General features: G+C 37.3%; 3 protein-coding genes and 1 long non-coding RNA gene across 5 annotated transcripts; 2 read left to right on the forward strand and 2 right to left on the reverse strand.

Annotated features, from left to right (window-relative positions):
• Positions 1 to 6,260: 6,260 nt before the first annotated feature.
• On the forward strand, positions 6,261 to 101,915 carry LOC5577966 (toll-like receptor 13). Of its 2 annotated transcripts, XM_021842893.1 has the most exons (6): positions 6,261 to 6,523; positions 6,632 to 6,776; positions 71,025 to 71,154; positions 71,209 to 72,653; positions 72,717 to 72,844; positions 101,514 to 101,915. In XM_021842893.1, exons 3-6 carry the CDS (start codon positions 71,043 to 71,045, stop codon positions 101,701 to 101,703), a joined length of 1,875 nt encoding a protein of 624 aa, XP_021698585.1. In that variant the 5' UTR covers positions 6,261 to 6,523; positions 6,632 to 6,776; positions 71,025 to 71,042; the 3' UTR covers positions 101,704 to 101,915. The 2 variants fall into 2 exon arrangements, with proteins under 2 accessions (XP_021698585.1, XP_021698584.1); XM_021842892.1 differs by lacking the exons at positions 6,261 to 6,523; positions 6,632 to 6,776 and adding an exon at positions 40,204 to 40,721.
• LOC110676149 (prisilkin-39-like) lies at positions 101,830 to 103,266 on the reverse strand. Its single transcript, XM_021842894.1, has 2 exons — positions 102,767 to 103,266; positions 101,830 to 102,502 (listed from the first exon to the last, which is right to left on the reverse strand). Exons 1-2 carry the CDS (start codon positions 102,773 to 102,775, stop codon positions 101,945 to 101,947), a joined length of 567 nt encoding a protein of 188 aa, XP_021698586.1. The 5' UTR covers positions 102,776 to 103,266; the 3' UTR covers positions 101,830 to 101,944.
• A 28,816-nt stretch (positions 103,267 to 132,082) lies between these two features.
• Positions 132,083 to 132,576, forward strand: LOC110676150. Its single transcript, XR_002500107.1, has 2 exons — positions 132,083 to 132,190; positions 132,256 to 132,576. It is a non-coding gene; the product is annotated as an uncharacterized LOC110676150 (long non-coding RNA).
• Positions 132,577 to 133,353: 777 nt separating this feature from the next.
• Positions 133,354 to 135,867, reverse strand: LOC110676151 (glycine-rich cell wall structural protein-like). Its single transcript, XM_021842895.1, has 3 exons — positions 135,711 to 135,867; positions 133,668 to 133,920; positions 133,354 to 133,604 (listed from the first exon to the last, which is right to left on the reverse strand). The coding sequence occupies exons 1-3, from the start codon at positions 135,717 to 135,719 to the stop codon at positions 133,522 to 133,524; spliced, it is 345 nt and encodes a 114-aa protein (XP_021698587.1). The 5' UTR covers positions 135,720 to 135,867; the 3' UTR covers positions 133,354 to 133,521.
• Positions 135,868 to 144,179: the final 8,312 nt, after the last annotated feature.

The raw sequence follows: 144,179 nt of genomic DNA on the forward strand, positions 1-144,179 counted from the left end.
TGTATTCATGAAAACCAGGAGATGTATCTAATATGACATTATGAGCATAACAATAAATAAATGAGCTCAATGTTTTACTGGAAGGATTAATTTCATACAAAGATTTCAACATATTTATTATTGGATGATTATTTGAAAAACATTGAAATAAAAATTTACAATTTAATTCATCAAAACGAATTCGGAGAGGAGTAATACCAGCTAAAACTTCAACAGATTTAGTATGGGTTAAATTCATTAATTTCAAACAAATTCTTAAACAACGAAATTGAATTTTTTCCAATTTAGAAAAATGTGATTGAACAGCACTACCAAAAGAAAAACAACCATACTCCATTACAGAACGAATAGTTGTTTTATAAAGTGTAATTAAATCACTGAGATGAGCTCCCCACCAAGTACCAGTAATCGTTCGAAGAAAATTAATTCTCTTGGAACAAACGGTTTGAATATATTGAATATGATTTTTCCATGTTAATTTAGGATCAAACCATATTCCTAAATATTTATATTCAAAAACTTGATCAATATGTTGATTATTTAAATACAAGTCAATACCAATTAGAGAGTGCTTTCGAGAAAAAATAATAAATTTATTTTTTTGCACTGAAAAAGTAAAACCATTATTATGCGCCCATGTATCAATGTTGTCTAAACAACTTTGCATAAAATGAAGAATAATCTTATCATCGGAAAATTGAACGAAATAACATCCATTAGGTATAATAGAAACAATATCTCTAGTGAACAGATTATATAAAAATGGACTTAAACAAGATCCCTGTGGAAGACCAAAATAACTATAACGGATCATTTTCGTTGCACCGTTATGAAAAAAATGCATAATTGTAAAAGAAAATAAATTGCACAAAAAATTTGCAATAATTAAGGGAAGTTTACAATCGATCAATTTATTATAAAGCAAATCTATCAGAACAGAATCATATGCACCAGAAACATCAAGAAATGTGGAAACTACATCTTGTTTCTTGTTAAATGATAACTCAATATGTGAAGTTAAAAGAGCTACACAATCACGTGTACCTCGACCTTTTCTAAAACAAAATTGAGACGAAGAAAAAATGTTGTTTTTTTCAGCCAATAATTCAAGCAGATTTAAAATCATCCTTTCCATTAATTTACGAAGACAGGATAATAAACTAATTGGTCTTCTACTTTCAACTAGAGAAGGATTTTCACCAGGTTTTAAAATACTTACAACTTTTACAAAACGCCATTCCATTGGTAAAATATTTTGAAATAAAAAATTATTATATATTGAAAGTAAATGTAACTTCCCATCAATTGGTAAATTTTTCAACACTATAAATTTTATATTATCAATACCAGGTGCAGTGTTTTTCGTAATTGATAATGCCAGATCCATTTCTTCAATAGAAAATTCAGTTCAAAGATTAGGGAAATAATTATATGATGAAGAATTTTTATATTTTATATCTAATCGTGTAAAATCAGGACATATTTTAGAAGCAAATTGATCAATCCAATCTTCCGAGTATTCCAAAACTGGTATATTAGAAACATTATAATTTCTCATGTTACGAGCAACAGTCCACAATTTTGATAAAGATGTATCAGAATCAAGATTTTCAATAAAATTTCTCTAATAGTTCCTTTTCTGAAATTTTGTAACTCCGGTAAACTGAGCTTCTGTTTTACAATACAAAATATAATGCTCCCTAGATCCTGAACGCCTGAATAATTTAAAAGCATTAGATTTACTTTTCAAAGCAATGCTGCAATTCTTATCCCACCAAAATGAAGAGTGTTTTTTCTTAGATGAAGATTGCATTATTTTTTTGGTTTGTGATTTTTTTAAACATTCAACTAATAATTTTGAAAAATTATCATAACTTTCAATTGTGGAAAGTGAATTATCAAAATTGAGTAATGCAAGGGAAACTAAATCAGAAAATTTAATCCAATCTACATTTTTTGTCAAATCAGGAACACAAGGTTCTTGAATATATTGATTAAAATTAGGATTATAAATACTAATCAATATAGGAAGATGATCACTTCCATTTGCATCTTCAATAGTTTCCCAAGAAGAATTCATGGATAAACAATTGGAACAAATAGATAAATCAATACAAGAATGGCGACCAGGAGGTACAACAATCCTGGTGAAAGAACCATCATTAAGAATATTTAAATTTAAGTCATCAATTACATCCATAATAAGTGAACCCCTACCATCAGTTTTATGGCTACCCCAAGCCAAGTTATGAGCATTTAAATCGCCTAGTATATAAAAAGGGGATGGAATTTTATTTAAAATTGTTTTAAACTCCAATAATGAAAATTTAGTTTGGGGAGGAATGTATATGCAAATGATTGAAAATTCCAAACCATTATGTTTAATAGAAATAGCCACATATTCAATTTCTGAATCTATTTTAAAATCCAAATATTTGAACTCAATATTTTCTCGAATCCCAATAAGCACACCACCTTATGCAGTGTTACGATCTTTCCGGATAATGTTGAAAGATGGAATTCGAAACGATTTAGTTTTCTCTAACCACGTTTCATTTAAACAAAATATATCTACATCACAATTAACAACTAACGCATTTAATCTATCAATTTTGGGAATTATGCTTCGACAGTTCCACTGCAAAATGTTTAAGTTATAATTTTTGGATGAAGCCATTACGAAGAAAACAAAGAGCAAATGAGGGGTCCAATTGAATTCAATTTTTCAAAAATGGAGGCCAGAAAAGGTAAAATTATCTTAATTATTTTTTTCCAAAACTCATTCAAACCTAGAAACTCAATCAATTCTTCCAAAATATGTAAAATAGAATTATCTTCACCTGAATTTTCAGTTTTTTGAAAAGTAGAATTAGAATTGATATTCTTTCCATTAGTGTTTTCTTCAGAATAAGTCATATTTTTCTGAATACCAGGAATAACTCGAGAAGTAGGAGAGCTAAGAGGAGGAAAATTGGTATCAAATGATGTTGATGGTTGAGGATTTGTAAAATCATCATTTTTTATAATTGATTCTATAATTCTTTTTCTTTTATTGGGAGGTTTATATACAAAATGTTCATGATCATCATTTGATACCTCATTATCAACATTCTGTGAAAGAGGAGCAAAAATATTCGTTGAGGGTAAATCAGAAATTGTTTTAGTTACTTCAGAGTATGATAATTTGTTTCTATTTTTAATTTTATGATTTGTTTGTGTTTGGTGTGTAATATAAACGGAACATTCTTTTAAGAAATTATGTTTTTTACCACAATAAATACAAATATCTGAAGATTTGTTACAATCAACAGATGAATGACCTTCACCACATTTAGAACATTTTAGTTTGTTCGAACAAAATTGCGATGTATGACCGAAAAGAAGGCAACGATCGCAATGCATAATCTTCGGATAATAAAGTCTAACTTGAAAAATAACATTGTCTATATCTACATAATCTGGTAGAACAGACCCTTCAAATGTAATTTTTATGCAATTGGAATGCATGTATGACGATTTTTTTTATCAGAAAATGTTAATTTCGATAATCGCATGCAATCTAAAATTTTCACAGGTGGAATAGCTTTGTTTTTAAATTTATTAGAACCAAAATTAACAATATCATTACAATCCAAATCTTCATCATAAATGATCCCGTTAATTTCACACGAGTCGCAAGGTGCGTAAACTCGATATGAATTACAAAATAGTTTAGATTCTAGTAATGAATTTGCATCATCACGAGATTCGAAAATAACCCTCAATTTGTCAAGAGAATTTTTTTTAATTTCCTTGACGGATTTATACAATTTATAAATTTCCGAAGATATTAAAAGAACATTTATAGGTTTTTCCTTTTTGCGAAAATAAACAACAAAAGGACCTAAAAAACTGGAGGGATAAGTTTGAATACGAAAACGTTTGGAAGTAGATCATCGGTTTCTAGTAACAATGGGTGGTTTTTAATTATGATTCATCGTTTACGGCTGACCAGCCTAGTGCATGTTTTTAATTTTGGGCTTTCTCGAATTTTGTTATTGCTTTAAAACTATTTATTTATTTAGTATTTATGTGCGTTTTGAATTCTTCTTCGAAATTCGTTTACTTTTTAATTGGCAACACCCATATATTAACTGGACATCTCTCAAATATTAATGATTTTTTTTTAAATTATGAGCAACTGTTGATATTTTAATTAGATTGAAACACTAACTTATGGAGTAACATATACTTCGCAATTGGATTGTCAATTTAATCCAACTGCAATGCATATGTATTGTTTAGTTATGAATCGGTAGTTATTAAAACTTGCATTCGGCTGGTCGGCCGTAATTAGGATAAGTCATAAATAAAACGTACTTTAATTTGATGTTAGTGCAATTTATCATACCTTCAATCTTGCCTATCAACTGAGTCTTTTTAACAGTTTTCCAACCTTTTGCGGACTGGTTTGTTCCACAAACCCCTGATCAATTGCGTAAAAGAAGTTGCAGCGCATTTACGATTGTAATAAAATTCCGCATTTCGGCTGAAAAATATCACCTCCATCAGCTCCAAAGTTGCATTCGGATGGACAGTAGACTGCCATCGGTTCTCTCGAGTGAGCAGCGGAGACCCCCAATGCACTTCGGTTTCACTCTCACGCGCTCTATGCAATTCACACCGTGTAGTGTGTTATATTCGCGCACAACCATTCGGCGCAACTCTCTGCTAGTGGTGGCTGAATGGCATGTGGCGAATCGCCCGTAGTTCAAGGTCACTCGTGGATAGCCTCCCTCCGCTACCGCATGTCACCATCACTTTGCACAGTGGTTCCATTTGTTCTGTGAGCGGTCATAAATTATCTACTATATTCGATGCAAAATACCGCCAGAAATCGTCAAATTAGGATATCGCTTAACAAGATAGACAACGGGTAAGGGGGGAACTTCAGACCTAGCTTATTTTTCTTGCAATTTGAAGCCTTAATGACAAGAAATGTATTAGGGTAGAAGCATCGATTTTGGCCAACCACTTGTTTTTTAGGGTGACCATTTCCAAAACAGAGTGACCAAAAAATCACGAGCATTAGATTTGTAATGTTTAAAAAAAATCATAACTTTTGAACAGCTCAACCGATTTCCAATCTTTTTTTATGGAATGAAAGCTATATCGAAGGGACCAAGGATGGAAATCTAGTGATCATGACAAAATCCATGATGCCTCGCGTTGTTCTTTATCCTGCGATCATAGCAACAACGATTAACTCTTTGTCGTCAAGTTATCACAACAAACTACGCTCCGCGAATAATGCATCGTGTTGCACGTGTGCTAGCGATTAACTGTTCGCGAAAAAGAAGTTTGATTATTTCGAGGATTCTTCCACTTTTACTTAATGATCTACCTCCATATTTGTTGTTTGTGATTCTAAAATCATTTGGACATTGGTTGAGAGCGAAATAATAGCGCGAATGCGGCATGATTCAAGTTGATCGCTACTTGTAACAACATCCGATAAACTCTTTGTCCCACGACAAACAGTGCATCGGATGCTACTATATCCGCTCTACGTACGCGTAATGAGGTGTTGAAATCATGCTGCTGTGAGAATAACGACCCTCTTAGATTATTCCAATACTGTGTTGTTTATCGCTAGAGCCGATTTTTTTTCATCCTTGGAAGGGACCATCGAGATAGGGAGAGATCGAGACATAGAACAAATTTTTAACGAATACTAGATTGAAAATCACTCCGTTACCAGGAAAACTAAAAACAAACAGACGTCATTTCGTCTTCTCAAATTGTTTTGAATATCTAAAATCTAGTCTAGTAACCTTTGATAATGGGCATTTCGACATACGGAGAGAAAATTGGGAACGAAAATGACATCGAGATAGGAAGATATTGAGATAAGGAGGATATCGAGATATGGAGAGTGAAAATGTATGCAGAATGAAGGGGCCGAAAAAATCATCGACATAGGGAGAGATATCGAGATGTAGAACATCGAGATGTGGAGAGTCGACTGTAATAAAGAAACAAAAAATAAGCTTCGTTAAAAGTGAAAATTACATATCATGATAATTTTATGGCTGACATAAGTTCAAAATAGATCCGAACAAAACCAAAAGGTTTATAAATGTTACTTGGGAAGGTAATGGAAATCAAGAGAACCTATTTTTCGGTTTTTGGTATACTGTACCACTGTGCCTCACATCGGTGGATCTCGTAATACACATATGCGCGCGCTCGCCTTTCAAATCGCGCTCCATCGGCTACCTTTATTTTTTTATGTCTGCCATCAGCAACTTGGCTCGCTCAGCTGGGAACAGAAATGCAACTCAGTGTAAACAAAACCACGGTGAATGGCGCTAGGGCAAAATTTTTCAGTTGTTAAGCTTTTCGGTTAGGTTGAGTTGGTTCTGTGAAGACCCCTACGCATCAGTGCAGTTTATTTGCTTTCCGCCAATCTACGGTGCATTGGCAGCAAGGGGTCGAAGGTGTTCAGTGCACGGTTTAAGCGAGCATTATGCTCTCATTTAAGGTGTGGTGTGCCAATCAATACCTGGAAGTGCTTTGTTTGAACAATTAATGTGCTCATGTATTACTTCTTGTTTCGTCTCGTTTCGTTTTTTCATCTCGCGACGTGTAGATAATGGCATTGACGGTGACGTCGGTAATTAGCGGTGCGGTCGCAGCGGCTCATCTCCATCCCACCCAGGGACCGACCGGAAATGGATCAATTGTTTTGTCAAACGGCCACTTTGAAGTGATGGATCTGATGGTGAAAAAGTTTTGTAAGTTCTCACACGTGTTTCCATGTTTGGCATTGATTTATCTCACCGAAATGTATCTGGGTATTCCTTTGTGACATGGGATGTTCGTATAATGACGATAGCAGAGGTTTCCAATTTCAGGATAGTGTGTAATGCTAAAGGCACTTCTTGACCTTGACAGTTGGCAAACTTAGTTTTTCAAAAACTTATCTGGACTATCATTTGATAAGGGCCAATTTTGTACTCGATTTAGTTTTCAAAATGACGATGTTTAGTTCGTTTAGGTTGCGTGTGGAGAATTATATATCTTCAAGTAGGAAAAAAGTTCAATTCAAACTTGTCCTGAACTTTCTAGTTGTTTACGAATTACTCTTTCCATAAACAAGTTTAGTTAATACCGTAAATTCGGGTGTAATTGATCAGTAGGGTGAAATTGATCACCGTGTCACGCGATTTTATTTCTTACTAATACTGCACCAAGCACATTGCAACCTATAGTAAATGAACATTGTTTGTCTTAAATAATGTCTGATTGTGTATTGTGAAGTTTTTTGTGCCACAGAATGTTTATTTCTATGAAATTAATGTAAAATTGTAGAATCAAGTTTAGTGTGGAATTGATCATCATCTATGAACATCTAGTTCTAAACAAGGATTTGGACATGGTGTAAACCTGAAAGTTTGTGAGGATGCTACCAATATATCTCCAAAACAGATTTTACTATCAAAACTCTTACCAATTTGTTCGTTTTGTTGAAAAATTCAATTTTCTGCAACAAAGTAGGGAAATCCTTTGGAAATTGCCTACATTTAGGCGTTTTTCGCGGTATTCTTGAAATTTAATTATTCATTATTTCCATAAATATTGTCTCGTTAAGAATTTGGCAAGCATATTTGGATTCAGGAGGCCCAAATTAAGTATGTAAAGTAGATTTCGAAACTAACAATAATAACAATGATAAGTGATCAATTTCACCCCGAAATGGGATTCCTCGATTTTTAATTTTAGACCAGATTTTTGACACTAACATCACATTTGTTAAAAAATTTCGGTGCATGAGCCAATGAGGTTCACCGTCGTACTTGTTTTCCTGCATTTAGTTGTATGATATTGATAACATTTTAGAAAGCATACCTAGAAAACAGTGAAAAATGATCAATTTCACCCGAAATTACGGTATCCGTAGTGTTCTCTTAGCCAGCAAAAAAGTTTCACTGAAGCTAGATTTATACCATAAGTGATATTTGGAGTTCACTTCTTAAGTACTTTTGGTTGTTTGGGTATCTATCTATGTATCGGTCTTTAGATGGTTGGACGAGAAGCCGGTTTTGGACGAGAAGAATTCAGCGCGGGCGATTATTTATTCCGCCATTAAAAGCGTCCTTTTCAAGAGTTGGAGTACGGAGAGATGGAGCAGCTGATATCGTTCTCAAGAAGATGCGCCGCGATAAGGATGGAGATATCTTGAAAGACGAACGTGGAGTGATTGAAAGGTTAAACCATTACTACGATGAACACTTGAATAGCGCGAAGACCAAGGTAGCAGGAGGAATGGCTTCTTCAGTACGGCGGATGAGGAAGTCGTGCCAACTCCCACAATTAGTGAAGTTAAGGATGCTATCAAACAGCTCAAGAGCACCAAAGCAGCTGGGAAGAATAGTATTGCAGCGGAACTTATTTGAATGGGTCCGGATGGTTGGATACTAGTGTGGGACAACATTTAGATTCTTGCTCCAGTCCACTTTTTGCATTGCATTTAGGTCCCATAACAACTGAGCAAAATTTCAGCTCGATCGGTGAAACTATATTTTAGCAAAGCAATCCGATGCTTGATAAAACTAAAAAGTAGACTGGAGCGAGAATCTAAATTGTTCATATAACCGTGTCCCAGGCTATTGGATACTTGTCTGCATCGATTGATGGCCAGGATCTGGGATACAGAACAGCTAACGAGAAAAGTGGAAGGAGGGAGTGATATACCGAGATGCATCAATACCCGGACGCTTAAGTCGACACAAATATTAAAATTGTAAAAAGAGTGCGTTGTTTTAGAAAATTCCTAATGTAATATTGTTTTAATTATTGTTTCAAGTCGAATCTTTACAAAACATTTAAACTTTCTGGTATAAACCATGAAATTAGCATAAAAATCATTGAAATATTGAAGCATGTCTTGACTATAAATCCGGACACCTAATGCAAACGATGTATTTAAATCCGGACACTTTTGGATCGAAATGCGGACAATTGTTTTATAGCATGTAATATTCGTTTAATTTGAATGAAAATCATATCAACACACTCTTAAATATCAATCTTTTTGTCCACGTTTGAACAACAATACCAAAAATAATAGCACGTTTGTAATTTTAGTGGCTTGATTACCTGAGCTGAAGAGCATATGGCTTGTACTGCAGTCGATACGGCTCGAACAGTTATATGTAAGATATACAAAGTTCAATTGAAATTAAAAATTGATTTCTAATAACTCATTAAGCTTTCCATAGTTGTTTTTCAAGTTTCTTCTTTTCTTTTGTTTTTTTTTAATTCACACTAGTTAAACGTGGGTCTTTCAGATGATGTCCGGATCTTAAAACACTGGCTCATATTGCCGGACAGATTCTTCAAACACCAATAAATATTTATTTCCAACATATTTAACTGCAGGGCAGTCCCAAAACGTTCAAAAAATTTCTTTTCTAGCACCAATGGATACTTTCTATAAAAATTGATTTCACAAACTATTCTTTCAACCAAACATTATTCGCGCGATCATCGACTGATGAACTTTGATTGTAGTTGAACCGTGACGTCCAACAGGAACAAATTAATTGTTTTCATTTTTATTAATTACTAGTGGTCCCGGCAAACTTCGTCTTGCCATCAAGTAGGTTGTTGAAAAACGTAAGAAACCCCCAATACAAAATGACACCTTAGTATTCTCCCGTTTTCCCGATTGTTCTGGAGACTTTCCTGAACTTTTCCTCGCACGAACACGTCGCATCTCTTGTGGAAGACAACAGTGAAAAACTTGCGTCAATTCGTTGGCCCGTTCTCAAGCCATTTCGTGACATACAAACACCACTCCATTTTTATTTATATAGATTTGACAGTGGTTACTAGGTTGAAAACAAATGTAAAATAATTAGCAATGTTAACAATAAAGGTAGTTAATAAATACCAAACATTTTATCGCTTAATTTTAACTCTAATTTATTTATATAATCAGAGTGTCCGGATATTGGTACCGTCCGGATTTTGATTCACCACGGTACCCAATATGAAGAAGAGTGACAAGTTAGAATGTGAGAACTACCTATCGGGCAATCACTATTCTTAAGGCGAAGTACCTATGTGTGCGCCGTTGAACTGTGTACCACAATGGAATCTGTTAAGACGCACTAATATCTATAGAAAAAGTTAAAAAAGCATATTTTGTTTTTGTTGTACTACACGGGTAGAAATCTGAAATCAAAAACAAGATTATGACTCATGATATCATGATTCCAGCGTGTTTTCGTCTTATGAAAATACACCATGATTTGGACTCATTATATCATGAGTCAGATTGCCGTAACGCAACACCTGCGTTACTTTTTTGTTGCTGATTGCTCGGAATCATGATTCACATGCCAAAAATACTGAGCCGCGCATCCGTTTATGATCGACAAAATAAAGAAATATTCAAAAATAAAAACTAACACTGATATTCGTATCAAGAACCTTCTGATTGAAAGCCACGTACTCTACCACTCAACCACTTCGTCACCTTGGAAACCGGGTGATAGAATCGAATGAGTTGAAGCAAGGCCCACCGCTTAGTGTTTTCACCCTGAATGTTACACTTATAAAGAATCATGATTATGACTCCAGGAACCATGATGGTGATCCTGATATTATGACCTAATCAATTTGTGAATTTCATGATTAGTAAATCATGGTTTGTGGATTAGATTTTTTTTCCGTGTATTCTTTTATTTTTATTCAATGTACCAATTCAATATAATTTTATATAAATATGATAAATACCACTGAATCAAGTTGTCATCAAAACAGACGATGAAAAATCAACAAGCAAGCTCACTCATGGCAATCACAGGGCGCAACATTGTTGCAACCTTTTCGATTAATCAGTTATTTTAACCAACTTTGTTTTATGGATGCTGATCGATAATTTGTCAATGCTTACCAACACGGGAAAGTTCTCGAAAATTGCAATGCGAAGCCCAGAAAATTGCTGCGCACGTGATGATCGATCATTGTCATATTCTGTTCAAGTAATGATAAACTGATGTTGCGGAATAAATTTGTTGCAACAAGAATAGGAGATGACAATTTCTTTGTTGCTACGTGTGTCACTGATAAATACTATCGTCACATAAAACTTGAGTCTTTATTTTGATGTTATCTCATTTCAATGCATTTTTAATAGGGTCCTAAAGCCCTGTACCAATTTAAGTGCCAAACGCTCCTTGGCACTCCTTGGCTTAAACTCAAATTTTGGGTGTATTTTGTTTTCCGTGGAACAACCGCAGTGTTAAAACTAAAACCCATGTGGCGTTTTTGTCGACTAAGCGAACGTCAAACATAATCAAAAGTGTCAAGGTTCATTTATGGACCCAATTTTTAATATAACCTTTTTTATATGATATAGCCGTTATTTGAGCGGGAAAAATTGCTAAGGTAGTTGCAGTAACATGCTCTTTCGTGTTATTAAATGAAAACAAGATTTCATAACATTTTAGGACCCTATTGCTTCTGTTAGTGCTAACAAATGTCAAAATTTAGGAAAAAATGGAATGCATATAGGAGCAATTCTCGCTGAAACCAGGCTGCCATCGGCACTTCGCGTGATATGTCTCATATTACCCTTGGACACACAGCAAACTTAGTGGCATCGTATAGAAGAAGGATATAGCTTTCATCTAAGACTAAAAAATATTTGGCGCCCATTTTGAATTTGGCCGCCATCTTTAATTTTGTTGGAAAACCCGTTTTTTCATCATTAGCCACCGCTCGTTTTGATAACTACGATTTTGACGTATATGGCACAAGTGTAATCAATGGAAACATCATTTTTGGTACAACGAAGAAACAAGTTTTCAATCGTTGAAATTTTCTTCGAGTCGAGTGAAGAATAAGATTTTTAATTTAAGTGAAAAAATCTGGCGGCCATCTTGATTTCAAGTCGTAGAATGAGCTTTTTACCTTGTTAGCACTTGTGGTATTTTAAAGGACACCGTATCGCTTACTCTTCTTGTTCTTATTTTCTTGGCGCTACGTCCTCACTGGAACAGTGCCTGCTACCACAATGATTCTTCGGAAAATTTTCAAGTTCAGGAATAGCATTCATTAATTCATTTACCGTGCACCCCCGCTAATTTAAACAGTACCTCATGCAAACCATTGGAGTTCATTATTAATTTGAACATGTAGTCACCCTATAATCGTGTTTCTGGTAAACTCTTTCACTGTTTCGTTTAAATTTTGCGTTCCATTCAGATTAAAAATGGTTCAAACGTCATTTAGCTCATGGAACGGAGTAAAGTGAACGGAACCACTTTACTCCGTTCCATGAGCTAAATGACGTTTGAACCATTTTTAATCTGAACGATGTGCAAAATAGCGGGGTACAAAAAAAGGTTCAAATTATATGTAGTCAATGGAGGTATGCGGTATTTGGTTCAAAACCATTGATGAAATGAACAATCAATCGCACAGCTGAGATAAGATAAGAATGAAAAAATCTGATTGTTTTTTCAATGGATGCCTCATAATTCAACATGATGAGCGCTAACATGGTAAACCAACATTCAACCGCTTTAAACCAAGATGGCGTCGAATTCCAAGAAGACCGCTAGTGAGGACGTAATGCAAGGAATAAGAAGAGTATGCGTGATCTGTTCTAGATGTAGGCTTAAAATTCAACATGTTGAGTGCTAACAAGGTGAAAAACTCATTCTACTACTTAAAATCAATATGGCATCAAAATCCAAGATGGCTGCCAAATTTTTTCACCTTAATTAATGCTCTTATGCTTCACTTGACTTGAAGAAAACACCAACGATTGAAAACTTGTTTATTTGTTGTACAAAAAATATATTTTCATTGATTGCACTCGCCATGAACGTTAAATTCGTTGAACATTATTTAGAAAATTGTTCATTTCATATGGTAAATACTATTGCTTACCTAGTTTTTGCAGCCTATTTTACTCAGTTTTTTCTCAGCTTTCAGATGGTGACCTCATAATTCAAAGCGAGCGGTGCGCTAATGGACAAAGAAACGGTTTTTCTAACAAAATTCAAGATGGCGGCTAAATTCAAAATGGCAGACAATTTTTTTAGTCTCAGATGAAAGAGGGGCCTTTCTTAGCCGAGTGGTTAGAGTCCGCGGCTACAAAGCAAAGCCATGCTGAAGGTGTCTGGGTTCCATTCCCGGTCGGTCCAGGATCTTTTCGTAAAGGAAATTTCCTTGACTTCCCTGGGCATAAAGTATCATTGTACCTACCACACGATATACGAATGCAAAAATGGCAACTTTGGCAAAGAAAGCTCTCAGTTAATAACTGTGGAAGTGCTCATAAGAACACTAAGTAGAGAAGCCGGCTCTGTCCCAGTGAGGTCGTCAAAGCCAAGAACAAGAAGAATGAAAGCTATATCCTTCCTCTATACGATGTCACTAAGTTTGCTATGTGACAAATATGGCCAACTACTAGTAATTCAGAAATGGCCTTCAGGAAAAAACCTTCTCCAAAGACTTTTTCCACGGGTATGGAAGATATTCGCAATATTTATTTGTCAATAGGATGATCAGGACATTTAATAGCACTGGTAATAATGGCAAAAATCGTTTTCAATTTTAATTCTTGGGAATGTTGTTGTGCTTCCAGTTTTGATATTTTAACATTAAAGCAGCAAAAATAATAACAAGCTGAGTTATTGAAATCTGCGACATCATAGCATCAAAATTAGTTTCCAATATAGTTTGAAGCTTTACTCGGCTATCATTTCACGCGGTTGAATCTTGGTTACATTATTCCAAAACAATATGATGAATAATTCTGTACTTCATCAAACATTAATCCATAGCGGCGACTTTTGGAGAATGGGGTCCTAAAGCGCTGTCCCAATTTTAGTACCAAACGCTTAAATTTAGACCAGAAACACATGTTTACTCAATTTTCAAATGATTTTCGATAAGTCCAAAAATATTTTTTTACGATTTTGAGATTTTTGTCACACCCCTTCGAATTTCAAATTTTGGGTATATTTCCGTGTCCCTTGCGAAATGTCAGATAGCAACAACCCCAGTGTTAAAACTAAAAGCCCTGTGGCATTTTTGTCGACAAAGTGAACGTCAAACAGGATCAAAAGTGTCAAGGTTCATATTTGGAACCAATTTTAAAATTGAAGTTTAAATATGTTTTGCCGTAATTTGAACTGGAAAAACTGAATTTTACCTATCTCCCATTATGGAACGGCTGGTACGTTTGTCCTAGTTTTCTCTTTCGTAAGACTTCAAAAATTTTCGTCTGTCATGTTATTTATTCGGGAATAATCTGATCGCCGTATTTTTTTTAATTTTCTTCAGCCCACAAGTCTGTACAGTGGGCCTGCCCGTTTTAGTATTTGTATGAAATCATTGATATGCTGCAAATATTAATGCTGACAAGAAAATACTGGAAACAATTTCAGAATATCCAGGATGATTTTAATATTGGCTTTGCATGCACTTAGATTAGATTCGATATTAATTGTGTGAAACCTGTTTAAATAGCGGATAGCAACTCACTGACTTTTGGAAATGTTCTTGGCAAAAATAAAAGGAACACTGTTTTTCAAGTGATTCGTGAAGTTTTCTCTGGTGGAATAAATGCAAAATTATTTTGAAGAATTCTTGCATGAATCCTTGCACAAATTATTTGAGAAATTCAATAATATCTGGATGTGCTCAAGAAATAGTTCCTAGAAAGATTACATGAAGCACTGTAGGAATTCATGTACGAATATTAAAAAAATCCTGTTTAACAACTGATGTAGCTCAAGAAAAATCTTATTATGAAATATATTGTTTTATTCCTGAATAAAATAAAAGGGGGAATTATTGAAGGAATACTTGGAGTGGCGTTTGATCAATTTTATTAATTAACTCCAGAAATAATCTTTGACAGGATTCCTTAAGAAATAACTTGAAGGAATACTTGGAGAATTTTCAGATAAATATCTAGAAGAAATCTCACAGGACCCTTTGATAGAACCAATGTGCAGAGACTTTTATGCCACATCATACAAGCAGTTTTGAAGAAGCGCTAGAAATAACGCCTACAAGAACTCCTTGTGCAATTCTTGGAAACACTTCTCAAGATATTGTTCAAAAGAATTTCTAAGGAAAATACCATAAGAATTTCAAGGAGCAGGTTTCTCAATGATTATTTTCGAATAAATTAAAGATAAATCCATTCAAAACTTCTGGAACAACTTTTGAACGATTTTCACGGATAAGAGTAAATTCATGACAAGAATCGAGGAGGAATCCTAGGTAGAATTCTTGCAGAAATACCTGAACAACTTTTTGGAAGCATCCCTGAACAAATATATGTGAAGATTAATGAAGAAACTACTGGAATTATTGAGTGTATTTTTTTGATAATTCCTAAAAGTGTCTCTGGAGAATTTCTTTAGACATATATAAAATCCTCTAAGAGATTCAAGAATCCTGAACATAATCCTTGGGAAATTATTCAATCACTGCAAATCACTAAAGGAATCCCATGATGGAGTCATTTAAGTTTCTTTTGTGTTTTTTCTGAAGGAATCTTATGGAGTAACTGCTGTAGGAGTTTAAGGATAATTGCATGCACAAAAGCTAAGAGAAACATAAGTTAAAATCCCTGTAAATTTTTCTTTTACTTTTTAGGAGAATTCCTGAAAAAAAATCATTCAAAAATGCATGAATAAATTTCAGCAATAATTTTGGACTATGCTTGAAATGAACTACTAAAGGAGCTCATGAATGAATGAAGAATAATTCATTAGGAGAAATCGAAAAAAAAACAAATACATGAAGCCCGGAAAAGTCTTAAACAATCATTGCAATCAAATAAAATTAAGCAATTCATCCTCTAATTTTCTGAAAAAACTCCATGATTTCTTAGAAAACAAAAGGAATTCTCTCAGTTATTCTTGAAAATATATTTGATGAATTTCATGACGACTCACTGGTGGAATCTATAAACTTATCGGAGAAATCCTTGAAACCTGGTAGTATCTTGAATCCCAGCAGTATATTGACGGATGAACGTGAAGTGATTTGAAAGATGGAATCATCACTGCGATGAACACTTGAATGTCGCAGAGAATTCCATCAAACAGTTCAAAGGGCAATAAAGTAGCTGGGAAGGATGGCATTGGAGCGGAACTCATGAAAATGGGCCCGGACAGGTAAATTTTCGGCACCGATTGATAGCCAAGATCTGGGATGTAGAACAACTACCGGTGGAATGGAAGGAAGGAGTATTGGGTATATATATATATATATATAGATATATATATATATATATATATATATATATATATATATATATATATATATATATATACAAAAAGGTTGAATGATAATTATTCTTAACGCAGCCTATAAAGTACTTGCCCCAAATCATCTTCCGCCGTCTATCGCCGCTAGCAAACAGATTTGTGGAAAGTTATTAAGCCGGTTTCGTGGACGGGATATCCACAGCCGACCAAATCTTTATGTTGCGGAACTTGATACGTTTTTAACACAACCTTATTCATGTTCGTTTAAATTCATCGAGCAAATTACGAATGCTAACGACTACAACTGTGCCCAAGAAGTCGAGAAAACTTTTCGCATTAAAAAAAGCTTTATCAAACCGGCAACCAAATCCGTCATCACGGGATTGTCAATCCTCAAAAGGGATCATGGAGGAAACGCGACAAATGTTACATTGAAGTATTCCAATAAACTTCCGGGAGAGGATGGTCATTTTCATTACAAATGTATTGCTTTTAACGGTAATTTAGATTCTAGGAGTTGTAACGATTCTGTTGGTCAAGGTCGCAAGTTCACATGAATTTATTTGCGATATTAACAATTTGAATGCTAATTATGCATGCTGTTCGGAATTTAAATCAATGTGTTCGGCATATGAGACTTATTGAGCACAGTGCTTGGCATTTGATGCAAAACGTTGTTCCATACTTCAAGCCAAAAACATGAAAATATATTGTTTTTATCAGCACACTCAATAGTTTACTGTTCGATTTTGTGATGAGGTGAAAATTTTCACAAATTTCGGCAGATTTGTGCTCATTATATGCATTCAAAGTCATTGTGAGTGTTCTGAATACGAATCAAAACGGCACTACACTTGTCCAACGAGTTCTCGCAAGCAGTCGTGAATTAATATGCCGCACGACTGGTTTTGCATAAGTTTCTGAGATGAGAATTTCCCCTTTCAGACTGAACCAGTGGATCTAGATTTTATTGAACTTGGTACCCAATCATACGATCCTTGAATAGAAACCGATGAACCGATTTCATCACACCACCATTATAATTGAACAATCAGGTACTTGGGAACCACTGCACGTAAAGAAACCCAAAAAGTTTCATTGTGACCGTCGAGGACCTTGAATCGATTTTGTTTATGCAACCCATCTATATGTTTCTAATCCGTTTTTATATTTTTCGTTTCCAGTTCGCGATCGTGATCGCGTTCTTCTACCTCATTCAACTGGTGCGGTTTCTTACGATTCCGTTGCGTACTCGGCTGGAAGAAACTGAGGAAGTGCGACGCGCCAAACGACTCTTCATGATGGTGGTTAAAGCGCTCATGGCCGCTGGTTAGCACTACATACTGGCAGCGAACGGCTCTCTGCGGTTTTGACGCTTTCCAGAGCGTTTGAAACGAATTCCAACACTCGACTCTTGTCAACAACTGCAGCTAGTGCCCCCTAAAATTGACCCACTGTCGAGCTATTACCAATGCACAGTGGTGCATAGACGGGCAAAACCTCAAAGAATTGAAGAACTCAAAATCGCCTGTCTTTATTTTCTATAGGTTCCTATACAATTGAGTGATGGTTTCCGAAAATTTGAGATTGATCGGTTAGATTTTATATTTTTGTAGCTTTTTAAACATAAATAAGTCAGCATTTTTTTTATTTCAAACAGCACGAAATTTAACGAAATTTTAACTGATTTGAGCTCCATAGATTTAATTTGAAAGTATAGTCCCAAACTTTTGATAGCTTTACATCTTAAACATAACATGAGCTAAGTAATCCAAACATAGTTTTTTTAATTTTTGTTTATTTTTATGACACTAACTTCAGGCATCGAATAACGTTGGTAAACTATCATTCCCAATCGATCTTTGACACTTTAGAGGTTTTATCCGATCTTTGTATATAGATGCGCCACTGTGCACTGTAAATTAACTCGATCGATCGGAACGAGAGAGTGAGCGAAACCCTGTGGCCGAAAAAACCAACAACAACTATTTTGCCTTGACGAGAGCGCCAACAACTAAAGGCTGTTGCAAGCTGTGATGAAACGATTTGTGCTCCATTAGGGGTATCTATATGGTATCGCTAAAATGCTTCGATCGACATTCCATTACTCGAGTTAGGAACATTTTAAACATAGTTAGAATTTAGATTTTTGAAATTGAAAACCATGCAACCGTAACTTATAAGGTAACTCGGAGCCATTGTGACATATTACTAGAGTAAGATAAAACCCTAAAACCAAACAGGTACTAGACGTACATCACGTACGAAGTACGTGTCGTATAAAGATGACGATTGAATCAATGCATTGCAAGGTGACGCAACGCAAACGCAACGGTATACGCGTTGTCCATTTTTTTTTATTGATTATTTATCACGTCTGATCCCTCGTATAACTTAGGTCACTATAATAGTCAATGGGGAGGAAGGTAAACTCCTCCCTGCCGTATGTGTGTTAATCGCGTAGGTAATCGGTTTCTCAGGTGTATACAGTTGCTGACTTAGCTAATGCTGCAATGTTGAACAAATTGTGAGTGGGCAAGCTGCTTGCATGAGCGATAGAAAACGCAAATAAAACCGATTTGTGATATGATGTAATGTTTTAAGTTTGGAAGATGTTGTGATTTATTCAATAGAAAACTATAGAAATGTCATTGAAAATATTATAATTCATATACTGTAGGGTTCCAATTACATAACATTAAGTTATCAAAAATAACACTGTGTAACAACAAAATAAAGAAGAAAGAATTCTGAGTTACGCTACCAAACAGACCGAGTGCAAAAAAAAAATATACTTATAAAATTTCTGACATCAAAAAAATTTGAAGAGTTTAACTCCACAAATTTTTGGCTGAAAAGTACATTTAAAAAATCAGATTTAGTGAAACCTTGTCATTGTCCATCTTCCAGGAGAATCTTTAGGTGAAGATGAATCGAAGCCAAACTTCAAATTTTCAAGAGCACGGATCTGGAGAACCAAACATCCGTTTAAGCTGAAAACTTTATCGATTGGTCACTCGCTGGTGATGACCAATCGATTAGGTTTTCAGCTCAAACAGGTTTTCGGTTCTCCAGATTTGTGCTCTTGAAAATTTGAGGTATGGCATTGATTCATCTTCACCTTTTTAATTTATTTATTTATTTTTTCGTTTTTGTAATTATTTATTTTTTATTTTTTTGTTCTTTTTCAGTATTTCTTCAAACATTACATCTATATCTTTAACATGGACGTTTTTTTCGGCAGCACTTTTTCTTCTTGGCATTAACGTCCTCACTGGGACAGAGCCGGCTACTCAGCGTAGTGTTCTAAGAGCACTTCCACAGTTATTAACTGAGAGCTTTCTTTGCCTAAGTTGCCATTTTCGCATTCGTATAACGTGTGGCAGGTACGATGATACACTATGCCCAGAGAAGTCAAGGAAATTTCCATCACGAAAAGATCTGCGGCAGCACTATCATACTTATTTGGTAGAACTAAACAAAGCTTAGGGCCTTCCTTAGCCGAGTGGTTAAAGTCCGCGGCTACAAAGCAAAGCCATGCTGTAGGTGTCTGGGTTCGATTCTCGGTCGGTCCAGGATCTTTTCGTTATGGCAAATTCCTTGACTTCCCTGGGCATAGAGTATCATCGTACCTGCCAAACGATATACGAAGTGTTCATTGAGAACACTAAGCTGAGAAGCAGGCTCTGTCTCAGTGAAAACGTAATGCCAAGAAGAAGAAGAAGAAGAAACAAAGCTGTTATTATCACTTTGTTAACAACATATTACATTTCATTTATCGCAACAGTTCAGAAGTTCTATAAGTAGGTTAGTTGATTTCACCTGCTTGCAAGAGAAAAGTAGCTGATAATACAATAAACTTAACTTGACTTAACCTTAATATATATAACACATCAATCGTGGCGATAGAAGATTGCAACGGTTTTTGTTCAAAATATTTTTTTTTTATTTCTTTATCAGTATCATTCCAAACATTACATTCATTTCTTATATATAGGTGTTCTGTGTTATTAGACAACACTATCATCCTTATTTGGTAGAACAAATCTAAGATTTTATTAACATTTTGTTAACAACATATTACATTTCATTTGCCGTAGCAGCTCAGATTTTTTTACAGGTGAGTTGATTTCATCTGCTTATTTGAAAAAAAAAAACACGTTTTCAATTTACTTAACCTAACTCAACCTAGATATATAACTCATTAATCGTGGCAATAGAAGATTTTTGCCTGAAATTATTGTTTAATATGATATTTGTTTCAATGTTTCAACATTGGATATTCTATGTAACTCATTGGTACTATACCAGGGAGGAAGCTTCAGAATCATTTTTAAAATTTTATTTTGAATTATCTGCAGAGCTTTCTTCCTGGTATTACAACAGCTAGTCCATATTGGTACAGCATAAAACATGGCTGGCCTGAAAAAATGTTTGAATATCAAAAGCTTGTTCTTAAGACAATGTTTGGATTTTCTAATAATAAGGGGATAGAGACATTTTACATATTTGTTACATGCTGCCCAATTTATTGGAACCCTTCTCATCGTTACAACATGTCTACTTGAAGGTTTCAAATAAAGAGCTTTTGGTTTATGTGGGAATATTATTAGTTGAGTTTTGGAAGCATTAGGGATCATCCAAAAATGACGTCCATCATTAGGGGGAGGGGGGGGGTCTACGAAAGTGTGACAGTACGTGTAGAAGGTATTGGAAAAAGCGTGACAGAGGGGGGAGGGGGGGTCTAGAAATCTCAAAAAACGATGGACGTCATATTTGAATCGTCCCTTAGGAGAAATCTTCCATTTTTGTAAGCAGGAAGAAAAATATCCAAACTGTTTTGCAATCGACTACAGATGACACGCAGGCTTCGTCCTTTGGCGGAGAGGCCTGTGTCATCCGCAAACAAAGATTTTTGACATCCCTGAGGTAACTCAGGTAAGTCAGATGTGAAAATATTGTATAATATAAGTCCCAAAATGCTGCCTTGAGGAACACCAGCTCTTACAGGAAGTCTTTCAGATCTGGAGTTCTGATAATTAACCTTAAGTGTACGATTTGACAGATAACTTTAAATTATTCTAACAATGTATGTTGGAAAATTAAAGTTTTTTTTTATTTTACAATCAAACCTTCATGCCAAACACTGTCGAATGCTTTTTCTATTTTTAGAAGAGCAAGACCAGTAGAATAGCGTTCAGATTTGCTGGAACGAATCAAATTTGTTACAGTAACTTGATTTTCAATTGGACTAGTAAGTCCTAAATTAAAACTGTGCGCACTTTCAAACTGAATAGCAAGTTTTTGAGCTTTTTCGCAATTAGTTCGTAATGATTTGTTTTCCTCTTTCAATGCCGGTATTGGCTTCTGAGATTTTTTCAAGATTTTAGATAATTCCCAAAAAGGCTTAGAGCCAGGGTCCAATTGAAATCCTAATTTCAAAATTTTTGTTTCTTAATTGTGCAAAACGTTTCTTGATTTCTTTCTGCAAATCCTGCCATATAATTTTCATAGCAGGATCACGAGTGCGTTGAAATTGCCTTCTCCTCACGTTTTAAAGACGGATCAAGAGTTTAAGGTGAAACAATTTGGAATCAACTTCTAAGATTGCACTTAAACTTCAAACGCACAAATCTCGCGAAGAAAACATCCAACAACAGTGTACTTTTTATTTTGGCTTTGTGCACAAGCAGAAAGCATAAAATAAGAAGATCAGGAACGTTTGCCAACAATTTCGCCAGTTTAGTGCCTTTGGAAACGAGAGTGGGGCGGCCATCTTTGGATTCTGAGATGTTTCACCTCAAGATCATTGTCTATAATCACGGATTCAAATTTTACTTCACATTTTGGAATTGCAATGCTTCTGGCTTCAACAATGAAATTTGTTAAAGTTTCAAGAGCATTGTCAATATCAAGTTTAGTTTCCAAAGAAATGTTAACATCAAGATTAGAGTCAACATACGTTTCATATGTATTCCAGTCGGCTCGTAAATAATTGAAAGTGGAGCTGATAGGATTGACAATCGCTTCATGGGATATTTGAAATGTAACGGGGACATGATCAGAATCAAAATCAGCATGAGTAACTAATTGGCTACAAAGATGACTAGAGTCGGTTTAGACCAAGTCAATCGTAGATGGATTTCTAGAAGAGGAAAAACATGTAGAGCTATCAGGGTATTGAATTGAGAAATATCCTGAAGAGCACTCATCAAATAAAATTCTGCCGTTGGAATTACTTTGAGAATTATTCCATGACCGATGTTTGGCATTAAAGTCACCAATGACAAAAAATTTTGACTTATTGCGAGTCAATTTTCGCAAGTCAGTTTGGAGCAAATTAACGTGCTGTCCAGAGCATTGAAAAGGCAAATAGGCAGCTATGAAAGTATGCTTACCAAGTTGTGTTTCAACTGAAACACCTTAAGTTTCGAAAACTTTAGTTTCAAATAACGAAAACAGTTGATGTATTATACGCGTATGAATGATGATTGCAACACCCCCACATGCCCCATCAAGTCGTTCATTACGATAAACAAACAAGTTAGGATCTCTTTTGAGTTTAGATCCAGGTTTCAAATACGTTTCGGTAATAACTGCTATATGCACGTTATTAGCTGTAAGAAAACTAAACAGCTCGTCCTTTTTACCATTCAGATAACGAGCATTCCAATTTAAAATATTTAAATTATTATTTGGATCCATTAGAAAGACGTAATCCAATAACAATTTGATTTGTAAATTTTACAGCAAATTGGACTGCTTCAGTCAGGTGGCTTTGAACATTGCATCAATCATTAGATTCAATTGTTCAGTTAGAAAATTAAAATCAGAAAACAAACAAACATATTACTTGAAGTGGGTACAATGTCTGATGATTTCCCATTAAAATTTTCGGTAGACAAAGAAGTGGAGTAGGAGTTACCTGTGGTGGTAGGGTTTTTTCCATTTGATTTGAAACAAGTGGAATGGGTACTCATAGTACGAATAAGGGAGGAGTTCAAATTACCTGCTACGATATCGGCAAAGGATTTTCCGTGAGTAGATACATTCGAAATTGAAAGATTCGAACGGCTACCCGACGGATTAAAATTAGCTTGTGAATGAGCATGATTATGATCTTCCTGATGGGTATGATTCCTAATCAAGCGATCGTTTACTGAAAAATTAGCATTGTTCGATACTCTATGGGAAATTCCGAAAACGACCGTTATCGTAACGGATATTATCTTTCATCTGCCTGGTACGAGCCTCAATGACTCTCTTGCGTGAAGGGCAAGCCCAAAAATTTGACTTATGATTGGCCCCGCAATTAGAGCATATAAACTTGGTGGTATCTTCCTTCACTGGACAGACGTCCTTGGCGTGAGAAGAACCTCCGCAAATCATACATTCAGCATCTATGCGACAATTTTTTGCACCATGTAAAATGAACTAAATAATATTCTTGAGAAAGCCCTTTCCGGACAATGCCAGATTGGGTTCTCTCTTTCATAATGATTACTTGGTCTGGGGAAAATCCAAGTAAATCATTTATTCCATTTTTGATCCCTTCAGGTGACTTATAGTCACTTGAGAGACCATTCAAGACAACTTTGAACAAACGTTCAGTTTTGTAGTCATAAGTAAAAAAATTGTGTTTCTTCTCGGTGGGAACTTTGGTCGTATGCTGACAGGGAAGCGGGGGTTTGCTTTTGCAAACCTGGAGCGTCTGTACTCCATGTTAGGAGCGGCTCACAACAGCGTCTGTTCCCCATGTCAGGGGCGGCTGATCATCGTCCGAGTGCCAGCGAAGGACTCTAAGCTAAACTGCGCACTATGGCCTTCCGAACATTTAGGGGGAATTGGTCCTCCGGAAATCTAGGGGGTTGGTGTCAGGCCCTGCAAGCCAACCGTAAAAACACATCAGCACAGGAACGTCAACGAGAGAATACGGACCGGAACAATCGGCAAAGACCACAGCGACGAAAAAGGACTAGCGATTGGAAACTCGGTAGGTGGAACTGCAAATCTTTCAACTTCATTGGAAGTACTCGCATACTCTCCGATGTACTGAAGACCCGTGGTTTCGACATCGTAGCGCTGCAGGAGGTGTGCTGGACAGGAGCATTGGTGCGAACGTTTAGAGGTAATCATACCATCTACCAGAGCTGCGGCAACACACGCGAGCTGGGAACAGCTTTCATAGTGATGGGTGATATGCAGAGGCGCGTAATCGGGTGGTGGCCGATCAATGAACGAATGTGAAAGTTAAGAATCAAAGGCCGATTCTTTAACTTCAGCATAATCAACGTGCATAGCCCACACTCCGGAAGCACTGATGATGACAAGGACGCATTTTACGCGCAGCTCGAACGCGAGTACGACCGCTGCCCAAGCCACGACGTCAAGATCATCATAGGAGATTTGAACGCTCAGGTTAGCCAGGAGGAGGAGTTCAGACCGACGATTGGAAAGTTCAGCGCCCACCGGCTGACGAACGAGAACGGCCTACGACTGATAGATTTTGCCGCCTCCAAGAATATGGCCATTCGTAGCACCTATTTCCAGCACAGCCTCCCGTATCGGTACACCTGGAGATCACCTCAGCAGACAGAATCGCAAATCGACCACGTTTTGATCGATGGACGGCACTTCTCCGACATAACCGACGTCAGAACCTATCGTGGCGCTAACATTTACTCCGACCACTACCTGGTGATGGTGAAACTGCGCTCAAAACTATCCGTCATCAATGATGTACGATACCGACGCCCGCCCCGGTACAATCTCGAGCGACTGAAACAACCGGATGTCGCAAATGCATACGCGCAGCATCTTGAGGCAGCGTTGCCGGATGAGGGCGAGCTCGATAGGGCCCCTCTTGAGGACTGCTGGAGGACAGTCAAAGCAGCCATTAACGACGCTGCCGAAAGCATTGTCGGATATGTGGAACGGAGCTCAAGAAACGATTGGTTCGACGAGGAGTGCCAGGAGGTTTTAGAGGAGAAGAATGCAGCGCGGGCTGCAATGCTGCAGCATGGTACGCGGCAAAACGTGGAAAGATACAGACTGAAGCGGAAACAGCAAACCCGCCTATTCCGGGACAAAAAGCGCCGCCTGGAAGGGTGGATTGCCAAGAGATGGAGTTGCTGTACCGTTCTCAAGAAACGCGGAAGTTCAATCAGAAGCTCAACACATCCCGCAAAGGCTTCGTGCCGCGAGCCGAGATGTGTCGGGATAAGGATGGGAGCATCTTGACGGACGGACGCGAGGTGATCGAAAGGTGGAAGCAGCACTACGATGAACACCTGAATGGCGCAGAGAACACAGGCACAGAAGGTCAGGACAACGAAGACGATGGCTACGTCAGCACAGCGGACAGCGGAGACCAACCAGCTCCCACGATGGGGGAAGTTAAGGATGCCATTCAACAGCTCAAGAACAACAAGGCCGCTGGCAAGGATGGTATCGGAGCCGAACTCGTCAAGATGGGCCCGGACAGGTTGGCCGCTTGTCTGCATCGGCTGATAGTCAGAATCTGGGAAACGGAACAGCTACCGGAGGAGTGGAAGCAAGGCGTTATATGCCCTATCTACAAAAAGGGCGACAAACCGGAGTGTGAAAATTATCGTGCAATCACCATCCTAAACGCCGCCTACAAAGTGCTATCCCAGATTCTCTTCCGTCGTCTATCACCTATAGCAAACGAGTTCGTGGAAAGTTATCAAGCAGGTTTCATCGACGGCCACTCGAGAACGGACCAGATCTTTTCCGTGCGGCAAATCCTCCAGAAATGTCGCGAGTACCAGGTGCCTACGCACCATTTGGTCATCGATTTCAAGGCGGCATACGATAGTATTGATCGCGTAGAGCTATGGAAAATCATGGACGAGAACAGCTTTCCCGGGAAGCTCACAAGATTGATCAGAGCAACGATGGACGGTGTGCAAAACTGCGTGAAGATCTCGGGCGAACACTCCAGTTCGTTCGAGTCTCGGTGGGGACTACGACAGGGCGATGGACTTTCGTGCCTGTTGTTCAATATTGCGCTTGAAGGTGTTATGCGGAGAGCCGGACTTAACAGTCGAGGCACAATTTTCACGAGATCCGGACAATTTGTTTGCTTCGCGGACGACATGGCAGACGGTGGCAGATTTGTTCACCCGCCTAAAACGCGAAGCAACAAGAGTCGGGCTAATGGTGAATGCGTCGAAAACAAAGTACATGCTGGCATGGGCGTAAATAGGCATCAGATTTGAGGGGGGCCACGGCCCCTTATCATGAGAGATAAAAGTTTTACATTAGATTTCGGATTTAGATAACTTTACAATGCTTGTTTCGATAATACAAAGGTCGGTATATAAAAACTTGAATATGGTTCAACATCGATTGATCAACTTTGTTACCAAATGTCTTTTTTTTTTATGAAAAAATAGTATAACGCTGCGACGTTTTATACTGCCAAGATGACGTATTCAACCCAATCAAATATATCTCGAATGAAATACAAAGATTTAAAATTCTGCTTTTCATCAGGATCAATCAGGAAACAAATTTACCTTTCCAATTCGATTTGAATTTTTTTAGCAGGGTTATAAAACAAGATAAAGTTTCAAATGTATCAGTTCAATTAAGGTTGAAGATCAATGTGAAATTCTAACCTCTTGAAACAGAAAAGCCAAAACAAAACCCAAACCTTCAAAGAAAAAAAGCTTGCTAGTTTGAAAATATGGATCACAGTTGCTCAGTATTTCTGTAGCGAGCGATTCATTTGTCTTAACCTCTCGAAACCCAATTTTGAACATAGGATTGAATAATACCTTTTTTGTTCGAGTTGAAGACTTTACATCCTAAAGCTGCTTGGCTATCGTCATATTGAAGAATTGGAAGTCTTCTAGGCGTTTCTAAGCCTAAGGACATTTGGCGTAAAGCAGTTTCATACAAGAACAGGTAGCATTTTAAAGAGGGCATATAATTCTCATTATGCCAAAACTCCATTATGTCAAACGTCCATATGCAAAACGTCTTTATGTGAAATGTCCCACCACCCCGAAAAAATCATGAGCTCATTCTTGAAAAACAATCAGTTTTTATACAGGCGATTGGCATAGAAGTAAGTAAAGGTCGCCTAACAAACGACTGTTTCATTGGACTTGGTAAAATAAGAAATCTGAGCCAAGAAAAATATAAGGACATTTTGTGGTTTCACATGCAAAAAATTCTAATATTAGTGTGACTTACACAAAATCGTTTGCAGTTTCTAGATTTGTTCAAACTTTAACTTCTAGGTTTGTTCTAAAGAAACAAATAGTAACATGGTCTTATTACCTCATCAATACAAGAACTTCAGAAAATTGGTGTAAATTTAACATTTAAAAAAATCGTTGCGACATCCACGACTTTACTCGGTGCGATGTTGTTTTTTGTACGAATCCGCCGCTATATTACTATACATAAAGAAATTTCAATGTTCACATTTTTGCTGTCATATTTGAATGCAACTGATTCGCTGTCGTTTACTTACCAGCAGTTCATATCTGTTCCCGACGTCTCAGAGATAAATTTATCGAATGGCTCATAAATTTGAATATACAGTATTTAAAATTTCACGAAAAAAAAGAATATAAAATAAAATTTGCTTGCTGCATCATTGTTTATTTTTGAAAAACATTTTTTTGTAAAACTTTACCATAACTCATATACACAAACTTTTTATAGTAACAACGATTCGTTCTAGATAATGGATCATAGCTGCGATATGCTTGTTTTAAAATTTGAAAAAACTATGGTTTTCTAATTAACATAGGAGTATTGTTAATGCATCAAATCAGTTCTGCTAAATCTTCAACGTGTTTCAATGAATTTCAATATCGGGAAAGGACAAAAAGTAAACAGTATGGCAATATGTGACGTTTTAAAACTATATATTTCTATTGCCTGTCATTAAGGCCCAAGTAAAAATGGTGCAAAAGTCAAAAGTGAAAAAGCAGTTTTCTCTTTTTAAATAGACAAATCGAAGAAAATAAAAACACATAGCTCTTTTATTTGCCAAATTAAAAGGCTGTGTGTTCTTATTTTCATCAATTTATTGTTTTAGAAGGAGAAAACTGCTTTTTCAGTTCTGACTTTTGAGCCATTTTTGCTTGCACCTTAAACGCGTTTAGTATCATAAGGGCATGTTTGATACTGTACACTAGACCTATTCATTTTTCTGGAAATTTCCCAGTCAACCAATACTTTGATTTTTTATGTCAAAATGAACTTCTGGTCAAAATTTCAGTCATTTTGGATATAATTTAGGTGTGCTTCAAATCAATTATGTGTTTTTGAGCTAACTTCAAGCTTTAAAAATTCTTAACTATCAAACGGAACTCCAAAAATGATCGAAAATACCTCTACATAGTAGTTGATTCAATTCTACGAATTTTTGTCGAACACACTTTTATGATTGGAGCAAGTTTTACCACAGTCTGGTTGAGATTTGTGCTTCAAGGTTCTTGAAAATCACTATTTTTAGGGAGTGTTCTCTCTGAAAAACACACCTGTATGCAAATTTCTGATTTTTAATTTCCAGAACATGATCTTAAACTCAATCCCGATTTAAGTTACAATTTATCTTACGGAAATAAATTATAAAAAATAAAAAAATAAGAAGCACTTTTACAAATCCGCTGTGGGTGAGCCAAGAGCACCAACGTGAGCTTTGGCGGGTGTAAAAAATGAACACGTTAGCACTATTTTTTCAGTCGATGATGATGATTGTTTTCAAATCGTTCTGAATCGTCAATGAAATGCGATCCAAACAATCATCACTCGGAAAGAAAATGCAATGCTAACTTGTTCAATTCATTCGTTTTCGGTACATGTGTCATGCATGATTTAAATATCATCAGGTTGCGATGCGGTGTTCGATCTTTGGGCATTTATTGTAATTTATTGCCTTAAGCAACATGTAAGCTGTTAATGGTTAATGAATTCATAGATTTATTTTGTTCGATTCCTGTTGACTAGGTTCTGAAAAACTAATGGCAATATGTTTTTTTTCTACCATATATATATATATTCAGAAAACTGTGATTTTTGGGTACTGTGGAGAACAAATCATGGTCAAACAATGTTTAAACTCAATTTAATCTAATTTGCGTGTTCGAAAAACTTGAACAGAATAGAATTAGCTTTCAAATAGTGGTAATAGCAAGTGGTTATGATTTTCCACATGCTAGTTATGATTTTTCAAACCTTGAAATTAGCCCTAAAACACATTTTTAACTTGAAGCATACTGAAATCTTTATCAAATTAGCTGAAAATTTGACCAGACATTGTTTTTAGTATGAGAATTCAGGATACTGCTTGACCGGTAGATTTCCAGACATTTTTACAAATATGAACAGGTCTACTGTACACTAATTTCAACTATATTGTCATTTCTTTTCCATTTTTTTTCGGGAGGGGCAAGCCTATGATTCAGGGGGGCCAGGCCCCCCCTGGCCCTTCCCTATGTATGTCAATACATGCTGGTTGGCGGAACTGAGCGCGACAGGGCCCGCCTAGGAAGCAGTGTTACGATAGACGGGGATACCTTCGAGGTGGTGGACGAGTTCGTCTACCTCGGATCCTTGTTGACGGCTGACAACAATGTTAGTCGGCAAATACGAAGGCGCATCATCAGCGGAAGTCGTGCCTACTATGGGCTCCAGAAGAAACTGCGGTCATGAAAGATTCACCCCGCACCAAATGTACGATGTACAAAACGCTCATAAGACCGGTAGTCCTCTATGGGCATGAGGCGTAGACTATGCTCGAGGAGGACTTGCAAGCTCTTGGGGTTTTCGAACGCCGAGTGCTAAGGACGATCTTCGGCGGTGTACAGGAGAACGGCGTGTGGCGGCGAAGGATGAACCACGAGCTCGCTCAACTCTACGGCGAACCCAGTATCGTGAAGGTAGCTAAAGCTGGAAGGATACGCTGGGCAGGGCATGTTGCAAGAATGCCGGACAACAACCCTGTAAAGATGGTGTTCGCTACGAATCCGGTCAGAACAAGAAGGCGTGGGGCGCAGCGAGCTAGGTGGATTGACCAGGTGCACCAGGACCTGGAGAGCGTGGGTCACAGTCGAGGATGGAGAGAAGCGGCCATGAACCGAGTAAATTGGCGAATTATTGTTGGTGAGGCTTTGTCAAGATAATTGATGTAAAGCCAAATAAGTAAGTATAGGCGGCGCTCTTTGATTCCTCACTTGAATCAAAGAGCCTGGGCTAGAGGCTGCTTCGGTTTGGTGTTCGGAAAATTTGTCTAGAGCATCGAACTGATTGCTATTTGGATACAATTATTCATTTCACCCTTGGAAGAAAGTTCGCATTCCGGGGAAACGTCCTTTCTTCCATTTCACTATGGGCCAGGGACGCAATCTGGCGGGACAAAATTATTAACTCGGTAACGAAGCGTTTCCGGCAAAGTTTTTTGTAACAATGAGGACCATCTACTGGCATAAACGGATAGCTCGTAAATCGTCCGCATAGGCGGCGCCACAATCTAACATTTTACTGTGGCGTTCTAGAGACTTGGCATGTTCAGCAAAGTTGTTCATTTTGATAAAATAAACAACTCTCTCGAAGACGTCAAAATTCCTTAGCTTACTGTTTTCAAGTTATTGGCAAAATAAGACCAAATTTGTGAAAAAACGATTTTTCCATCGAATTTGATAATTTTCTTCAGAACCATGTCATATAATATTTTATGCTGGTAAAAATATGACAGTCACAAATTCTGGTGGAAAAAATTTAATAATACGACGCTTAAAAATTAAGGTATAATGAAAAAAATTGAAAAATAGAGCAATTTTTGAACCTTAATATCTCCAAAAGCGCAAAAAATCGCAAGCTCAAATTTTCAGGCAACAAAGAAGAATACTAGATGAAACGTGTGTCAAAATTTCATAGAGGTATTGGTGTTTTGAGATTTTTTTCATTTTTCTACGGCTTTCTTCTCATAACGCGAATAATATTTTTGTCGCAAATATTAAGTGTAATTTAAAGTTAGAGGAAAACATGTATTTAATAATTTCATGAAATTATTATATTTGCCTACAGTACAAGCTGGCTTTGATTTTCATTTGGAATTCATTTGTTCTGTATAATTTTGGAAGATTTCCATTTAAACAAAGCATCGGAATTTGAACACATATTTAAGCTGCAACAACAAAACAGTTCTCAAAAGGAATCTCCCAATTGATATCTTTGATCTGAATCCTCTATTTCAAAACATCCAAGTTCTCCCCGCTTAAAATCAAATTTTCAAGCTCAAGAGATCGTGCGCTCTGAAATTTTAGTATTTAAAGATATCGACATGAACAGTTTTATAGTTTGATTTTCCGATAGTAACAAAATAAATTTCTCAAACTTGATTTTTTTTTACATTCACAAAATTAATTTCTCACCTTGGGCCATGATGATAACAATCAACTGAAACATGAGCAAATTTTTCATGGCATACTGTACCATTTGAATCATTGGAGAAAAACATACATGTACCCAGTTTTAATCTACACTTTCATCTACATTGCTCGATATCAACTCATGATACTGCTCTAAAACTGAATTTCATGGCTACTATGATGGCTAATTTATACACTTTTCTAAAAGTGTTTGTTACATGACTCGTTATTTCTTAAAGTCATGAAAAACTCGTCTCAAACTCATAGAAATGTAAATGTATTGGAGTAATGTAATCATTGTAAAAATGGAAATATCTCAAAAACACCAATATATACCTCTCTGACATTTTGACACACGTTTCATCTAGTATTGTTCTTTGTTGCCTAAAATTTTGAGCCTGCGATTTTTTGCGCTTTTAGAGATGTTAAGGTTAAAAAATTGCTCTATTTTCAAGTTTTTTCATTATTTCATAATTTTTAAGCGTCCTATTATTAAAATTTTTCCACCACAATTTGTGATTGTTATATTTTTACCAGCAAAAAATATTATATGACATGGTTCTGAAGAAAATTAACAAATTCGATGGAAAAAATCGTTTTTTCACAAATTTGGTCTTATTTTGCCAATAACATGAAAACAATAGGCTATGGAATTTTGACGTCTTGGAGAGAGTTGTTAATTTTATCAAAATGAACAACTTTGCTGAACATGCCAAGTCTCTAGAACGTCACAGTAAAATGTTAGATTGTGGCGCCGCCTATGCGGACGATTTACGAACTATCCGTTTAAATCAATAGATGGTCCTCATTGTTACAACAAACTTTGCCGAAGACACCAATTGCCGGAAACGCTTCGTTACCGAGCTATTAATTTTGTCCCGCCAGATTGCGTCCCTGGCCCATAGTGCATTCTTGCTACGTGTAGTGACAGTTTTAAAACCCACTTTTTTGGAAGGAAGTAGGGAATTCAGAGATTCACCCTTCCTTTTGTTTGTTGTTGATACCATGTTTAGTTAATAAACGAAAGAAGACGTGACCTTCGAGAGGTTTTTTCCCAAGACGGTGTCCAAGAAGGATTACCACCGCTAGCTTTCGCCAACGGGTCCAACGAAAAATCGAAGGCACGGGTCCAAACAAGGATTGTAAAGGGATCAATAGTAGAAAAAATAGTATTGAAAAGTACTGTTTTATAAGCACTGAAAAGTACCGTTTTTAATTTTAGCACTGAAAAGTACTGTTTTAATGCTTTAGGTAGTTTCTAAGAAAACTTCCAAGAACAGAGAGAATTCGTGTACGCACAACACGAAGGTACGATGTGTACTAATAGTTGAGATACTGGTGAAGATTAATGACCAGTGACCATCCCGAAGTAAATAAGCGCGTATGAAGACCTTAGTAGTTGTTAGGATTTAGGGAAATATCGACGAAGATGGAGCTCTGGAATGTATTCGGCATGATGCTGACCTATTTTTCAAATGACTATAGCAACAGACACGATGATATTTACCAAAACTTACTAGTTTTGATGACATTCAAAAATGTTTCCAAAAACGGATCCATTTTATTGCCAAAATCGAGGGTTGCCAAAAAATGGAATCCCACTGTATGAAGAACGATATTTAAACTTTTTTAATCTACTAGAGATGACACGCAGTGAGTTTTGTTTGATCCTTCGACCTTGACGCTTGCTCCTGTGGGGCGGGCGATGATGGCAGGATCAAACATGTCGCGCGTCGGTCGAGTAGTGAAATGAAAAAGCGCCGTGGATCGCTAGTAGTGTTTAATCTCTCTTGCGCGGGCGAGTGATGAACACTTGTTCGTCGGACAATGCGATTATTGAATTATATCGGGAATCCAATTAGGCGTTAATATATCATGGATCGCATTACCAACCACTTTTACCTTATCCCACTAGCCCAATATCCTTTCCATGACAACTGTGGAGATGCAGAGGTATACTTGGTCTCTAGTAACAACGGTTGTCTAACTAACATTCCTTCTCTTCTCCGATGACCTTAAGGACGTACCGGCGCCGTTATTGACTTTTAAACTTTGAGCTCTCGATTTGTGCACCATTCTTAAGGTAAGCTAATCCCAAGCCCATTAAATATCTGTGCAACTTCGATTGTTCTGGTCAACGGAGTAGCAACTCTTGCTCATGCTCATTTTTAGAATTTTAGTCCCTTCCCTGCCATAAAATGCACACTTGGTATTCTCACGGTGCCCCGACAGACCGTTGTTATGAAAAAAAAAAAAAATGTCCATCAGTAGCTAGTAGATAGGCCATGTGAACACTTTTATAGTCTATTGGAGCTAGAATCAACCGTTTGTCTGGTACGCTCATCAACGTGCATGTCAATATCAGAATGAACATACGTGGATGTCTTCCCGGGTCCACTGATCTCTACTTATTGATGCAACTTTTTCTTCCGGCATTCGCACTAAATGATCAGCTCACAATAGGTTGCCTATTTTGTTCGCTTAATAGTTTTCGCTTCTGTTCTCAAATAAATGTGCTTAGAGAGCCAAGAATAAGCGCTTTATACGACCATATAAACAATAATGTTTCATTTAGGCATGCTGGCATTCATCATTACTCTCTTTACATTGTTATTGAAAACTGATTTAGTTTTCGAAACACTTTTCAGTGTTGTATAATAAAGGATCGCGAGGTGTTTTGGCGAAGATGTTAACGAAATAATGGATCTATGAAGACAGATGAGCCTTTTTCAAGCAGCAGAAATTTAGAAATTTGTGAAGAAATGTCATTCATCTCTGCAAGTTCCTAAGTCCCGAAGTTGGCGACGTAATCCGTGAAAGGAGATATTCGCAGCCAAAACACGTATTTTTACTGCACGAGAAACATTATTATCATACGTCACAAATGTTATATGTCTCTTCAACATATTCGTCGACATCTCCATCGACCACTGCTTCTGCACCAATACATGTGAACCTGCTTCTTTCTCTACATGCAACCATATACATTTGGGTAGAGTAAATGGCATTACAAGCTTATCCTAGTTGTCTATCTTTGGAATAGTGAAACCCTGCTTTACTGCACTGCGATCGATTCCAATAAAGTCATCGTCTGCAAAATCAAGGAGCATATGTGACAAAACGCATAATTGAACAGTTAATTCGGAAACCCATCTCTTTTCTTCCATGTAATTTTACCAAAAAAAATAGGCTCCTCGTCTACTATTCTTACACTTGATTGTATTTGTCAGCCTATAATCAGTTTTAAGTCTTTGATATTACATTATATATTATATTATATTATCGAAACGTTACATCAATAGTGTATTGAAATTTATTTCTTGAATTTCATTCTAGTAAACTAAGTTTACTGGTTTAAGCCATATAAAAACATACTTAAGCCACTCTGGTAAGTTAAGTCAGTTGTAAATGTTTCTAATTATAACAACAGTACTGCCGTTATACGCATAATTGTCCCATGTTGCTTTTTGTGCATTTAGACTTTTTGGCATCAAACAGTTTATTTTCACGTTAGTTTTGGAAAACACTTACCCAAAATTAACTTTGTTCGGAAACTCAATGAAAAGCAAGCCAAGTCAAATTGTCCCATTGTTGAATTTTTACGCAAAAATGTCCCACTACTGTATTTATACGCATAACTGTCACACTACACAATTCGCTGCGCTGATCTCGAATAAATATTCAGTAGGCAGATTTTAATTAGATGGTGTTTGGGAAAATCGTTTTGAACATCTTCTTACGTTGGCTTTACATCCCATATGGGAAACAACCTGTTATATGTGTTTGCGTCAAATTTGATTGAAATTTTCAATATCAAAATATTATTTCCCATCCGTTTTTCAACGATTTTCAGTTGAATTTTCAGGATCGATCACAAAATTCTTCTAGTTTTTGGAAACGCAGTCATCGATTAGAACTTTACCGTAGTTTTGGATTCATCACGGGGAGTACTGAAGTAATCCCACTTGAACAAGCAGTAACCACTTTAATTTCGAGTCCATAGCTTGCGACAAATTAACTTCATGATTTAGCAAACCAATTCTGAACAAAAATAGTTCGACCGTTTTTAGATGACTTGGCCACATGCTAGGTTGTTCCGAATACCGGTTAACTGGTGGAAGTGGCCATTATATTTATGAATCTGAAACCTGGCTTGCGATACATTTATTTTTTTATGAATTTGCAAATCAAGTCAAACGGTGGTTCAAATGTATTTGAATGACTTGACCACATGTCGGATTGTTTCGAATTCTCGGTTCCCTGGGGGAAATGGCCACTAATCTGTCGGTTCTGAAACCTAGCTGGCAACATCAAACTTCATAAATTCCCAAACCAAGGCTAAAGAAGGGTACTTCAAACGTTCTTGGATGACTTGATAACATGCCAGTTTGTTTTGGATACCTTGTTCCCCAGAGGAAGTGGCCATTATATAGGCGGTTTTGAGATCTATCTTGCGACACATCAAACTTCATGAATTTGCAAATCAAGTCAAAAGAAAAATAGTTCAAGAGGTTTTGGTTGACCTGGAGTAATTCTGGATAACTGGTTCTTCGGTGGTTAATATGTTGGCGGTCCTTAAACTCAATTTGCGATGTATCAAATTTGATTTTGCAAACTAAGTCCAAAGAAATGTCAAATCGTGTGAAGATTTGTGTAGTGAATTTTGAGTTAAATATGTACTCCGAATAACAACCTTGAATTCGCAGATGAGTTTCTGTCAAGCCTGCAGCTGGAAGAGTCGATATAGGAATTTATTACATCTTATAAACTCTCTACCATACTCATCCACTCTTTCTTTTACTAAACTCATACATTTTCTCATTATCACACATACATAAAACTTTGCTATCCATCCCAAGGTATAAAAACGTATTTCTTCACTTCTTCACACGTGGCTTCATTTGGCACATGACACTTGAGCCTTCATTAGGTGCTTTAACATAGTCTTGAGCATATACGTCCTCTACATTCGGTACAATCTATACGTAAGAACGGTCATCTACAGCAGTATGCTTAGCACATAATTGGTCACTACTATCAGTGGGACTGTTATGCGTAGAAATTCACCAAAAACCCCGTATTTCTAGGCATAACAGTCCTACTTTGAAATTCGTAGCTAAATTTTCTTTATTCCCATAATACAAACTATTCACCCAAATGAACACGCTATTCTTTATACTATTGTAAAGATTTAAATTTAATTTACCACACACCTGTTCAATACGAGGCCTAAATGTGTTAAAATCTTTAAACGCGTTTTTCTCGATTGCATATTTTGGAACATGGGACAATTATGCGTATAACGGCAGAGTAACAGTTATATACTAGTTGAGAAGAGTTTGGCTAACATTTTGAGAGTTGTAGGTTTTTTAATCGCCATTGTAAAATTTGTATAAGGATTATATTGATATTTTTAAACAAAAACTTCAAATCAAATTTTTTCTGGATTCCTCCTAAGGACTGTTCATTTAAGAAAGTGGACACCTAAATATTAGCATTTTGGTGTAAAAATTCCATAAAAAACAAATAAAATTTTGTTTCAGTGTGATCTCAAGTGTTTATTTTGACAGCAGACAAAAGTTGACATAAAAAAATTATAAATTCTAAACGATGGGTCGAATTAACATGGCGACTCTCAATTTTTTTCTGCACAAATGGTGTACAGAAAAACTGCCGTTCCAAGATTTGGCTTAAATCGCGAAGTGTCCAAATTGAATTTTTTCAACGCTGTGGCCAAAACAGATATTCCTGACGACGTACGATACATCTCAACAGAAAAATTTGGGAAAAATGATTTGGTATGGCAAGCAATTTGCTCCTGCGGTATGAAAGTACTACATATTTCACGACGGGTTCAATCAACGGCGAAAATTACAGAACTGAATGCATTAAAAAATGGCTTCTGCCCATCTACTGAAAGCATACCATGCCTCCATTGTTTTTGCCAGACCTAGCATCGGCTCACTATGCTTCAGCTACTTTGGAGATGCTCAAGAAGGAATAAGTCGAATTTGTAGAAAAATGATCGAATCCATCAAATTGCTCAGAACTACGCCTCATTGAAACATATTGGGCAATAATCAAACGGCATCTTAAGAAGGATGAAAGAGAAGCAAGCTCCATCGATTTTTTCAAGAAAATGTGGTCAGCAGTTCAAAAAGCAGTTCGAAAAGTTCCGAAAAAAGTTGTGCAGAATTTTATGGGAGGTATCAAAAGCAAAGTAAGAGCATTCTCCAGCAAAGCTCAATAAATGTTCAAATTTATGTGAATTTGATCGAAATTACGTTGATTTCCATGTATTTTAGGTAAACTCATGAATTTGTTCGAAAATAAACAGTTTACTGTAAAAAACACATGTCCACTTTCTTAAATGAACAGTCCTTAGGATTTTTTTTAATATTGGTCCAGATGTGCAGAATCGAAGGAATCGAGCCCTGTGCTTAGATTTGAAGGACATTTTTTTTTTTTCATAATAACGGTCTGTCGGGGCACCGTGATTCCATCTCAATGCCTACTTTTATCGAATGTTACGAATATGCAGTTATGGGCAGAATAGTGTTTTTTTTTTTAAATATGGTATGAGTTGTAACGCTTAAGTCTATCCCATCCCCCCTTCTTCGAGCGTTACATAATTTGTGGACGGGGCCAAAGCTGGTTGTTTGCTGCTGAGAGAAAACATAATTTATTGTGGGAACCATATACCCCAAACCTTATAAGCTACGATAGTTTGCGTGAAGCAACAAATTTTCGGGCCGACCAGCCTTAAAATCGACGACCTGCAAGGATTTTTAGAGGTTTTCTAGATTTTCTAGATGCGGGAAATAATCGCACAATGCACTGTACGTGATCATGGTTTTCATCTACGCGATACTAATTACCAGGGCCGGATTTAAAAATGTGAGGGCCTAGGGAACAAAGTGTTGTGGGGGCCTGGAATGAAACTTCAAAACTTCTAAGCCATATCATAATTGTAGCCCAATATTTTTTTTTTTCAAATGTATCACATTAATGATCATGATTTTTAAAAAGTATGCATATTTTTAAAGATCTACAAAAAGGGGACAACTCTACTAAATATGACAGACATAATAATAAATCAAATAGGTTTTCAACAAAAGAGACGACACACTAATTTTTTTGAGTTCTTTTCAACCTATTAGTATAACGTTGAGTCAACAAAATCCCATTTATAATAATTAAAAAAAAAAGTTTTTGTCGACTATGTTTCGAAACACTTTGAATATTTTTAAATGTATGGAATCTCCTCTATCTGAAATATTTGGATGTGATCCAAAATACATTGTACAATTATCCGTAACATAAGTTAAATCAGTTGAAAGCCTTTTCAACTCGTCATTGAAAATATACAGATTCAGAATCTTTGGTTTTTGGTCATAAAACCGTTTTTTCTCGAAAAACGTGCTTCTTTAAAAAAAATTGCCTACCTAAGTGTGTTATATACGAATTTTCATTTTTTTTAGTGATAAGAAACTTTAAAATGCATTGGAAAAGATAATTTTTTACTTTTACATATGCTTAGTTATATAGAAACCAATTTCACCCCATAGTGTGAATTTTGTTTTTAGGTGTTTGAGGTTATTTTATCAATTGTTGAATGTTGTTTTATCACGAATCAATTACGAAGGCTGACGGTGATCGGCAGGTGATTTTGTCGAAATTAGTTTGACAATATCTGATAGGATGAAAGAATAGTACAGTGAACTCTCCTTCACTCGATATTTCGTATCTCGATATCGAGGTAAAGAACTATATTAACAGTTGATTTTCATATCTCCCGCAATCGCATTTTTGTGTTTATAACACGAACTCGAGGGGGCCCTAAAATGTGTGGGCCATGCCCCCTTTGGCCTCCCGTAAGTGCGGCCCTGCTAATTACAGTCCTAGATCGGACGACACCTGTACTTTAATACGCGATTTCCTAGAGCAATGAATGTCTCTTAATGCTGGAATAACTATACCTCGTGGAAGAACTGGTGTGGACTGCATAATCAAATCGGCTTGAAGCTTCTACTGTTGAAGGTCCTTTGAATGAAGTGCAAACACTTCAAATCTACGTCAAGCTTTTCTTGCGTTTCTTAAATGTGATTGACCTTTACTCTTACTTGCTAAATATAGGTTAACTTAATACAACCTTTATCTTCTCTTGAGATTGATTTTGCAATTACGCTAGATTAGGTTGGCCTGCTCCTAGATAATTGAAAATGAAAACATTTATAAGTTACCTTCCGCCTTTTTGACGGCTTCGGTCTTAATCTCATGACTCTCTGATTAAGCGGGTCTATCAATGGCGCAAATCATCAAATCCGCACGTTTTTTTTGTAGACATCGGCATGGCCCCTGTTCCTCCCACACTACCGGAATGGCGAAATACGTTCTTATTTATTATCTTAATTACTCCTTCGATTGTGATAAGAGATATGAGCCTCCAGAAAAGACTTTTTGTTGTTTGAAAGAAAAGTAAAACAAAATCACGACCGATAAGGCCTCTATCGGCAGTCATCGATGATAACTGAATCGCAACGCTGGACAGTGACTCGGTCCGATGCCATTCGGTTGTCCAGTTGGCCGCGGCGGTTTGAGAAGACATGTATCTTCCGAGCGAATTCGGATGGAAGTTGAAACGCGTTTGACGGGACTTTGTCTAGTGTTGATACTGATCGGAAGTGTGACTACGCAGTGCGACGATGAGGCCGAAGATTCGGTTAAAGGCAAATGTGAGTTCGCTCCGATGGCTGACAATGGCTACGAGAACTTCCTGCCGACGGAACCGGAAGGCAGCTATAATATACGCTTGAACAATACACGTCATACGCCTACGTCAGATGAGGAATGTATGCTTGGAGTGGCCTACAACTATATGCCGTGGATGTTTCCAAATGGAACACTTACGGTCAGAAACCAATCAATGGCCCTTGATTTATCGAACCTGAGGCTATCCGATGACGGCATGTCGTCCCTCGTCAGAAACTTGAACCTGTTGTCATCACTGAATGTTAGTATTTGAGTTGCGAATCTTCAATTGATGAGTTGTTTCTAGTGTTATCTATTGGCCCAGTAATGTGTGTTGATAAGAAAACGGACGTTGCAGCTTTGCTAGAATACGAAAATATAATTTAAGTGAACAATGAATAATGCTGTACGGAATTACCGGCGGTACCGACCAAAGCTGGTAGAATTATTGAATTTTGGTAAAAGTCATGATTGATAAAAATAAACCCGCAGCAATAATTTAGGAATCATTATCTGTTTACCCTTGAATGAAAATATGCATACATATCTTGATTACGTGCGAACTTTTGATTGATAGAAAGTGAACTCGCGTGTGCTTCAAATTGGTGTCATGAAAATGACTTATTAAGGTGTTTATAGATTCAACTTGCGCGTGGTACATAATTGATACGCGATAACAAAAGTGTCAGCGATAGAATGTTGATTGTCAAAGCCTTTAACCCCAGATCGTCCGGATTGAAACGATGGATTTCTCTAATCTCAAAGTGAATTGTGCATTGAAACAAAGCATGGTTAATGTGAAGGCTGCCTCGGCTCGTGATGAGTGAAGTTTTGTTGTTTGTTCCGGAGTTTTTCTAGATTTTCCCCATTGGCGTAAATACGGGGGGGCTAGGGGGGGCTTAGACCCCCCTAGAAAAGTTCAAGCCCCTCCTAGAAAATTTTTACTCTCATGCTAAGTATTCGCTTTACTTTAGAGGTTTTTTTAATCAGAAGGGTCAAGCCCCCTCTAGATTTGAGTTCAAGTTACGCTAATGATTTTCCCTAAAATAGGCAATCGTATAATTATTGTTCTGATTTCGTGTAATTCCTTCTTTAGTCGTAGTAATCAAAGTGAAAAAGAATGGCACTCGTCGGCAAGGTGTGTGTACTGAATATTATTTGATTCACTGTAAATAGTGCCTCTTTAATGTTAATGTTTTGGAGAATGCAAAATTTAAGTTTACAATGGGGTTATGATACCAAACGTTGTTGCATGGATGCTAAATGTTTGATTTGTGTTTTTTTTTTCTCATGCCAAAGACATTTGTCCGGTAAATGAATTTACCAAAACGTTCGCATGTGTAAATTGTGGAGGCAGCAATATGTTCTTATATGTTCATAACTTATAGGAATGCCCTTCGTGCAAACGAATTGTAGAGGTTCGTAGCAAACATATGAGTGAGAATGTTCATCGTACCCTCAATTTGATAGGTAGAATCTCTGACAAGTCTCATTCTCCAATGAACGATCGCTTAATCAACAACCAATGACTTTATATAGATTCGCATAATTTTGATTCCGCCTGTTCACTAACGGATATATTCCATTCTGTATCTAATACCATGTCTGCTTCTTGATTTGATTTCTTATATAAATAATTGCAAAAAAAAGATTATGGCAATGTTCGAAACTACAGCATTATTACTTTTTCTTGTACTTGTACATCCTCACTGAGACACAGCCTGCTTTTCACTTTATCATTCTTATGAGCATTTTCACAGTTATGAGAGTTTTGTTTGCCAAAGTTGCGCAGTCGTTTACCGTGTGGCAAGTACGATAATACACTACGCCCAGGGAAGTCAAGGAAATTTACATTACGAAAAGGTTCTGGGCCGACCGGGACTCGAACCCAAACATTTTCAGCATGGCTTTGTTTTGTAGCCGCGGACACCACTCGGCTAAGGAAGGCGGTTAAGATTTATAAATAATGAAACATATCGATGTTTTATACACTAGTCGTTTATCGTGTTAAATAGCTCAATTTACAAGTGTTTAAAAGTTGTGAAAAAGGAACGTCTTTTATTTACGCCACGCAATATTTGCTCATTCACAGTATAGGTGTTTTTATGAATCGTCATACTTTCATGCGGGTTCATATTGTAACGTTTTCGTTTGGTGGATCACATAAAAACTCAAATTAAAAAAAAAACTAATTTCGACGCGAATACTGATTGATTCCGTTGCTTAAAGTTTTGCTTAAGCGCCAATCAGGCCGTGATCTGATGCAAAACTCCACTTTTTCAAAAGGTTGTCCAGTTTTAGCTTTGCGGCAAGTCGTGGGAACGCACAGAATTTTAATAGGAAAATTAATCAAAATAAAATAATAAAATTACTACTTTGAATTTGTTTATCGGCATATCGGTCTATTTTGCTCGAAGTAAGAGGGAGCATGGAGAAGAAAGCAATGAATACCATTGGCGTAGGAACAGGGAGCCCCCCCAGAAATGTATGATGATAATATACAAAATATGAAAATTGAAGAAATAATAATTTACGTGATTCAAACGTGAAGAAAGATCTTCTGAATGAATTGACAAATATTCTTGATGAATTGACAAATACTCTTCAGTAGTTACGTTCTTTTGTTTTGAACAACAATCTTGGGAAAACCTCGCTTGTCGTACACAGCATCAGTGTGGCGGTTCTAAGTTTGGTGAATCGTGCGACATCCGAAAGATTAATCGTGTGGCTGTCGCTCAATTGGTTTTCCGCAAGAACCAGCTTGTTGTTGTGTGCGGTAAGCGCAATTTTTCGACATTTCTTTTGCAAAAAATACCGTGATACTAAAACGCGGAAATTTGGTTCCTTAATTTTGTATTTTCTGAATAATGCAGACAATACTGTTTCAAATGTTTTAGCATAAAGCACCATTATGCCATATGATATCCCAAGTTTTTTTTAGGGTGCCTTACTCGAGGTATCCGGTGATGATGATTACCCGTATGAGAGCTCTCTTAATAAATCCATGCATTATTTATGATTCGTATAATGTCCGACAAAATTAAATAAAAAATAGGCAAAATAACGAAAGGAAGCTTTTTGAAAAGAGATGGCTGAGATTTTAGGCGAAAATAAGGCTAAATTCATAACAGATTTTTTCAGAGATTTCAGCGTGGGTTAGGCTTCTAAAAAAAGTTCAACAAAATTGAGCATAGTTTTTTTATTCCGGTACAAATTTCTTTCTTTCATTTCGCTTCAATTTTTTCAAACAATCTTGCATGAATACAACTTTTCCATGAAAAATTATTATTTTCTCAAAAATTTTAGTATAATCAAATTTCGCAAGAAGAGAGTGGCTTTATACCTTCTGCTACAAATTTCTTTAAAAACATTCAAATAATATAGTTAGATTAGTTCATACTTTCAACGTGAATTCCTCTTGGAGGACAACCATTCCTCATATGGCTACGTTCCATCCACAAAAACGTTCACGGATTCAACTAAAAATCTCAACCTTTCAAAAGTTCAAACTTTTTCTTCGCAATTCCTCCAAAAAGTAATTAATTCTGTTAAATTATTTTATATAGTTTTCTCAAAAGAATATTACAAATTAGTTCGCGAAGTTCATCAAAAGTTATTCGGAAATATTTTCAAAATACGTCACAAATTCTCCTCTGTTTTGATCTCCTTCAAATTCTCGGATTATACAAGAATTACACTGCGGAACACGTTTTTGTCTCAAGCACCAAAATACCGCTATTTACTGAATTAAGGGTTGCTGAGTCCATTGCCGTTTTCAGAAATATCATAGCACGTCTAGTTTTCAAGTTATTGACTGTTGAAAATGCTAAATTTGACTGTTTCAGCCAACTTGCATGCAAGTTTGCCAGCTAGTACGGCATTTTTTTTGCTTATTTTGTCACAGAATTCAAACTTCATATATAAAACAATTATTATCAACAAAGTTCATAATATTTTCGATGGTAAAATGTTATTTTTTGGTGGTTCAGAAAAGTATTGTATTATACCATATAAGAGAAACGAAGAATTTTATATGGAGACTGCAAGCATGTTGAAAAAAATTGATTTACACTAAATTTTATCATGAAATTTCAACTAAATTGTATCTAAATTGAAAGTTCGTGTTTGGTAGATTATATCACATAAATCATACTTTAAATTTCATGTAAATATCAATAAAACCAATGTTTTATGCAACTTTGGTGACCTGTAGCTAAAAATTGTGACGTGCTGGAATATTTCTGAAAACGGCATCAGATTCAGCGACCCAAAATCTACTAGAGACAGATAACACTGCGGAACACGTTTTTGTCTCCAGCACCAAAATACCGTTATTCACTTAATTAAGGGTTGCTGAATCCATTGCCGTTTTCAGAAATATCATAGCATGTCCAGTTTTTGAGATATTGACTGTTGAAAATGCAAAAAATGACTATTTCAGCCAACTTGCATGCAAGTTTCCCAGCTTGTAAGGTAATATACCGTTTTGATTCATATTACGGACAGCTTCAAATTCCGGACACTCTACTTTGTATGGGAAACATTTCACGCGAAATGTTTCCATTTTTGCTGTTCAAAAGTTCTCAATTTCAAGGCTCGTTTTAGTAAACTTTTTCCATAAATATCTTTGAAAATTTATAATGCGAAACAACCTTAGATGTCTCTTTGGTGGTTTAACGATTTCGATTGATGATTTTACTGTTCCATTAATGATTATCATGAGCTGTCCGGAATTCGATTCAAAGTGTCCGGAATATGAGGCAAAAGTGAGGAAGCGTCCGGAATAAGAATCATGAAAAAGCCACACATTTTGATTTATTTAAAATTATTGAAGTTGCGGAAGCGTATTCTTCACCCACCGCTCGAAAGTAAAGGGCTTCCGACGCTCGATAGCGCTAAGGAATCTTACAGTATGATTTATTTTGTATGCTCTATGCTGGGTTATATTTCCCTGAGTCCTTAAGTGTCCGTAATATGAATCAAAACGGTATTGGCTTAATTTGCCACTGAATTCAAACTTTATGTGTATAACAATACTTATCATCAAAGTTTGTATTATTTTCGATACGGAAAAGTTATTTTTTGATGGTTTAGAGAATTGTTGTATTTTGCCATATAGAAGAAACGAAGAATTTTGTATGGAGACTGCAAGCATGTTGAAAAAATCGGTTTAATCGAAATTTAATCGCGCAATTTCAATCAAATTATGTCTGAAATGAAAGTTCAAGTTCTATTTTGCATGTTTGGTGGATTAGATTACAAAAAAGTATGATAAATTGTACTTTAAATTTCATGTAAACATTAATAAAAGCAGTGTTTTGTAAGACTTTGGCGACCCGTAGCTAAAAATTGTGACGTGCTGGAACATTTCTGAGAACGGCATCAGATTCAGCAGCCCCAAATCTACTAGAGACACATAATTTGGTTCTTGAGACACGCAAACATGTCATTGTGGATACGAGTAACTGACACTGAAGAAGACTGCAAGTGGTAGTCGAAATACGCGTATCTGTTAAAGATAAGCATTTAGGAGCGGAACTCCATCTACTTTAAAGTTTCTCTATTTGAGATTCTGCTCAGAGGATTCGAACATTCATTAAAGAGATGTCATTTTTGTTACGCTGTGTAATTTGATCCTTGAGACACGCAAAAATGTAATTTTTGTTACGCTGTGTTATCAATGTGTCTACGAATCTTAAGAAAAAATTGTCGAAAACCCTCAAACATACTTTTGCTTACAAAATTAGCATAACGGTAGAAGAATTAGTACAAAAATATTTGTAAGGATCTTCCTTAAAACAATACTTTCAAAATAGTTTCATCAATTCTGCCAATAATCCATATTCTGGAATTGAATTCATGTGCAATTCCTAGACAGAAATCATAGTGTTTTCTGTCAGAGTTCTGGGGAATCTTAATAGATTTCAAGAACAATTTTCAAAAAAGATTCCGATGGAGCTTCTTGAGAAATGTGTTTTTTTTTAATTAATTAGAGAGGTTTCAATTATCCTGTAGCCATTTCCCTCTTGGGAAAACATGATATATCATCACTTATCTTTATTTGTTCCGTTGTCCATATGTTATTTGTTGCAACATTTTATTATTTCTCTTTCCATCATATGTCGCCTTCTTGACCAATTTCGTACAAAAAATCTTTTTATACTCCAGAAAACAACATTGAAAAGAATATAAAGAAAAAAAACAATTCTAAGAGTTTTGAAAAATAACAAGATTCTTTAGATATAATATCTGATAGTCCATCAGAATTTTCACATTTTTTTAATGCAATGCAAAAATTTCCTCCAAGATTTAAATACGGTAAAATCTTTCATATATTTTTTTAAATAACGCCAATATCTTCACGTTAAACTTTTTCAGTTCTACCATAATTGTTAAATATAGCTTGTCACAATTTTTTTTTTAATTTCTGCAAGTACGAAGAAATAGGTTTTTACTTTAATCTGTTCCGCATAGTATCACGAAACTTCGAAGCCCATGCAAAACATTTTCTAATATGTTAGATACAAATACCTGCAGTAAAAATTCAATTAATTCAATTAACGTAAATCATTGTCCATTATAATGGACGAGTAAAAAAAAAAAACAAGAATTTTTGTTTAAATCCTACAAAACCACATAAGCTTTTCTATGAGGTACATCGATAGGAATTTTGTCAAAAATTTTCAGACGGTTTCTACGCTGAATTCTTGAATTTTTTAGACAAGAATTTAGTGAATTTTTATAAATTCAATTTAAACTGAAATTACCTAAACAAATTTTTAGAAGTTCTTCCAAAACTATAAATTTGAATTATCCGTAGAGAAATTTGTGAAGAAATCTTTAACAAAAATATAGAGGTATTCTTGGAGTAGGTTTTGAAGCAAATATGACGAATGTATAGATTTCTACATTTTCTTTTTGGAAGAATCCCTGAATAAACATTCGGAAAAAATATGGAGGAATCCTTGACGAAATATTTAGAGAACTTTTTTTTTTTAAATTAGATTGAATGGAAAAATCCTTTAGTAACTCTGTAGGAAAATTTGTATTAAAATATCAGCAGAAGAATTGCTAATGTGCTCAAGATAAAAAAAAACTTTGGAAAATACTTGGATGGATTTCTGATCAATTTATCGGTAGAATTCTAGGACGAAACCCAGGGGAATCAATAATATTAATCTCCGAAGGAATCCGTGAACAAATTGCTCGGGAAACTTTTGAGTATTTTTGCGGAAGAGTTTATAAAAGAACACTGAACGGCGTATTCCACTTAAAACTTTAAAGGAATGTTTGAACTTTTAAAAATTTTCTCAGGGAGGTATTTTTTTGAAGAAATTCTAAACATTATTTTCGTGATAGCATTTTGAGGCAATGCGGGGAGCAATACCTAATTGATTTTTAGATTAATAACAATTCCAGAAGTTTCTTCGAAAGAAAAAAAAAATGCATATGTATCTGTAGAGAACTTCTTTGAGCAATCGATAAAACCTTTTCTCAATATAATCTTGTTTAATTGTTTATAAAAAATTTGTGGAATATTAGAAGGAATGCTTAGAGTAACCTGGAAGAATCATTTAATGTTTTTGCAAGAAGTATAGAATAATTTATGTTGTGATTTTTTTTTTTTTTATTCTGAAAGTTCAGGAAGAACTCCAAAGACAAAGTTAGAAAAACTGTTGAGACAATCTTTGATGAATTTGTAGGAAGAATCCTTACTTAGTGATTTTTTTTGTTATTTGTGTGCACACATTTTCTTTGGCCTTAGCCACAGAGATCCCCCAAAACATGGTCTGGATCATGCTGGTGGATCACGGCTGAGCACCTCAACTGAAGGCGACTAGGGTGCACCTTCAAAAAACCGACCACCGTGGATGGAGATCGGTTTTACCGCTAATCATACACTTTTTTAAACTAGGTACAAATGAATCTTGTTGGACACAGTTGCAAAGGAGTTCCACTAGGGAAGGGAAAATAACTCTTTACATATTTGTTTCGTTGCATTGAGAAACGCTTATTGGGGAATCGCAATGAAAATTGCGGTTTATTTTACCGTGTAAAACCACTAGAGCAACCAAAGCCCTTTTTTGATGTTTTGGAAACCCGCGCACTTTTGAACAAAGGTCGGGCCCGATGTTAAACAGCTTGCTTGGTTCTCTAGCACGGACTGAATAGAGTGGCTACCTCGTGCTCCACGCAGTCGTAGGTACGATTATCTGACTTTCTCGATGGGGCTTTGCTCCTAGGTTTGCTGGCTGTGGTTGGGATGGGATAGGAGAGCTCACTCTGCTTTTACTTTTCGGTCCAACCGATAAAATAATACTGATAATGAGCGCGTTTCGTTAAATTCGTGTTTCTTTTCTTATTTTGAATTATTTTTGGTATGGCTATAGCGGTCATGCAACTCAAAGGTAAAGGGAGCCTTTAGAATATTTCTACAAATGATTGAAATGAACAGGTGGATAGGCGTCGCAAGGGAGCGACAAGATTGAAATTTCATTATTATTTGACTATTGCGCGAACGATCTGCTGGTAACGTGACGTGCGGCAACGAGTCCTGTACCTCTTGATAGACTCACTGAAGCGATTTTCGAGAATCTGTATCTCGGTCAGATGGTGGACCTCAGAATTTTGCATTCGCTGAGGAACGTTCAGAGCCATTCTCAGAAACTTGTTCTGAACCCTCTGGAGCTTAAGGTGATGTGTTTTCGCGCAGCTCTCCCAGACCGGCATGCCGTACTCGATCTTGGGACGAATAATTTGTTTGTAGACAGCAAGCTTGTTCTTTCGGGACAGTGTCGAGTCGACCTTCGATTTATGAGGGGAAACAACATTCGCAGCATCGCACAGTGATGCGAGAGCGGAAAATAGTCGAAAAACTGAATTGCACTATTATTTCCCAAAATATTATTGTATTTTAATACGATAATGAACAATCTTTTTCCAAGGTTTCATTAAGATTGAGTAAAAATTGAAGTTTTGAGAGCATTTTGAAGAACACGACCGACGTAATTGTATTTTTTGCTCCTTTGTAAAATATATGGAGAAAACCAAATGAAATTCAATTTAGTTTTCAAATATGAGCACACACTCGCACACATCTGACACTAGGACACTGAGTATGGTAATATATTAATGAGTGTAATGAATACTTTTATTTGGGTGCTAATCAAAACGCATATTTGTTTAAAAATCATTTCATAAGATATTTATATAACGATACTGACGGGTTCCATTTTCGAACACTTCACAAGCTGAGCTCAAGTGCCGTATAGCTTAACGAAGCCAAATCATATTTTAATAACCAAAATTTTTGACATGTTAAGAAATCACCTAAAAACGGGTTAATCATACAATGATGATACATAGTTCCAAAACATGAACAATCTAGTCAACCAGAGTGAAGAAACTTTATAAGAATAAAAGAAATCTATTCCAAGACTTTTTTTTCATCTTTTGTATGGAGAGGTATCACTGTGCAGCACAATGCACCTCGTGGCCGTTTTGTCAACTTGTTGTCGAAAGATCAGCTTACTGTCCAAGGTCAAGCCTAGATAATTGGCCTCGTTGGACCATTCCACCGCTGTGCCGTTTAGGGTGATTTTGCAATCCTCAGCCGGAACAAATCAGGAGGATTTGGAGTGAGGGAAGAGGATGACCTGGGTCGTCGCCGCGTTGATACATATCTTCCAGCTGGTGAAGTATGCTGTCAAGACATCCAGGCCTCGTTGGAGTTTTGCCGTGAGCGCTCTGATCACTCTTCCGCTGTGCACGATGGAGGTGTCATCTGCGAACAGACAGCGCGCCATCTCCTGGGAGTGCGGGCATGTCGGAGGTGACCAGGTTGAATACCCGATCAGAACCACATAACAAAACTATAACACATTCCTATCAGCAGCAGCTAAAAATAACAGAAGATGTTAAAATTTTGTTATCAAGATGGCTTTGTTCTCAATTTGTTATATTTTTAGTAACACATTTATAACAACATTTGTTATATTTTTGACATCGCATTTATAGGTTTGTTGCAAATAACATCCGATGTCAAAAACAGTAACATAGTTTGCAATAATTTTGTTATTTTGTAACATCCTTGCAACACATTCTGTAATAATTTTGATATAATTGTAACAGGGTTTGTTATATTTTAATTTAATTTGGTGCAAATTTTGTTAGAATTTTTGTTATTTTAACTACTAACGGTACATGTTTTATAACAACTGGTGATATAAAAAAATCATATCAGGGAAACACATTCTGTTATATTCTTGTTTCTTCCGTCTGGTCGGGTAGCAGGGGCCCGAGGATATTGCCCTGGGGAACGCCTGCGATGATGTCATGCGCATCGGAAATTGCTCCATTTAGCGGGACCCGGAATGCCCTCGCTGACAGATAGTTATGCACTATTTTCACCAGGTAGCTGAAAAGATTATATTTTTGAAGCTTGAACACCAGGCCATCATACCAGACATTGTCGAATGTTTTTCAACGTCGAGCAGAGCCATGGCAGAGATTTTGGATAGGGACTTGTTCCGTCTGAAGATGTTGGTGACTCGACACAGTTGGTGCATGGTTGAACGACCGCGTCGAAAACTAAACTGTTCATCGAGCAGGATGTTGTTTTGCTCAACAGAAGCAAGAAGTTGGCGATAAACTGCCCTTTCGAAGGGCTTTGATAACGCTGAGAGAAGACTGATGTGGCGATAGCTTTTGGGGAAGGAAGGATCTTTGTCAGGTTTCCTGATGGGAACGACTTTAGCTGACTTCCAGGACGATGGGAAGTAGCTAAGCCGGAGGCATTGGTTGAAGATCCCGCGAGGTGATCGTAGAACTGGATACTCAAGTGCTTGAGTTTCAAGTTCATGATGTTGTCGAAACCAGGGGCCTTCATAATTTTGGAGTGTTTTAAATAGGTCGAGAGTTCGTCAGCTGTGATCTTCAACTCCTTCGAGAAATCGTAGGGAATCTGATGGTGGTTGATGGCATGCTCATTAACGGCAGCTTCATGCGGACTGATGATGTCGCGTCCAAGATTATGTGAGCTGACGAAATGTAGGCTGACCATACGTACCGTATTTAACGGGCCAGTACCGTTTTCATCCCCTCGACGAGCTGTCCCGTCATTTTATGGAAAATGCTCGAATTGTTCCGTATTTTAGGAAATGGAGAATTGGCACATAATTTTCAACACTAGTAGAACAATAAAAATAACAACCTATCAAACAGTTTTTAGAAATATTTCAGAGTTTATTGTCCTACTCCTATTTTCCAAGCAATTATTAGTTTCTCAAACAGAGTTAAACTTGATCCATACATGCTTCTGCTTAACTTTTTGCGATTCTTTACTCATATTTATGCCAAATTTTGGTGGATTTCCAAAAAACGGATCTTCATAAGATAATTATTCTATAAAACCTAAAATGAAAAAGAACAACTATGTGTTTACTTCTGATACGCAATTGATTGGATTAACTGTTTAAAGAGTGGATATTTCAATAAAGTAATGAAATATTAGAAAAATTTACGTTTGAATTGGAAAAATTGAAAAGTGGAACGGTTTTTTTTTTAGTAAATTCTTTAAAAACGCTGCTTTTTGAAAATCAAAGAATGCGCTGCAAGGTTTTTAAGTGATTTTTATTGAATCATACAGAGCTTGGGATTGCATAATCTGGTTCTGCTACTTTCCCTAGAATGGTGGTTTCCCGAATGTTGTTCTCCCAACGCCAGTTCTCAGAATGCTAGTTCCCCAAAAACCCCGTTTCCCCGAATAGCTCAGTGCTCCGAAAAGTTCTAACACTTATGATTGTTATAACCTTTCGCATTTCAAGGTGGTGAACAATATGTATTTTGTCGAGAATGATCAAATATCTCCTTCTTTGGTAGCTTATCGATCTTTCAAACTCAACACTAACTCACTAGTCGAGCAGAAGCAAAGTTCTGACCATTAAATCGAGATATTGATTTGATTGACATAAGAGATAAAAGATCTGAAGATAATATCAACATTTTATTCCTGGTACTTCTGAGTCATTTGATGTTGGAAGATCTAAGGAATAGCTCGCTGATATTGGTGAGATCTTATAAAAGCTAAATATGATATGCTAATAGTATTCCAGAGTAAATTTTAGATATTATTTTCAGACCTTTTATCTCTTATATCTTTCAAGTTAATATCACTTTTGTATGTCCACATCGAAATTTGGTATTACTTAGCTGTTTTCGCCTGCTCGGGTAAAGACTATTATTGCACTTTTTGAGCTGCATTGCTTTACAAGGGAACGGGTCATTCGTCGAAATGGCTTCGGCGAAACAGGCCATTCGGGGAAAAGTAGCACAATCGCATAATCTATGTCTTTTAAAATTGTCCCGTTTTTGTTTTTTATTTGTCCCGTTTTTATCTGGTTGGCTTATGGTCAGTCTAACGAAATGTTGACCTATTTCGGCTGCCTTCTCAGCAGGCGTTATCAAGCGATCAACGGGGCTATTGTTAACTTGTGGAACCAGCGGTGGAATAGGTCTAGGCTTGAGCTTGGGGCTGAGCACAGTCTGGGAGAGCGTGGATCTTGTTTGTAAAATTTTGGTTTCTGAGGTCCAACATTCTGGCCTTGATAATTTTGTTCATCCGATTTACATCGGATTTAAGGACATGCAGCCCAGTTCGTTGGTACTGCCTGCAGATGGTGTTGCAAAGTATGATCAAATCTTTAGTAAGTCTATCGATTGGTATGTTGTTGCTCACCTGAATGATTGCCGGCACGTGTGGTTCTCTGGCCTGGGAGGTCGCCTCTTCGATGGCCTGCAGCTGCCGATAGACGTCATCGGATCACTCGGGTCGCATCTCGTACTCGACGTGGGTGTGGACACACTGCACACTGGAACTGGTCACAGTTGACACGATGATAGTTGCGCTGAGTCGTGAGATGTAGGTTGACCGAGGACCCAACTTCATCCACCACCGGATAGTGGTCCGAGCTGAGCTCCTGGTAAACGACTGGTTGGGAGATGCTTACCATGTTAGTGATGAACAGGTCGATGATGGCATGGGCCCGGATCTGCTCAACCGGGTGGGAGCATCCGTGCCCAAGATGTTGAAGTTACCTTCCTTCGAGCCTGGATGACTCCGTTTCGGTTTCTTCAGGGTTCCCCCACGCTTCGTGCTTCGCGTTAAGGTCGCCAGCGATGATGTACCGCCCGCGCCGCCGAGTTAGCTTGGTGATGTCCTGCCGTAGGGCCGTTGCCAACCCGTCGTTGTGGTTTTCTTGCGTTGGGTAGTATGCAGCGATGATGGTGATCGGAGCGATGATGGTGATCGGGCCGTCAGAAGCTTGCTGTTCTACTCCTACGGCCTCGATGAGTTTGAGCTGCAGGCTCGGCAGCAGGCGACATTTGATGTTGTGGCGCAAAGCGATGGCGACTTCCCTTCCTTCAGAGCCGGTCCGATCTAGTCGCACAAGTCGATGGTTGGGAATGAAGACGCTCAACTCAGGCTTGAGATGCGTCTGCGTGATGATGGCGATGTCGATGCTTTTCCTCTCGAGAAAGTCGACGAACTCGATAGCTTTCCGGAGGGAACAAGCATTCCAGTTTGTGATCTTGGTGTTGGCCTCACGGGCCACATTTGAAGAGGGAAGCAAATACCACCGCGTTGGCGGCGTCGATCTGTTTCAACTTGGAACGGCAGGCGCACAGCCGTTGGAACAAGTTCCTGGTATATTCCAACATTTGCTCCGGTATGTACAGCCTGTGTACAGTACAGGGAGCCGTCGTCGAAGGGTCCAGGATTCCCCCATCCAGGAGGGGGCGATCTTTGCACCGGTGGAGCTGTGGCGGCGGCCGCAAAGCTATGCTGAACGGAGGGGGCCGACTAGTGGGATGCCTGCCGGTGGGTTGGTGGAAGAGGTGGCAGATTGGCACCTGGTAGCGGGGAGTTGGAAAGTGCTCCTCAGTCAGCGGTGCGTGAGGCCGGCGTTGGCGCTGTCGTCCCTGCTTTTTGGCGGGTGCTCGCTGGCGGATCGCCTGGAACTCCGCTCGTTTGGGGCAATTACGGCTGCTGCCCTCGTGGTTGGAGCCGCAGTTGGCAGACTTGTGAACTGAGTGAACATCCTAATTATGTCAATAAGACCATTAAGGTGAAGATGAATCGAAGCTAAACCTCATATTTTCAAGAGCACACATCTGTAGAACCAAACATCCGTTTGAGCTGAAAACTTAATCGATAGGTCACTAGCTGGTGGTGACCAATCGATTAAGTTTTTAGCTCAAACGGGGTTTGGTTCGATTCATATTCACCTTAAATTTTGTGTTTAGATGATTTTGTGAATCGATAGATTATCTACTGAAGTGAGTACAGTGGGATTCCGTTTTTGGCATGCTCCGTTTTTGGCATGCTCCGATTTTGGCACCCCCCGATTTTGGCAACAAAATGGATCCGTTTTTGGCAACATTTTTCAATACCATCAAAATTTGTTAATTTTTGTAAATATTATCGTGTCTGTAGCTTTAGTCATTTAAAAAGCATGTCAACTCCACACTGATTACATTCCAGAGCTCCATTTTCGTCGATATTTCCTCAAATCTTACCAACTACTAAGGACTTGCGTACGCGCTTCTTTACTTCAGAATGTTCATTGGTCATACATTGGCAACGTTTCATGAGGCCAACAATCTCTACCAGTATCTCAACTAACGACCAATCTTTTTTCTTAGGCATTCATATTGAGTGACCAGCCCACTTGAGTCTGCCAGTAGGTGCTAAAATTAAAAACTCTGTTCTTCAGATTTGGAACAGCTTGTTTGAACAAAGCACCAGCACCGACATAAGAGAAACAAAAAATCTAAGACTCACACAGAGTTACAATCATAAATTTTGTCTCACTGTCTTTATTATTATGGTTTTACACAAATTGCGCATGTAAAAACACACCGCAATAATAGATACAAATATGTACAGCAAAATGTCGTGTGTCATAACTGTTAATAAATTTCATTAAATAAGATGAGAAATGCTAATACAGTCCAAACTACAATTTATTCTCAATAATATCATTGAAGCGTGCGATAAATATGACTGAGATAGTTTTAACTTTTTGTCTGTGGTATTGGTGTGTATATTGATCTTTCTGCGTCAACAATTTAAAGCTACGTTCCTTCTTTTCTATAGACTCTGTAAGGCGTTGAATTTATTAAGAGACGATCCAAAATTCTGTACAAGATTGTTAATCAAGGATACGGGTTTCATTATCATCAAAATTTTCCTTATTGATGAGTCTATGAGTATCCTAACTGTAACCAGGAGAATCCATAAGGGATTCTTGGTTCTTGTGGGACTTTTCAGAAATTTTAACCAATTTATGAAGATATCTGCAGATTCCAAGTGGACACTGAGGGCTTGTTGAGGGATCCTTAGAGTGTATAATTGGTCATTGAGGATTATATCCAAAATCTGGTGATTCCTAATAAACTCTAGGGCGTCCTGTAAATTTTAGGCGGGATAATGAGAATTTCTATTAGTATTTTTAATATTTCCGGCGAAAACTTGGGGGTTTTGTAAAAGGTTCCTAGAGGAATTTGTGGTGTGCTAGTAGTAGCTTAATTATAATAAACTTTTAAATTTTTCATCGCAGACTTGAGAATATTCAGCAACATGCAGCGGAATTCCAAGATGTTAACTCCTAGCAAATTCCTTAACAAGATCCTAAGAACTCTATGCGATCCTACGGATGCTTGGCAAGATGCATCAGAGCTCAAGCGTTTTTTCTGTAGATTTCTTATGAGAACCTGAAGATTCCTATAAGGTTCTTGAGGATTCTTAACAGGATCCGATAAATTTCAGTTGATTTCATAAGATAGGTGTAAAACATATATCAAGCTCAATTAAAAATTATTTCAAGTGAAAATTAAATTCTACAAAATTACAAGTCACATTTATGAATCATCTCATGTTTACGTTTGCCCTTTTGATGCAGTCAACCATGCATTATAAATTGCCTTATTTTATCAGAAACGTAAATTGAAGGAGCAATTCTAAACTTATCGCATTTTTCAAATTTTACGCTCCAAAAGTTAAACTGATTTTAAATGGTCATTTAATTAGAAATAAACAGTTCATGCCGTTTTGCAATACCCAGCGCTTTTGATTCACAAATAAGTCTTTAAAAGAAAACAATTTTTTTTTTCGTGTTCTTTTATAGTTTTAAGAAAATGTCCAGTTCTTTAATAAAAGTCACTTATGCGATTATTGGTTTTACAAGTTTCTCTCACACAAAAATTAAAAAAATAAACTTTAAAATAATTGAAGACGTTAAGGCGTAATAACGCCACCTGAAAAATGTTTGCCAGATTTAACATTACGGAGCTATAGATTCATAGCATAGTATAACCCTTCGGGAAAATGCTTCGAAGTGAACCTTTTCGAAGTCTCAACGCCTTATGATTCCATAAAAATGATGTATTAACATTGTAATGATGTTTTCAAAACCAATAGTTGAAAAATAAAATTTGAAATATGGGTTCCGATTTTGGCATGGTTCCGTTTTTGGCAACTGAAAATTTCAACTTTGTTGCCAAAAACGGAATCCCACTGTATCTCAAAAATAAAGTTTAATTTACGAACAACACCTTCAAAATCTTGTAATTCTTGAAATGCCATATGAAATAGATTTGAAGCATTCTAATTGATTCCATAATCTTCAAAATCCAATGAAAGACTTATCCGGAAATTCATTTGCTCTTTAAAAAAATTGGCTCACCTTCCGTTGATCTCCGCCATATGCACCACGCTAATGCTGATTACGGAATGCGAGGTTTTTCTACGTTTGCTGTAGAAATTACAAAAGGGACACTACTGAAGTGTTAAAAAGTTCCTAATATATTAAAATATATGTCAATTCAATTTGTTGTTGAGAAAAGGCAAGAAAAGTTCGTTGTATATGAGCTTTTTTATTGAACTTTTCAGGGATTTAAGCATTGAAAAAAAAAAACACAACTGTGAAAACTACTGAAACTCTAAGTGTTAATATGAACCCAATTTAGTTATTGTTTCGTAGTTGCATAAGATGTGTAATGATGAGTGTCAAAACTATACGCATATAATTTTTTTTAGCCCTGACACCCAAATCCCCTGGTTGCGCCACTGAATGACATGCAAAGCTACACCTTTTTTTTAAATTTATGGAAGGGATTATTAGACTATATTTAAGAAAAAAAAACTTCTTTTTCTTCATATTCGGCATCAAAGGCCATCAAAATGACATTTTCAAAATTACCGAATATTGTTGGGTGATCAATGTTACCCCATATCAGCTAAATAAAAAAAAATCACTTAAAACATTTAATCCTGGGTTTGCTGGCGGTTCGGGCTTTTTAAAAAACACTTAACTGATTTTCCTCACTAAATCACTTTATTACTTAAGCCGAAACGCAATGAAACACGGATAAAAATAAACTGAACACCGGTCACGGTCAGTCCGGTGGTTTTGTAGAATTGAACTGCTGACCTAGCAATTCCGGCTGTTGGGCATAAAGGTGTTGACGTTGCATAGCACGTGGCAGTGGTCCGATCCAAAGGTGATGACGGTGCATGTGACGTTGCACCTGTGGTGGCTGGTTCATGTCGTGACTCCTCCGGGGGGTGAAGAAGTGTCGTCCTCGATACTCAGCTCCTGGTTACCATGTCCTGGTGATTTGGTTTCAGGCTTCCTTTGGTGGGTTTTCCTCGATGTCCTTTTGTGGGTAAACCTTAAATGAATGAAGATAAGGTAAAGGGTGAAGAATAGTAGAGTCGACATCAGAGCGGTTCCTCCTAATAGACTCCATTTCCAAATCTGGTCGGTTTCGTGTTGAAGAGATACTTTTTCCAGTTTGCGTCTGTTCAGAAGGGTGGCTTTTTTTATTTTTGCAACGTCATGATTTTGCAAAATCTCTCTGTTTATCTGCAGATTGTGTAATGCTCCTTGAATAGATTCGCTTTCACTTATTTTTTCGGTAGATGTGAAATTTTGGTCCATAAATTCGATTGTACAATTTGAGAACGATACTATAAAATTTCCAGATAAGTATCTGTCGCTAGGACCGCAATTTGAGCGTAATTCTTGGTTTTTTGCATTTGAGATAAGAATTTTGTTATTGGTTATTAGTTTGGTTGTAGTTTCTGCGTTGATTTCCATGAGACATTGTGGCTCAGTTCCCATGATGAGTGGATAAATACACAGATCCTTGAATTCTTTGATAAAACTGTGTCTTTGGACGTAGTCGTCTGGTTTTGCAGTGGTGAAGAGTTGTTTTGCTTGTTTGATAAGGAATTGAGGGTAAGTCTTAATAATCGAATCATTTTGACTCAATGGGTGGATTCGCATGATTGTCGATTCTTCTGTCTCCAATTCTGGAACATGTAATATGTAGAGTAAAGTATTTTCGCTAGTTGCCATTTTTGGTGTAACAAAATTGAGTGCTTCTTCCGGGATGTCTAGCTGGACTCCTTGATTTCTGAGTATATCCTTGATCAGATGAATTTCTTTGCCAGATAACATTCTGCTGTTTGTGACGTGCATTTTAGAAAAGAGTATCGCTTCTTGAACGCTTGTTAGAATTTTGTTGAGTGTATCTATGTTCAGTATGGTGGTGATGACGTCAAGTTCATCGAGAATGATTTGATTGATTTGTTGTTTTTCGATTAGTTCGTTGATGGTGGTTGTAAGTTCCGAAATTCTTTTGCCGATTTGGTGATTAATTTTTACTTGATGATTATTTTCGTTGACAAGTTCATTGAGGCTTCTGTCGATTATCCGTAGGTCTTGAGCATCTGGGCTGCCCGCTATCCACTTCCACGCTGTGCCGATGATGTCCCATCTTTTGGACCGTTTGTGCGATATTGGTTTGATTTGCATAAAATTAGAGTACAATTCTCGTATCTTGTATTTACTAATTTCAAATAAAGCGTTATTATTTTGTTTACGATACACCAAATTTGTGAGTTGATTGATGGTAATTTCTATGTCTGTTAGGTTGATCGGGTGTACAACTCGGATATTTCCTGTCTGAATTCTACATAGGCTGTTTTTTTGCATCATTATCAAATCATTATGAAGATTCCTGATAGTTAGGTCTTGACATGAGATGTTTGTGAGAATGAGGGTGAATGTGATAAAGTAGTGAAGCATCTGGAAGCAAAAAGTTATAAAAGTAAATGGTGTTACATTTTTTTCGGTCTTTTGATTTTGTTTTTATGTCTTTTAATGTGACGGTTGTTTTTGAATGTTCTGTCTGTGACTTCATTTGCATTTGTTTTATTGGCTCTGGGTTGAGTCTTTGTGCGAATATTTGGAATAACATAAACTTCTTGCCCATCATTTATAATTGGAGGGTCTTCCTTATTAGAATTTTGAGAAATCATTTGTTTTTGTGCTTTACCCATGTTCAATTTTGCTTTAAGGAATAGCTCTTGGGCGTCTCTTATAATTTCTTCCGGGTTAACAATATTATTCTGGTTGAACAATATTTCATTTGGAGTATATTTAGTTGAAGAGTGTACAGAGTTGTTATATAATGCAACGGATAATTTTACAATTGATTTTGTACCCATTCCTCTGAATTTGTGCTTGTTGGTATTAAAAATTTCTATTATAGTAGAATGTGTACGCTCTATTTGTCCATTCGATTCTGACGAAGCGGCGTAATGAATTTGTGCCCCTAGCTGGCTAAGGAAATTTCTTAGTTGAATTGATTGAAAAGTGGTTTCATGGTCGGTGACAATTTCTCTGGGTACTCCAAAGGAGCTGAAATATTTTCCTAGTGCTTTCTGCACATGTACAAGATTTTTCGATTTCAAAACTATTAACTGTAAATGTTTAGAGAATGAATCTATTAGAGATAAGAAGCTGCATTTATCCATGATGAATATGTCCATGTGGACTCTATCTAATGGTTTTTCTGTTATTGGCCTGGGTGAAATTTTTATGTTAAATGGTCTGCGTTCATATTTGTGAGTATTGCATATTTCACATGAGTTTATAAAGGTTCTGATTTTTGAGTAAATATTTGGGAAAAAATATGATCTTTTAATTTTGGCTTCGACTTCAGTTATACCTCGGTGAGCTCTATTGTGTTCATTTATTATTATTTGATTCTGTCTTTCTTCATTTTGCACGTCTTCGACCATATTGTTAGTAAAAACGAAATGACCTTTTTGATTGAAGTTTTCTTTAAAGGACTCCTGTACCGTCTGGATAAGATTTTCTGGTGCCATAAGGGCTGTTTGTCTACCATTGTGGAAGGTTTTCAAAAGATGTGTGATATTTTCTTTTGTGTAGGTTTTCTGAGATACTATTGTTCTATGGTAGTTCTGGAAAAGGGTTTCTTGGATAATAGTATCTATACGGGAAATACGGAATATTATCTGATTTTTGAAATAATTTAAAGGGCGTTCCGTGAAATGAATATAGTTATTAGCTGAATCATCAGCTGAGTGAACAGTTTGGGAATCAAGGGAATCATGGGATTCAGGGGAGTTATTGGCAATGGAATCTGCATCATCTTCAAGATCTTCGGAACCTGAAAAATAAGGAATTTCATCATTATTGGTTTCATTAATATTTACTTCAACAGGCATTCTGCTTAGTGCATCTGCTACTACATTTGATTTGCCTTCTCTGTACTTGACTTCGTAGTCATAATCTTCCAGATCTAGGCGCCATCGCAAAATTTTTTGATTTTTCTCTGAACTTTTAATAAAAGTCAGAGGTTTATGGTCAGTTACTAAAGTAAATTTAGTCCCGTAAAGATATGGTCTGAATTTATTCACGGCCCATATGATTGCCAGCGCTTCCTTTTCGTTGGTAGCGTATCTGGTTTCTGCATCGTTTAGTGTTCTGGATGCAAAGGCGATTGGGCGTTCTATATTGTCTTGTATCTGAGATAGAACTGCACCTAATGCATATCCTGAAGCATCTGTTGTTACGATGAAAGGCTTATCAAACTGGGGATAGACTAAAACTTGATCTGTGGCAATTATCCCTTTGAGCGTATCAAATGCTGTGTGATACGATGAATCATTTATATTGATTGATGAATCTTTCTTGAGATATTTGGTCATAGGTCTAGTTATTTTTGAAAAATCCTTAATAAATCTTCTGTAATAACCTACTAAACCCAGAAACTGTTTAATCTCTTTCTGCGTTTTTGGTAGAGGCCACTTCAGAATTTTATCTATTTTTTCGGGGTTAGGTTTGACACCTTCATTTGAAATTATATGCCCTAGAAATTCGGTCTCTCGCTTGAGAAATTCACACTTATCGAGTTGGATTTTTAAGTTGAAATCCGATAAGCGTTTCAGGATAAGGCTAAGATTTTCTAAATGGTCTTTTAGATTATATCCGATAATAATTATGTCATCAAGATAGACATAACATTTGGTGCCGATATAATCTCCTAGGATATTGTTCATTGCTCTCTGGAATGTAGCAGGAGCATTCTTTAGGCCAAAGGGCATTCTCGTGAATTCAAAATGTCCTTTGTCCGTTGAAAAAGCTGTTTTTTCTATGTGGGCAGGATCCATCGGGATTTGATGGAAACCAGACATTAAGTCGATCGTTGTGAAGTACGATGACTTTCCGAGGCTATCCAGAATATCCTCTATTTGAGGCATAGGGTATCTGTCGTCAATAGTGAGCTCGTTCAGCTTCCTATAATCTATTACGACGCGTACCTTTCTTTTGCCTGACGCGTCAAGTTTTTTCGGTACTACCCATATCGGTGAAGAGTATGGGCTTTTCGAAGGCCTAATGATGCCATTGTCTAGCATTTCTTCAATTTGCTGTTGGATATCGCCTTTAAAGTGGTGTGGGTAGCGATAGTTTTTTGTATAAATGGGAGAATCGTTTGTTGTTATAATTTTATGTTTTGTAGCTGACGTACATGAAAGTTTTTCTCCTTTCTTTTGGATCACTTCTTGGTGTTTGAAGAGAGTGCAAAGCAGTTCTTGTTTCTCTAGTTTCGAAAGATGATTTGTTCTAATTATAGACTCTATATCATTTTTGGAAATATGTTGAGAGTCAATCTTTTCTGGGAGAATTGTTTCAAAATTGTTTACTGTCAGTTGAAGTTTTGGAAGATTTTCTATGTTTTTGGTTGCAGAAATAACATGGATGGTCGATTTATTATTATGTGCTTTATATAGTCCTGGTTGAATGAAAACTTTTTTATGAAGTTTTTGGTATGTGGGTACCAACCAGTCTCCGTTGTTCATTGTATCGATAGTTATGAAATGATTGTAAAGTTTTTTTGCAGGGTAGAATTTTGAATATGAAAATTGTTTATCCCTTAACGTAATGGTTTCATTCTCATAGTTGATTTGTGCTTTAAGTTTTGCAAGGGATTCTGACCCCAGAATTCCATCAAAGAAATAATGAAATTTCATTACGTAAAATTGCAAAGGTTTAAACGTATTTCCGAAAAGATCGAGTTCTCCTTTCGAAGTGACGTTGTTGACTCCGCAAACATTACTGATTTGTGTATTCGGTACGGTTTTAACGGATTCTATTATGTTTGGTGAAATAATATTTTTGTTTGCCCCAGTATCGATTAATATTTTTAACTGCTTTTTTGTTTTAGGATGATTCAGTTTCAAATATGGGAGGTAATTTAGGTTGTTTTTTGTGTGGGGTTGACCAAGTGAAAATTTAGATCTAGATCTACTTCTTCATCAGATTCAGTTTCTGAATTTAAATGTGATTGAGTTTCCTCTTCTTCCGTTACATGATTATTTATGGTTAACCGACTCCGAGTAGTTTTTGTGTCCATTGGTTCAGTTGTATCTTTATGTTCGGTTTTTATAAAAGGTTTCTTATTTTGATTGAAATTTGATGATCCTTGGGATTTATTTTCAAATATTTTGTTTTTGTTGAATTTTTGGTCTTGATTCAGGTTTCGAGCTACAACTTGTTTAGATTTGAATTTGCATAAGAATGCGTATGCATCCTCAATATCCTTTGGTCGTGCAGCTTGTGCATAACCAAAGTACGGTTCTGAGAGTCCAGATATAAAGGCTGCTAGCGCATCCTCTTCAATGAACTCGTTAATGGCGTCCCAATGATTTTTGTATGTATCTTTTTGTTTTGCTAGAGTCTTAATATTTTGAATTATTTCTTTGGATTTTTTGTAGTAAATATGGATAGACATGTCTTCGGTCATTTTACATTGCCATAATTGGCTCTTGTATGTTGACAATTCGTGTCTATCTCCCAAAGCATTCGTCAATATTTCCTTTAAATCTTCAAATTTGTCCGGATTTCCGGCTAAGCAAAGAATGTCTTTTGCTTTGCCTTGGACTTTATTAGATACCGCAGTAAAGTACATTCTAAACTGCTGAGCTGATACATGTGGTTTTAATACATTAAGGGTTTCTTCTGCTGTTTCCAGCCATGAACTTAATTGTTTTCTATTGCCGTCAAATATGGGGATCATTTTGATCGGGTCTGGAATTTTGAATAGCTGGTCGATGTTACTTACAGGTTGATGTGCGATAACGTTTTCTTGAGTTTGATTTGTTTGCGTTTGAATTTGACTGAAATACGTGGCATGTTCTGTTTGTTGTTTTGCCAGTGCCTCCATCATCTGCATCATCGTTTGCAGTTTGGCATTGACTTCTTCCATATTGTTGTTGTCGTTTAGAGAAAGGATTTCTAGTGAAGGGATGTTCTTTATTGGAATATGTGCTAAGTCTCCCGAATCGGTAGACTCAGAGCTGTCTGAATCTGAAGACACGCACGCGCTGTTTCTAATTTTAGATAACAAGTGGTGAGTTTGCTTCAGACTGTTTCTTACTTTATGCTCCTTTGGCATGACATGCACTTAGAAGATAAAAGCAAGCTATAGTTTTGTTTGTTTTGAGCCGTACGATCTCTCGGAACTCGTATGACTCCCGAAATGTAATTCTCTTAGAACTTCACAATTTCGGTTGGAGGGGAAGCTCTCTTAGAACTCTTCTCACTCCAGGGGTTTAGCAAATTTTAATTTCTTAATGAGTTCGAGCCTTTCTCTTAGAACGGGCTTCAAACTCACGGAAAAATAAAACGCCAACCTAGGCGATGTTTTCACTTTCACTCGTATTTCGGTGTGGAATAGAGGATAAAGAAAAAAAAACACTCACCTTGCAATCGTTGTGCGTGGGTTCTCTCGACGTCCAACTTCACGCGGTGGAACCTCAACTCCGCTGCACCCTCGATGTTAGCGAATGCTTTCGCGGGTTCACTTCGATTCTGGCTGGTAGACCAGAGTCACTACACTGTTTTTCGCGAAATTGTTTTTCGAGCACTGCACGGCTGCGCCAATCCTGGGTTTGCTGGCGGTTCGGGCTTTTTAAAAAACACTTAACTGATTTTCCTCACTAAATCACTTTATTACTTAAGCCGAAACGCAATGAAACACGGATAAAAATAAACTGAACACCGGTCACGGTCAGTCCGGTGGTTTTGTAGAATTGAACTGCTGACCTAGCAATTCCGGCTGTTGGGCATAAAGGTGTTGACGTTGCATAGCACGTGGCAGTGGTCCGATCCAAAGGTGATGACGGTGCATGTGACGTTGCACCTGTGGTGGCTGGTTCATGTCGTGACTATTTATTTAAACTTACTTAAATATTTAAAAAAACCGAAGTACAGTATACAGTCACGAGCGGTGAATGCCAGTACTTGTTTTAAAAATATAAAACTTACGACAGTTGCATTTTCAAAAAGAACAGTTTAAGAAATAATTCAAAAAATGATCAATGTCACCCCGGATTACTGTATGCGATTTGTTTGAGACCAGAAGATCAAAAAACCGGACTATAATTGGTCAAGTTATTAATTTTTAAAGTGCACTTTTAAAGAAAAGTCAGACGTTGGGAGTTTGAGAGTTGAATATTGTTTTGTTTGACAAACTGCAATATTTTTGTTGTGCTTGAAAATATATTTGTATCATTTGTCTCAAACAACTCATATGGTCAGTTGACGTGCGATAAGTTTCCTTCAATAGGAGAATTTGGATGATTATCTTTATTTTAATTCAGCTTAAAAAAAACAAGTTTTTACCATGTATAGTTTTTGAAATTTGATCATATTTATTTTATACCAGAAAGACGTTTCTACTGTAAGATGAATTGATCAGACATTTACATCGAAGTTTTGATAAATGCAGGTTAGGAATGAAAAGAAGTTGGAGCAAAACAAAATTAATTTAAATTCGCATAACCAATCTGCCAACCAATCAATTATGCATGATAATAAAAATTGATCCACTTGTCCATCCTATCCTGCGGGGAAGTGTACCAGGTAAAATATATTGGAATTCGCCAATTTGTGGTTCATTCAATTTGAATGAAAGTGTTTACCATGTGTCGAACAAAAATAGTATTCTTAGTTTTTAGACAGTAATACAATAGATTTTTGACCGAACGAAAAAAAAAATTCTTGAAACAAATGGATTTTCGCAAGTTAGAAGTACATGCATATTACCAATTTTGCAATAGTATTAATGTGGACGTGAGAATATAACTTAAAACTAAGAAATAATGCAAAAATTATGTAAATATTTAAGTATTCATACTTACAATGGTTTAATGATCCATTGTGGGCTTCGTGGCCGTGCAGTTAGTGTTACCAAACATTTAGCTGCAACGAGTCAAGGGGTGTGGGTTCGATTCTCGCTTCAGTCCGAAAATATTATTCGTCAGGAATGTATTTCGACTGTACCACTTGACGTTGCATGCTAGTCGCCCACTGGAAGCATAACCGTGCCGTGTCTTATTTAAATGATCCTCTTGCCCTGCTTGTACACTTCCTCCGATGTACCTTATAAATTTATATAATAGCCAAAGACACTTTAGCTCAAGTTTAAAAAAATATATAATTTTGTTTTAGGCAAAGGCTCAAATTATCGTGGAATTTTAAGTATTTTAGATTTATGAATTATAACAAAACAAGCTTGTTTGGCAACACTGCAGCAAAGTAGGTTTCTTCTTTCTTTTTCTGGCGTTACGTCCCCACTGGGACAGAACCTGCTCCTCAGCTTAGTGTTCTTATGAGCACTTCCACAGTTATTAACTGAAAGCTTAACTATGCCAATTGACCATTTTTGCATGCGTATATCGTGTGGCAGGTACGAAGATACTCTATGCCCTGGGAAGTCGAGAAAATTTCCTTCACGAAAAGATCCTTGACCGGGATTCGAACCCACGACCCTCAGCTTGGTCATGCTGAATAGTTGCGCGTTTACTGCTACGGCTATCTGGGAGCAAAGTAGGTTTGTGATATTTGAAAGATTTTCTTCAAAAAAATGCCTGAAGGCAATTTTTTCTATCTTGTTAGATGTAAGTGGATGAAGGTTACAAAAAACATGGATTTTTGGCAAGTTTCGACAAAGCGGATAGTTGTCCTATAGGCCAAGGGCGATCGGAACGACATAAAACTTGCTTATTTTCCACATTAAGTTTTACTAACTGGTTCAAAGAGAGGCAAATATTTGAAGATTAATGACCGGTTTGCACTATTTTTCGAACACTTCATACCAATTCAGGTTCATTCAGGAGGTTCATTCTCATATTTCCGTTGAGGATTACCAACGTAAAAAGCTTCATGCATAGGCTCGTTTCGAATAGACATGAGACAGATTTCATCCAGAATGAGTCAAACAATAAAACGTGCTTGATAACCTTTGATTTAGACTAGATTTTGCATATGCTTTTGGTATGGTGGAATTAGTGTTTTCATAGAAAAATCGATCATTTTGACTCAAGAATAACTTTTGAAAATTGCGTATAATATTTTGCATGCAATTTATTTGAAGAGTTCTAACTCCAAAACCTTTGATTTTAGAGAAAAATGTAAACAAATTAAAAAAGAGATACTGAAAATATATTTTATAAATTTTCAAGGAAAATTCAAAAATTAAACTTTAACTTTATATTAAACAAAAAACCCATTTTTCATATTTTTTTAATTTTCACCATAGTTTCATGATTGAGAAATTTTGAATAAAAAAGTTTTTATAAGAACAACTTATGGGCGATTTTCAAAATTTATATTTTTTTTGCCAAAATAAATACATTCTGATAATACAATAAGAATCTTGAAATCATTCTTAAGGTGAAACAGTTTGGAATCAACTTGTGAGATTGCACTGAAACTTCAAAGGCATAAATCTCGCGAAGGAAGCATCCAACAACAGTGTACTTTTTATTTTGGCTTTGTGCACTAGCAGAAAGCTTAAAATAAGAAGATCCGAAACGTTTGCCAGCTATTTCTTTAGTTTAGTGCCTTTGAAAACGTGAGTAGGGGCACAAGTCGGCCATCTTTGAATTCCGAGATGTTTCATCTTAACCATAATTATTGTCAAGATCACTTCTCTAGAAGCAGCTATATGTATTTGAATTATATCAAGTTTGATGCAAAAAAAGATTGTTTAAATAATAAAATAGGTAATTTTCATTAGTTATTCGCAATTCTCCATCAAGAAAATCAAGCAAGCAGGGATAAATATGGCCTATACTCTTGAAAACATATTGTTCTTGGTGCATTGTACTTGATATAATTGAAAAATGGCTACTTTTAGATGGGCGATCACGATTATGATTAAGAATGATTTTCAATATTTTTAATGTATCATCAAAACGTATTTATTTTGACAAAATTTCAAAATTTTGAAAATCGACCAAGAACTATTTTTAGAAAAAATAAAAAATATTAAAGCTACTTTCAAAAGTTATTCTTGAGTCAAAATGATCGATTTATTCATGGAAAACACTTATTCTACCATTACGAAAACATGTGCAAAATGTACTGCAAATCGAAGATGGTAAAATTCTGTGACTGACCGATTTGACATGGAATTCGTCAGGATACCGTAAATTCGGGTGAAATTGATAAGTAGGGTGAAATTCATCACAGTGTCACGCGATTTTATTTCTTACTAATAGTGCATCAAAATCAATGCAATATTTAGTAAATGGACGTTGTTTGTCTCAAATAATGACGAATCGTGTGAAGAGAAGTTATTTGTGTCAAAGAATGTTTATTTCTATGAAAATAATGTAAAATTCCAGAATCATGTTTGGTGCGGTATTGACAGACATCTAAAAACTTCTAGTTCTAATCAAGGATTTGGACATGCTGTCAGCCTGAAAGTTTGGGAGGATGTATAAAATACATACCCAAAACAGATTTTACCATTCAAATTTGTACCAATTTGCTCTATTTGTTGAAATAATTGAATTTCTGTTAACTGTTAGGAAAATCCTTCGGAAATTGCCTACTTTTAAGCGTTTTCCGCGGTATTTTTCAAATTAAACTATTGATAATTTCCATTACTATTATTTTGTTAAGAATTTGGCAAGCACATTCACATTCAGGAGACCCAAATTAGGTACGTACAGTTGATTTCACAACTAACTATAATCGCACTGACAAGTGATCAATTTCACCCCGAAAAGGGATCCCCCGATTTTTTATTTTAGAGATGATTTTTAACACTAACATCTGTTTGTTAGAAAATTTCGGTACATGAGCCAATGAGGTTCACCGTCGTACTTGTTTTCCTGCATTTAGTTGTATGGTATTGATAATTTTGCCACTAGGCGGCGCTAGTGAGCAAAGAATTTTTGATTTGCGCATAGCTCAGTAGCCTGACCACTTAGAAAGATGGCGTCTTCTGCAAAGTTGCTCAGTATCACAAGGGCTAACATTATTTGAGCCGAGAGCTTCGAAATTTTATATATACGTAGAAATCGGGAGAAAAAGTTTTATTTTATAGGATTGAATTATCGTTATGAAAAAGAAGTTTTATATTTGCGAAGGAAAATCAAGCAAGCAGGGATAAATATGGCGAGGGAAATCGATAGCCCTTGTCATACTGAACAGCTTTGGTCGAGCTACTGAGCTATGCGCAAAACAAAAATTCTTTGCTTTCGGCTCAAATAATGTTAGCCCTTGTGATACTGAGCAACTTTGCAGAAGACGCCATCTTTCTAAGTGGTCAGGCTACTGAGCTATGCGCAAAACAAAAATTCTTTGCTCACTAGTGCCGCCTAGTGGCAAAATTTGGAAACTTTCGGCTCAAATAATGTTAGCTCTTGTGATACTGAGCAACTTTGCAGAAGACGCCATCTTTCTAAGTGGTCAGGCTACTGAGCTATGCGCAAAACAAAAATTCTTTGCTCACTAGTGCCGCCTTGTGGCAAAATTTGGAAACTTTCGGCTCAAATAATGTTAGCACTTGTGATACTGAGCAACTTTGCCGAAGACGCCATCTTTCTAAGTGGTCAGGCTACTGAGCTATGCGCAAAACAAAAATTCTTTGCTCACTAGCGCCGCCTAGTGGCAAAATTTGGAAACTTTCGGCTCAAATAATGTTAGCCCTTGTGATACTGAGCAACTTTGCCCAAGACGCCATATTTCTTAGTGGTCAGGCTACTGAGCTATGCGCAAAACAAAAATTCTTTGCTCACTATCGCCGCCTAGTGGCAAAATTTGGAAACTTTCGGCTCAAATAATGTTAGCCCTTGTGATACTGAGCAACTTTGCCGAAGACGCCATCTTTCTAAGTGGTCAGGCTACTGAGCTATGCGCAAAACAAAAACTCCATGCCCACTAGCGCCGCCTGGTGGCGTAATTCCGTATCAGAATGACCACCGCATGTCAGCCCTTGAGCTACTGAACAACTCTTCCGAAGACACCAACCTTCCAAAACATCAGGATCTAGAGATATCATATGTTACAAAATTTTGCATTCTTATCCCTCATGGTTCAAATAGTGCAAATCAGAAAAAGCGCCTCTACCAGCCAAGTTCTCAACGAAAAGGATGATCCTCAACTCCTAAAGGTAGATCGTTCTTTGCACTGAAACTTCGCCGAAGACAGTACTGTGCTATCTCTTTTGGCATACGAGATATTCAAAGACACCCCCAAAGTGATGAAATCCCATAAGCCCTGGGTCTCCTATAACGTTCTGGTGTGTCTTATAGGAGTGAGCGTAATAGGAGTGCACGTTATAGGAATGCGTTTAATAGGAGACCCGACTGTACAAATAAGTTTCAAAAATCGTAAAAAAAACTTTTCTTATATGCGTGTTATGAGTCAAGGTTTAAGCCAAAAATAAAATCATTTTAATTTCCGAGCTACGAAAAAATACACAAAATTCCAAAGTGTAACCCCGCCCCCCGGGTATTAGAGGGTTAAGAAAGCAGACTAGAAAAACCGTTAAAAAATTACAGTATTTCATCATACTCAAACTAAATCGTTGAAGCTACTGTTTTGTTCCTTTATTTCTATTTAATTTCAATCTATGCGCAAACTTTTTGTTTGCGTTTTGAAATATGATGGAATAAATTTACATTACCCCCTCAGCAAAAGTATAAGATGAATTAAAATGCTTCTTTATTCGTCAATTTTTGATCGGTGGATATTTCGAAGAATTCCCACGGTGCACGAAAAACATTTTGAATTTTTGTCTTTTTGGTAGGTGGATATGAGTTAACTGTATAACCTTCCACTGTTAGCCTACATCATGTCATTAAGAATAAACTTTTCTTTCATGATTTCAGAATACAATCTACCTCTCAATGGCGTACAATCGGATGAGTTTCCTACCTGTTGATAGCCTAGTCAAATTTCGCTACGTAGAGTACTTGTCTTTGATGAAAAACCCCTTCCTTATATTCTCACCAGATCTAAGTACACAGAGTTGATTTATTTTAGCCATATTTTACTAATACTTTTCTTTTCCAGAGGTTCGTCCTAAAATGCCACATCTGCTGTCGTTGATAGCATTGGACATGAGATACTGCCGGCTGCAGTCTTTGCCACCGGATTTTTTCCACAACCTACCTAAACTGGAATATCTGTTCCTATCGCATAACTTCATCAGCAAACTTCCGGCCCCGTTATTCTACTCTTTGGGGCGACTGGTTCATCTGGATTTGTCACATATGGATAGTCACTCCCTCCGGGATGATGAAGCACGTATGGATAATCCATTCATGAGACTGATCGAAGGCATGGACATGGATCCAAACATTTTTCAACCGCTGCAGAAATTGCGATTTCTAGACTTATCGTTTACTAAACTGGACCTGAAGGCGTTCATGTCGATGAGCTCCTTGGGGGGAAAGTTGGAGTACGTTAGCTACTGCTATACAGACCTTCCGGCGTTGATGGACTACCTGTTTCTGATGGAAAGTATCAAGATGCTTGACTTGTCGGGCAATGTAGGTTGCGCAAGAGCATTGAATGCTGGAAGTTTTCAGCTATTGCGAGATACCCTGGAAGTTTTGTTCTTCAAAAATGCTAGCATTCAACAGCTAGATTGGATAACCGGTATGGATAAGCTTCGAGTGTTGAACTTGCGCGGAAATTTTCTAGCGTCATTTGAAGGGGCGCCTATGCGGGATTTAGTGAGCTTAGAAGTTCTAGATGTAAGTCGAAATTTCATTCAGTCGTGGCAACATCGAATATTCCAGTTTAATAATAATCTGAAACTACTAAATGTGAGAAGCAATAACCTTCTGTTGATTCCTAGTAGCATGTTGAGAGATTTCGAAATCTTAAGCTATTTGGCTCTTGGTGGTAATCAATTGCAGTGTTCATGTAATTATGTATTACTATTGAATATGGTGTTTGGAAATAACTCAGAAGAAATCAAAAAAGATAACAGTACATCGCAAGTTACTACCCAACAGCCCATTTATACGGTTGGTCATTTAAACTTGTACGACTACAATGAGGAAGAATACCTTTGCATGAATTTTACCAGCAAGAAGAAAGTGAATACTATAAGGCTCCCCGTTTGCGGAAGAGAAGACGAAGGATCTTATTCGAATGTGAGTGAAGAAATGCCAGAGTCGATAGAAGATCTAATAGAAGATTACCTTGTGATATACATAGTTTCTTGTGTGGTATCTGTGATCTTGCTGGGACTTGCCGTGCTGATCTATTGGTACTGGTTCTACATCAAGTACTTCTTTGTGCTGCTGAAAAATTCGGCGATTCTGAGTTTCTACAACGACGATAAAGTGTATCTGGACAAAAGTTGTTTGGATGACGAAGCGAAGTATCAGTATGACGTATTTGTAAGCTACAGCGATAACGACAGAGCTTGGGTATTAGACGAAATGTTGCCCAGCTTGGAGCAGGAAGATCTGATTTCGGTATGCCTGCATGAAAGAGACTTTGAGGTTTGCTTATTGCTAGCTAAATGCTTGTGATGGAACGATAAGGATAATATACTTTTTTTGTAGGTCGGATATGGAATACTGGAAAACATAATCTCCTGTATGGATCGTTCGCGGTGCCTAATGCTTATTGTATCGGAATCGTTTCTGCTCAGTCGATGGTGCCAGTTCGAAATGCACCTGGCTCAACATAGGTAAGATCCAAACATTCAACTGACTAAGTATAGGGGGAGATCCTCCAGTACCGGACACTTATTCTTCTTCTTGGCATAACGTCCCTACTGGAACAAAGCCTGCTTCTCAGCTTAGTGTTCTTATGAGCACTTCCACAGTTATTAACCGAGAGCTTTCTTTGCCAATGTATCCATTTTGCATTAGTATATCGTGTGACAGGTACGATGATACTCTATGCCCAGGGAAGTCAAGGAAATTTCCATTACGAAAAGATTCTGGACCGACCAGGAATCGAACCCAGACACCTTCAGCATGGCTGTGCTTTGTAGCCGCGGACTCTAACGACTCGGCTAAAGAAGGCCCCTAAGTACAGGAACCTAAGACTCTGAATTTGTAATTCAAAACCTATTTATTCTAATCGGTTGGTAAATGGCTGGGCATGGCGTACCATTGGTACCTCGCGTACCTGAAGGAATAAAATAGACCCCTCTGTGCGGTCCTTAGCCTCGTGCCCAGCAACTCCTATCCCTACCTCCTCCCAGTACTGGCCTGGGTACGAGTAACTTTAGGGAAGATCGGGTAACCAATTCCCGGTGGCCAGGAGGAGGAGTTAAGACCGACTATTGGAAAGTTCAGCGCCCACCGGCTGACGAACGAAAACGGCTTACGACTAATTGATTTCGCCGCCTCCAAGAATATGGCCATCCGTAGCACCTACCAGCATAGCCTTCCATACCGTTACACCTGGAGATCACCACAGCAGACCGAATCACAAATCGACCACGTTCTGATTGATGGACGGCACTTCTCCGACATTCGTGCTTATTCTACGCGGCGTGTGAGGTGACACGAGTCGAATGAGATGACAATTGTCAATTCGCTCCCATTTGATTACCATTAGTCGTCTCACGTCACTCACGGTGAGAGTGAGTCGTATCGACTCACTCGCCGCGCAGAATAAGCACAATTATCGACGTCAGGACCTATCGTGGCGCTAACATCGACTCTGACCACTATCTGGTGATGGTCAAACTGCGCCCAAAACTCGCCGGCGTTAACACCGTACGGTACCGACGGCCGCCCCGGTATGACCTAGAGTTGCTCAAGCAACCGGACGTCGCAGCGGCATACGCGCAGCACCTCGAGGCTGCATTACCGGAAGAGGGTGAGCTGGATGAAGCCCCTCTTGAGGACTGCTGGAGAACAGTGAAGGCAGCCATCAACAATGCAGCTGTGAGCAACGTTGGGTACGTGGGACGGAGTTGACGGAACGATTGGTTCGACGAGGAATGTAGGCAGATTCTGGAGGAGAAGAATGCAGCGCGGGCGGTCATGCTGCGTTATAGACGGAAACGACAACAGCAGACCCACCTCTTTCGGGGAAAAAAACGCCGCCTGAAGGAGACGGAGTGCGAGGAGATGGAACAGCTGTGCCGGTCTCAAGAAACACGCAAGTTCTATCAGAAGTTCAACGCATCCCGCAACGGCTTCGTGCCGCGAGCCGAGATGTGCAGGGATAAGAATGGGAGCATTTTGACGGACGAGCGTGAGGTGGTCGAAAGGGCTGACGAGCACTTGAATGGCGCTGAAAGTACAGGCAATGAAGGTCGAGACAACGCAGGAAATGCCTTCGTCAGTACTGTGGAGGATGGAAACCAACCCGCCCCCACTTTGAGGGAGGTTAAAGATGCCATTCATCAGCTCAAGAACAACAAAGCTGCTAGTAAGGATGGTATCGGAGCTGAACTCATAAAGATGGGCCCGGAGAGGCTGGCCATTTGTCTGCACCGGCTGATAGGCACAATCTGGGAAACAGAACAGCTACCGGAGGAGTGGAAGGAAGGGGTAATATGCCCCATCTACAAGAAAGGCGACAAGTTAGATTGTGAGAACTTTCGAGCGATCATCATTCTATATGCGGCCTACAAAGTATTATCCCGAATCATCTTCCGTCGTTTGTCACTTGTAGTAAACGAGTTCGTGGGAAGTTATCAAACCGGCTTCGCTGACATCCGATCGACAACGGACCAGATCTTTACTGTACGGCAAATTCTCCAAAAATGCCGTAAATACCAGGTCCCAACGTATCACCTTTCCATCGATTTCAAGTTGGCAGGCGATAGTATCGACAGCGTAGAGCTGTGGAAAATCATGGACGAGAACAGCTTTCCCGGGAAGCTCACGAGACTGATAAGAGCGACGATGGAGGGTGTGTAAAATTGTGTAAAGGTTTCAGGCGAACATTCCAGATCGTTCGGATCCCGTCGGGGACTACGACAAGGTGATAGATTTTCGTGCCTGTTGTTCAATATTGCGGAGAGCCGGGCTCAACAGCCGGGGTACGATTTTTACGAGATCCAGTCAATTTGTTTGCTTCGTGGATGATATAGACATTGTCGGCCGAACATTTGAAAAGGTGGCAGACCTGTACACCCGCCTGAAACGCGAGGCAGCAAAAGTTGGTCTGGTGGTCGAGGTGGTCGACGAGTTCGTCTACCTTGGATCCTTGCTGACGGCTGACAATAACGTTAGCCGTGAAATACGGAGGCGCATCATCAGTGGAAGTCGGGCCTACTATGGCCTCCAGAAGAAGCTGGGGTCAAAAAAGATTCACGCCCGCACCAAATGTACCATGTACAAAACGCTCATAAGGCCGGAAGTCCTCTATGGGCATGAAACATGGACGATGCTCGAGGAGGACCTGCAAGCACTTGGAGTCTTCGAACATCGGGTGCTTAGGACGATCTTTGGCGGTGTGCAGGAGAACGGTGTGTGGCGGCGAAGGATGAACCACGAGCTCGCCCAACTCTATGGCGAACCCAGTATCCAGAAGGTGGCCAAAGCTGGAAGGATACGATGGGCAGGGCATGTTGCAAGAATGCCGGACAGCAACTCTGCAAAGATGGTGTTCGCTTCAGATCCGGTTGGTACAAGAAGGCGTGGAGCGCAGCGAGCTAGGTGGGATCAAGTGCGTATCGATTTGGCGAGCGTGGGACAGAACCGAGGATGGAGAGATGCGGCCACGAACCGAGTATAGTGGCGTGAAATTGTTGATTCAGTGTTATCTGTTTAGATGTTAACAAAATAAAAGCATTATTCTTTTCAAATTGACCAATATGAAAAGGTTGCACCCAATACTGGACACGATCTCGAAATGCCTCGAATTCGTTAAATTTGTACATCATTGAGTATTTTTATTCTAGGATTTGTATTTTACTGCAACACTCACAGGAGTAATTTGAGATTTACTAAGTGTGCAAGTGGTTCATCAAAAAACCTAACAAACGAAGCTGTCGTAAACTAGGAAACAGGAAGTGCTTGACCAAAATTCTAGTTTGACCATATTTCGTTCAAATACCGTACAAAATACATTCTCACTTTCAAGTTATGATGGTTTTCCATGGTTCTTGCGAGATCCAAATTATTTTTCCATATTTGTTGCGGCGTTGCAACTGGGACTTTGGCTCGGGTGAGCGGGAACGGAAAGATCTGTTGATCTTCCGTCCACCTGTTGCCGGGAGCAACAGGGCACAGGACCGATAGCTCGACTGGAGGGGGTTCTTGCAACTCTAGCCTTGGAAAAGGCTGTTTGGCTTCCACTGGTGGAGGGAAAGGCGGTTTGGTAACTTTAACTTAAACTTATTTCTTCTCTTCGATGTTAATAGTACAAAGGTTGAATGAAAACTGAATAATCTCTTTGCGCATGCAAGCTCCCTTTATAGGTGGCAGGTAGCCAAAAGCGTTGCATGCACAACGTTGTGGAGACGAGGGTGGAAAATTCCACTGCCTGTTATTTACTACATACTGGATGCTGCAATCGGTCTGCTAACTGGTGTCTGTTGTGGTGGTGGTAGTGGAAACTCTTTTGGGTGCTGCTTCACGCTGTACATAGATGGATGGTTGGTCGGCTTGACTGCGTACAGGTACATGTTTGATCATGTCACTCGAATGGATGGGGTGCAAGGCAAAACTAACGACGTGGTATGTGTGTGTGTTATTTGGGGTGGTTGTTAGTGGTCGGGATGAGAGGCCGAAATACTCGCGGCGGCTCGAGGTTACATGGGACAGGGGTGGGAAGGACTCACAACTCAAAAAACTTCGCGTTGGCGCGAACATACTCCCCGGCCAAAATGGAAAAGGGAAGTTGCATTGATAGTAAGGACGAACATGATCGCAAAAAGGGAACTCAGGAACTCAACTCTAAAGGACTGTCAGGGTGGAAACAATAGCTTACTACGTATTAACAAATAAGCTCAAAGGGATGGAAGGAACTACGGACTGATTTGCGGAAGAAACTGCTTGTTTCACAGGAGATGACAAAAATGGAATCATCAACTGGTGACAACCTTGAGGCAGAAAAAACTCTTCACAATTCTGGAATAGGTCAACTTTGGTGGCTGTATGTCACAAAGGGAAATAATCGAGATAAAAAGGAATTCTACTTCAGGCACTGCAAGGAACTTTGAATTTCATTACACAAAGGGCACAGGTGTTACAGAAAACATTGGTGGGCAGTTTATGGTAGCCTGCCATACTAACTCAAATGTTGGGGATTTACACGGATGTATCAATACTTGTGGACTGTATTTGGATAACTGGACAAACACTTCACAGGGATTCGAATACTACTAGTTGCAATATTAGGTACTCACATTAGGATAAGGAATCAACATTAGGGAAACAAACTTGGTAAGGCACAAAACATGAAAGATCGTTTGATGGAATTATCATTTCTTGTAGGACTCGTCAAGTGGACTGTATTGTGGGTGGAAATCTTACATGGATACACATCTTACTCAATGGAACAAAACTTCAAGTTGGCAATGGAAACTCAACAACACTAATGTTTCTATGGGATTCTTCAAAGGTGGACTGGGGAAACCACTTTGAGCCAGGATAGGGAATAGGCACACACCACAAATCGAAAGCTTGCTTACCATTTGATGAACATCTTTGGGTGGATGCGCTCGGGACACGCACTCCGGGATGGCTTCGCTGGCTCGACGTCGCATGGGGGCTTCATCTGGTGGTTTCTCCGGCCTGGACTTGGTAAGGGGTTGCTTGGAATCACCAGTCGGGTTGACCGGCGGCATCATCTTCTTGGTCAATCTCTGGTTTCGGGCTTCGCTTAATACCGGACGTTTTCCGGTGGGCATCGGGGTTGACTCCTTTACCGGATGGATTCCGGCTGTTGTTAGGAATGGCATCGCTATCGGTGGAATCGTGGTTGAACACCGCAACCACTTGGGTACTGCATGGCTTCCGGTTGACACTGGACACGGGTGCTTTGCTGGACATATCTCGCTCATCTTCAGGATTGGCTTGCTGATCGGAGGGATGCCGGCTGACATCCGAATCGGCTTGAATCTCGCAGGCATTTCTGTAGACGGCATGGCTAGCTTGGATACCGGAGGGATACCGGTCACACCTGGAGGCTTGGGAACCGGAGGAGGGATACCGGTCACATCTGGAGGCTTCTCTGGTGCCGGATGGGATCCGACACTAGGCGGGAATTGTTTCAGAACCGAACGAGTTCCGGTCGCACAAGATGGCTGCTCACGAATCAGATGGATGCTGGCCAAACATTGGAACTTCTTGGCCACCAAATGGAACACGCTTGCAGCTGGAAATCTCTGGGACACCGGCTGGTATCCGATTACACTGGACGGCTGCTTCATAACCAGAGGGAATCCGGCCACATCCGGGAACACACGCTGGAAAGGCTTCACTACCGAATTGGATTCGGTCAAGTTGGAGGAATGCTTCAATGCCGGAATGGATCCGGCCACACACGGGAATCGCTGCGGCGTTGGATGGAATCCGGTCAATCGGAATGACTGCTTCGGCGCTGGACTGAAACACAATCCGATCGCACTCGGGAACTTGATGGGAATTGTGCGGAATCCACCCACACAAGGGAACCGCTGGAGCACCGGACGGAAACCGGTTGCGCACTGGAACGACTGGGAACTTGCTGCTGGATTCTGGAGTATCTTGGGCACGTCAGTTGGCATCGATGCCAACCTGGGCGGTGGATGGAAACCGGGTGGCATAAGAAACGACTTCGGTAACGCACCACATCCGGTAGTTCTCTGGAACGACGTCAGCTTCGGATGGATTCCAACCAGGTTGATTGGAATCGGGTTCGTCACTTCACAGGATGGAATGTTGTTCACGTTGTTGACAAATTGGGTTGATGCATTGCCGACATGGAATTCCTCTGGGTTGGTCTTTGCTGGATTAGCAGAATACTCACTCTGCTTGCACGGAGGATTGGGCTCGTCTTCGTAGGCAACGGTTGTCACCTCTTCACACGTCGTTGGCATTTTTCCACTGTGGGTGGAATCTTCTTCACGATGGCACTTCTGAGCTATTGGAGCAACAGAAGGCGGGACAATCGGCATTGGTGCCGACTTGCTCTTGATGACCTCGGAGAGATCACCCTCGGAACGGACCAGGGCTGCTCCACACACAGGATTTAACTTCATGGCTGAAGTTTCAGCGCTTGGTGGCTGCAAGGAGTGGATTGGGTTGATGGCAAACTGGCTCACCTTCAACTCGTTCGCTTGGGCTGGGAACAGCTGCTCTGGGGACAACTCTTTCGGTGGCGACGTGTTTGGCTTCTCCATCACGTCTGGAATCGGAACGGACTGTTCCTTCGGTGGATTCGGTGATCGGCTTCGTATGATCGGGGTGCGCCAGCGTGGCGCAGTGGTCGCAGCGAAATAGTTGTATGACAACGCTCGACTGTGCTGGTACTTGTTACCGGTGGTCGGAAAGGATAGCAACAACGTTTCCACCAGTAAGCAGGCATCAAAATGGAGGTCCTCGAAGCGCTCATAATTCTCGTCAAGATCTGCATACCGCTCGGCTGGGAATGCAGACAGCAACTCGCCATACACTCTCTGGTATTCTTGGTACAGAAACTGGAGCTCACTAACATAAAGCTTCACTCGTGCAAAGCTTGGTCGGTTGGTACCATCCCTGTCAACCAACTGTTCCTGGAGCCGCTTCACTTTTGCCTCGACGAGGCTACGTTGGGCGAACAGCCTTTTCACTTCGGCCATTCTGGAACCACTTCACACGCGCGCGACTTACTTTCGGGGTGGAAATGATTCGGACTTCGGGACTTTTTCACTGTCTCTGTTCACTTCACTTGGGGAATTTCGTCTCCTCTCCACCAATGGAAACCAGGAATATTCTTTTCGCTCTTGTGTCGAGCTACCGGGCAGGAACAACAGCAATCCTTTGGTAGGAAAGCTGATTGCTATCGGCGATAGCAATTGGAATGGATTTGTCTCAATCTGTTGATTGACGACTGACTCTGCTGCTGTTGCAGCCTTCAAGGAACTGGCTCCTCTATCCGGTTCGAAGGACCATATGTTGCGGCGTTGCAACTGGGACTTTGGCTCGGGTGAGCGGGAACGGAAAGATCTGTTGATCTTCCGTCCACCTGTTGCCGGGAGCAACAGGGCACAGGACCGATAGCTCGACTGGAGGGGGTTCTTGCAACTCTAGCCTTGGAAAAGGCTGTTTGGCTTCCACTGGTGGAGGGAAAGGCGGTTTGGTAACTTTAACTTAAACTTATTTCTTCTCTTCGATGTTAATAGTACAAAGGTTGAATGAAAACTGAATAATCTCTTTGCGCATGCAAGCTCCCTTTATAGGTGGCAGGTAGCCAAAAGCGTTGCATGCACAACGTTGTGGAGACGAGGGTGGAAAATTCCACTGCCTGTTATTTACTACATACTGGATGCTGCAATCGGTCTGCTAACTGGTGTCTGTTGTGGTGGTGGTAGTGGAAACTCTTTTGGGTGCTGCTTCACGCTGTACATAGATGGATGGTTGGTCGGCTTGACTGCGTACAGGTACATGTTTGATCATGTCACTCGAATGGATGGGGTGCAAGGCAAAACTAACGACGTGGTATGTGTGTGTGTTATTTGGGGTGGTTGTTAGTGGTCGGGATGAGAGGCCGAAATACTCGCGGCGGCTCGAGGTTACATGGGACAGGGGTGGGAAGGACTCACAACTCAAAAACTTCGCGTTGGCGCGAACAATATTAAAATCATTAAAATCATATGTTCAAATTTAAGGTAATATATCGTATACGTCAACTTTTTTTGTTTTCTCTGTTTTTTTTTTCAAAAAAGCGTGCATATTTCAAGGATGGTTATTCCACGCAACCGTTCCTCTCTATAGTAGCTTCCTTTTCTTCTACCACACCATTTTGATTGGACCATGATTTCTCAGTTTTTCGACCATTTCCGGTATTGGGTGCTGTCCGGTACTGGGGGATCTTCCCCTACTTCCCCATATATGGGGACTTATACAGCGCGATAAAAATCTTGATCAATTCAAGGGGAGCCCTTCCCATCATTGGTCTATATTTTGCCGTGGCAGGCGCCATTGTTGCCTAAAAAATAGAAGATCACCAGCACTTATGTGCACTGAGAGTGTCTGTATTAGGCCCAAGCAGTCATCTGGTTGGTTCTTTGTGTAAGCGGAGCTGATACTGGAGCAGCAACTATGGGCGGCCAATCAAGCTCAAGCTCAAGCTCTCATGAATTCATATAAACAATTATTGTTTTAAATAGTCACTTCTAAAAGTCCTAATAGTTTTATCCAGACTTATGATTAATTGCTTTAAAAATTGTTAGCATATGTTTATCGCCATCTCTAGGAGCCTTTCAACGTTACACGTAATAAATTTCTGATTTAATCTTATTGAATTGTTTTTAAAACCAAATTTCCAACGATGAACGATTTTTCTAATAGATGTTTTACTTGTAGGCTATTTAAAGATTTTCTTTTGAAACCCTAAACTGATTTCTGGACGTTTAATAGATATTTTATTATTTTCTTTACCGCACAACTAGATCTTAACGGAAGTTCATCTAGACGCGAGAGGGAAATTCTTATAGAATTTCCGAATTAGTTTCGGAAAGCATTTCTTTAAGTTATCGGAAGTATGTGAGCATAAATAAACTATTGGAGAAACATATATGGGTCTAGTAAAGGAATACCTAATATATCCCTCCCGGGACGAACCACCACAATTGTGCTGTTCGGCACCCATGATATTGGATGCTTGTTTTACTAAACTTGTTTTGATTTCGATTATTGAACTAATTAATGATACTTGTAATTAAGCACAATTGCTTTTGTTTACATTGTGTTTAGAAGACACCACGGAACGTTAAAAAATTACGTCAACTATTCAGACGCGATAATCTTTTTTGTGTTCTACAATACATGCTGGTCCAATATCTGCCATACAATTTATGAAATTGCACAAGTGGAGCTGCAAACCTTTACTTATAATGCTTCTGAACTGCAGAGTCGTTCAAACGGCATACTATTGATGTATCCAGTCCATGTTGATCTTCTTCTTCTTCTTCTTGGCGTTAACGTCGTCACTGGGACAGAGCCTGCTTCTCAGCTTAGTCTTCATATGAGCACTTTCACAGTTATTAACTGAGAGCTTTCTTTACCAAAGTTGCCATTTTTGCATTCGTATATTGTGTGGTAGGTACAATGATACTCTATGCCCAGGGAAGTCGAGAAAATTTCCATTACGAAAAGATCCTGGACCGACCGGGAATCGAACCCAGACACCTTCAGCATGGTTTTGCTTTGTAGGCGCGGACTCTAACCACTCGTCCAAGGAAGGCCATGTTGATATTACTCGCAAAAATGTTGTTTATGATGTTGATTTACGAAATGTGTCTTAAAACTTGGTTTTAAACTTTTGCACTACTATCAAATACTACTAAACTATTAAGCACTGTACGAAGTTCGGAGTCTAAATTATCCGCTAATATAAAAAATATCGTTTCGTTTCTTTTACCTTAAAAATAGTACTGTTCAGATCTTGAATTTTGAGACTTACATAAGTTGATATATTATTAAGCAAAATGAATCAACTTTATTGCCGTGCGTATAGTTTTGCAAAGTAACTAGCCGCATCGATCAAAGAAGTGTGAGTTCAAATCCCGCTTCAGCACGGGTGTTTTTTTCGTCAGGAAAGTATTGAACATTGCACAATGGACCGAATCGACAATTTAGCCGAAAAAAAGTGTTTTCTCTGTTCTCGTCGATATTAGACGTTCGATGTCTTCAGAGAAGATTTTCGTAAATGAGTTTTGCATCTTTTAAGAAAAAAGTTGTTTAGGGGGCCACCCCTTTAAAACTTTAAGTTAAAATTTTGACTCAAACTTTTTTGTTTGATGAAATTTTGTTATTGTTATTGACAATGTTATTTGGAACAACTTTGTCGAAGACACTCCTCATTTGAGCTAAGTAAATTGATTTTGAAAGTTTTAACTTAGAGTGGACGCAAAAAATAAGTTATATAAGTTGGTCTAATTTTTTTTATTTTCAGTTTTACGTGAATGTGGTCTTCATCAGAGTTGCAGAGGAAGTAAAGACACACATTTTTGCTGGACATCGCAAGGTTGTATTTCTTGTGATTTTGGAATTATAAGCAAATTTAAGTGAAAAACTATGAAATCTTCAGATGCCCATAACTCATGGAGTTGGTTCGATAATTTTTTTCTTTTAGCGGCATTTGAAAGGCTATACAATAGGCAACTTTTGCTGCAATAACTGTGAGTACGTAATTTTTGTAAATTGAGAGTATTAAGTTCAAATATATATATAAAAGACTCAAAATTCGCTTGTAACTCACAAGATTTTAAAGTTCCATAGTTAATTCCAGGTGCCCCGGGGGATATGGCCAATTCAAAACATGCCCGAAAAAACATCAATATGGGTATGAACATCAAGATTTTTGAAGGTGATGCTAATAGAAGTATTTACAGCGCAACTTATTTATACGACCACTGTATAGCAGTCTTCACGGTGTGGCATGAACACAACGCGTACGGATGTTTTTGCACTCATTTGAACATTGCATCCAATGCTTATGGTGTACAAGGAAACTTGTACACGAACTTGAACACGAGCGCAATGTACAAGTTTGCGCACAGTTTTGTACCCATGTACAAACCCGTGTACAAAACGCGAGTACGAACCCGTGTACAAATCCTGAGTACAAACGCATGTATAATGTTCACCAGTTCGTTTTGCGTTCCGTTCTGTTTAATTTGAGATTTTCGACATCCTTTGGGGACCAACTGAATACATGTGCTTATCAAAGCTGATTCGCTTTTTATTTCTGCTTTAACTGTCAACATACGTATCATTATTTTAGTATATTAAAAGCATTATTCTTCTTGGCATTACGTCCTCACTGGGATAGAGCCTGCTTCTTAGCTTAGTGTTCAATGAGCACTTCCACAATTATTAACTGAGAGCTTTCATTGCCTTTGTTGCCATTTTCGCATTCGTATATCGTGTAGCCGTAGACTCTAACCACTTGGCTAAGCATTCTTTTTGTTTAATATTAAACCATTTTTTGTAAAAAAAACACTCTATCGCACAGTTCGACAAATAAAAATGGGACTTATTATACAAATATGCGGGATTAAAAGTACAATAAGAAAAATACTAGAGTTTGTATAATGTTTGTGTCTGACTGAGGACACAAACATTCTAAAGCCCCGTCCCTTTACTGAAAATAAACCCGAACATTTACCACCTCAGTACTATCATGAAAAATGGAAGAAGCTCTATTTTTAACATGAAAAATGAAAGAAAGAATTTTCAAACTTTTCTCTTATTCAATCCACCCCGACTGTACCATTTACGAATTTGTGCGAATTGCATAATGCTTATGCTAATGCTAATAGACCACAAGAAGGGCAGAGGGATACAAAAAATCCTACCACTATGAAGGATCATGTGAGGAGCCAAACGCAATGGGGTGCAAGTAATAAATTGATCGGTTTTGAGTTAAGAACACTAATTTTTTTTTACTATTTTCAATCTCTTCAACTACATTTTCTCAATAGCAAAAATAGCTTAATTTGTTGAAAATTGGCTTCTTTTTTTTACCTCGTGTACAATTTGTATAGAATGAAAAATTGCTCAAAAACAATTTTCCTAGTCGATTTTCTCAAAGGTTTCCGTCACTTATCACCCCTTCGTTTCTAACATCCTCTCTTGTCGACCATTACATATCTTGTTTAATATTCTAAAGGTAAGATCTAAAAACTTTTAACTAAATAATTTAACTATCGATGTTTAATACTCAGAATAAAACAATTTACTAGCATAATATATAAAGTAAACCAAACAAGAAGAGTATAGTCATATCACAAGCATAAAATTACAATCGACTATCTACATATTGATATCGAAGGGACCATCGGAATAGGGAGAGATCGAGACAAAGAACACATTTGTTTATAACCACTCCGTTACCGGGAAAATGATAAACAAGTAGACGTCATTTCATTCCCTAAATATTTTGAATCACTAAAATCTGGTCTAACCTTTGAAAATGAGCAAAATGATCGAGCATGATTAAGTAAAAATATATTTGGTTGAAATTTTAATAGAATTCCATATAACACTTTAAATTTTTGCAGAAATTTGCTGATTTTCAAGTTAGATCTATTTGAATAGTTCAATACTTTTTTTAGTTTTGGTCAATCTCGGTCAAAAACAAACAAAACTTGTGCTTTCAGCCAAATTTTATTGCATTTCTAATGAAAAAAATAAAATAAAAAAAAGTTACGTAATATGTGAATTAGACTGGCTCAGCTCAGTATGGGAGAAAAATAAAGTTGTATAATTCCACGAGGCACCCTTCAGGATTATTTCTCAGGTTTAGAGTAAGAGTTTCTGAAAATGTCAGCTCGTTTGGTCGTTCCATGAGCTGGCGCATTTGAATTGATGTTAATATGGGATTTCCAGCTCAAACATATGGGAAACAACACATCATCTACTGTTTGGTTCAGGAAAATAGTTGATCACGTTTAATGTTACCCATAATGTCAAAAACACTACTTGATACCATGACGAAAAATATTGTAGAAAGTTGTATCATGATTAAAATGGCTAAAGCTGGTGTTTTACTTATCTGAAGTAGATTTGTTAAACTTACACAATACTGCTTTGTGCTTCTTCCGCATAGCTTGATTATAGCCACTAAACGCATCATAGCCATCTATGACGCTGAGCGAGCTGCTGCACAAGGCGTATGCATTTATATGATTGTACTGGAGTGCTGATCTAAGCCTAACTTTCAACAACTAGAATGTTAATGAAAATGAGCTTATATCCACATAAAACGTTCTGCAATTACATTCATTAGGGTATCAACTAGCGTATTTATCATTCTGAGCTCAATTTAACGCGATCAATTAGTAAACGGAACGAAACAGTGACGTAGGGAAAATTTTCAATGAATTTAAAATTAAAATATCCCACACAAACTTTGAATGGAATGCGCTGGCTGGTGAAGCAACCAATCGAGTTGAAATTTTGAAAGAACTTTTTTTTAACCCGGCACATATCTAGGGGGTGCCCCGTTGAGTTTTCTAACTTTTTTGTTCAAGGGCCAGTCTAATATGAATAACCCATTCTGAAATAATGAAAAAGTCAAATAACATATTTAAATTACATATTTCATCGATTAAGGCGATAAAACTAGTTTTGGCCATACTTTTTTTTTTCAACCATTGTGCATGGACGTAGCATATTGAATCATATGTCAAATACTGTAAAACACAATAATTTCAAATTTTTAGGATGTGTCAAACCAAGAACTTCAACGAATCAGTACTCGGTTTTTAAGGCTTATTAATCAATATAAAATCAAAAAAAAAGACGTAAACACGGCTCAAAACACAGTTGATTTCGAGCTGCCTTTAATAGTACAACAGATTTACCCACACCTGGAAAATAAGGATTCTTTGGAAAATTCTAGCAGAATCCGCGGAAAAATAAAATTTGGTTCTCGCTTAAATAATAATGATATAGTCCATGATTGTCGTTTTAACAACGCTCCAAAAATTGCTGATGGAATCCAGAAAGTTCTGACAGATTTTCAGACAAAATCAATTCGAGGAGAAATTTGTATACTTTTTCCCACTGAAATATTTGTGACATTTAGATAAAATTCAGGATAATAAAAATTACAAAATTATTTTGGCGGAGCAAAAAGAAATATTCCGGTATCTAATATTTTAATTTAGTGGTTGAGCGGATGGCGTAGATCGAACAGCAACCATTTTTTTCAGATCCCGACAAAATTCTGCGCGTGAGGCTGGACACTTGGTAACCCAGGGGTTACCAGTCTTTATCATAAATCAAACACGAAATAAAGCCAGTGAGCCAAAAGTATCCAACACGAATTAAAAAAAAAATTAAATAAAAAATTAACGCTCTTTTTTAAATTCTTTAGTAGTATCATTCCAAACATTATACTGCTTCGCGACGTGCGAAGTTCGATTTTTGACCAACTTCGCCACGTCGCGAGTCGTTACGCTATAGTGCGCATCTATGCCCTCCGCCGTGTGCATTATGCGCACTATTAAGAATCGAGCTGCGAGCCGGTCAAAAAACGAACTTCGCACGTTGGTTCACCCACTTTTAGTCGCGAAGCAGTATACATTCATTTCTTATATCTAGGTGTTCTGTGTTAGGCAACACTATCATCCTAATTTGGAAAAACAAATTGAAGCTTTTATTAACATATTATTAACAACATATTACATTTCATTTGCCGTAGCAGTTAAGAATTTTACCAGGAGACCTGCTTTAACCTGGTTACAAGAAAAAAAACGCGTTCAATTTACTTAACCTAACTTAACCTAAATGAACAGCGCATTTATCGTAGCAATAGAAGATTCCAACGATTTTTGTCTAAATTATTTATTATTTCATTTGACATTTGTTCTAATGTTTCAACATAGGATATTCTATGTAACTAATTAGTACTATACCAGGGAGGAAGCGTCAGAATCATTTTCAAAATTTTATTTTGAATCCTCTGTAGAGCATTCTTCTTGGTATTACAACAGCTAGTCTATATTGGTACAGCAAGGCCGGCCTGATTTTTTTAAGATCAAAAGTAAAATTTTCAAAGAGATTTCTGAACACAAAGTTTCTATTTTTTGTTAATAAGTGGTTACATACATTTTATATAATTGTTACCTTTGGCTTGAATGCCCTCAATGTGATTTTTGAAAGTTAAATGAGCATTAGCCCTAGATACTTAACTTCATCTGACCAATTCATTGGAACCCTTCTCATTGTGACAACATATCTACTTGAAGGTTTAAAATAAAGTGCTTTTGGTTTATGTGGGAATATTTTCAGTTGAGTTTTGGGGAGGAAATCATCCATTTTTGCAAGTATGAAGAAAACATATCCAGACTCTTTTGCAATCTAGTACAGATGTTACGCAGGTTTTCTCTTTTGGCGGAGAGACCTGTGTCATCCGCAAACAAAGATTTTTGACATCCTTGAGGTAACTCGGGTAAGTATTGTTTAATATTAGTACCAACATTCTGCCCTGAAGAATCAAGGCAACAATCAAGCCTTCATGCCGAACACTGTCGAATGCCTTTTCTATGTCTAGAAGAGCAAGGCCAGTAGAATAGCCTTCAGATTTGTTGGAACGGATCAAATTTGTTACACGTAATAGTTGATGAGTGGCCGAACGAACCGCGTCATCTACAATGTTCGTACACCGTGTGTACAAAAGTACAAATGAACCGTGTACAAACTCAATGTTCAAACCTGTGTACAAACTTGAGCCACGCTCTTGTGTACAATACAGGTCCATGATGTTTGCGTTCATCTTGTACCTGTGTACAAGCTGGTGTTCAAGTTCGAAATAAACTTGCACACGAAGAACTTGTACTCAAGTTGGACACGGTGCATGTTCACTTGAAGACTGCTGTATAGTAAGTTCTATGGGCCCTGGGGGATGAGGTCATGTTTCGAATTGGCCACATAGCTAAGAGCCCCTGGAATCTACTATAGAGTGATTATTACATCTTGTGGTTCTGAAAATGATCGCCATTTTCCAAGTCACATAAATCTTTCTGTTTATGGTAGAATGTGATTCTAAACGGACATGTTCCGAATTGGCCATATCCCCCGGGGCACCTGGAACCTACTATAAAGTGGTCATGGCAGCCGGTGATGCTGGAAATGCTTCGGAAAGCATAACCTTTGAAAATCATGAAGTTTGATGCCCATATTGATATGGTTCCAGATATGTTCCTAATTGACCACTTCCCCCAGGGCACCTGGAACCTTCTATGGAGTGGTCTGTGCATCTAAAGGTTCTGAATACGCTGCAGAAAACATCATTTTTAAGGTTGCTGTCTGCTTGGATATAGCTCCGGATAATATTTACATGATTGGAAATACAAACATGACTGATTATGCTTTCCGGAACCAGTTTTACGGAAATGGTCATATTTCTGAAGATTTCCAACCAATCTTAATACGTCCGGTGACATTCAACTTCCTATTAGTTCTAGTTTCTAGGAAAATTGCAAACCTCTATCTAACTTTACACCGCACAAAAATACAAGCGACAGAAAAAATGACATTTGGACATGACCTCAGAAAATCCGGAACATCTCCGGTGTCCAGTGGCCAATATGCATGGCCAAAGAAGTTCCTAAAACTGGACCAAATTTGCCGTCGACTGCTTCCAGACGCATCCAATTCCATCCATTTTTCATAAAGTTATAAGCATTTGAATTTGGGCAAAATTTTGCCTATCTCAATCATTTTGCCTATCCCCTGTACATTAATTGCGCTTCTTGAATTTAGGCGGTTAAATGAAGTTCAATAGTGCTTAGTACCTCTACTATTCTTACATCTACCCTAGATGTTATCAAAACTTGTTTATTTTCACGCAAGTTATCACGTTGTATTGTGAATAAGAATTAATATTTAAATATAGGGAGCATAGTTTTTGAACTTTTAAGTCACTTCGGCATTGGTTGCCATAAGCGTCATATTGAGGGTTGCAAATGTTGATTGGTACTTCGCGTACTTGCAGAAATATAAAACAGATCCCTATGTGTGGTTCTTAGTCTCCAGTCGAGCCACTCCTATCTCTATCTCCTCACGATACTAGCCGGGTACGAGAACCTTTAGTGAAGATCGGACAACCAATCCCGATGGGAGCTTAGGTCGTATACTGCTAGGAAAAAGGGTTTGCTTCTGCAGTGTCTGGAGTTTATGTCAGGGACGGCTGATCATCATTCGAGTGCTAGGAATCGGTTCCGTTCATTGTTTCCAGGTTCAGTTCCTAGTCGATGAGCGGATCGGAATCTTGGCATTTTAGCGGAAGAACTAAAGTGAAAAATAATACCTGAGCAATTCTCGCTGAAACCAGGCCGCCATCGGCACCCATCGTTAGAATTCCAATTTTATGTCTCTGATCGCTAGCTTTCGATAAAACTTAAGGGTGGTCCTTTTTGTTTTCTCAAATTGGTGGACCCCTCGTACGCCAGCTAGCTAAACAGTTTGCAAAAAAGCCCATTTTTTGATAAATCTTGGGTATTTCTTCACGTGATATGTCTCATATTTCCCTTGGAACACATACCAAACTTAATGGCATCGTATAGAGAAAGGATATAGCTTTCATTTGAAGTTAAAAAAAATCCGGCGGCCATTTTGAATTTGGCCGCCATCTTGAATTTTGTTAGAAAAATCGTTTTTTCACCATTAGCGCACCGCTCGTTTTGAATTCTGAGATCACCATCAGAAAGCTGAGGAAAAATTGCGTAAGATAGGCTACAGAAACTAGGTGTGCAATGGTATTTACCCTATGAAATGATCGATTTTCTAAAACATGTTCCACGATTTTGACGTATATGGCGAGTGCAATCAATGCAAACATCATTTTTGGTACAACAAAGATACAAGTTTTCAATAGTTGGTGTATTTTTCGAGTCAGATGAAGAATAGGAGTATTATTTTGAGTGAAAAAATCTGGCGGCCATCTTGGATTTTGACGCCATCTTGGTTTCAAGTAGTTGAATGAGTTTTCACCTTGATAACACTCAACATGTTGAATTTTAATGCCACCGTTACACTTACTATTCATCTTGTTCTTCTTTTTCCTGACGTTACGTCCCTACTGGAATAGAGTCAGCCCCTAAGCTTCAAAAATAAATTTACAAGTAGAATTTTTTAACGCTTATTTGCCACCTGAATGATTGTTCTGCATATCTGCGAGTTGAAAAATAGCATTAATTCTTTCATTTATTTGGTCTAAAACCATTGATAGAAATGAACAACCTGTTGAACAACTAAAATAAGATAAGAAATAAAGAATCTGTTTGTTTTTTAACGGAGATCTTTAATTAATTAAACATGAAGAGCGCTGAGATGGTAAAAAATCATTCTACTGCTAAAAACTAAGATGGCGTCGAAATCCAAGATGGCCACCAGATTTTCCAAACTCCAAATGATTCACCTGAGTTTCGGCATTACGTCCACATTAGAACAAAGCCTGCTTCTCACCTTTGAATTTCGCTATTTTTCACATGCATGTTGGGTGTTAGTAAAAACAATACTTTATGATTCAGAAAATCAAGGATTTTTTTGCTTAAAAATTTAAGATTTTCATTCTAAATTAATGCACTTTTGGAAATGTTTTACGTTAAAACTACAGATATTACCACAAAATTTACTAATGTCCCAACGCACAATTTATAAACTTCATTCGTGTGTGTGTGTGTGTGTATATACAATCCACCTCCCACTGACCGGCAGTGCTTTTATGGAAGAAAATTGTATGCATGTATTTATTGATACCCTTCGATATCTTCATATCTGCAGACAATTTTAGCCCAGGAGATGAAAGGTGATAGCTCTACTGATATTCCAACGACCCATTTCAAGAATGGCAGTAAATACACACACATTCTGAGGTCATTTTCATATACAGTAAGCCCCGCATAAAAACACCCAGATATCAAATGGATATCTGAAATATTTTTACACTTCCCGAATCGAAAATTTAATTTTCGACCCTGGCACGTATTTAGTTTCATATGGAAATAGGTAGGTAAATAATAATAAAGAATGATTTTACCAGGATGTAATGTTGTTTCTTCCATCGCAGCACTGTGCTTACCGCAAAATACAACACACTTTTTCACTCCACTGCGCGCGAAACACCATTAATCCTGCTTGACCGCTTCACCCGCCCACGCAGGAGCAAGCGTCACGGTCAAAGGATCACACACTACTAAATAATCCCGCGAATCACGCCACTCACAATTTATAAACTTCATTCGATGACAAAAAAAGCATATGGTAAAAAAAAATTTGTTTATTTCAATCAATGTTTTTGGACGGATTTTATTCATTAAATTTATTTATTCATAATAACTGAATTCAAAGATATGTCGAAGAAATATTCTGTTATTAAAAATCGTATTATAAAAGAAAATTCCTATTTAATAACCTGTATTTATAACTAATAAAGCTGAGTATCAGGCTCGGTTCCACTAGGGACGTAACGTCAGGAAAATGAAGAATAATAAGAAGAAGAGTATACGTAACCTTGTTTTTATTGGTAACCTCTAAATTCGACATGCTGAGTGCTATCAAGGTGAAAAATCTACTAGTCAAAATCAAGATGGCGTCAAAATCCAAGATGGCCGCCAGATTTTATCACTCTAAATAATACTCCTATTCTTCATCTGACTCGAAAAATACACCAACGATTGAAAACTTGTATCTTTGTTGTACCAAAAATGATGTTTGCATTGATTGCACTCGCCATATACGTCAAAATCGTGGAACATGTTTTAGAAAATCGATCATTTCATAGGGTAAATACCATTGCACACCTAGTTTCTGTAGCCTATCTTACGCAATTTTTCCTCAGCTTTCTGATGGTGATCTCAGAATTCAAAACGAGCGGTGCGCTAATGGTGAAAAAACGATTTTTCTAACAAAATTCAAGATGGCGGCCAAATTCAAAATGGCCGCCGGATTTTTTTTAACTTCAAATGAAAGCTATATCCTTTCTCTATACGATGCCATTAAGTTTGGTATGTGTTCCAAGGGAAATATGAGACATATCACGTGAAGAAAAACCCAAGATTTATCAAAAAATGGGCTTTTTTGCAAACTGTTTAGCTAGCTGGCGTACGAGGGGTCCACCAATTTGGGAAAACAAAAAGGACCACCCTTAAGTTTTATCGAAAGCTAGCGATCAGTGACATAAAATTGGAATTCTAACGATGGGTGCCGATGGCGGCCTGGTTTCAGCGAGAATTGCTCACCTCCACTGCTTAAAAGCAGTCTTGACCGTTCATGAACGAACTGAACTGCAGGATCATCATGGTCATCTGCAAGGGTAATTTCTGCACTACTCACTGGAGCATTTTTCCAGCGGCATTTCTGACAATGATCGGTTTGTATTCTGAAATTTAAGATGTTGACTAGAAAGATATGCGTTTCGAGAGTCAAAAATTCGTTCGTGCAAAGCAAAATCAAAACAGAGACAAAAACAATGGAATCAAAGCAACTGGCAGGCTGTTGTTCAAGTGTATGTGTGAGGTGTGAAAATGTTCACTGTGCAAAAATTATTTGCACAGTATAGTCTAATAAGGTGCAAAATGCTCAATATTACGAATGTGCCATTTGGCGTTGCATGCAAGTCCGTTGTTTCGTGTGTTGCTCTCTTCAAAGGTCATAATCGTACATACACGCAAAAAAATTGTGCGGTAAAAACTACCATTTTAGGGGGTTAACTTAAGCGCTCGCACCGGCAATTTTCACCAGACCAGAAATGCGCTTGATTTTACCATGTCTGTTGTCGAAATCAGATTGTTGTAAATTATTTCTGTCAAATGTACCAGTAATGTAGTGGGATGTACCGTAAACATAGTAAATTGGTCTGAAATTCCATGGTAGTTTCAAGAATGGGCGTAGTCAGCTACAATAGTAATTATTACCACAGAATTTTTTCCCGTGTAATGCTTTCCAGGAAGACTCTCAAAAAGAAAAAAAAAACGAAAGGACAAACAAACTTAGTGTGGTCAGAGCTTTACACATTCCTTTGTAATCCAAAGGTCGTGAAACTTCAAAAACTCATGTTAAACCAAAAAGCCATGTCTCATCAGAAGCATTGTCAGTGTCTTTATATTCAAATCTGATAGTTTCCAAATAAATATTGTGTCATTTGAAAAATTATTGCTGAAATCTATGTAACAATATCATAAGGCATATTCATGCTTCAATTCGATTGATGACCTGATTTTGACAATCTTTTTATTGTTTATTATAGAGATTTTAGATATTATGGTGCATTCGTGTCTTAAAGTAAAAAAATATCTATATTTCAAAACCATTTCAACTCACTTCACTTGCATTCTTCTTTCTTGATCGCGTTTGGTTAACTTTTCAATCCGAATCGGCTTTCTAACTACCTAGGTTTGCATCGGTTTATTTTGTATCATTTGGCGCTTCAATCCTGATTTTCAAACACTGACGGATCCCTTACATTACAGTAAATCCTATTTTAAGCAAAATACTCGATGTAAAAAATAAAATCTAGTAAATTTGAAATGGGAGCCAGATAGCCGTACCAGTAAACGAGCAGCTACTCAGTAAGACCAAACTGAGGGTCATGGGTTCGGGTAATGTTGTTAACCCCTCTACCGGCAGTTTCATTTTTTTACCACAAAAAATATTCAAACAGCGATAACTTTTTTGTTTTTCGACATTTTAGCACCATTTTCACAAGCCTTCAAAAAACTCTTCTACTTTTAGAATCTGTATCAGTATTGATCATTGGTCATATGGCTTTGAAGATATTCAGATGTTGCTTGGGGGACCGACATTCCCCATATATAATTTCTCCGATCGGCATTTTGTGTTTTGTCAATTTATCAAAAAACTAAAATGTGGGCTATACAATGTTAGGTTATAAGGAGCTCCTCTGAAAAAAATCATACAAATCGGTTAAGTTTTCTCCAAAAAATCTGAAAATTACAAAATGATGTTTTTCGAAGTTTTCAAGATTTTTATACAGCCTGATTATTACCAGAAACAAAAATGTTCATTGCTTAAAAACGGTTGCACCAATTTGCTTCTTTTTTTCACAACAAACTCTCATTGAAGTGTTGTTTCGAACAGCGAATAAGCGATCATGAGAAAAATTATGTACACTGAGATACTTGCGTAAATTATGGTCAAATGGCGGTCCCCAAGAAATTTTTGAATATCTCCGGAATCAGATGCCTAATGACCAATATCAATACAGATTCTTAAAACAGAAGAGTTTTTTTTAGGGCTTGTAAAAAAATGGTGCACAAATATCAAAAAATAAAAAAGTTATCGCTGTTTGAATATTTCTTTGTTATTAAAAACTGAAGCTGCCGGTAGAGAGGTTAATTAACGTCCAAGCTGACTGCAACTTATTGTGATTTGAATAATATGAAGTTCATTTTGAAAGAATTAAGTTTGTTTTGATGACATTTTGTTAAATGTGATAGGATTGCGTCATTTAGAACTTAATTTACCTAATTTCACTTGCTCCATTATGTCGGCACATATTATATAAATTAACATGGATTTCTAGGCATGTACTTATGCAGACTCAATTTTTTGACATTTCAATTTAAATTCTTGGAATAAAATGAATGATTCCAATTATTGAAAATTGATCAGTTCCATGTTACCAACCTTTACAAAAACATTATTTAAATATCATTTTAAGGAGGGCTTCGTGATTTCAAAAGTGATAGTGTATGTTTTGAAAACAAGTAAAATGAGTGAAAAAGGTTGGAGAGACCCTTCTAAAAAAATTACCTTATTTTCCGAGTCTAGTATATGACTCTGATAACGGCCTATAGAGCTTAGTGACATTTGAACTCACAAACACTCGCATACGCTCACCATACACAGTTTGTTTTTGTTTTCCTCAACGAAACACACGCTTTCCAGACTCATAAAAATTCATGTGGAAATATTACCCAATCTGAAGTATTTTTACCCAGATTCTTGGTGTTTTTCGAGACACAGTACATCTTATTTTCCTCTGCGTTCCACAACTACATCTACACAACTAGGGCACCCACAGCATTGAGCGTGATAACCACTATTAGTGAAGATCAAATTACGCGTATCTGTCAACGGATACAAACTGTAGTAAAATTAAATGGTATAGTCTTAATATTGGTTTTTGATTACTTAAAGGTATTCCACTAAACAAATTGAAGGTTTACTGTTAATTTTTAATTTTGATTTTTATTCTATAAATTCTTTTCCAGAAAAATGTGTCTCTAGTAGATTTAGGGTTGCTGAATCTGATGTCGTTCTCGGAAATATTCCGGCACGTCTCAATTTTTAGCTACAGGTCGCCAAAGTTGTATGAAACACTGGCATCATTGATGTTTACATAAAATGTCAAGTATGATTTATCAAACCTTTTATGATCTTATCCGCAAAGCCAAAATAGAACTTTAAATTTCATTTCGGATATATTAAAATAAATCTATTTTGTCAATATGTTTGCAGTCTATTCTTCGATTCTCTTCTATGGCAAAATTCAATGCTTTTCTAAACCATCAAAAAATTACTTTTGATTATCGAAAGTATTAGGAACTTTGTTGATAAGTATTGTTATGCACATGAAGTTTGAGTTCTGTAGCAAATTAGGCAAATAAATTGCCATACAAGCTGGCAAACTGAAGTCATCATATTTTGCATTTTCAACTGCCACAAACAACGTGCTATGATGTTTTTGAAAACGGCAATGGATTCAGCAACCCTGCTTGAGACAAAAACGTGTTCCGCAGTTTAATCTTATCTTCTCAGTTCAATCTACCGGATCTCTCCAGTTTACGTTGTTCCAGTTCCGTGCCTATCTCTTTCGATCCATTGCGGCCGAGACGTCCTAAGGATAATCAACGGTTCAATTAGTTTTTCGAATTTATTCATCGCACACAATAATTGATGTCCACCAGTACTCCTTATGTAGTATCGGTTCCCGAACCCAACTTCCTGAATCTCGATCACGGCAGGGTCCAAGCGGCAACCAAGAATTTCGGATCCAAAATCCATCCGTCTGCTTACGTGGTCCCCGTTCAAGCGCCATCCTCTTTTCCTCAACTGTCATCACCCACCCAAAGTCATCGACTATAGGTGCGCCTGTTGAGTGTGTTTGATAGTAATGGTAAACCAAGACCCTACATCCCTCCTTTACTTTAAAAGAAAAAGCTGAATGTAGTAAATAAGTTTATGTGACATGTATTCACAACATTTACACATTATATGTAAACATATGATCTCGTAAATGATATCGAATCAATCAATATTTCATGCTTCTCTGAATGCTATTCCAAATCAGTCATAGAACGAAACAATATTGTCCTCATACTCATTCGTAATATGTGTATTGTATATAATTAACAGTACAATTTTAGTACATGCCCAGGCCTTCGTATTTTTTCTTTTTTTTTTATATAATAAGTGACATATTTAGCAAGCAAAAATGGTGAATCAAAACTTATACCGTAAAGCATAGACACCTGAAGAATCTATATTTGACACAGCTAATTAAACATAAACATACAGCTACCAACAATCTCGGGGTAAATACCCTTTGATATGTGTAAAGGCAAGTTAAGTATATTGTGGCTCTAATTTTAAATCCGCATCCCGCAGTGGCGGTAACGCGCAGACTATATACGCGCAATTCAAACGCAACGTCGAAATTTAAGTAGGCTTGGACTTTTTTTTCTTCTTCAAAAACGCAAATATTCTATATTTGTTGAATCTGCAACATTTGGTGTATGTTGGCAGTTTCAGACACACGTGATTTTTTTTAAGGGCATCTTGACATAATATGCACAATATGTTAAAATAAGTAAATCCATTAAGGCGAAGTAGGCCGTCATTGAAATTTGTACGCGTCGTTGATGATTGTTGCTAATTCATCTCACGATTTCGAATCAAAGAAAATCAGTTGGTTTTGCACTGACATAGCTGAAAAAGTATCAGCATACTTTATGCATGTTAGCCGGTACAGTGATTCTTTTTCAAGTCAATATAAACTATCAAGACTGAGTTTTATCACTTTGAAATGCATGCTGAAAAGTCATCATTGTTGCCAAAACGAATGACGGGCTACTTAGCCTTAAACTTCAATAATGTGGGTCTAATCTGTGTGGTTCGTTCATGAATGGAAAATAGCACAAATACTGAAATCAAATTTATCTAACGAATTTTTAAATCGTCTACCGATCTGGTAGACCAACAAACACATAGGGGCTAATTCATACGAGAAAATACAATTTAAAGAAATCTCTATTGAAAACTCTGTTTAACAACGTTGACCACAAAAGTTCAACCCATTCGACGCAGTGGCTTAACATACACTTCTGAACTGTGTCATAAAACATGGCATGAATCAGCACGCGAAAGGATGTGTTTTTTTATTTAAGAATAAGGAAAGTAAAGAAATTGATGAAATTATCGGTTGAAACAATTTAGGAAAATATCGTGTCAACAGCTGCAAAGCCTTCGAACTTAAAACAACAACTGTACACAAAAGCTAACGCATTCTAGAGTTCCAGTACACTGATCAACTCAAATTAAACTGTGTATATCAATTTTCGTTCGCCAATTTGGATGCTGCTGAAAATTAAATGAATGCCATTATGTCATGGGTTTCAACAGAGCATAACAAAGCTAAACACCGATGATCAAACCATTTCCAAGTATCATTCGATCGAATTATACCACATAATCGAAACATGAATAAATACTGGGTGAACTGCACTATGATATAACACTTTGCAGAAAGAACAAATACCATAAACCCAAACATTAATAGTTGTAGAAATTAGTTGCTTGGATGATTCTTTTTTTTTTCATATGTTTTTAATAGAACTATCTTTTGTAAATATCCTGCACGGTGATTCTCCGAATCAATTCAAAATATTTTGAATATGTCGAATAAATTCAAACGCTTACCAAATCCGCCATCAAACACAGAAAACTCAATTTCTAAGCTTTCAAGTGTATTTAGTTAAAAATGTCAAATAAAAACTCTTTTTTTTTTTAAACAAATAACTACTATGGCCTTGATTTCAACAATCGATCAATTTCAAGATTAAATTCTCTTCTTAAATTTATAATCGAAATTGATCCAATGGTTTTGAACTTTATCAAACTCCTTCGTTTTTATAATAACGAATCTTTTTGATTTTCAAATCGAGATCATTCTATCGATTCTCTTTTCAAAATTATTCTATCGATACTCAAGTCGACACTAGATAGACAATACAACAGTATTATATTACAAGTTGGTATACCATCGATTGATTGATAACGCTGCGTTGATTCCCGAAACTATAACATTCCATTGATTTTCAAATAAATAGCACAATACCGATTTTCAAACCGATATGGCTGTGTCGATCCTCAAATCAACAACACTATTTAGATTTTCGAATTGTTATCACTGTGTGAACTCTTAAATCGATTTGTATATCAATTCCCAAATCGATACATTTAAATCTAAAAACTTCATTGGTTTTCAAACTGATATGACAGCATCTATTCTCAAATAGACATCATTCTGTCAATTCTCAAATCAATATTCCTCCAACGATTCTCAAATCTATAAAACTTATCGATTCTCAAATCGATAATACTCTATCGATTCTCAAATCGATAATACTCCATCGATTCTCATATCGAGATAATCCATCGATTCTTAAATCGACATCACTCCATTAGTTCACAAATCGGAATCACTCTATTGACTCCAAAATCGACATCACTCCATTGAGTTTCTCATTGATAGACTCCATCTATCGACATCAAGCTTTCGATTCTCAAATCGATACATATAACTCAATCGATTCTCAAATCGATATCACTCCATCAATCCTCAAATTGATATTACTCCATCGATCCTCAAATCGATATTTCTCAATCAATTCTCAAATCGTTACCATTTCATCGATCCTCAAATCGATATCACTTCATCGATCCTCAAATCGATATTACTCCATTGATTTTCAAATCGATATCACTCCATCAATCAATTGATATTGCTCAATCGATCCTCAAATCGATATTTCTCAATCGCTTCTCAAATCGATACCATTCCAACGATCCTCAAATCGATATAACTTCATCGACCTTAAAATCGATAGTACTCCATCGATTCTCGAATCGATATCACTTCATCAATACTCAAATCGATAATTCTCAATCGATATCATTCCATTGATTCTCAAATCGATATTAATCCATCAATTCCCAAATCGATACCGCTTTATCAAATCGATACTTATACCTGAAAAACACCGATTTACAAATCGTATTAATCGGCCATCTGCACATCGACATTCTTTCTTCCACTATAAATATACTCAACCAAACCATTTTATTTATATAGATTGATAGATGGATTAATAAGGTTTTTAATCCTAAGCTAGTGAATCTCTGGACCAGCGGGTTTATTAAATCATCACTATGACCTTTAGATCATAAGTGACTATCTCGGGAATAAGATTTGCTCCCAAATCTGCGTGAGAGGAATGTGATCTAACCACTACACCCAGCCCAATGAAGGTCAGGTTATTATTGTGTTTGCCTGTGTAGGTCATAAAAATGAAATAAACACATCACACCTTAGACATGCCCAGTAGACAGGATGTCCCGTGCCCGAACCATCTGACTAGCCAATAAAGCCCTCTATCACCGTAGAAGATGGTGTCTCCATCTATGTCGATAGTCTGAAACAAATCAGATGACCTCACGTTTGTTAAAAACAAACTTCGGCAAATTCATTTACTTTTGGCTGGCCAAAGTTTGAATAGCACAACTAGGGAGCCGGATCCTATCCTTGGCTCTTTTGATTCACTTGGGTTTTTTTTAAACTACTGAACTCATATTTGGCTACAATATGCGTCCTATTGAAGTGCTTCTGTTTTAAATCATGAAAGTGCCCAAGTGGTTCTGCACCCTATCACCTCATAATTGAAGTAATCACAAATACCATCTTGATGCTTCAGCCACACCTTATAATACCCCACATTGCACTAGGTCCGTACTCTTACCACCAACGTGCAGATTGAATGCGAAGAAATTCTTTAGCAGTACTTCTACAGCTTCTACATCGTTGCTCCCCATCTTCCACACAAATACCAAAACACAACTGTTGGTTTTCCTTCACAATACTTACCTACCTTCCCAACAATAACAAAATGAAACCACTTCACTTTTTCACAATGTTTTCGGTTTCCAGGCTTCGAAAACACCTCCAAACACCACAAAAAAACGACACAATTGCAACGCTTATTGCTTTCACCTCGTCGCCAGATGTAGTATCGGTTCCCGAACCCAACTTCCTGAATCTCGATCACGGCAGGGTCCAAGCGGCAACCAAGAATTTCGGATCCAAAATCCATCCGTCTGCTTACGTGGTCCCCGTTCAAGCGCCATCCTCTTTTCCTCAACTGTCATCACCCACCCAAAGTCATCGACTATAGGTGCGCCTGTTGAGTGTGTTTGATAGTAATGGTAAACCAAGTCCCTACACCTTAACTTCTTTCATTCTGCAACCTCAGTTTTACATACAGTGGACAACCATAGTATTTTATGACTCTCTGTACGGTGCTGATGAATATAACTGCGTGTTTTCCACTACGGTTGTTACAGCTTATTTTCTACGACTAATGAATATTAATTACAATATTTCTATCTCCAGAACTCATATCATTGAATGATAATTATATTCAATACAATTTCCTCTTTAAATTGCAGACTATTAGAGACGCGGCGCGACGAGTTGATTTTGGTCCTACTCGAAGACATCCCCAAGCGCAAGTGCCCGAAGACACTCAGCTACCTGATGAAGACGAAGACCTACATCAAGTGGCCACGGCAGCAAACGCGTGACCGCGAGCTTTTCTGGAAGCGTTTGCGCAAAGCTCTTATGTCGACTAAGCGATAAGTTCATCGATGGCGTTGGAAGCTTTTCGTTCGTGCAATATCGAATTGAGAAAACAACTGATGATAATCTACTTGTAGGAGCATTTTAATGAATATCTTCAGCTTCATCGATTGAGTGGAAATTGTATTTTATTACGTTGCGAGTGAATATGGGGAGCATTTATTAATCTTGTAGTGAATAATACTGTGAACAATAAATTGATACATGTTGCACGATGGAGCAAACTGTTTGTCTACGGAGTCTATGAGCTGTAGTAGTATGGAGAGTATCCACTGTATCCACTATAGCCGTTGCTTGGTGCTGCATAGGGATACCTGTAGTTCTGAGTGTATCCGCTACCATATCCAGCATTATATCCAGTGTTGGCTCCATTATAGCCTCCTGTATAACCTGTAGAAGCATATCCACCAGAGTATCCGGCAGGTACAACATCTGCGTATCCACTACCTACTCCATCGAAATATCCTCCGGGAATGGTAGTATATCCGCTTGCTAGGCCTCCATTATAACCATTAGAATATCCTCTGTTGTACCCGTTGTATCCGTTGTATCCAGTGTATCCACTGTTCGCTACAACAGGATATCCACCAGGTTGTCCTCCGTAGCCGGTGTAACCGTTGTATCCATCATACGAAAGATATCGCCCATATCGACTCCCAGGTGATCCAGCCAAGGTGTACGAAGTTGCTGCATTGTCCAAATCATCGGTTGAACTACGCTTTTGCGCTATTTGAGCAGTAGGTTGCTTCGTAGGAAAAGCTACTGTTGCGGCAACAACAGTTGCAAAGATGATGATTTTCTGCGCGAAAAATCGTTTGATTATTAGAATTATTAGAGAATATTAGGTACATATTTGATTAGGTTCTCATATGTCTACGATTGCAATATTGACCAGTATGAACTATTTTCCGAGGTGTTAATTATATTCACTGTGCCGTTACACTTCATCACAACTACAGGTAGGTAGTGCACTCCTGTAATAGTTTCTAGGTGCACAAAATTGATGTACCTCTCCTGTTAGCATTTATTATCACCTTCGGTTTAGTAGTTAGTAAGTACTTACCTTCAGCATTCTTCCAAGAGCAAAGTATTCTTTGGTTTGAAGCACTGTATTCACGACTGGTCAAGTCAGCTTGTAAGCAAAAACTGATGATAATCCTATTGAAGCTTCTGATATTTAAACTGTCACTTCGTTACTAGGTACCATCGAATAATTTTACAACGTATGACTAAAAATTTACGCAGGAGACAAGTTACGCATTTGGCCCAACCCGTTTGAGGCCAAATTTACACACAATTACCAACTTTCATTGCGCTCCGTTGCAGTTTCACATTTGACTCATGGTTAGCAAAATTGTAGCGTTAATGAACTGGGCTCAATTTGGCAGCAGAGCTTGGGCGTTAATTTTTCTGAGAGTTTCACCAAATTGCGTTTATACTTTGTACTGTTGAGAAATATGGTTTTAAACTCGTTGTTACTAAGTGAAATCAAATAATGATATGAAATAGAATATGGAGTTTCATCGCAACTTGATATGCGTTAGATTTTGATTTTGGTCCATACTACTTTTGGGTTACATTGGCTTCTTTGGTCATAAGGTATCCTTTTCTCGTTCAAGCAAAGAACTAGCAATCCGAATGTGAGTTTTATTTAACTGACATAAACTGAGAAGAGTTGGTAGGTCAGTGTTGGGCATGATATATCGTTGGTACTTCGCGTACCTGAATGTATAGAAAGATCCCTTTTTGGTAACCCTTTAACTTTTGGTCAAATAACTCATATCCCTACCTCTTCGCGGTGCTGGCCGGAATACAAGTAACCTTAGGAATATCGGGTAACTGACCCCGGTATGAGCTTAGGTCGTATGCAAACCCCCCTTTGCATACCTAGAGCGTCTAATCTCTATGTTAGGAGCGGTTCATAACATTCTCTAAGCCAGGCCTGCCCAACGTACGGCCCGCGGGCCGCATCCGCCCCGCCTATCCATTTTTTGCAGCCCGCGAAGAGCTTTAAGATCCTCCTTATATCTGACCCCTCTGACGTCCAGAACTGATTGATCTTAAAATTCTTTAATTTTAAGCTTTTGTATTTGATGATACTTCGCATTAGTTTTTTTTATATATATTAATTTACTTGCTGTCTTAAATGATTCAAAACACTGCATTTTCAAAAAATACCTAAATTTTATAAGGATCCCCTCATAAATTTCATGGAAAACATAGGCTGGATTCTCACAAAATGTGGAGCAAGATTTTTATTGAATCTTGAGTAGGATTGCAAAGAATTATGGTAAAAATTTTCACTGAATCTGGAATACTGTTCTGGGTGAGGTTTCATTATTGGAAAACCCAGTAAAGGATTTCCATATTACACTAGAAAAGATTCTGATATAGTCCTGATAGAATGTCTGATTCAATTCTAAAAATGATTTTTTATACAATCCTGGATAAAATTCTCACAGTGTTCAAGGCAAATTTTTTTAAAGAATTTGGGCTGGATTCTGAACTAATCATGAGCACAATCAGTGATGTGTTATTGGCATTGCAGTCAGTGTAAATCAAAAGCTGATCCGTTTCAATTGTCCGACGTTTCAATGTATTTAACACATTTTTTCAAGGTTTAGAAACAATAACTTTTTCGTCAGGTTGCTCTAACTGTTGAGCAGTGGTCATTACACATTTAAACATTCAAACAAAACTTCTGGCACAATAAACTCTTAGTTGAAAAACACTGATTCTAATTTAGTTTTCTCAGATTTACGACAAAGAAAACTAAACTAGTTGATTAAAGTGCCCAGTCTAGCGTATTGAGAGTCGTAGGATCGAAGCCCACCAGAACGATTCCATTATTTTTCACAATTTTACATCTCAATTTGTCTAAATTGACTTTTATGTCTACGAACTTCAGGTTTCTTTAAACACAACGTTGGCTAGTTTAAGCCGCCATAGACATGATAAGCTGATATTTGTGAAAATTTTAATTCTATTGGTCAATAAGCAAAGCAAGCTCTCCAAGCGATCATTATCGACCACATTGAGCAATGGAAAACCAAGGACGAGAACAGTTTTCCCGGAAAGCTTACAACATTAATAAGAGCAACAACGAAAGGTGTGTGAAATTGTGTGAAGATATCAGGCGAACATTCTCACCGGGGACTTGAACAATGTGATTTTCAACATCGTGCTGGAAGTTTCTGGGGTACGGTTTTTATGAGATCCAGCAAATTTGTTTGCTTCGCAGATGATAAGGACATTGTCAGCCGAACATGGGAATAATACAGACCTGAAACGCGAGGCAACAAAAGTCGGATTGGTGGTAAATTTGTCGAAGACAAAGCACATGCTAATAGTCACAGGGTTAGTCTATGAAGAAGTGTCATGATGGATGGATATACGTCTGAAGTGGTCGACGAGTTTATCTCTTTGCTGACGGCTGTTAATAACGTAACCCGTGAAATAAGGAGGCACATCATCAGTGTGAAACGGATTTACAACCGTCTCATTCAGAACCCTATCCAAATTGAATTTGCGCCAGCAAAATAGGCAACCCTTATGTAAAAGTGCTCGAATCGATAGTTGTTTTAAAAGTATTAAAATTTTGGTTAAAGTCCAGTCGGAGGATAGTGTGTGTTGGTTAAGTAGTACCAGGAAAGTAAATTTTTAATATGAAATAGGTAATCAAGAAATTGAACCGGAAACCTAAATGAAAAGAAAAAAAGAAATTATAAGGGGTCCTGGAACGGAGATCAAATCTACTCGATCTTTCCCGTTCAGATCACCGGACTGAGAAGATCGTTATAAAGTGAATATTTCAAAAGAAGCTAATGAAAAGTGTTTGCTAAGTTTGCTAAAAAGTATGAAGTTCTAAATCTAATTAAACAAAGTTTAATGTGAAATGTTTTCCTAAAGCTATTTTCAGAGTGAAGTTTTGCTAAAATTCCATTATTAAAAATAATCGTGAGCCTAGTTGTGGAAGAAATTCTATCAGGGTGAGCACATGTTAATTGAGTTTTAATTAAGTGATATCTAATTACAATTTAAACAAAAAAATAGGAAAATCAATCGTGAGTCATTAATAGCCAGTAAAAATACGGAGATGAAAAGTCTAGCTGAATTGTGAGGTAAATTCAAGAAGTGGTATTGGTGGTATTTTTGGTGCTAATTAAGTTTGGATTTCACAGTCACCAGCAGTGACCACACCGCCATTGGGTGGTTAGTGGAGGTGTATAGTGTGGAGGAGCGAATCGTCGGTAGTGCATGCGAGTCCATCACCGCCAGCACAGAAACCAATAGCACCTATCTTCAACACGTGTGCTAAGGATCAGACGAGGGGCGATCCCATGGGGATATTTTTCGCCTCGTGGCTCCAGGCCACTAAAGATATACCCAGAGAGCGTGGGCAACGGTGTAAGGAGTCCGGCCTCGCGAGCACCACCCGTCACCACGTGGTTGCAGAGATTTGCGAGACGTCTGAGTGAGGAAAGTCTGCCACCGCCGGAGTGAATCGCCCTTGACTCACGTCCCGGGAAAAACCCATGGTAATCAGGCCGTCTGATCCGTGTTCCATCCACCCCATCATCGAGATCCATCTCGTCGTGGTGTTGTTTACATCGACCGTCGCTGGATCGAGCTTCGCCCGAGCTCAATTCGTGGACGACGCCCATACGACGACCCTGAACCTCGTGCTGCCGTGAGATTGAAGCAGTACGATCCTCCACAGTTTCATCGGGGCCTACCGTCCCGACTCTCGAAAGTGATCGTACAAGAACCGACGGCCGGCGGCCGTTATCCGCCAGGTAACCCACGAGTCTACGGAGAACTGTAAATACCAAAACCATACCAAGACAGAACTGAACCGATTTGATACCACCACTAATAACAGTAACGGCCGATGGGATTGTAATAGTAGTGAAAACGAGAGTAATTTGTTTCGACTCACAGAGAACCGATAAATAGATTTGCAAGTGACGTCACTGATAGGATTTTTTTTTAATAAATTGTTGCAAACTCAAGGAAATATTGCAGAGATGAGAGATAGCTAGGAAAGAAGTGTTGCATGCAACCAAATACAAAATTCAAACTGCAAAGTAGCTTTTGAAACTAAATTAATTTTTTTTCTAATAATAAATAGATTTTTGAGAATAATTCAATTCTTTTGATCAGCTTCAAAAATTTTAACTTAATTTTATGAATAAACTTTGGGAATGTTTAAAAGAACTTTTAGTGAATAGTTTTGAATTTTGCGTTGGAAAGGAAAACCAATTTTGGGAAGGAAGCTTGGGAGATTTGGGAGGTAAAAAGGAGGTGGATTCTTCAAAGGACTAGATCTTGAGTTAGCTGGGCAATCAAACAGTGAATTCTGGCAGACGAGTTACGTCGTCTGGCGTTAAAGCTAGAATTTTGGAGGTCCTTGCAGGATCCTCCTTACAAGTGGAAGTCAGGGCTACCATGGCCTTCAAAAGAAGCTGAGGTCAAATAAGCTTCAACCTCGCACCAAATGCAATGTGATCTATAAGAGATGATAAGAAAGTCGATGTTTGATTGTGTTAGTGTAAAACAAATTAAAAAAAAAACATTGGGTGACGTCGTTTCGAATGATCATAAAACGCTCCAGAGTGCCTTGGGGGAATCTAGGATAATTTTAGGTATCCTATGATCAGAGTTTTGAAAAAAAAAAAATCCGAATGGATTTTCCATAAGAATCCCAGAACTATTTTTTTCCTTGAAGAAAGTCTCATGATGAATTTTTGAGGGTGCCTCTGGAGAAATTCACAAAGAAGTTTCAGAAAAGATTACTGAATCGCTTGAAAAAATTTATGAAAAAATCGCTCAAAAAATACAGATCGTTGAGAATCCTGGCGATTAGCCTGCAGGCATTCCTGGCAAAAGCTCAGAAGGACCAATTGGAGAAATTTTATGAGAGATACCTGGCAGAATATATGAATGAATATTTGCAGAAATCCATGTAGGAATCTCAATTGGATTCCCTAGACGAATGCATGCAGGCAGGCATCTTTTAGGAAGTTTCAGAAGAAGTCTAAAAAAATATAAATGAAAATCTCTAAGAATTCATGGCGGAATTTTTGGATAATTCTCTACGATATTTGGAGTTGAACACCTAGATGAATCCTGAGTGAAATTGTTGAAGGAATTGGAGGGATATGTAGTAGGGATCTAGGAGGGATAGTAAATTCTGGAAGATACTAGAGAAAATAATACCAAATACATTACAGTTATAATCTCTGAATGAAATTTTAAGAGAAATCCGGGAGGAATTTCTAGAGAAAATTCTGGAAAAAATTGTCAAACTCAAAGAAATTTTTGGAGAAATCTCTGTACAAATTCTTGAAGAAATACTAGTACGAATTATTGGAGGAATTTCCGAAGCAAACTTTGAAAAATTCACTAGATCTTAAAGAATCCATGAAGGAATTTCTGACTTTAACTTTGAAGTATTCCTGTAAGATTCATGAAGAAATCGTGGGAAGAAAAATCCAGAGCAATCTCTTGAGGCATTTCTTAAGTAATACTTCGAAGCATTTGTAAAGGAATATCAGGAAGAAACTCTGGAAGTGTTGCTGCAGGATTTTGTGGAGAAACCTTGGTGTAATGCCTGGATTAATATTTTGTTGAAATTTTGTAGTTATTGACGGAGGAACTTTGGATGTAAATTCCGGAAAATCCTAGGAAGAATGAGTGGAAATATTCCTTTGCAAATACCTGCAGAAATCACTGCAAAAAAATCTTTAATGAAATCTAAGTGAATTTTTTTAAAGAATTTATGGAGTTATCTTGGTAACAGCACACTATCACTGGTAGAATTCCTTGAGAAAATTCTGAAGAAATTCTCTGATAAATCCTTAATGTAGAAGGAAGTTTCGGAAGAATCTCTGGAAGAATATGAGATTATATTCAGTAATATAAAAGCGGCTTTACCGGTGGTCCAAATAACCGGGTCGGTCTAAACTTGTGGACCATGTTAAAAATTGGAGCTTGCACCGGTGTTTCAAATGATGTTCCATTTTTAATACCATTTTTCTGGTCTTTTTTTTTTTTGAACAGGCTAACTGCCTGGTCTATTTTTGGTCGGATTTGGTCCAAGATTTGATCTGTTCAAAATCTGGTGTTCTCGCAGCACGGACGATGACAACCGGAGCGGTGTGCAGAATCCGACTGCACAATAGATCGAGAGCTACCTAGAGAATAAGAATTATAAAGGCCAGTGAAGTGGGTGAAACGTGCACCACATTGTTGAGCTCTATGAATTTGGCACATTTACGATTTATTTCTTATTATCGAGTTAAGTGATTGCTGATTATCAAAACACCACATTTTTGGTGCAGATCGTGGAATACAATATTGAAGTGGTTTGCTAAAGAGGGCCGGTAATGATCAGTAGCAGTGAATCAAATTGTCAAAAACAAACAACAAAGCAAGCTCGCTCACAACCGTTTGTCACAACTGTTGCGGATAAGGATACAATCAAAAGCAAAATTGTCAAGACAATCACAGAGCGCAACATTGTTGCAACCTTTTCAACTCGCGATTAATCAGTTATTCTTAACTAAAACCAAATTTGTTTTATGGATGCTCTTTGATAATGTGTCAATGTTTACCAACACAGAGAAAGTTCTCTAAAATTGCAATGCGAAGCCCAGAAAATCGCAGCGCACTTGGTGGTCGATCATTGTCTTATTCTGTTCAAGTGGTGATAAACTGATGATGCGGAATAAAATTGTTGCAACAAGAATAGGAGGTGACAATGTCTTTGTTGCTGCGTGCTGGGTGACAATTGATTCACTGATCAGTAGTGTATAATTAATTTGGTAACCTAAGAATCTATTATTGAATGCATTATTCCTATCACAGATTCGATAATTTCGATGTTTCCACTTATATGTCCCATTAATTTATGCTCTAATTGTTAAATACGTGCAAAAAAGTATGAATTAGGTCGATTATGTGATTCAATGAATAATTAAATTATCATTATTCTACTCGCAGGTATACCATAAGAATCTTGGCTTTATCTGGTAGGGTTCTGAACCGATAGGCGAAACCAAATGTATGGATTACGATACAATTTTCAAAAAAGAAGTCTAATAAACAATTATCTATAAATTGACGCTTATATTGAGCTGTTTGGTAATCCAACCCGCATGGTAATTAAATTAATTAACTCATTACGCGTGGTAAAGATGAACAGATTATGGGTGAAATTATGAAAAAAATCCACTTGCTCGGCTGGGATTTGAACCCAGGACTCTTGTATGCTAGACGAGCGCCTTACCAACTGAGCTACCGAGCCATTTGGTGACCCAATAACTGAGTTGGTTACAAGTTTAGAATTTAAATCCCTACAGCACGACACGTTGATAGCCTTCCCGCATCTTTACTCTTCAACAATACAGTTGTTGTGGAAGCGATGTAGGTACGATAGGCAAACAGTTTCAACCAAGGTATCTAGAAGGGAATGTGTCAGAATGTTTAATTTGCCATTTTGAAGTACCATGTTTACGTTAACAGCTGGCGAGTTTGTTTTGGTTGGAAGGTGCTAACTCAAGACGTACCTCCAAACATTTTTCACAGTCACACTCCATCCCGTTTCGTTCGGTTTTTTAATTTTACTAGTCATAGAAGAAATGTAGCATCCTAGTAGCTTTCCTCAATTTAATCAATGAAACACTTGCATTTTACATCCTCTAAAACACACGAAGAAGGTAAACGTTACTCAGAAATGCGGGAGAAAATTTTCACTTACCGGTAGGATTTGTTTTCTGTGGTAAACAATCCCTAACATTCCCATAGAAACGATACATGAAAATATACTCGCCAGCTAGCCAGCTCGCCAACTGTCACTTTCACCTCCCCTGTAGCTGACCTCACTTCACACCCACTGACTGCTTAGATCACTGAACCTCCCTTCAATCAATCTTGGTTTCAACACTAATTAAATCGCACTCGCTCTTTTCGCGTGTGTAGTAAAATGAGATGGATGGATATGGGTTATGAAAAGGGTCCGCGTGGTCTGTAGGGATTTGAATTCTAAACTTGTAACCAACTCAGTTATTGAGTCAAAGTGGCTCAGTAGCTTAGTTGGTAAAGCGCTCGTCTAGCATACAAGAGTCCTGGGTTCAAACCCCAGCCGAGCAAGTGGATTTTTTTCATAATTTCACCCATAATTTGTTCATCTTTACCACGCGTAATGAGTTAATTAATTAAAACAATTATCTTTTTTGGCTTTGAGCTGCGCAAATTAAAACGCTGCTGCGAGATTTCTGTTTCTTTCGAAACAGTCACCGTCTCTGGTTCCTATTTATTTAAGGCAAGTGAAAACAGGAACAATATTCCATCGTTGAGTTTTTTTTATAAATATTTGGAGAGCTTGGAAGTAAAGGAGGTGAAGGTGCAAAAGTTAAGAGTGATTTAAGAAGGCAGGTTAAGTTATTTCCTCGGAGATTTTTTTAGGAATTCCTGCAAAGATTCGTCCAAGGATTCCACAACGAATTTCTACGGGAGTACATCGAAAGATTCCTCAACGAAGTCCTCCTACAGAAATCTCCAGGAGCTCTTCTAGGAATTCTACCGAAATTCCTCCAATATGTCTTACTGGATTTCCGCCGGATACTCCTCTATGGATTCCCACTAGGAATTTCGTTTTGGATTTCCTACAGGGATTTACTGCAAGAATTCCTCCGGGGATTTCCTTCAGGAATCCTTCCAGGGATTTGCTCCAAGAATGTTTCCAGAGATTACCTCCAGTAATTTCTCGGGAGATTTTCTCCAGAAATTTATTCGGGGCTTATCTCCAGAAATTCCTCCGGAGATTAGGCTCAGAAATTTATCTGGAGATTCCTACCAGGAACTACTCCATGGATATCCTTCAGGAATTTCTCCGGAGATTTCTGACAGAAATTCCTTCAGAATTCATATGGACATTAATCCACGACTTTAGGGGACGGATCTGGTGTAGGGGTTAGAACACACGCCTCTCACGCCGAGGACCTGGGGTCGAATCCCATTCCCGAGATAGTCACAAAAAAATCTGTGACGATTTCCTTCGGAAGGGAAGTAAAGCCGTTGGTCCCGAGATGAACTAGCCCAGGGCTAAAAAATCATCGGTCTCAAAATAACACCCGTGAAAAATGAGAATTTTGGTGATGGTTTAGAGGTGGCACAAAGGACGTAAGTGCAGTTTTCTAAATTTTAGTAACAACGATTGGCAGGGCATGTTGCAAGAATGCCGGACAGCAACCCTGCAAATAAAGTGTTCGCTTCGGATTCGGATGGTACAAGAAGGCGTGCAGCACATCAAGCAGAATGCAGATTCTGATGTGACAGGTGGCATTGTTGCCTAAAAATAGAAGATCACCAGCACTTATACACTGAGGGTGTCTGTTAGTCCCATCAGTCATTTGGTTAGTTCCGTGTGTAAATGTAGCTTCTTCTTCTTTTTGGCATTAAAGTCCTCACTGGGACAAAGCCTGCTTCTCAGCTTAATGTTCTTATGAGCACTTCCACAGTTATTAACCAAAGATGTCATTTTCGTATTCGTATATCGTGTGGCAGGTACGATGATACTCTATGCCCAGGGAAGTCAAGGAAATTTCCATTACGAAAAGATCCTGGACCGACCGGGATTCGAACCCAGACACCTTCAGCATGGTTTTGCTTTGTTGCCGCGGGCTCTAACTGCTCGGCTAAGGAAGGCCCCTAGTTTACTTTTAGTAAACGCGTTTTAGGCGTTTTAGTTTACTAATTTAAAGATGGAATGAATAAGTAGAAATATGGAGGTGAACCAGCGTTCGGCTGAAAGCCTCTTAAATAAAGACAAAAAAAAAAAAAAAATAAGTAGAAATTATTTTTTTTGTTGAGCACTATAGTTCTAAATTTGGTTTTCTTTTTCTTCATCATGGTCAGACCTTATCAATTCAACCTCGTGATTTTCCACCTTTGCAACGCCACGAATCAATGTAATGGCCTTCTCCCATACAACTTTCGTCAGTTGATTCAGGTCGATGAGCAGCAGACTGCTTGGCGCTTGGCTTGGCGCTTGTTACTGAAGTAAGTTCACTAGCGCCATCACTGTGATTGTGCTTTGACTGTGCTTGGACTAGAGCTACAAGCCATAAGGCACTGATAATGACCAACATTGCTACATGTAACCGATAAGGAAAAGTGGTTATTGCAATCGTAGGACATCATAAATTTTACCATGGATTAAGACGAATTCAACACTTCTACACAGTGGCGTAGCTAGACTTTTGGGGGCCCGGTGCGGAGGTAAATTTGGGGGCCCCTCAAATAGAGGTTTGCAAAATATTTCTTTTATTACCGACCTCACACGAAACTTCAACACTTTATCGAAAACGTTTACCATTTGGAAGAAAATTTCGTGATTTAAGCGAAGTATGCACTGCAACAGAAAAGTAATCGCCTATCTCAATGCGTGGGAAATTTCTTGCAAGAAATAGTCAAGAAAAGCATTTCTCTTTGATCGCAATACGCAATTGAAAAGAAATGTCATTTCAAATGGAGCTCACTGTACAAAATTTCTTTACCATTTCTTCCGCAGAAATTTTTACTTTTCTTGAGCGGAACAGCATACTTAGCTTTAAGGTTTAAAAAATGTTCTGCCGATGAAATCCACCCAAACGAGGACATAGCCAGAACTTCCGCAAAGAAATAGTTTTTGATGAAACGTTTTATGGATACGAAAATTATAAATAGAGCAATTGCTTAAAAAGTTTCTTTACGTTTCTGTTCAATAGATCTTCTTTTATGTTCGTATTCTTGAAAAACTTTCTGTATTGTAAGAGGCGAACCAGCTGCGGAATCTGAAAATCTATATAAAATAAAGACACAAAAAACTTTCTGTATGTTGCGCAAATTCCTGAAATTTTGTTGTGGTTTTCGAGGCAGATCAAGGAGACAATCAAGATAAATTGTTTAATTTAAATATTAAATAATTTAAATAATTAATATTTAATAATATATTATGGGGAATTTTCAGCGAAACTGGGCTTCGTGGCCGAGTGGTTAGTGTCGCCAGGCAGTAATCGCTTCGTGTCATGGGGTGTGGGTTCGATTCCCGCTTCAGACGTCAAAACTTTTCGTCAGGAATGTTTCTCGGCTGTGCCACTGGAGCATGCTTGTCCGTTGTCTAGATTTAAGTTACAGTCTGTGCAGCTAAATGGCTAAAGAAGGTTTTCTATTTCTTTTTTTTTAAACTCATAGGTATCCTCAGAGAAAATTTTAGAATACACCCCTTGATAAGAAAAACGTGCTGAGATTCTTCCAAAAAAATCTTGGAACTTCGTCAAAATTCTTGAAATTATTGGATTTATATAGGTACTTCTAATAAAAGAAGTTTTAGAAGAATTTAAAAAAAAAAACTGATAGAATGGCTAAGGAGTTTAAGGGGAAATCACTGCTTTTATTACTCAAAGAACTTTTTGTAACAATGGACGAATGGACAAAAAATGAAGGACGAATCCAATAGCATTTCCTATTATCTGAGAGATTTAAGCTTCTAAGATGAATACCTTTCTCTAAAAATCCGTTATCTATATAAGAACCCCTAAATTACAAAATAAAAATCCTGGTGGCATTGCTCTGAATATTCTGTACTGTTTCTACATGAAACTGCTGAAAAAAGTTCCCTGGATTTGTTGCTAATTTTGATTCTGAAGAAATCGAATTAGAATTTCTGCAAAAATTCTTGAAAGAAATCTACAACGAATTCTTGGAAATATGATCTCTTTTTACAACGAAATCTTAAATGAATCTCTGGATTTGTTTAATAAAAATATATATTGGTAAAATCAGGCATGATAGAAACTCCTCTGCGATGCAAAGATGAGGCGATTTCGCCGTTTTTCTGCGGAGTAAAAACTAAACTTAAAGTTTTCAACACAGATCCTCAAGCGGTTCGAGTGAGAGTGCAAAATAATGCAAAGAGTTTTTTTTAACTCACTCTCTCTTGTTGCGATGCTCACCTTTACTCACGCTTCAAACGAACTCTTGAGAATTGTGATGGCACTCTTTTTTTTATGGAATTTTACTCTGTTGTGTTTTGTGCTGCATCTTCCTCGCTCAATTTTCGTTGCCTCTTTGTTTAGCACTTTTTCGCTCCCTCGCAAAGAGGCAAAGGCAGCACGCTGCTCTAGAGTATGTCACCGAATACTGATGAAAAGATACTCTACTTCACCGAACACCAGGAGAATTTTATCCTATTGGATGTTTTTTGTAGGTATTATTGGATGATTTAAAAAATAATACCTGCAGGAATTGCGATCTAAATAAATACATAAAATTATAAAATTATAATTCGTCAAATTTACTGTTTCGTACATTATTTGTTTGAACCCTGGGGGGTCACGTGGCGTAGTTGGCTACACTTCTGCTTTGATAAGTAGATGGTCATGGGTTTGATTCCCAGCCCCTCCAACAAAAAACTCTCGTCCGGTTACTCGAGATGCATCACGGAGGATAGACACTATATGGATGGGACAGAATCTCCTCTCGAAAACGCATCGAAAATAACTGCGACACTGGCATTTCTTCGTGGATAATAAAAATCCTCATCACACCGATCCATAGTTGGACCTTCACGCTATGAACGCTGGCAATGCATACGGACGAATGGATTGGAACGAACATCAGCAAAAACAAAAAACAGCTCGAATAATAAGAATTATTCTTCCTACCTACTCGATAATTCCAATCGAGCGTGGATTGTGAAGTAGGCAATGTAAATACACAATAGTGTATACACAAGCAATAGGGCATCTAATAATAGAATCTGTATGGCTAGGAGTAATCAGACAGATACCTATAGAAAGAAACTCGGCACAGTAGCGGTTGAATAACACGGAGTGCCTACCAAATAAAGATAGGAAAAACAACCTCATGAGTACGTTTATAGAACGTTACGTAAATGTATTAAAAAAAATGATGATCTCTGTATCATTTCTAGTGGCGATGAGAATGGTTCAGATAGTAAGAAAATGTGTACCGTAATCCGGGGTAACATTGATCAGCGGGGTAACATTGATCGGAATGACCCATCTCGTAAAAAGTTCGTAGCACCATTTATTGATGGAACATTTCCAAATCATGAATGGTGCTTCTCTTCCTTATATTCATAAGCTAATGAAAGTGAAGATTTCTGCGTAAATTGCGTTTACTTTATGCGTAAATTTGCCAACTTTTCGAAACAATTATTTCAATGGGTAAGGATGACACTACCGAACATTCATGTCTCACATAAGTTCTGCAAACGATATAAGCAAGGAAAATGCGGTTCTTACTAAAAATGGCATCGCCGAAAACGATTCCGTTGTCAAAACTTTCATAAGTATGCTCAATTAGGCAACATTAACGAATTACTATTAAGAATATAGAATTCCCTTAGGAAATTGCCTACCTTTAGGCGTATTCCGTGGTTCGAGGTGTTTTTAATTTTAAAATAACTTAAAAAGTAAATGACTTGTAAGCGTTTGGCCTTCATATTCGGCTTCGGGGGCCATGATTTAAGTGAGTAACGACATTTTCAATATTACCGAACATTGTGTACATAGGTGATCAATGTTACCCCATATCAGCTAAATCAAAAAATCACTTAAAACATTTTTTTAACATGCTTAAATCTTTCAAAAAACAAAATACAGTATATAGTCACGAGCTATGGGTGACAGTACTTGTTTTAAAAATATAAAATTTTTCACATCTGCATTTTCAAACGAAATATTTGAGAAATATTCAAAAAAATGATCAATGTTACCCCGGATTACGGTACAAGTAAAAAACTCACCAATTTTTTAGATTTTTGGAGGCCTACAAACTTGGGTTGATTTGATTAGAAATCAGAATTCATGAAGTATTATATAAATATGAATTTATAAGATTAATTCAGCATCCATTCTCAATCATCAACATCTTCAAAATAGGTATCTGAGCCAGCTTAGATATCTACATCAGGGCCGCGTTTAGCTATTCGTGATCAAACGTCAACACCCCACCGCAAAATCGCTAGTGTTTGGAGGGGATTTTAACTTCCAAATTGCCAAATAACCTCCAAAACATCACCTCCAAGTTAGTTCTAATATCCTCCGTTTTATGAAATATGGTGGCGCGTCGATCGTCGCAAGTTTATCGTTAAACAGTCAATTAGAAGGCTTGCTTCTCTCATGCGTGCAATCGATTGAACAACAAAAAGGACAATAACTTAGATAATAAATATTTGTGAAGGCCCCAGAAATGTGGGGGCCCAAAGCCACGGTTCACTCGGGGCCCTCGACTCACCCTAAAGCTAGGGATGATCAAAGGGCCCCTGTCCCAGTATCCTCCAAAACTTATGCTTGACAATGTTGACAAAGTTGACATACTCATTTTCTTTTTGGGATCTTAAGGACTGTTCATTTTATAAAGTGGACACCTTGTGCATGCTGTATCTTTCTTATTAATCATTGAAATTTCAATCGGTTTTTTGCACATCGTTCGACTAGTATTGTACAATGTTGTGATAATAAAAATTCTCCAAAACAATTAAATTTCACACGAATATGGAACAACGATTAGATCGGTCGATTTTTTGAGGTTATCAAATCAATGATTGTAGGAAATTGGCTGGAAAATTCGATAATTTATATTTTCTATTTTCAAAAAAGGCTTGTTCTTCGAAAGCATCATCAATCAGAAGCCTGATGGAAAAAATCAAGTTATTTTTGGAGCAACAATTTTACAGATATAATAAAATCAATTTTCCCGTATATTTTTAATGATTTTTTTTTAAATTTGATGGGAATTGTAGAATTTTTTGTGTAAAAGTACGTCCTGACGGAAGTCCTAATATAGTATGAATATGAAAAATAACTTACGCCTTCATAGAGTTACTTATTTAGTCCCCACGTCACATTCAAAGCACAACAGAAACACAATTGTTTTATTCTTAGAAGACCTATCAAAGTACATTGACAATCATCAAAATTGGCAACACTGCTGTAATAAAATCGATTTTATTTTCCACATATTATTTTCATAATATGTTATTCTGAGATTACCAATTGAAAATTCGGAGAAAACTATTTACAATTTGCTGTAGATCGATAAATATGCGTACATGATTTTAAAAGTATGAGACTTTTTAGTAAAACGGTCAAATTTATACTTAAGACTGTAGTTTAATCTCACGATTTAGCTTTCGTTTATACTAATATAGTTTCTTTAGTAATCCAAACTAGTTTGGAACACGCTTTTTACTTTTCTCTTTTGCTGGGAGTGAAAGGATGGTGTATCAGCAAATTTGGCCATAAATGGGTAAATCACTAAAGTTACCTAATGTCATAGAATGGTGGAATATAATTGATATTTTTAAAGCTTTACCTTTAGTAGAATAGTAAAGGATACAAACATACAATTTGTTCATAAAGATAAGGATTTTTGTTTTGCGAAAAATAATGTTAAACTTTGACGGACAGCTTTTTTTAAGAGTTTTTGGAAAAACTTTTTAGCTCTTCAACCAAAAGCATTCTCAAAGATAGCATTTTAGAATAATATAGGTCAACGATACACAGAAAACCGATTACGATTTTGTTAATAAATAAAAAAGATATAGCATAAACAAAGTGTCCACTTTATAAAATGAAGTCTTACAATGTAAATTTCCTAAAAGCTATGTCGATCTTTTTATGCTATGAGAAACCCGCACTGCGATTTTGGGGCCCCTAGGAGCTCGGGACCCGGTGCGAACCGCACCCACCGCACCCCCCTAGCTACGCTATTGCTTCTACAGGGAATGATTAAACTGAAACATAATTAGACAACAACTTAAGCAAAATGGGTTGGCCTTTGATTTAGAAATAATGCATCATCTGTAATCCCCTAACGAACCGGGGACAACCTGTTATCTTAAAATCATCTGTAGGTAAATCGTTCTCTAGATATCAATTGTCTATCGCGACCGCCCCTCAGGCACTGTTCTTCCTTTTGTATCAGAATAATCTAAAGTCACGTTTTGTCGAGTAACGTAAATGCCACTTTGCGTATTTATTGATTAATTAATTAGTGAATCCCATTGAATGCTTAATCCGAAAATGTGTTGATTTATTGGATTAGTGTTACACTTCTTCTTCTCATTTGTCTTTCTGACATTACGTATTAACTGGAACGTGTGGTAGATAAAGCTTGGTTGGTAAACATGAGAAAAATAATAATAGCGACGAATCATGATTGCCGAATTTTTAGCGTGTTTCAAAATAAATTGAAGCATGCTACAATATCCGTTAAAGGAAAATGGAACGATGGAATGGAATAGTTCGTCTGTGATTCGGGTCGATACGGATGCTTTGTCGTCGTGCCAGTAGAGAGCAAGCGGAAAGCCGCGAAATCGCCTGGGTTTTCGGCCTCGGTGAGTAGCAAAGGGACCGTGTATATGTATGGTATGTGAAGTATGCGATCATCATTGAGAGAAGGGTGACGATGGAGAGAGCACACCGGTGAAAATTACGTGAGAATGTATGCGTGCGTACCTTCGGTGCATAAGTAGAGCATCAAGAGAGTGGGGGGGGGGAATAGAGAAATTCGACTATTTCGCGTCGGTAAGAAATCGGTTGTGCTTCGGAAATTTCACTCAAACGAGGTCAGAGATCGCGTTCGTCGCGATCGGAGCCCAGCATATGTGAAGGTTCGAGGCCACTACAACGGCGCTGAATCGTCATTCTGTTGGATAAAGTTTGCACGATCGGACGTGCGTTATTCGATTTCGCTGTATATTTGCAGCAAAATTATTAGTTGATGGAGGATGGTGGAATTCGCCAAATTAGAAAATTTTGCGAATTCAGAAAAGAGTGGTTACGACAATGGCGCAGTGGACGCTCCCGTCCGGTAAGTATTTATTTCTCCGGATTGACAAGCAATTTGCAAGAAAAAAAAAACGTTAAGGATGCAACGCATAATTTGGGAGGAACGAAGAACTTAAAAAAAATGGCGGCGCGTCGGCTAGCCACGTGGAGTGATGAAAGGTCGATTGTGATGATAATTAACAGAAATAATGGGAGAGTGTGGAAAAAAAGGAGGCGCATCGGACAAATTCAGTGAAAAGCGAAGATGAAAAAAACATGGATTCTGGAGCGAGAGGTCTTCAAAGAAAAAAAAAAGAGCGAGAGGTCTCTGAGAAACAAAAGAAAAATTAAATATCGGAGCGAGAGGTCTCCGAAGCGTAAAAAAAAAATGTTAAAAAAATTCGGAGCGAGAGGTCTCTGAGGCTAAAATAATAATAAAAAAAAAAGAAAAATATAAGAGACTGGAGCGAGAGGACTCCAAAATGAACAAAATTAATGCAGGTTTTCTTCTGAGGGTTTGATCTTCCTTTGGATTGGATTTGGATTTGATTGATTCGGGATTGCAATTAGATAGCATTTGGATTGGATTTGGACTTGAATTAAAATTAATATTTTGATTCAATTTGGTTGGATATGTATTAAATCTTAAATGGATTTTGATTGGATTTGGTTTTGATTGGTCTCGTAATAGTTCTGAAATGGAATGTGATCGGATTTGGAATAGATTTGGATTCGGATTGGATTTAATGTAATTTATATTGGATTGAATCGAGAATAAATTTGAATTGGATTTGGATGGCATTCGGATTAGATTGGAGTTCTATTTGTAATTTATTAAGATTGAATTAGATATGGATTGAAGTTGTATTTGGAATTGATTATGATTGGATTTGAATTAGTTTTTCATTGAAGTTGGATGGAATTGGAGTTCTATTAGTAATGGACTACATTTGGATTTGGATTGGATTTAGGTTTTTTATTAGATTTGGATTGGATTTAGAATTGGATTCGGTTTTGATTCAATTTGGATTAGATTTGGATTTGGTTTGGATTTGATTTAATTTGGATTGCATTTAGATAGCATTTGGATTGGATTTGGACTTGAATTAAATTAAGATTTGGACTCAATTTGGTTGGATTTGGATTAAATCTGGAAAAGATTTTGATTGGATTTGGATTGGAATTAGATTAAATTTGAATTGGATTTGGATGGCATTCGGATTAGATATGGATTGGAATTCTATTTGTAATTGATTGGGATTGGATTAGATATGGATTGTAGTTGTATTTGTAATCGATTAGGAATGGATTTGAATTAGATTTTTATTGAAGTTGGATGGGATTGGAGTTGTATTTGTAATGGACTCGGTTTGGATTTGGATTGGATTTTGAATTGGATTGGGTTTTGATTCGGTTTGGATTTGATTTGGATTTGGTTTGGATTTTATTTAATTAGGTTTGCATTTAGATAGCATTTGGATTAGATTTGGACTGGAGTTATATTAATATTTGGAGTTAATTTGATTGGATTTGGATTAAATCTCAAATGGATTTTGATTGGATTGGGTTTTGATTGGATTTGTAATATTTCTGAAATGGATTTTGATCGGATTTAGAATAGATTTGGTTTGGATTCGGATTGAATTTGATTTCATTTGCATTGGATTTGGATTGAATTGAGATTGAATTTGAATTGAATTTGGATGGCGTTCGGATTACATATAGATTGGAGTTCTATTTGTAATGGATTAGGATAGGATTAGATACGGATTTGGAGTTGTATTTGTAATAGATTAGGAATGGATTTGAATTAGAATTTTATTGAAGTTGGATTGGATTGGAGTTGTATTTGTAATGGACTAGGATTGGATTTGGATTGGATTTGTATTGCGCTCTGATTGTATTGGATTTGGATTTGGATCAGATTTGGATTGAATTTAGAATTGGATTGGGGTTTGATTCAATTTGAATTGGGTTTGGTTTGAATTTGGATTGCCTTTAGATAGCATTTGGTTTGGATTTGGACTTGAATAAAATTAAGGTTTGGATTCAATTTGGTTGGATTCGGATTAAATCTGAAAAAAGTTTTTGATTGAATTTGATTTAATTTGCAATGGATTTAGATTAAATTTGAAATGGATTTGGATGACATTCGGATAAGATTTGGATTGGAGCTCTATTTGTAATTGATTGGGATTGGATTAGATATGGATTGGAGTTGTATTTGTAATTGACTAGAAATGGATTTGACTTAGATTTTAGTTGAAGTTGGATAGGATTGGAGTTGTATTTATAATTGACTAGGTTTGGATTTGGGTTGGATTTGTATTGGATTTGGATTGGATTTGGATTGCGCTTTGATTGTATTGGGTTTGGATTTGGATATGATTTGGATCAGATTTGGATTGGATTTAGAATTGGATTGGGTTTTGATTCAATTTGGATTGGATTTGGTTTGGATGTGATTTAATTTGGATTGCATTTAGATAGCATTTGGATTAGTTTTGGCCTTGAATTAAATTAAGAATTGGAATCAATTTGGATGGATTTGGATTATATCTGAAAAAAGATTTTGATTGGATTTGGTTTTGATTGGATTTGATTTAATTTGGATTGGATTTAGATTAAATTTAAATTAGATTTGGATTTGGATTTGGATTGGATTTGGATTAGATTTGTATTGGATTTGGATTGGATTTGGATTGGATTTGGATTGGATTTGGATTGGATTTGGATTGGATTGGATTGGATTGGATTTGGATTAGATTTGAATTTAATTTGGATTGAATTTGGGTTGGATTGGATTTGGATTGGATTTGGATTGGATTTGGATTGGATTTGGATTGGATTTGGATTGGATTTGGATTGGATTTGGATTGGATTTGGATTGGATTGGATTGGATTTGGATTGGATTTGGATTGGATTTGGATTGGATTTGGATTGGATTTGGATTGGATTTGGATTGGAATTTGGATTGGATTTGGATTGGATTTGGATTGGATTTGGATTGGATTTGGATTGGATTTGGATTAGATTTGGATTGGATTTGGATTGGATTTAGATTGGATTTGGATTGGATTTGGATTGGATTGGATTGGATTTGGATTGGATTTGGATTGGATTTGGATTGGATTTGATTGGATTTGGATTGGATTTGGATTGGATTTGGATTGGATTTTGGATTTGGATTTGATTTGATTGGATTTGGATTGGATTGGATTTGGATTGGATTTGGATTGGATTTGGATTGGATTTGGATTGGATTTGGATTGGATTTGGATTGGATTTGGATTGGATTGGATTGGATTTGGATTGGATTTGATTGGATTTGGATTGGATTTGGATTGGATTTGGATTGGATTTGGATTGGATTTGGATTGGATTTGGATTGGATTTGGATTGGATTTGGATTGGATTGGATTTGGATTGGATTTTGGATTGGATTGATTGGATTGGATTTTGGATTGGATTTGGATTTGGATTTGGATTGGATTTGGATTGGATTGGATTGGATGGATTTGATTGGATTTGGATTGGATCTGGATTGGATTTGGATTGGATTTGGATTGGATTGGATTGGATTTGGATTGGATTTGGATTGGATTTGGATTGGATTTGGATTGGATTTGGATTGGATTGGATTGGATTTGGATTGGATTGGATTGGATTTGGATTGGATTGGATTGGATTTGGATTGGATTTGGATTGGATTTGGATTGGATTTGGATTGGATTTGGATTGGATTTGGATTGGATTTGGATTGGATTTGGATTGGATTTGGATTGGATTTGGATTGGATTTGGATTGGATTGGATTGGGATTTGGATTGGATTTGGATTGGATTGGATTTGGATTGGATTTGGATTGGATTTGGATTGGATTTGGATTGGATTTGGATTGGATTTGGATTGGATTTTGGATTGGATTTGGATTTGGATTGGATTGTTGGATTGGATTGGATTTGGATTGGATTGATTGGATTTGGATTGGATTTGGATTGGATTTGGATTGGATTTGGATTAGGATTTGGATGGATTTGGATTGGATTTGGATTGATTGGATTTGGATTGGATTTGGATTGGATTTGATTGGATTTGGATTGGATTTGGATTGGATTTTGGATTGGATTTGGATTGGATTTTGGAATTGGATTTGGATTGGATTTGGATTGGATTTAATGATTGGATTGTGGATTGGATTTGGATTGGGATTTGGATTGGATTGGACTTGGATTTTGGATTGGATTAGATTGATTGGATTTGATTGGATTTGGATTGGATTTGGATTGGATTTGGGGATTGGATTTTGGATTGGATTTGGATTGATTTGGATTGGATTTGGATTGGATTTGGATTGGATTTGGATTGGATTTGGATTGGATTGGATTGGATTTGGATTGGATTTGGATTGGATTTGGATTGGATTTGGATTGGATGTTAGATTGGATTTGGATTGGATTTGGATTGGATTGGATTGGATTTGGATTTGGATTGGATTTGGATTGGATTTGGATTGGATTTGGATTGGATTTGGATTGGATTGGATTGGATTGATTGGATTGGATTGGATTTGGATTGGATTTGGATTTGGATTTGGATGGATTTGGATTGGATTTGGATTGGATTTGATTGGATTTGGATTGGATTTGGATTGGATTTGGATTGGATTTGGATTGGATTTGGATTGGATTTGATTGGATTTGGATTGGATTTGGATTGGATTTGGATTGGATTTGGATTGGATTTGGATTGGATTTGGATTGGATTGGATTGGATTTGGATTGGATTGATTGGATTGGATTGGATTTGGATTGGATTTGGATTGGATTTGGATTGGATTTGGATTGGATTTGGATTGGATTTGGATTGGATTTGGATTGGATTGGATTGGATTTGATTGGATTTGGATTGGATTTGGATTGGATTTGGATTTGGATTTGGAATTGGATTTGGATTGGATTTTGGATTGGATTTGGATTGGATTGTGGATTGGATTTTGGATTGATTTGGATTAGGATTTGGATTGGATTTGGATTGGATTTTGGATTGGATTTGTGGATTGGATTTTGGATTGGATTTGGATTGGATTGGATTTGGATTTGGATTGATTTGGATTGGATTTGGATTGGATTTGGATTGGATTTGGAATTGGATTTGGATTGGATTGGATTGGATTTGGATTGGATTTGGATTGGATTTGGATTGGATTTGGATTGGGATTTGGATTGGATTTGGATTGGATTTGATTGGAATTTGGATTGGATTTGGATTGGATTTGGATTGGATTTGGATTGGATTTGGATTGGATTTGGATTGGATTTGGATTGGATTTTGGATTGGGATTGGATTGGGATTTTGGATTGGATTTGGATTGGATTTGGATTGGATTTGATTGGATTGTTGGATTGGATTGGATTGGATTTGGTTGGATTTGGATTGGATTTGGATTGGATTTGGATTGGATTTGATTGGATTTGGATTGGATTTGGATTGGATTTGGATTGATTGGATTGATTGGATTGGATTTGGATTGGATTTGGATTGGATTTGGATTGGATTTGGATGGATTTGGATTGGATTTGGATTGGATTTGGATTGGATTTGGATTGGATTTGGATTGGATTTGGATTGGATTTGGATTGGATTTGGATTGGATTTGGATTGGATTTGGATTGGATTTGGATTGGATTTGGATTGGATTTGGATTGGATTTGGATTGGATTTGGATTGGATTTGATTGGATTTGGATTGGATTTGGATTGGATTTGGATTGGATTTGGATTGGATTTGGATTGGATTTGGATTGGATTTGGATTGGATTTGGATTGGATTTGGATTGGATTTGGATTGGATTTGGATTGGATTTGGATTGGATTGGATTGGATTGGATTTGGATTGGATTTGGATTGGATTTGGATTGGATTTGGATTGGATTTGGATTGGATTTGGATTGGATTGGATTGGATTTGGATTGGATTTGGATTGGATTTGGATTGGATTTGGATTGGATTTGGATTGGATTTGGATTGGATTTTGGATTGGATTTGGATTGGATTTGGATTGGATTTGGATTGGATTTGGATTGGATTTGGATTGGATTTGGATTGGATTTGGATTGGATTTGGATTGGATTTGGATTGGATTTGGATTGGATTTGGATTGGATTGGATTGGATTTGGATTGGATTTGGATTGGATTTGGATTGGATTGGATTTGGATTGGATTTGGATTGGATTTGGATTGGATTTGGATTGGGATTTGGATTGGATTTGGATTGGATTTGGATTGGATTTGGATTGGATTTGGATTGGATTTGGATTGGATTTGGATTGGATTTGGATTGGATTTGGATTGGATTTGGATTGGATTTGGATTGGATTTGGATTGGATTGGATTGGATTGGATTTGGATTGGATTTGGATTGGATTTGGATTGGATTTGGATTGGATTTGGATTGGATTTGGATTGGATTTGGATTGGATTTGGATTGGATTTGGATTGGATTTGATGGATTTGGATTGGATTGGATTGGATTTGGATTGGATTTGGATTGGATTTGGATTGGATTTGGATTGGATTTGGATTGGATTTGGATTGGATTTGATTGGATTTGGATTGGATTTGGATTGGATTTGGATTGGATTGGATTTGGATTGGATTTGGATTGGATTTGATTGGATTTGGATTGGATTTGGATTGGATTTGGATTGGATTTGGATTGGATTTGGATTGGATTTGGATTGGATTTGGATTGGATTTGGGATTGGATTTGGATTGGATTTGGATTGGATTTGGATTGGATTTGGATTGGATTTGGATTGGATTTGGATTGGATTTGGATTGGATTTGGATTGGATTTGGATTGGATTTGGATTGGATTTGGATTGGATTTGGATTGGATTTGGATTGGATTTGGATTGGATTTGGATTGGATTTGGATTGGATTTGATTGGATTGGATTTGATTGGATTTGGATTGGATTTGGATTGGATTTGGATTGGATTTGATTGGATTTGGATTGGATTTGGATTGGATTTTGGATTGGATTTGGATTGGATTTGGATTGGATTTGGATTGGATTTGGATTGGATTTGGATTGGATTTGGATTGGATTGGATTGGATTGGATTTGGATTGGATTTGGATTGGATTTGGATTGGATTTGGATTGGGATTTGATTGGATTTGGATTGGATTTGGATTGGATTTGGATTGGATTTGGATTGGATTTGGATTGGATTTGGATTGGATTTGGATTGGATTTGGATTGGATTTGGATTGGATTTGGATTGGATTTGATTGGATTTGGATTGGATTTGGATTGGATTTTGGATTGGATTTGGATTGGATTTGGATTGGATTTGGATTGGATTTGGATTGGATTTGATTGGATTTGGATTGGATTTGGATTGGATTTGGATTGGATTTGGATTGGATTTGGATTGGATTTGGATTGGATTTGGATTGGATTTGGATTGGATTTGGATTGGATTTGGATTGGATTTGGATTGGATTGATTGGATTGGATTTGGATTGGATTTGGATTGGATTTGGATTGGATTTGGATTTGGATTGGATTTGGATTGGATTTTGATTGGATATTGGTTGGATTGGATTTGGATTGGATTTGGATTGGATTTGGATTGGATTTGGATTGGATTTGGATTGGATTTGGATTGGATTTGGATTGGATTTGGATTGGATTGATTGGATTTGGATTGGATTGGATTTGGATTGGATTTGGGGATTTGGATATTTGGATTGGATTTGGATTGGATTTTGGATTTTGGATTGGATTTTTGGATTGGATTTGGATTGGATTTATGGATTGGGATTTGGGATTGGATTTGGATTGGATTTTGGATTGGATTTGGATTGGATTTGGATTGGATTTGGATTGGATTTGGATTGGGATTTGGATTGGATTTGGATTGGATTTTGGATTGGATTTGGATTGGATTTGGATTGGATTTGGATTGGATTTGGATTTTGGATTGGATTTTGGATTTGGATTTTGGATTGGATTTGGATTGGATTTGGATTGGATTTGGATTGGATTTGGATTGGATTTGGATTTGGATTGGATTTGGATTGGATTTGGATTGGATTTGGATTGGATTTGGATTGGATTTGGATTGGATTTGGATTGGATTTGGATTGGATTTGGATTGGATTTGGATTGGATTTGGATTGGATTTGGATTGGATTTGGATTGGATTTGGATTGGATTTGGATTGGATTTGGATTGGATTTGGATTGGATTTGGATTTGGATTGGATTTGGATTGGATTTGGATTTTGGATTGGATTTGGATTGGATTTGGATTGGATTTGGATTGGATTTGGATTGGATTTGGATTGGATTTGGATTGGATTTGGATTGGATTTGGATTGGATTTGGATTGGATTTTGGATTGGATTTGGATTGGATTTGGATTGGATTTGGATTGGATTTGGATTGGATTTGGATTGGATTTTGGATTGGATATTGGATTGGATTTGGATTGGATTTGGATTGGATTTGGATTGGATTTGGATTGGATTTGGATTGGATTTGGATTGGATTTGGATTGGATTTGGATTGGATTTGGATTGGATTTGGATTGGGATTTGGATTGATTTGGATTGGATTTGGATTGGATTTGGATTGGATTTGGATTGGATTTGGATTGGATTTGGATTGGATTTGGATTGGATTTGGATTGGATTTGGATTGGATTTGGATTGGATTTGGATTGGATTTGGATTGGATTTGGATTGGATTTGGATTGGATTTGGATTGGATTTGGATTGGATTTGGATTGGATTTGGATTGGATTTGGATTGGATTTGGATTGGATTTGGATTGGATTTGATTGGATTTGGATTGGATTAGGATTAGATTTGGATTTGGATTGGATTTGGATTTAATTTGGATTGGATTTGGATTTAATTTGGATTGGATTTGGAGTGGATTTGTATTGGAATTGGATTTGGATTGGTTTTGGATTCGAATTTATATTGGATTAAATTGAATTGGATTGGACTTAAATTGGATAGGATTGAATTGGATTTGGATCGGATTCAGGTTGAATTCGGATAAAGATAAAGATTGGATTGGAATTGAATTGGATTTGGATTCTAGATTCGGGTTCGATGTTGAATTTCATTTGGATTATGTTGGATTTGATTTTAACTGGATTTGGATTGGATTTGAAATGGATTTGAACTGGGTCAGATGGAAGTTAATCCTGACTTGTTATTGGTTTAAAATGTATCATTCGAAAAAAGGATTATTTGAATAGAATAGGTACAATGATTTGCACAGACGTTCAGAAAGCTGACACCGTACGCGTGTCTTCTGCGATCTGGGAATTTTCTTACTAGCGAAAACTAGAAAATAATGAACTAATATATTTTAGCTTACATGAACGAAAAACTTTCAAGAGAGTAGAGGAGAGGAATATTGTAGTAGATAAAGCTTGGTTGGTAAACATGAGAAAAATAATAATAGCGACGAATCATGATTGCCGAATTTTTAGCGTGTTTCAAAATAAATTGAAGCATGCTACAATATCCGTTAAAGGAAAATGGAACGATGGAATGGAATAGTTCGTCTGTGATTCGGGTCGATACGGATGCTTTGTCGTCGTTGGATTATGTTGGATTTGATTTTAACTGGATTTGGATTGGATTTGAAATGGATTTGAACTGGGTCAGATGGAAGTTAATCCTGACTTGTTATTGGTTTAAAATGTATCATTCGAAAAAAGGATTATTTGAATAGAATAGGTACAATGATTTGCACAGACGTTCAGAAAGCTGACACCGTACGCGTGTCTTCTGCGATCTGGGAATTTTCTTACTAGCGAAAACTAGAAAATAATGAACTAATATATTTTAGCTTACATGAACGAAAAACTTTCAAGAGAGTAGAGGAGAGGAATATTGTAGTAGATAAAGCTTGGTTGGTAAACATGAGAAAAATAATAATAGCGACGAATCATGATTGCCGAATTTTTAGCGTGTTTCAAAATAAATTGAAGCATGCTACAATATCCGTTAAAGGAAAATGGAACGATGGAATGGAATAGTTCGTCTGTGATTCGGGTCGATACGGATGCTTTGTCGTCGTGCCAGTAGAGAGCAAGCGGAAAGCCGCGAAATCGCCTGGGTTTTCGGCCTCGGTGAGTAGCAAAGGGACCGTGTATATGTATGGTATGTGAAGTATGCGATCATCATTGAGAGAAGGGTGACGATGGAGAGAGCACACCGGTGAAAATTACGTGAGAATGTATGCGTGCGTACCTTCGGTGCATAAGTAGAGCATCAAGAGAGTGGGGGGGGGGGGAATAGAGAAATTCGACTATTTCGCGTCGGTAAGAAATCGGTTGTGCTTCGGAAATTTCACTCAAACGAGGTCAGAGATCGCGTTCGTCGCGATCGGAGCCCAGCATATGTGAAGGTTCGAGGCCACTACAACGGCGCTGAATCGTCATTCTGTTGGATAAAGTTTGCACGATCGGACGTGCGTTATTCGATTTCGCTGTATATTTGCAGCAAAATTATTAGTTGATGGAGGATGGTGGAATTCGCCAAATTAGAAAATTTTGCGAATTCAGAAAAGAGTGGTTACGACAGAACGGAGTATGGTTCTCAGTATTTTGCGAATACTTACCAACCAATAATATTATTTGAAATTTACTATATTTGCGATTGTACATGGCTTGGCAAACACTAAAGTTCTGGTTACCCTGAAATAAAACAAATAACGTTTGCAGCTGATCTGAACCTTGTGGTTTAGATAAGTAATGGCTCATCCAGAAACTACGTGGTTATTTATATATCGAGAGTGGAGGTCTGCCCAATGACCACGGTAAAAATATTGAGTGATCCACTTAGCGGATGCGAGTAACTGAAGAAAAATACCAATTGACTTCAAACATTTTTTTAATATTATTTTACTAAAAATTCATTGAAAAGAGCAAGGCTGCAAACATTTGTACAAGATACTCTATTTCAAGAAGCTTCTTTAAAACATGAGCAAGGTCAGGTCTTCATGAGATTCTTTAGTTGAGCATTTGACTCATGCTGCTACCTTTGCCATATTTCTCATAGTTCACTACAAGCAAAGAAACACATATTTAAGTAAACTGCTTCAGAAATCTCATAAATCATCTTATGAGAAAAAAGGTTCGATATCAGTTTTCAATGTAATATATAAGCCAATAATAACGCGACATATATTCTATTATTGTAAAACCAAACTCTAAGTGGAGATATTCACATAACCATATATAATTAGGTGTTTTAAAATTAGTTTAGAAATATTTTAGAAATATTGGGGATATGATAATAATACTTCATAATGATACTTCATCCCTTCGTCTTCTTTCTGGCGTTACATCCCAACTGGGACAGAGCCTGCCCATCAGCTTAGTGTTCTTATGAGCACTTCCACAGTTATTAACTGAGAGCTTTCTATGCCGATTGACCATTTTTACATTCGTATATCATGTAGCAGGTACGATGATACTTTATGTCCCGGGAAGTCGAGAAAATTTCCAACCCGAAAAGATCCTCGACCGGTGGGATTCGAACCCACGACCATCAGCTTGGTCTTGCTGAATGGCTGCGCGTTTACCGCTACGGATATCTGGGCCCCTTATACTTCATCCCTATAGAAAATTATTGAGGGCCAAAAGTGCTTTTCGCCTCCAAAGTTGGTGCCTATGACTCAGAGAGTTCGAATACGCAAAATTAGAGTTAACACATTTTGTATGAAAATGTTGTAGAAAAACATGAAGTTGGTGCATTAAAAGGCATAATAGTGTTTATAAGAACTATCAAACCAAATAACAATTGCAAAGCGTAAATTGCTTGCAAGTGTATACTTTTGCTGATTAATAGGAGCAAAATGAGTAATCTGTACCTTTATTGTAGATTTGACGAAATAAATTCTAGAACGCCCCTTACGATCTATCGTCGCAGTTTTATTTACACGATTGATATAATTTTGAAACTATTGTTCCTTGAACGGTTGGTTTATCAAACCTGAAGTATATATTTGTTTGAATTAAAAAAAAAATAGTTCGTCGTAGTCATTATCGAACCAAAGATTCCTTGTTTTATCTTTATTAACGAAGTTTTCAGCCCTGGGCCAATTCATCTTAGGACCAACGGTTAACTTCCCTTCCGATGGAAGTCGTCTTTTTTCTCATAAGTCACGGAAATGGAATTCGATCCCAGATCCTTGTCAAATCGTGTTTTCTAACCACTACAACAAGGCCAGTCCCACTAAAGAATCTTAATCCAGTGGGGATCACCAATCGACTAATTAGAAACATGCAAAACGACATTTACTCTCCTTACCTAATTGCAGCCCTTAGCAGGTACTTATCTCTTTAGCATTGTACAACGGCGGCATCTACTATGCTATAGGACTAGGAGTAATTTGATACCCAGGCGACGATTTGTACTATTGAATACATTAACCCGTTAAACAGGTTGCTAAAGGAATCGGGGATTACAGCCCCATTTTTTTTTTTGCAATTAGGGAACTATAAAAGTGATGATGATAGCTTTGATCTGCATCAGTTGTTTTCTAATCGGTTTTCATTTAGTGTCGTTTTGAGCGGAAGTGTTGATTGTCGCGGTTCATGATGAAGGTTTCAACTTTTTCTTTAGTGAAATTCTGCATTTGTTTTAACTTTCCTCTTGTTCTCAATTGTAGATTACAGTGTTTTTCATAATCAGTACTTTGTGCTTGGTAGCATTCGCCCAGGATCATTCCGAGCAGCAACATGATGAAGAGGCTAGCAATCCTGCACTAGCAGCACTACTAGAGCAGACTGCCAATCAGTTCGAAGTTCAATCCGGTTCAGCGGAAGAAAATGATATGGACGGAGCAGAAAGCCGTTACGGTTACTCGTGGCGCCGCAAGGGCCGAAAATGGCATGGTTGAATTGATCTGGGTTAGGATTATGACTACAACAAGAATGTGAAAATTTCAAAAATAAATCTATTGAAAAATTTACGTGATTTCGACCTTTGAATTAAAACGAAAAAGCATGCAAACGAAACGGTGATTTTGTAATGTGATTTTTTCCATAAAGTATTTCAAACATCCGGATTGATGGAAAAAAATCTTGCTAATAAAGGAAAAAAAGTACCACAATATAGCAATTAATGGATTCAATTATTTATAACTTATGTCAGTTCGTACCTTTGTCACTAAAGATAGATTCCTACAAATTAGAAAGCGAAAGCACTGAACATTTGTTGTGCAAGTGTGTTGCACTAAACCACAAGCGTTGTAGATATTTAGATAAAGGCTTGCTAGAGCCTAATGAAATTCAGTACTATAATCCAAAACAGGTACTACATTTTATCTGAAACGTAGTACCTGATTGGGATGCACGCTGTGGAGATAGCTACTTCACGTAGAAACATATTTCTACAGTACGGCAAAAACAAAGAGGATAACACCACAATGGATCAACTTAATGGTCGCAGTGGTATCATGTCCCCACAAATGAAAAAAGAAAAAAAATACTCAAGATGGCCCAAGCTAAAAACATATTCTTGTAAAAGTGAATAAAGAACCAACTGATCTTCCCTTTGTGATGATATATCGTCACATTCTGCAAAGTCAAAACAAGGTAAGGGGGTTCCCCTTACCATTTGGACTTTTGCTCGTTCTTTATGTTCAAAATTTGTTAATACATTAGTATTTGGACAAAACACAAAATATTATGTCTCTACAATTTATTGAGCTCCCTTTCTCCGGCAAAGACGTTCACAATATAAAATTCATCAGACAATTGACCCATAGTTTTGAACTTTTTTTTATTTTACTTTCCTTAAAAATATTATCAAAAGTATGGTGTTTTGATCAAGCTTCGAGCTCATGCCATTTCTCCTGTACAGTTTCCAATCATCAGTCTGTGCGTAATCCTTGGTCATAGTCATTGTTCTATTACATAAAAGTTATCATCTTTTAACCATGGTGGTGTCCGCGGTGACCACCGAATCCTCCGTAGCCACCGTATCCGCCATATCCACCATAACCACCTCCGAAACCTAAAATCAATCGAAAATGTAATAAAATTATTACAAGCTTTGTTTTTAAGATACAAGACATACCTCCTCCGTATCCACCGTATCCTCCATAGCCACCACCATAACCTCCATATCCTCCATAACCCCCATAGCCGCCATATCCTCCTCGGTGTCCGTGATGGGCGGTCTCAGCTCCTTCCATGTCTTCGTTTTCCTGCTGCACCAGAACGACGGCCGGACTGTCCGGTTGGTACTGTTCGGCAGCCACCGGTACAGCGTAATCGGCAGCAGGCATGGCCAAGGCAACGGCCACCATACAGCCGAGGAGCACGATTTCCTGTTGGTGATATGCAATATGAAGTTAGATATTTTACGAAACTATGGACTAAGAGATTTCTAGATCTAAATACATTTTCTAGATTGTCTTCAATATGGAGTACGGGACAAAATGGTCAAGTTTGAATTTCTAGTGATCCAAATGACCTGCATTTTGTATCACCATAACTAGAAAAAATGTAATTAGGCAAGTATAATAAGTATATTGGAAAATTTGAAAAAAAATATGATTTCGTTAAGTTATCTTAGGTGGAGAGAAAAACTAGTATATTTTTTAAATTTTACCATGTTGTCAAATGTTTTCTAGCGAAGTCAAATAAAATTCATAGCAAAAATTCTTGTAGAACATCTTAGATACAATGTGCTTGAACTCACCACATCCAAGGATTTTAATAAAACACTTATCACTATCACTTATCACAATATTAGGGTCTGTGCTGGCTAGATAAGATTTTTTTTTCTAAAATCAATAAATTCTATGTAAAAATAATAAAAATATATAAAAATATTAATTTGTTTGGAAAAATACAGAGATTCTCGTTATCAAAGTCGTGCCCATACTTTCTGGGACACCCTATATTCTGGAGGACAAGCAAATAGAGACAACACATTCAAACTTATTTATTTATTTTTTGAACTTCTAAATCAGTGGTTCTCAACCTTTTTGCACCTTTAAAATTCTGCAAACATCCCGCGGGTGCCTAAAATAGACAGATATTCTTGGCAGGCACACCCAAAAGTCACGCCTCCAATAAATCAAAAATAGCATTGAAAATAAGCAATTCGCATTAATTTGTTTAATGTTTTAATATTTAGACTGACGCGTGCTTGGAATAATTTCATAAACTTGCAATAAGCTTTAAAGAAGCCAACTGAAGGCCATCGCAGGAAATCGTAAAATTTTCGCCAGGAATTCTTTAAAAATCTTGTCAGAAGAATTGTTGACTAAATTTTCATAGGATCACTATGTTTAAGTCAAAATCTCACTAAAATTATGCTAATAAATGTGAGAAGATTTAGTCAATGGTTTGATTATTAAGAAATATAGAATAATTTCAGATGTATTTAATTCCCTCAATAGTTCGCTTAGAAACTATCAAGAAATTTTTAGAGGTTCTCGCCAGGAAGTTGGAAAACTCTACCAATGATTAAGCCAAAACTATGCCACGAATCTTCTATGGAAAGCTCAAGGAACAATAATAGATTCAACGACGCACGTGAAAAAATATCATACGAAGTCAAAGAGGATTACATAGGGCTTGAAATCTTTTATTGATTGAAAAACATTGAAAGTTTTGAACAGTCATTGTGCACATAAAAATTAACTAGTCCATTTTTTAATATTTGGAATATAATATTTGGAATATAAAAAAATATAAATATTTGTAATGATCTGTATGGCTCGTTACTTGACTTAAACGTTTCATGGAATGTTTGCACAGATTTCATAGTTCTTTTTGCTTTACTAAAGAGTATCCACTATTTTGTGTAATAGTTTCAACGTGCGATTTCATTCATTGAAACTGTCTATGACTGTAATATTTAGCTTAGTTACTGTAGTTGAATTGTTAATTTCAGGTAGATATTGGAATGTTGCTATTTGTTGAAGTATTATTTATGCACAATTTTAGTTTAATTTCCGAACACCGTCACTGTGATGCATATTTTCCGTTTTGTAATATTGCTGAACTTGCTTGCTATTTGCTTTCACTTTCACTTAGCACTTCTTTTTAGCACCAATATGCTAAAATCCATAAAAATCCCCGAATCAAAAAATAAATCACTACGAACCTTAATCATTTTCTTCCGAAATTTTCTCACAGCCCACGGTCAAGATCAGCTTCAAAATAAACCAAAAACGGGAGATATTACAATCAACACTCGGTCTTCAGACTCAAACTGATACTGTTTCCGAAACGTTCAGGGCCAGCTCATTTTATAGAGGCCAATTCCCTCTGGCTCTTGTTGATGACTAAAAGCCACCCGTTTGGATGGCGTCTCGGGCAGATTATTATTGTCAAGCAGCGAACCATACAGCAGAAAAGCAGAAGAAGGTAGTACAGAAAGATGGACTTCCAGTTTGTTCACACCTATCAATCCCCGGCACACTGGGCGGAAAGCGGAAGAACCGGTGAATCATTTTGTTTTGATTTCGTGGAGCATGAGATTTATTCCGGCTGGATTTGAAGGGTGACATAAGGTTGATTTATGGACGGTGTAAAAAGTAACTGTCTAATTACACGATTAGGGATTCTGATATGTAATTAGGGCTCTCCTTTCCAAGAAGTCAGCTCATTAGGTTATTAGGCGAGCAGCTAAAAGATGGATGTTTTATGCAAAAGGTAGTAATGCGCAAAGATATTTGGAAAAGCTTTGAAGTTGGAAACAATATTTCGGTATTCAGTGTGCATTCTACTCTTTTACTGTGTGTACAATAATTATTTCTGCAGACGGAAGCTTTGATGCTTCCTTGAGCCATAACTCACTATTGTTATATATCTTTATCCTCTTTTGATCCCTATCAGAACCAAGCAACAATTTAAAGCAGTCTCTAACTCAAGCGATTGGATTCAAGTGAGAAAGCTAGAGGTATCGCCAATCGTGATCAGTATTTGCGAAATTAATGGATTTAGGCAGGAGATCTTGAACACCATTAAGGTGAAAATGAATCGAAGCCAAACCTCAAATTTTCAAGAACACAAATCTGGAGAACCAAACATTCGTTTAGGCTGAAAACTTAATCGATTGGTCGCTAGCTGGTGCTAACCAATTGATTAAATTTTCAGCTCAAACGGGTGTTCGGTTCTCTAGATTTATGCTTCTGAAAAATTGAAGTTTGGCTTCGACTCATCTTCACCTTAAGGGAACCAACATTTAAAAAGAAAAAAAGACTGCCACGTGTTGCTGGAAACCATTAAGGGCTATCCATTAATTACGTAAGACAGTTTCCAGGGTTTTTCAAGAACCCCCCCCCCCACCCCGTGGTAAGATTTTTTTATGAAAATTAAAATTAAATTGTATACTGCGTAAGAAATCTCAAAACATCCCTCCACTTATAAACCCTTACGTAATTAATGGACGAACCCCTAAGGCTCTAGTAAATATGGAGTATTTGTCAAAATTTTCAAAGCAGTTTTCTTCCGATGGCTTACCCAAATTATGAAAAATAAGAATGTCCATTTATCGTAATTGACAAAATGAAGAAACGGACGTTTTTATTTTACTAGATTTGTTGTCCGTTCGGATGAAAACTGCCTTTTTCAGTCGCTGCCAGTCGCTGAATCCATTGCCGTTTTCTGAAATGGCATAATACGCACATTTTTCAACGATCTCAGGCAACATGCATACAAGTTTACCATCTTATATGGCGATCTATTGGCTCCATAACCCACAAAATTTTAACTTTACGTGTAATCAATCAATAATCAAAGTTCATAATACTTTCGATGCTCAGAAGTTACTTTTCAGGTGCTTTAGTAAAATATGGAATCTTGTCGTGTAAGAGAATCGGTTTGTATTGTAAGAGATGATTCTTATGGGCAAGTGCAATCAAAATTTTCTCGTGCAATTCAAACCAATATACTTTTAACGTGTAAGATACATGATTTGATGCTTGAGACATGCAAGAATGTTTTCCGCATGGCTTTGCTTTGTAGCCGTGGACTCGAACCAGTTTTTCGAAGCCATCCCAAAGGTCATATCCCAATCAATTTTATCTCTCGTTTAAGGTCTAAGTTTTTTTTTTATTAAATCGGTACTATATGGGATATGGTGCTCCGAAAACCGCAGAAGAAATCGCATAATATTTCGATCGCATAGTTTTAGATGTTACTAATTTATTACTAACAAGTGAACAGAGGTCCGCTAAATTGCCTTTTCGGGATTATATGGCTAATTTGAAACATAGCGTAAGTGTTCCCTTAGTTGTGGGTGTTCCTATAGTTGCGGTAGTGCCGTTTTCACTGATTTCATTAAATTAGCCACAGAACCGACACTGCCAATCGACGTATTGGCTTGTTGATACACGAAATAGTTGAAAAGAGCGTTCAAATTGCGCTAAAACTGATGAAATATCACTAAAATTGCTAAAACTGTTATTGCTTGTACCAATAGTTGCGGTAAAGTGTTCCTATAGTGGAGGATCCCATAAGAAAACCACGGATACCGCAACTATAGGAACACAAATTAAAAATATACCGCAACTAAAGGAACAGTGTACCAATAGTGGAGGTATTATTTTTCACTGACATGCCGTGGGTTACTGCGATAAAATCATTTTTCTCATTATGTCAATGGTCGTTACTTCCCGTTTCAATATAAACATGTACATTAATTGCGCTTTTTGAATTTAGGCGGTTAAATGATGTTCCTTCGTGCTTAGTACCTCCACTATTGGTACATCTACCCTACACACTCAACCACAATTTTTTTTTCGGTAGTTGTTAAACTTCCACTCGGCTGGTTAGCCGTAAACCACAATTCATAATTAAAAACAAGCACAATTTTCTTGTTCGGTACTTTTTATACTGGGTATGAATTGTGAAACATAAAAATAAACTGAACATTCAGCTTTTTTATTGCAAACTTCTGAAACTCAATAATAACACTGCGGAACACATTTTTGTCTCAATTGCCAAAATAACGCTATTTACTAAATTAAGGGTGGCTGAATCTATTGTCGTTTTCGAAAATATCATAGCCCGTCTAGTTTTTGAGATATTGGCAGAGGAAAATGCAAAATTTAGTTATTTCAGCCAACTTGCATGCAAGTTTTTCAGCTTGTATAGCAATTGATTCGCTTAATTTGCCACATAATTCAAACTTCATGTGTATAAAAGTTCTTATCATAAAGGTTCATAATACTTTCGATCCTCAAAAGTTATTTTTTGATGGTTTCGAAAAGTACTATATTTTGCATTATAAGAGAAACGAAGAATTTTGTATGGAGACTGCCAGCATGTTGTAAAATCAATTCAAACTAAATTTAATCGAGCAATTTTAACCAAATTATGTCAAAAATGAAAGTTAATGTTGATAATTTTGCATGCTTGGTGGATTAGATCATAGATAAAAATATAAACTGTACTTTAAATATCATGTGAATATTAATGAAAACAGTGTTTTACTCAACTTTTACGACCTGTAACCAAAAAATTGTGATGTGCTGGATCATTTCTGAGAACGACATCAGATACAGCAACCCCATATCAGGTTGCACACTAAATTTCCATTTTGAAATTCCCGGTTTTTCCGATATACAGTCGCCTCTCCACATCTCGATATCGAAGGGACCATCGAGATAGGGAGAGATCGATACAAAGAGCAAATCTTTGATGAATACTAGATTGAAAACATTCCGTTGCCAAGAAAGTAATACACAAATAGACGTCATTTCACGCTCCCAATTTGTTTTGAATCCCAAAACATTGGTCTAGTAACCTTCGATATTGGTCATATCGACATACGGAGAGAAAATTGAGAACAAACAATCAACAGAAACACATCGAGATATGGAAATATCGAGATAAGGAGGATATCGAGATATGGAGAGTGAAAATGTATGCAGACTGAAGGGACTTATGAAATCATGGACATAGGGAGAGATATCGAGATGTAGAACATCGAGATGTGGAGAGTCGACTGTATTTTACAAAATTTTCCCGGTTTTAACCCTTTCTTTTCCACGACTTCAATTGACTATTTTCATATAAAAAATCGGTTCTATGAAAAATACTGGAATAAACAATGTTACACAAAGGCTAAATTTTTCGAAATCCGTTTAAACATTTTAGTTGATTTTTTTTAAATAGTAATTTGATTGTTTACTGATGAAACAATAAATTGACTATTAGATTAGATAGTTTTTGTATAAATCGGTTTATCTCGCGTACGTTGAAAATCAATGGAACCCTGGAGCTACCATGAAAACGAGAGGTTTAATCGTGCTAATAAGACGGATCCTACTCCTGGCACGAATGAATCATTTTGATCGGGTTTGATTTGTATGCTACTAACACCATATACACCAACAATATGTTCCTCAAGTGCATCTTACTGCTGTGTTATAGACTGTTTGGCCGACAAAAGCTACAGGTGCATAAATAAATCATCAAATGTCCAAGTAGTTCTTTACCGTAATTAAAAGTATTTCAATTCTTAATTCTTCGAATTTGCTTCATAAAAATGGAGAACTCATCATTTTTATGAAGAAAAAGCACCTTTTTCAAGACAGAGATGAAACAAAGCCACACTTGTTGAAGAAGTTACTTAGGGCTCATTCACAAATTTAATAACACCGAAAATTATCATTTTTGATACCCACCCTCTCGTAACGCTTCTTGTATGGATATTCTACCAATTTTATATAAGCTGTAACAGAGGTCAATGGGCGACCTATGGCGATTCAAAAGTAAGTTTTTCCATAGTAAATCCCATACAAACTTCGAAGGGCTGGCGCTAAAATATAGTTTCACCGATCGAGCTGAAATTTTGCACAGTTGTTATGGGACCTAAATGCAATCCAAAAAGTGGACTGGAGCGAGAATCTAAATTTTGTCCCACTTTAGTTAGCTAAAGGTGACTCCCAGATTTACCTTACCCCACTAACCCAATATCATCCCCATGACAACTGTGGAGATGCAGAAGATTCTTCGGTCTCTAGTAACAATGCACTATGGGCCAGGGACGCAATCTGGCGGGACAAAATTAATAGCTCGGTAACGAAGCGTTTCCGGCAATTGGTGTCTTCGGCAAAGTTTTTTGTAACAAAGAGCACCATCTATTGATTTAAACGGATAGTTCGTAAATCGTCCACATAGGCGGCGTCACAATCTAACTTTTTACTGTGACGTTCTAGAGACTTGGCATGTTCAGCAAAGTTGTTCATTTTGATAAAATTAACAACTCTCTCGAAGACGTCAAAATTCCACAGCCTACTGTTTTCAAGTTATTGGCAAAATAAGACTAAATTTGTGAAAAAACGATTTTTTCCATCGAATTTGTTAATTCAGAACCATGAAAAAACTTGAACCATGAAAAAACTTGAAAAATAGAGCTATTTCTAAACCTTTACATCTCTAAAAGCGCAAAAAATCGCAGGCTCAAAATATTAGGCAACAAAGAACAATAGGGGTATTCACTTAACTGCGTAAATCCCTGCGTATATTGTGATAAACTGGTTATCTCAAATGTTTCACAAAATTGCGTAATCTGCGTAGGAAATATTTCAAGCCGCTGAGATTCAACAGTCAACCAATCCAAGAATGCGTCGGTCATCATAGCAACGTTAGTACGTTATTTACAAACACACAACAAATCATGAAAAACAATTGGAAAATGTAGATGAGAGTTGTCCATAGGTAGATAGGAGAAGTTTTTTTTTTAAAGACTGAGGAAAAGCTACATGGAACGAGTAGATTGGAATGAAAGAGATTTTGTTTTTATCAGATATTAAATGGTCACAGTGAGGAACGAAAATAGACTGTTGTGTCTGAGCCTGAGCAATATTGGGGCTGTTCATTTATCACGTAAGGGGTTATGGAGGAGGGGATGGGAGTTTGAATTTTCTTATGCACCATGCTAATAACTTTCCATTTTATATTTCTATATTATCATGGGCGAGGTTTCCTTAGGTAATTAATGGACAGTCCCTATGTCTTAACCATACTGAACAAAAGGCACATCGTCTACCATTTCTTGCCATCGAAGTGTAGTGGAATTGAATATTTGAGTATAAAGACTGCGTTTTTTTTTCGTTTATAAAACATATGCAAAATTTCTCTTGGGATCACTTGAATGATTAAGAGAAATTATTTAAAAGCGATGGAAACAATTTTGACAATAATAAGTTGAATAAAGAGTTCTTGTAGCAACAGTACATAAGGTTGGTTTTCATTGACGAACTGGTTGGAATTCTGAGTACCGTGAAGAATACAGTCGAAGGATTGTCAACTACGGTGAACCTCGGCTGAAACGAATCGAATAAAAGTTCGTAATTTATATAAACAAGCTGAAGACAAGCTTGTTAGTTTTGTTGGGTAACTAGATTATATACTTTTTGTTTTTTATCGTCAGGAGCCAGAAAAGGAATATTTCATTTGAAATGTTTCATCGCCAATATCTCAATTTACGCTAATTTAAGTGAATACCCCTAATACTAGATGGAACGTGTGTCAAAATTTCAGAGAGGTATATTTTGGTGTTTTTGAGATATTTCCATTTTTACAATGATTACATTACTCCAATACATTTACATTTCTATGAGTTTGAGACGAGTTTTTCATGGCTTTAAGAAATAACGAGTCATGTAACAAACAGTTTTAGAAAACTGTTTAAATTAGCCATCATAGTAGCCATGAAATTCAGTTTTAGAGCAGTATCATGAGTTGATATCGAGCAATGTAGATGAAAGTGTAGATTAAAACTGGGTACATGTATGTTTTTCTCCAATGATTCAAATGGTACAGTATGCCATGAAAAATTTGATCATGTTTCAGTTAATTGTTATCATCATGGCCCATGGTGAGAAATTAATTTTGTGAATGTAAAAAAAATCAAGTTTGAGAAATTTATTTTGTTACTATCGGAAAATCAACATATTCATGTCGATATCTTTAAATACTAAAATTTCAGAGCGCACGATCTCTTGAGCTTTAAGCTCTTTAAGCGGGGAGAACTTGGATGTTTTGAAATAGAGGATTCAGATCAAAGGTATCAATTGGGAGATTCCTTCGATTTTGAGAACTGTTTGGTTGTTGCAGCTTAAATATGTGTTCAAATTCCGATGCTTTGTTTAAATGGAAATCTTCCAAAATTATATAGAACAGATGAATTCCAGATAAAAATCAAAGCCAGCTTGTACTGTAGGCAAATATAATAATTTCATGAAATTATTAAATACATGTTTTCCTCTAACTTTAAATTACACTTAAATATTTGCGACAAAAATATTATTCGCGTTATGAGAAGAAAACCGTAGAAAAATGAAAAAATCTCAAAAACACCAAAATATACCTCTATGAAATTTTGACACACGTTTCATCTAGTATTGTTCTTTGTTGCCTGAAAATTTGAGCTTGCGATTTTTTGCGCTTTTGGAGATATTAAGGTTTAAAAATTGCTCTATTTTTCAAATTTTTTCATTATATCTTAATTTTTAAGCGTCGTATTATTAAATTTTTTCCACCAGAATTTGTGACTGTCATATTTTTACCAGCAAAAAATATTATATGACATGGTTCTGAAGAAAATTATCAAATTCGATGGAAAAAAATCGTTTTTTCACAAATTTGGTCTTATTTTGCCAATAACTTGAAAACAGTAAGCTGTGGAATTTTGACGTCTTCGAGAGAGTTGTTTATTTTATCAAAATGAACAACTTTGCTGAACATTTGCGTCCCTGGCCCATAGTGCAATGGTTGTCTAACTAGCAGGGTTCTGAATCCTCGTATCAATGATGTGAAATCTACGATTTTTCGCACGTAAGGAGAATGCTTATTCGCTTCCTCACGTGGACATCTTTTTTCGGTCACACTAATTTTCCCTAGAGCTACGATGGAGCATAACCGAAAATCATTCCACTCTGGAGATAATTTCTTTTTCACTCCAACATATTTTCGCTCACCAACTGCTCCCGTCCGAGAATTATCATTATGTGGATAAACAAAAACGAGTGCCACATCCAGTTGACGAAAGTAGTGGTTGATTTGGCGCATAAAAGCAACTATTGATCGTGGCGAACAGGATACAGGAGTAGTTCTCCATGGATAGGAAAAAGAGAAAACAAACTTCACACAGCTGTGGAAATGTGCAATAATCTATTTTCACTTTGTTTTGTGGACGGATAAAATCGCAAGGCAGCTTATCGCTGGAAATTGCTTTGAGGGAAAAATCCATTCATTAAATCTCTGTGCAACTTTGATGGCTATGGTCAATTAAGCGGTCATCTATGCTCATGCTCAAAATTATTTTTATCTTCAAAGAACAACCTATGATCAAAAGGAAAAATCTCTTATGAAAATTTAAGCAATTGTAATTCGAATAATCGTTATATCAGTATAACTTAAAAGAACTGCCGATAATTTAAAGAAGGTAAAATTCTTAAATAAAATATGGGCTAAATTATTGCCGAAAGTAATGAAACCAGTATTACTCAAAAGAATAGCCTACGTTTAAAAGAAGAAAAAAAATCTGATGAAATTATTAAAAAAAACACTTTAAACCATTGCATACCGTTGGTAATCCGGAAACGAAACAACCGTC

The sequence above is a fragment of the Aedes aegypti genome, chromosome 2 (genome assembly GCF_002204515.2).
Source record: "Aedes aegypti strain LVP_AGWG chromosome 2, AaegL5.0 Primary Assembly, whole genome shotgun sequence".
NCBI lineage: Eukaryota > Metazoa > Arthropoda > Insecta > Diptera > Culicidae > Aedes > Aedes aegypti.

Excerpts from the sequence above, each read along its gene's own strand:
- LOC5577966 (XM_021842892.1), top strand. The coding sequence starts at position 40,272 with ATGCCATTCGGTTGTCCAGTTGGCCGCGGCGGTTTGAGAAGACATGTA. Across the intron at positions 40,722-71,024 it reads ACCTGTTGTCATCACTGAAT|AATACAATCTACCTCTCAAT; the intron begins GTTAGTATTTGA and ends TCATGATTTCAG. Across the intron at positions 71,155-71,208 it reads TATATTCTCACCAGATCTAA|AGGTTCGTCCTAAAATGCCA; the intron begins GTACACAGAGTT and ends TTTCTTTTCCAG.
- LOC110676151 (XM_021842895.1), bottom strand. Across the intron at positions 133,605-133,667 it reads ATACGGTGGATACGGAGGAG|GTTTCGGAGGTGGTTATGGT; the intron begins GTATGTCTTGTA and ends GATTGATTTTAG.